Source organism: Enhydra lutris, unplaced genomic scaffold, assembly GCF_002288905.1.
Source record: "Enhydra lutris kenyoni isolate GAN:26980312 unplaced genomic scaffold, ASM228890v2 scaffoldscaffold64, whole genome shotgun sequence".
In the NCBI taxonomy this organism is placed as follows: Eukaryota; Metazoa; Chordata; class Mammalia; order Carnivora; family Mustelidae; genus Enhydra; species Enhydra lutris.
The window spans coordinates 9116280-9258517 of NW_019154148.1; the positions used below are offsets into that span (position 1 = coordinate 9116280).

General features: G+C 45.4%; 3 protein-coding genes and 1 pseudogene across 12 annotated transcripts; 1 reads left to right on the plus strand and 3 right to left on the minus strand.

The window, feature by feature from the left end:
* The first annotated feature begins 18150 nt into the window (after window positions 1-18150).
* LOC111158932 (CCR4-NOT transcription complex subunit 6) lies at window positions 18151-85971 on the plus strand. 3 transcript variants are annotated; one of them, XM_022521273.1, is made up of 12 exons: window positions 18151-18369; window positions 41179-41292; window positions 63538-63724; window positions 65658-65743; window positions 75534-75638; window positions 75720-75788; window positions 77022-77179; window positions 77845-77999; window positions 78603-78757; window positions 79672-79902; window positions 81818-82020; window positions 83998-84320. In XM_022521273.1, exons 2-12 carry the CDS (start codon window positions 41181-41183, stop codon window positions 84208-84210), a joined length of 1674 nt encoding a protein of 557 aa, XP_022376981.1. In that variant the 5' UTR covers window positions 18151-18369; window positions 41179-41180; the 3' UTR covers window positions 84211-84320. The 3 variants fall into 3 exon arrangements, with proteins under 3 accessions (XP_022376981.1, XP_022376982.1, XP_022376980.1); XM_022521274.1 differs by having other exon boundaries at window positions 75534-75623; window positions 83998-84210; XM_022521272.1 differs by lacking the exon at window positions 18151-18369 and having other exon boundaries at window positions 83998-85971.
* Window positions 51822-52411, minus strand: LOC111158933 (annotated as a pseudogene).
* Window positions 85972-99654: 13683 nt separating the features above from the next.
* LOC111158935 (secretoglobin family 3A member 1) lies at window positions 99655-101093 on the minus strand. The gene is given in 4 exon segments (XM_022521277.1): window positions 99655-99765; window positions 100074-100324; window positions 100944-101063; window positions 101066-101093. Coding segments are annotated over 4 exon segments (423 nt in total). The 3' UTR covers window positions 99655-99741.
* An 8179-nt stretch (window positions 101094-109272) lies between these two features.
* LOC111158898 (fms related tyrosine kinase 4) lies at window positions 109273-133613 on the minus strand. Of its 8 annotated transcripts, none has more exons than XM_022521212.1 (29): window positions 133476-133613; window positions 132820-133064; window positions 132541-132653; window positions 132246-132408; window positions 131946-132085; window positions 131441-131609; window positions 131046-131163; window positions 128215-128369; window positions 127931-128093; window positions 126565-126688; window positions 125421-125529; window positions 124092-124454; window positions 123666-123812; window positions 123436-123567; window positions 123145-123251; window positions 122754-122889; window positions 122213-122317; window positions 121754-121867; window positions 121521-121609; window positions 121240-121390; window positions 120619-120713; window positions 120118-120240; window positions 118932-119043; window positions 117775-117874; window positions 117354-117459; window positions 116644-116789; window positions 115506-115626; window positions 114551-114636; window positions 109273-110541 (listed from the first exon to the last, which is right to left on the minus strand). In XM_022521212.1, the coding sequence occupies exons 1-29, from the start codon at window positions 133550-133552 to the stop codon at window positions 110340-110342; spliced, it is 4011 nt and encodes a 1336-aa protein (XP_022376920.1). In that variant the 5' UTR covers window positions 133553-133613; the 3' UTR covers window positions 109273-110339. The 8 variants fall into 8 exon arrangements, with proteins under 8 accessions (XP_022376920.1, XP_022376916.1, XP_022376923.1 ...); XM_022521208.1 differs by having other exon boundaries at window positions 126565-126691; window positions 133476-133585; XM_022521215.1 differs by having other exon boundaries at window positions 126565-126691; window positions 131600-131609; window positions 132246-132411; window positions 133476-133585.
* Between the last annotated feature and the right edge of the window lie 8625 nt (window positions 133614-142238).

Genomic DNA, 142238 nt, shown 5'->3' on the forward strand with positions numbered 1-142238 from the left:
CCTTTGGGAACTTCACTCTGGCTGCTGTGGGCAGAGGGAATTGGAGAGGCCAACATGGCATTCCAGGATACCTTGTTGAGGTCATGGCCATCCTCTGGTTCAAGATGAGGTTCTTGAGTGGGAAGAGTGGGAACAGGAAGCAGATGGATTTGGGGAGCAGAATCAAGTATGCTTGGGGGATGATGAGGAAGGGGAAATGCCCAGGTACGGCCTGCATCCACCAAGGGGGGACTCAGACAACCAGTGGCCTCGGGGAGCAGTGGGGAGAAAGAAGTGAGTTCTGTGGGGTAGATGTTGCAAAACAGATGTGAGGGGCCAATCAAGATGGATAAGACAGGTGGGCAAGATGTCACAAGGGTTTGGTAGATGGCACAAGCCTGAGAGCCCTCGTGGCACCAAGGACACTTGTCTGAACCACAGGCAAGTCCTGGTTCTCGTCCGAGAGTCCAAAGAACTCAGTTGAAGTCTACTCCATCTCACAATTGGCTGGGCCACCTAGACACCCTCCCGGAGATATTTGCATCTGCGCTTGGGACTTGAGCCATCACAGGAGTGCCCCTAGCCCCCACACCTGCACCTCCTGGCCCCGGCCTCAGGCACATTCCCGGCTCCGTGCAGACAGGGTGTTCCTAGGCACCCCCACATCCCATGGACCCAGATGAAACTTATGTAGTCTCTCCCACCCTTACCCTTTCTAGTTCCTCCTGCAACCTCTCTTGGGAGTGATGTCCTAACAGCCAGAAACCCAATCAGTGCTCTAGACCAGGGCTGTACCAGGCTTCGAGGTACACGTTTAAATCACCTGGAGGTCTTGTTAAAGGCAGGTTTGACTCAGCAGGTCCAGGAGGCGGGAGATTCTGCGTTTCTGACAAGACCCGGAGGGCCTGTAGCCTTTCCAGGCCCTTCTCCCCTCCTTCCCCTTCCTCTCTGCCTCCCAGAATCTGTTCCCAGTGTTCCCCTCCTACCCGGTCCCATTGTCACCTAGATGGTTCCAGCAACCTCTTCAAACTGTATTCTTTTGGTTCCTATTGCTGGTGGGCGTCCCCAGGAGAAATCAAATGTTCCACGATCAGTATGACTTACCCAGTCACCTCGGCCAAAGTTGACGACAGGGGGAGGGTGCGTCCACGCCTCTGCCCTATTGCTAAGGCAGGCTGCAGGGTCCAAGGGGCTTCTCCAGAGCGAGGGAGGGAGGCCCCGACTCCTAGGGCTCTTAATCAGTGGGCGCAGATTTTCAGCGTGTGGGCTAAAAATCCCAGCCTCAGCCCGCGAGATTCAGATTCTGTCTCCCTGAGGGAGCCATTATTTTAAAAGAAAAAATAAGCGCCACCGCTCTGGGTCACTGATGCCAATGGCCCCACCTGGCGGCCTTCGGGGGAATTACACAGTGCTCCTAAAGGAAGGCTCCCAGGGCATCCCCTTCGCCCCAGGATCGGCTTGCTACACACAGAACCTCTCCAACAACACTTTGCACGAGGGATCCTCCTCCCCACGTCACTAATGGTGAAACAGAAACTGAGAGAGTGCAGGCGACGGTTCCAACATCACACACAGCCCTGTCATGCATGCTAATGGCATGTGAATCTGGCTAGTAGGCAAAATCACCCAGGGAACTAGAGGGAAGGACTTCGGGATCAGCCACGTGCATGTGGCTATTTGCCCTCCCCTGCAAATCTGTTGCACAGAATAGTCAAAGTCAAGAAGACCATGATCCCCGCCCCCTCCCCCCTGGGTCAGAGGCTGGCCACAGAGCTGGGGTGGGCTCTGGAGAGCCCATCAGCTTCTGGATAATTAGGGGTGCCTGGAGGTCTCAGGGAAGGGGCAAGTCTGTGGGGGACACCTGGAGGCTCTGGACAGCATCCATTTACCAACGGAGGGGGAGGGCACATATTTTAGCATTTTAACAACCGGCATCTGTATTTATATATACAAATCTACATGCACGGGGAGAACAGATGAGAGAACAATAGTAATAGCATTTCAGAATAGCATTTCAGAAGCCGGAAAGCAGACACTTGAATGGCAAGTGACTTAGCAGTGAGCATGGGCTGGATGTCTGCTCTTTTCCCAAGACCCTATTAGCAAGAGAATAAAGAAATGAAGGCCCTATGAGCCCCTGATACAAAGAAAAGGGGGCATGTCTACAGCTAAAGGTGTTCACAAAGGAATAAGAAGTGGGTGAATTGAACTGCAGCAGATCTTCTGGGGTCCCCAAGGCCACCCAACCCAGAGGGAGTTTGGGACTGCCTTCTGTAGCCCTGGTCTCCAGGGACAAAGCTAGGCCCCTGGTGACGGCTGCAGCCAGCAAGACCTGCCCCCCAATATGCTGGTTATTTCTTCCCCTATATGTGAACAGAAGAACAAGAGCCACTGGACACTTGAGGAAAGCCCATTTCCTGACAGACAGTGATGGAGAGACAGAAGCCTGCATGGATTCTGGGAGACCAGGGACATTTCTGGGAATGGGGAAAGGACCGGGAAAGGAAAACTCTGGAATCCTGAGCTGCCATAGACAATAATGCATATTCTATTTTCTATTCTATTTTCACCTAAAAGATGGCTGCAACCTGCTTTTTCCTCTCAGCATTGTTTTTGAGATTTGTTCATTGTAAATAAATCAAGTAGTTAAATTTTTCAAAGTTCCTTTGTATTCCTGTCCCCCAATTTATTGAATGACACTTCTGTGATTCTCTTTTGCTCTATTTTGGTTTTTCAGTTACAAATAATACCTAATTGCCCTGTGCCTTTGGAAAGTTACTTTGAACCTCTGGGTCTCAGTTTATAGACACTTTCTCGGTTTACAGATACTTACCTGTGAAACGGGGAACAGTAGAACCTACCACATAGACTTGTGATGATGATTCGATGTGTTTATAAATGCAAACCAGCAGGGGATCTCAGTCAAGGACAATTTTGTACCTGGGGGCTTTTGGCAGTGTCTGGAGACATTTTTGGTCATCATAACTTGGGTAAGGAGGCCACGGCTATTACTGGCATCTGGTGGGTGGAGCCCAGAGATGATGCCGAACTTATCCTACACTACGCAGGATAGCCTCCCACATGAAGAATTACTCTGGCTCAAAGTATCAGTCATGCCAAAGCTGAAAAACCCTGGAATAGTGCATGGCACAAAATAAGCACTAAGTAAATATTAGTTATTTTTTTAAGTTGCAATGAAAATTCTTTCTCTTATCTTCTATGGACAAGCATAAGAATCTCTCACAGAATGATCACTGCCTTCAAATACTTGTGGAACAGTTACCACACTTGTTTTATTCAGTCCCCAAGCAGGGACTGGGGCGTCCCCTGCAATGACACAGAAAGTAGCTATGTCTCCCCGCTCTGTGCCCAGTGGAAAGAGTCAGGTCCAGTGGCTTCTGTTCACCCCTATGCCCTGCAAACAAGTCACCCAGAAATGCCAGTCAAACCTACAAAGGCTAGCTGGCACCGAGCAGGGTCCAGGAGCACCAGAAGAACAAAGCCAACCAGAACGTCACTGAAAAGTCTCAGAAAACGAAACTGTCCTGTTGTCAGAGTTAAGCCTGTGAAAGTAGATTCAACCTGCATACTAAATTGAGTGACTGCCTGCTGACACAGAAGATTTAAGTGGCATTAAGAGCCCCCTCATATGGGGTGCCTGGGTGGCTCCATTGGTTGTATCTGCCTTCGGCTTTGGTCATGATTCCAGGGTCCTGGGACCGAGCTCCGCCTTGGGGGTCCTTCTTCAGCCAGGAATCTGCTTCTCCCTCTCCTCCCCGCCTGTGCTCTCTCTCGCTATCTCTGTCATGATCTCTCTCTCTCTCTCTCTCTCTCTCAAATAAATAAATAAATTAAATTAAATTAAAAAAGAGTCCTCTCACACAATAATCAAAATATGAAGGGTATTGTAGAAAATCACCTGTCATTCCCAGAACAAGGACAGCCACAACTCAAATGAGAGAAGACAACTGGTGGAGGCCAATACTGAGATAAAACAGGTGTTGGAAGTCTCTGAGAGAGATTTTAAAGGAGCCAGCATGAAAAGACACGATTCAACAATCAGTTACAGATTCTCTGGAAACAAAGGAAAAAATAGAAAGTCTCAGCAAAGAAAGAGAAGTTGTAAAAAAGAGAGAATTGAATGAAAGTTATGGATCTACAAAATACAATATCCAAAATAAAAACTTACAGGACATGCTTAGTAGAAGAGTAAAAGTGAAAGCAGATAGAATCAGCGAGCTTGAACACTGAAAGAGCTTACTCAGTCTGAGCAACAGAGAAAAAAAAAGACTGAAAAAATAACTAACAGAGCCTCAGGGACCTGTGGGTATAATAAAAGATTCATCCCAGGGGATAAGCAGAAAGTGTGTGCAACTGAAAAGGTTTTCATGGAAATAAGGGCTGAGATTTTTCCAAACTTAGAGAAAGATACAAGCCTACAGATTCAAGAACTGAAGAGAACCCCAAATACGAAAACCCAAAGAACTCCACATCAAGACACACCATAATTAAATTTTGAAAACCTGAAATGGAGAAAAAAACTTTTTAAAAAGATTTTACTTGAAAAAAAATTTTCAAAGGTTTATTTATTTATTTATTTGACAGACAGAGATCACAAGTAGGCAGAGAGAGGTGGGGGGAAGCAGGCTCCCCGCTGAGCAGACAGCCTGCTGTGTGGCTCGATCCCAAGACCCCGGGATCATGACCTGAGCCGAAGGCAGAGGCTTAACCCACTGAGCCACCCAGGTGCCCCTAAAATTTTTTTTTACTTATTTATTTGAAAGAGAGAATTTTTTTTAACTTATTTATTTGAAAGAGTGGGATGAGGGGCAGAGGGAGAAGCAGACTCCCCACTGATCAGGGAGCCCGATGTGGGGCTCGATCCCAAGACTCCGGGATCATGACCTGAGCCGAGGGCAGATGTTTAACCGACTGAGCCACCCAGGTGCCCCCGGAGAAAAAAATCTTAAAAGTAGCTGAAGAGAAAAGATGTACTGCCCCACAAAAGAAAAGTGATTCAATGGAGGTTGATTTCTCACATGAAAGAAAAATGGTCAACTCGGAAGGCTACATCTGGTAAAATTGTCCTTCCAAAATGAAGGAGAAATAGACATTCTCAGGTGAAGAAGTACTAAGACAATTTGTGGCTAGCTGACCTACCCTTAAGGAATGGTTAGAGGCACCTGGCTGGCTCAGTCCTGAAGGCATGTGACTCCTGATCTCTGATTCGTGAGTTTGAGCCCCACGATAGGTGTAGAGATTACTTAAAAAAAAAAAAAAAATCTTGGGGCACCTGGGTGGCTCAGTCGGTTAAGTGTCTGCCTTCAGCTCAGGTCATGATCTCAGGATCCTGGGATTGAGTCCCACATCCGGCTTCCTGCTCAGCGGGGGGTCTGCTCCTCCCTCTGCCTCTGCCTCTCTGCCTCCCCCTGCCTGTGCTCACACACACTCTCTCTCTCTCTCTCTGTCAAATAAATAAATAAATAAATAAATAAATAAAATCTTTCTAAAAAAACGATGACAGTGGAAACCAGGGACAGTGGAAACCAGGGCCCTCAGAGAGGGGAGGAAAACAATGGAATGGGTAAACAGAATAGAACGTTCCTCACCTCATGAGTTTTCTTCATCATAATTTATGGTTGAATCAAAAGTTACAGCATAATCTGATGTGGCGCTCAATGGGTTTAGGGGGAATACTTCAGAAAATTACATTTTATAAATTGGAAAGATCAAGGAACTTAAGTGGAGGTAAGCTTTCTATACTTTGCTCAAAATGATAAAAACGTTGACACCAGCAGGCTATGATTTACTTACATGTGTAAACACATATGATAACCCCTATAGCAAATGACTAAGAAAATTATACAGGGATACGCTAAAAAAACTTGATCAAGTAATCAAAATGGAACTCTAAAAAAAATGCTCAGGGCACTGATAGGAAGGCAAGAAAAAAGAAACAGAGGACTGAGAAAAAGAGGGTGAACATCCAGGAAACAAATAACAAAGTGACAGACTTAGCCACTCATGTATCAACAATTGTTTCAAATGTAAATAATTTAAATCTACCAATGAAAGGATTTGGGAGAGTGGCTTAAAAATAATAACCCTGGGGCGCATGGGTGGCTCAGTCAGTTAAGCAGCTGCCTTTGGCTCAAGTCATAATCCCAGGGTTCTGGAATCGAGTCCCACATCCGGCTCCTTGCTCAGCAGGCAGCCTGCTTCTCCCTCTCCCTCTGCCCCTGCTCATGTGCACTCGAGCTCTCTCTCTACCTCTCTCTCCCTGTCAAACAAATAAAATCTTAGAAAAAAAAAAACCCACCTATATATTGTGAATAAGGAATTCACCTTAGACCCAATAACGTAGGCAGGTGCAAAGTAAAAGAATGGGAAAAATAGTATCTCTAAGCAAGATAGTTTCATGGAAGTTTTTTTTTTTTTTTAACAAACATTCAAACAATTAGCATCAATATTACACAATCTATTTCAGAAAACAGGAGAGGAGGGACCATTCTGAACTCATTTTCTGGGCCAGTATTACTCTGATAGAAAAACCAGACAAATATAACACACACCAAGAAAACTACAGACCTACATCCCACATGAACTTAGATGCAAAAGTCCTCGAGAAAATTTTGGCAAATTAAACCCAAGAATGCATAAAAAGACTAATACACCATGACCAAGTGGGATTTCTTTCAGATAGGCAAGGTTGGTTCAATATTTGAAAATCATGAAAGAAAGATTGTATCAATTTACACAGGAAAGGCGTTTTTTTCTGGAATTCAACCATCAAATTTTGATAAAAACTCTCAGTACACCAAATAAAGAAGGATTTCCTTAACTTCGTAAAGAGATCTACAAAGCCTGTTGCTAACATCAAACATAATGGTGAGGACTGCGTGCTCTCCCTATAGGATTGAGAACAAGGCAAGGATGTCTGCTCTCCCCAGTCTTATGTGGCAGAGAACTAGAAGTTCTATCCACCATTACAAGGCAAGAAAAAAACAAAACAAAAAAGGCATACGGATTGGAATGGAGGAAATGAAAATGTCTCTACTTGCAGCAACATGATTGTTTACACAGAAAATTCCAAAGAATTTGCAAAAAAATCGCCAAGAACTAATAGGTGAGTTCAGTAAGATGGCCGAATCCAAAATTGCCATGCAAAAATCAATTATATGTCTATCTACGGATACTAAACAAGTAAAAATCAAAATCAAAAATACTATTTAAAATTGCTTCAAAGCAATGAAATACTCAGGTATAAATCTAGTAAAACATACACAAGATCTGTAGGATAAAATATAAAATGCTGATGAAAGAAATTGAGAGATTAGAGAAACATACCAGGTTTAAGATTTTAAAGAGTCAATATGGTAAAGATGTCATTTTTTCCAATTGATCTATAGATTTACCTCAATTCCTATAAAAATTTCAGCAAGGTTAATCTTATAGGTATAAAAATGCTTACTATTTATGTGGAAAGGGAAAGCCTCTACAATGGCCCCAACTATTTTTTAAGGATTTTATTTATTTATTTGACAGACAGAGATCACAAGCAGGCAGAGAGGCAGGCAGAGAGAGAGGGGGAAGCAGGCTCCCTGCCGAGGAGAGATCCCAACATGGGGCTCGATCCCAGGACGCCGAGATCATGACCTGAGCGGAAGGGAGAGGCTTAACCCACTGAGCCACCCAGGGACCCCTCGGATTTTATTTATTTATTTGAGAGAGAGAAAGCACGCATGTGGGCAGAGGGGTGGAGAGAGAGAGAGAGAGAGAAGCAGGGTCCCTGCTGAGTAGGAAGCCAACCATGGGACTTGACCCAGGACCCTGGGATCATAACCAGAGCCGGAGGCAGCTGCTTAACCAACTGAGCCACCCGGGTGTCCCCGGCCCAAACTATATTTAAAAAGAAACAGAAAGCGAGAGTAATCATTCTTCTGGATGTTAACATGAGTTACAGTAATCAAAACACTGTGATATCAGCGGAGGGATGGTCACACAGATCAATGAAACAGAGAATTTTAAAAAAGACCCACATAAACACGCCAAATTAATTTTTGAGATAGGAACAAAAGCAATTCAAGGAGAGAGGGACAAGCTCTTCAGTAAATAGAACTGGAACAATTAGGCATCCATAGCCAAGACAAACAGATACAACCCTTGAACCAAGCCTCCCATTTTATACAAATTTTAACTCAAAATGGATCATGGACTTAAATGTAAGATGTAAATCTAGAAAACTTCTAGAAAAAAAAATTAGAGAAAATATTCTGTGTTCTGGCAAAATATTCTGATAAAGAGTTCTTACATTTGATAGCAAGAGCATGATCCACCAAAGGAATGATTGATTAATTGGACCTCATCAAATTTTAAAAACTTTTGCTCAGCAGTAGACCCCGTTAAGAGTATGAAAACACAAATTACAGACTGGGAGAAAATATTTGCAAGTCACATATCTGACAAGGGACTTGTATCTCGAATATATAAAGAACTCTGAAAACCTGACATTAAAAAGACAAACGATCCAATTAGGAAATGGGCAAAAGACACACAGAGGGATTTTATTAAAGAAGATATAGAGATGGCAGAGAAGCAGATAGCAAATGGAGAGCTGTTCAACAGCACTCACGGGTAGAAAAATGTCAATTAAAACCATAAGGAGCATACTTATCAGGATGATCAAACTGTAAACTAGTAATAACAGAAATGCTAATAAAGATGGGGAGAAACTGCATCATCACTGGTGAGAAATGTGACATAATACAGTGTCATATAATTTTTAGAAAACACTGTCTGGCTAAAAAATTCTGGCTGGATGCTAGTCCGTTCTCCGGGAATCCAACTATGCCCACATCCCAGCCACCTTCTTATTGGGCTGACCACTATACACCTGTCCTCATCACCCCAGGGCCAGCCCCGGGCAGCCCCTCTGTCCCAGAGCCCAGTGAAATGATTCAAATAAGCCAGTCCAAAACTTGTTTACCCTGCCTTGCCCATTCTTTCCTGCGGAAATCACAACAAAGGTGTTGACCACAGTTGTCCCCTCTTGCTGCCTCCTGACCAATCCTGGTGTTTCCCTGTGTGGCCCAAAGAGGAGTGTCACATTCTCCTCATTGAACTTTGAGCTATAATACTATAAAATTCTTTGTTTTTTCTCTCTTGACCTATGTCTGGCCTCCCCTAAAGGAATACAGTTAAAACATACAGTCACTCTTAGGAATGCCTGGGTGGCTCAATCATTCAAGCATCTGCCTTTGGCTCAGGTCATGATTCCAGGATCCTGGGATCGAGTCCTGCATCAGGCTCCTTGTTCGGTAGAGAGCCTGCTCCCTCTGTCTGCCTTACCCCCTATTTTATATATATATATATGGATGTTAATATATCTTATATATATATATATATATATTAACATCCAGCCACTCTGGAAAATAGTTCCTATTAAAACTAAAAAAGTGTAGTTATCATATGCACCAGCAATGCCACTCTTGAGACTTTATCACAGGATACTGAAAAGTTATTTTCACACGGAAGCTTGCACGTGAATATTTGGTAGCCTCATGCATAATAGCCCCAAACTAGAAATGACTTTACTGTCTTTCAACTGATGAATGGTTAAACTAAGGTATATCCCTACAGTAGAATACGACTCAGTGGTAAAAACGACAAAACAAATGAATGGCGAGGAAGTCATGCAAAGCCATCTCTGAAGGATACATACAGCATAATTCCATCTATCAGCATTTGTGAGAGAACAGAATTAGAGAGATGAGGTTAGTGGTTGACCCCGGCTAGGGATGGGTGGGGGAGGGAAGGATGTGGCTATAAGAGGGCAGCACAAGGGAGTATGGAGGTGAAGTTTCAATTAAGTATCTTGATTGTGCCACAGCTACACATGGGACAAAATTACACAGAGCTACACACACACACACACACACACACACACACACATGCTTGCACATGCAAATGCATATAAACTGGTAAAATCCAAATATCAAATTCAGTGGTTTGTGCCTACTGTTAGCTTTCTGGTCTTGACATTGTACTATAGCTATGCAAGATGTGAGCATCGGGGGAGGTTGGGTGAATGGTGCATGGGACCTCTTGGCACATTTCCTTGCAATCTCATGTGATTCTATAATTAACTTAAAATGGGAAGAGAGAGTGTGTGTGTGTGTGTGTGTGTGTTAAGATTTTATTTATTTGACAGAGAGAGATAGCGAGAGAGGGAATTCAAGCAAGGGGAGTGGGAGAGGGAGAAGCCAAGCAGGGAGACTGACGCGGGTCTCAATCCCAGGAACCTGAGCCGAAGGCAAACGCTTAATGACTAGGCTACCCAGGTACCCCGAGAAGTGTTCGTTTGTTTGTTTGTTTTTAAGTGGAAATGGAACTCCTATGAAGGAAAATAAGCAAAGCCAAACTTCAAAATCCTCAGAAATTGGCATCAGTTACATTAAATATATATATATATATATATATATATATATACACTTTTCTTTAAAAATTCTTTTAGAAGAGTTATCCTGTGGTCCCAGGACAATTTACCCTTTTGACCTCTAGAAAAACTTCAAAAAGGGGAAATTGAGAGGATGGTGGCTACCCAGCAGTCACTGGTTCTTGCCCGTCTGGTTTTCTAGGAACACTTCTCTGGAAGTAAAGTTATTGGCCCAACTGCCTGGCAGTCCTTTGCCCACTGGCCTCTATAGCTTTATCCTTACCTTCTGGAAGGTCTATTTTCTTTTGTGATCACAATCAACTTGGGAATTAGAGTGCCTGCTTCCTGCTGGTGCAGGTTTGAGAAACTGGCTGTTGCTTTCAGGGTTAAATAATGGAGTTGTGGGCCATATTGGTTGTTCCCTTGGCAATATATTTCCCTCCAAAACCTACTAGGCTTCCATTCTATTTGTGCTTTATTAATTCCATATGAGAGTACTCATAGCCAAAGATCTTGCCTGGACACAGTTTTAAAATCTTAAGACTTGAGTCATTTCCTTGTTTGCTCTTGTGGTCTGCTCATCACCAAATTTCACAATCTAATGAAATTGAGGCCATTTTTTAAATAATCAACTTGGTTTGGAAGGCAACACTCTCAATCTACTTTTCTGTCAGCAAGTTTTTGGTTTCTGCATGACAGGACATCAATCTTATCTCCTGCCAAATACACAGCTCGATTCTGAAGGAATTCAGCCTAGAGCTGGTATGGTGCCTCTCCTCCATGAAGCGCTCAGAAACTAGGCTTCTTCCAGCTTCCATTTTTATTCTGACTTCATGGGCTCATTCTTATGGTCTGAGATGGCAGCTTCAAGCTCCAGGTAGTAGGACAACAGAAGGACTAAGGGAAGGAGGCAGTGATAGATGGGGCCTTCCTTGGGGACAGGAAGAGGATGTATGCTTTGTTGGAAGAGGTATGCATGTGGATATCTGGTACCCAGTGGGGTGATCATGGCTGAGATGGTCATTCAACAAAATTCATGCTGTTCCTTCCATTGTATAGATTCATTGCTAAGACAGAATCAGCTCAGACAGAATCAAGTAAGTTCTTTCCCAAGCTTGTGAAATCTTTCCCAAGTCTTTTTTTGCATTTGGTGGGATACGTGACTAATTCTCATCACTGGGGTGTGGGAAGGAGTGCTATGGGTGGCTTCAAGCTGAGCTAGCTCTTTCTCTGTCCTGTTTACCAGGTAGACACAGAGGGCTTCAAAGCCTGGAGCAGGGATTCTTGACATATTTTATGCCACGAGGCTTCTTGGTGTCTAGTAAAGTCTATAGACCCTTGTACAGAACAATGTTTCTTTTTAAGTAAAAAGCATAAAATAAAATACATAGGATTACAGGGGTGCCTGGGTGGCTCAGTGGATTAAAGCCTCTGTCTTTGGCTCGGGTCGTGGTCTTGGGGTTCTGGGATCGAGCCCCGCATCCGGCTCTCTGCTCGGCGGGGAGCATGCTTCCTCCTCTCTCTCTCTCTGCCTGCCTCTCTGCCTACTTGTGATCTGTCGAGTAAATAAATAAAATCTTTTAAAAAAAATACATAGGATTACAAAGGAAATCAGTTACTCCAAAATACAGTTACCAAAATATTCTAAGCATTATGACATAATATTTATGCATTTGAATAGCATATCAAGTAACAAGATCTACTGGAGGCTCTAATAGCTACCACATTTTCAAAGTAGTAGTTGAATGAGAATGATAGTTCAAGATATCCCCAACATTTTCAGTTAGGATGATGACAATGTTTTCCATCTAGAGAGGGTTGTTCAACATCGTGAATATACTAAATACCACTGAATTGTACACTTTAAAATGGTTAATTTGGGGCACTTGGGTGGCTCAGTGGGTTAACCATCTGCTTCTGGCTCAGGTCATGATCCTGGGTCCTGGGATCAAGCCCCACATCAGGCTCCCTGCTCTGTGGGGAGTCTGGTTCTCTCTCTCCCTCTGCCTTCCACTTTCCCTGCTTGTGCTCTCTCTCTTTCTCAAATAAAATCTTAAAAAACAAACAAACAAACAAACAGTTAATTTTAAGTTATGTGAATTTCACCCTAATCAAAAAAGAAAAACTTCATTATGTGTGTGTGGGAGATCTCACCAATGATTATGATAGGATATTGAACTGTCATAAGCCTGACAGTTCAATATCCTATCATGATTATGATAGGATAGTTCAATATCATGATAGGATATTGAACTATCAGGTTTCCACTGGTGATAGTTACAGGTACTACTCATTTTCCTGGGATTGTTACCTAGATTCAAAATAGCAGGAAATGTGAAAATATTCTCAAATGGGTACAGAGCCTCCCACCTTGAGGTCTGTGCACAGATCCCTTGGGAGTATATGGACCCTCCCCCACCCCCCATAAGAACTGTTGTCCTAGGGGATGACAAAGCCACAAGAGGAAGGGGCCCAGGTCCCCAGATCTTTCTACATGGAAGAAAGTCATCTGCTGAAAGGATTGTTACACAAGCAAGATATTTTGTATCTATTTATTAGAGCAGCGAGCATTACCCCGAGGAAGTAAGTTCCTATTTCTGCTTGAATTATGAGTCAGGTTTCTATTCTAGAAACCGAATCAATTGTAAATCCTAATAAATTCAGAAAGTGACCCACAAATCAAATTGTTCATAAAGAAACTTGAGACTTTTGTCACCTCAGTGACCCCCCCCCCCCGGAAGAAACCCCATGGCCCCAACCATCTCTGGAGAGACCCACATTCAGTCTCCTGGCATCACTCCAACACCCCACATATCCCATAATAAGTAGCAAAGGAACAAATTATTTTTTGTCCAGAGTAGTATCAGTGATTAATCTGCCCATAGGCTTTAAAACAAATAACCCTAATGGCTGCCCTACATTTGGACTTTCAGTCTCAGAGTCAGTAAGTACCTCATCCAGTAAGCATACTTGAAGGTGTTTGGGTGTGTTTATTTGTTTTGTTTCATTATTTAAGGCCAAAGCAACTGCAATCAATTCAAATCTCTAGGGAGTGTGGCTGGAGCGGGGTCAGAGTTGAGATATCTACTTTCCTCTTCATGCCTTTCTGCTGTTTGATTTTAACTATTTTTTAAACCATGACTGCAAATTAGTTTTATAACAGGGAAAAGGGGGTTTTGGTCTCAGAAAAAACAAAAACATACACTTAAAAACAGAAATGGATTTGCAGCTTTTCCCTGTTCCCATTAATTCTCTAACGTGAGTCTTCAGGGAGTGCATCCAAGCTCTGAAACAGAAGATCCCCAACCTGCCTCCCACATTCTGAGGCATGGAAGCATCTTCTCCTCACTCTGTGTTAGGAGTGAGACCAGGACTGGATGGGTTCTTGGAGAAGCAGCTGACAGGGGGTCTGAGCAGCTGCAGCTGGTAGACCTCTGCTTCTTCCTGCATCATTCCTTTTTTCTGGCAAAAGTATCCTCAGTTTCTTGGGGACCCCCCAATTCTTTCCATATGTGCTTTGAGTGAGCTTGTAGACAATCCAGACCCAAGAGTGGGTGCATGACTTCTTCCTGGCCAGGGTAGGACATTGACCTGAACGTGACATTTGGTTCAGGCATGAAGATGATAGTCAGATCCAGGATGTCTATTTATCTGCTGAGGGAAGCTCTCCCACTGGGCTTGGACCTGGTAGGAGCTGGGATCCATTCTGCTTCAGGGAGTCCCCTGATGACAGAATCAATGTGGAGGTGAGCAGAACTGAGAGAGGCATTAGCCCCCAGATCAAGCCACACCTAAAGCTTGTGTATATTTTGTATCTATTTATTAGATTTTAAAGCCATTTGGGCCAGGAAACTACTTTCTTATCTTAAGCTGTTTGAGTTGGGTTTTCAATCAACTGCAGGTTAAAACAATGGGCAAAGGACCTATATGGAGAAAACTGTGGCCTGGAGGCCTTGAGGCTGGAGAAGAGACAGATGGCCAGGGTGGATCCATGTCTTCCACACTGGGTGGGGATGAGGGATTTTGGTCATTAGTTCTGGTCCCTAGCCAGCAAGTCTCCTTGCCCTGAGAGAAGGCATCAGACTGTCAAAGCTGAGTGGCCAGGATCCATATTTTGGGCTCACCAAGCAACCTCTAGCATGACTTTGTACTTCCTTATGGGCTGAGGATGTGCAGATCTTCCACAGCAAACATTCTGGTTACACAGTGGTTGGCTTTGTCTTGCAAATAAACCTTGGAACCTGTTTCATTAGACAGCCTCCTGTGAATTTTAGTTACTATAGTCAGTTTGACCAACTCTGCCCATCCCCACCCCAAATGGTGGGGTGCCTGAGGTGACGGTGACCAACTCTTCTAGAGAAGCCTTCCAAGAGCGGTGAGGTGGAATTTGCTCCTGTTCTCTGACGACTCTAGTTGCTGGACCTATAAAGTTATGGTCCAGATCCTACATTGATCCTGAGTTTGAATTCCAATGCTCCAGCCATGCGTGAGAAATAGACACCAGAGCAACATCGGTGATCAGGGCTGGCATTCAGCTGTCTGTCTTTACTATTTATCCACCCACCCACTATCCAATACATTAAGTGAGCATCAGATTAGAAGTATTTTGATCACAAGTGGTAGAAGCTCAACTCTTAGGCAAAAAATGCATTCATCAGACATGTCCTTGGGAAAGGTCACAGGCTAAAAGGAAGACTACCACAACTGGGACGCTGGCATCCAGTACCAAGGCTTTGTGTCACCAAGACATTCTCTCTTTATCATCTGTCATCTCTCCACGTGGTGGGAAGATGTGCTGGTCGCCACCATTTCATATTGTCCTCACTTAGCCTCCCGGTGGAGCCAGGATTCTCTTCCTATTTTCATTAATCCATCCCAGATGGGTCCTGCTTGGGTCCCATGCCTACCCCTGGGCCTGAGCAGTAAGGTTCTCATAATAGAGTTTTATGAGACTGGGAAAACCTGCAGGTTGGAAAGCCTCAAAAGCAGCCCCAGTTGGTGGTATGAAGGCAACAACATGAGCCAGACTTATGCATAGCTCACGGCCTGGCAGGGGAGGTGAGAACATCATCTACTAAGTGTCCTCATGGAGGGAAAAATGGTGGGGTGCCTGAGGAGACAGTGACCAACTCTTCTAGAGAAACCTTCCAAGAGCGGTGAGGTGGAATCTGCTCCTGTTCTCTGGCTGTCCTCAGCTCTCCCTGAGGAACCCCTTCCCCACTCTCAATGCATCTGGTTCATGTGGGGCTGGCCTCACACCTTGCTGCATGGGGAAGAGATGGGGCTCAGGCCAGGCCAAAGAGAGCCTGTCCTGGACTTTTTGCTGGAACAATGAGGAAAGAAGTACCCTCTCTGTCCATGCAGAGAAACTGGTAGAATATGGTAAGAGTAGATGCTATTGACCATCTTCCCTGCCTGCTAACAAAGCCTGTGTGAGGACAGTTGTGTGGAAGAGCACAGTGAGGGGGGTGGTGAGTGAGACCGATTGTTGATGACATCACATGATGCCTGAAATTTTCAGTTATGGGACACCTGAAGGCATAATGATCTCTTTCTGCATAAAGCCCATTTGAGTTGGGGTTTTATAACTTGCAATGGGAGGTCCTGCCTAACACGAGAGGCTCTTTGATGTGAATCTGGGAAAGCGAGACATCTGATGGTTTCTCTTCTGAAAGAACAGGATGTGCTCAGGCAGGGCCACTGGTACCTAGCCTACCGGGATGGCCCCAGATAAGTCCATCTTCCCTCTATGTGTGTGCAGCTCCTGCCTTGTTTCCGTCTTCTCTTCCTGAATCTGGACTGGGCTTGTGACTGCTCTGACCAATAGAACACCAAGAACGTGATATTCCTCAGAAGGCCTGCTGCTACCTCTTCCTCCCTTGTGGAATCCTGGGTTGCTAGGTAGGACATCCTGGGGGGTGGGGAGAGGCCCCAGAAAAGCAGGAGGAGGAGACATTATACAGAGATAGAGGTCTCCTTGGGGGGCCCTGATGTGGCAGACACTCAATCCCTAGCCACCATCTCACAAATAGACATGAGACCCCCCCAGTGAGACCAGCAGAACTGCCTAGGTGGGCATCAGAACCATGAGATATAAAAAAAGTTGTTTTATGCACCAAGTTTTTGGTTGCGGACTCCCCTCCTCCATACACACTGTGCCAGCTGTAAAAAGTAGTTTCCTCTTGGCAGACGAATTACAAAAAGGCATCCCTCTGTCCAGGCTAAAACACAGGTTGCCGGGGCACAGTACTCAAATGGGGGTAGAGACCCAGATGGATGTCAGCCCCTCAGCCAGGTGATACTGAATAGCAGGGACTGCGGGGCCAGTACTGGGAGGTCTGGGGTTGAAGGATGTGGAGGGATGCCCAGAGGTCAGTCTGCACTCGTTTTCTCAATCTCCACTCCCCCACCCCCTGGGGCTTTGGTGTTGCCCTGCCCTGTCCATGGTCCTCTGGCACTTGAAGACTGGGCTGTCACTTGATTTCTTGGAAGAATACAGGTCATGCTGAAGAGAGGCAAGCACAGAACTCCAACAGCTTTGGTCCTCCAATCTTCTCCTTGCTCTTCCAGTTCTCTGTTGCCCCAGCAGAAAGCATGTCCTCGTAGCCCAAGTCGGCCTTCAGGGAGGGGGTGTCTCACTTTGTTGCTGTTGTTCACTCCCGGAACCCATTTCACACCCACTTCTTCAGGGTGGATTTTTCAGGAAGGAGACCATGGCCCATCCTCGTTTCCCCTGTAGTGGGCAGACGGCGATCCTTTTTCTCCTCACCACGACCCTAGGCTTGGGTGTCTACAGAGGATTTGTTCGTTGGATGTTTCTCTCTTTTCCTAGACTGGGAGCTTACTCGGGACAGGGTGGAGCCTAATACATCTCGACATTCTGTCTCCAGCGCAGGGCCTCAACCAGCTAACCAGCTAAGGTGCACCGAGGCCCGCACCATCACCATCGATCTCTGCTCACCTCCAACCACCACCTGCACCGAACCGCTGGATTCCCGAAGGCAGCCGCGGACAGTTTCTTGCGCTGGGATCCCACCAGCAGAACTGTCCCTTAAGTTACGGGACCGAAAGGGGACGCTAATTAACGTTTTTCTGCATATTCCAGGCAGGAAGGAGCATCACGCGTCTGACTGTGCACGACTGAGTGTCTCCTCTCGAGGCCCATCACAGGCGCTGGCTCAAGTCCAGTCGGAGAGCCGGTGCGCGTCTCCACGCGATGGCCGGGAGAACGAAGGCGCAGGGGATGGAGGGCAAGGAGCGGAGAGAGGAGACAAAAGTGAGCAGCCCAAGCCCAAAAAGGGCGGCGGGATAGATGCGGAAAAGGGAGGCCTGTGGAGAAGAGGAGAGAGCGGGGACGGAGCTAGAGAGAAGCCGCAGAGCTGAGCGCGAAGGCGCGCTCGCGCCGGGCCGGCCCACCTTCGCCCAGCGCGGGGGGGCGCGAGGGGGCGGGGCTTGGCGAGCGGCGTGCGGAGCGAGCCACCCCTCCGGACCACGAATGGTCGCGCCCGGCGGCGGCGGCCAATGGGCGGCCGGGATGTTGGAGCGGCGGCGGCGGTCCGGGAGCTCGCTGGCTGGGGGACGGCGGCCGCCGCCATGATGCTTGTTTGCTTTCAATGAAAACGAGGGGGGCGCGAAGGAGGAGGCGGCGGCGTCGGTGGCGGCGGCGTCGGCGGCGCGGAGGCGAAGGCGGCAGCGGGCGCAGCGAGGAGGGCGAGGCCGGGGGCCGACAGGGCGGGAAGGCGTAGTGGCGGCCCGTCGGGGCGGCTGAGGCGGGCGGCTGACGCGGTGGCGCTCGGAGGGGGAACAAAGAGCGGCGGCTGAGGCGGCGGAGGAGCGGCGGCGGCGGCGCTGCAGCAGCGGGCGGGACTGGTATGGTGGTTCCACAGGTCAGACCCCGCTGCACTCACAGGGAGGAGGCGGCGGCAGCAGCGGAGGAAGGCGGCGCACCCCGAGAGGTGAGCGAGCGGGGCCCGAGGCCCGGCCGGGCGCTGCTCCCCGCACTGGCCACGCACGGGCCCCCCGCTCCGTCGCGGCGCCCGGGACCGAGGCGCGCGGGGCCGTGGCGCAAGCCACTTGAGTTCTGTCCGCGGCGGAGCTGGCGGCTGTTGGGGGCCTCTGGGCGCGCCTCCGTGGTGATCCGGCCGGGTCCCAGGCCGCGCCCCCCGCGCCCGGCCGGGGGGCGGGGGGCGTTGATTGACGGCGAGGGCGGGGGCGCGCAGGGGGCGGGGGCGGGGCGCCCTGGCCCGGGGACCCCGACTGCGGCCGCCCGGAGGCGGCGAGGGGGTGTCCGGGACTCTTGGCCAGGATGGTTGGCAACTTTGGCGGAGTGGCCGTGTGGGATCGTGCGTCGTGGAGTGTGGAACTTCGCAGTTACCGCAACGCGGGAAACCAACTGTTGACCCCCCGCATCCCAAAAGTACTTAAAATTCAGTTTAACGCAGATTTCCGGGGAGGGGATGGGAGTGACAAGGACCTGGCTGAAGAGGCACTTAGCGCCAGATGAAGGGATTTCTAGTATTGCTCACAGCTTGGAGGCAGCCCTAATTACTTTGAAGCAGTTTTCTCCTGTAACCCCAACCTGGGCCTCTCCCTTTTTTTCTTTCTTTCTTTTTTTTTTTTTGAAAGATTTTATTTATTTGACAGAGATCACAAGTAGGCAGAGAGGCAGGCAGAGAGAGAGGGGGAAGCAGGCTCCTCGCTGAGCAGAGAGCCCCCCTCCCCCATAGGAGGCTCCATCCCAGGACCCTGGGATCATGACCTGAGCCCAAGGCAGAGGCTTAACCCACTGAGCCACACAGGTGCCCCTCTCCCTTTTTATTTCTAAACGCCAATGGTCATTTTCTCTGGAAACTCCCCCCCCCCGCCCCTTGAGGCTTTCCCTCCCTCCGCTTTCCCAGGGAGTCTGCTCTTCAACACCTGTGACCTTTTCTTTAATTGTTACAGCAGATGTCAACATTGTGAATAGTCTTCTTGCTTGACCTTGGATTTACCATGTGAAGCTGACCAGGTTTAAACAGTCTGCTTGAATTTGAGTTCCCATACTTACCTGTTTTCTGGGTGGGTTGTCTCACTAGTGTTAGTGTGGAATTTCTTGCATTCTTGTGTCTGGAGATTTGACTTTGCAGAGGATGGAAGGGATTATGAACAAGTGAGAACTAAAACGGGGCCGCAGTAACTCTGGGTGTTTATCACAGCACCCTAGAGTTTACCATTTCACAACAGTTTTGTAGGCTCTCGGGGCTGGGGCTGGTGTGGTCATGCGTCAAAAGGTTCTGAAGACTTTCTTTGTAGTTGTTGTCAGAGCAGTTACCACCATCTTCAGAGTGTGATGACTTTAGAATGACAATTGCTCAGTATTTTTAGACCAGTGATCCAGTCCAATCAACCTGCTCTAAACAAAATCTTTGAAAAGCTACCGGTGTGGAAAATGAGACCCAGAAAGGTTTACGTGACTCGCCCAAGGTGCTTGCAGTTAGGAGGGAAAGCACAGGAGAGTGTGAGGTATTTGCTGGAGATCAGTTCTTTGGGGAGGGCCGAAGGGTTTTAATGGGTAGAAGTTACTTGTGGTCGTTGTGTCTCTTCAGTTCGCAGGTGAACAAGATACTAAATGAAGTAGTCTGAAATAAGGGTGCGGTAGAAGACATTTTCTCGTGAGACTGAAAAGATTCGTTCTGGAAGTTGATGCTTGCAGAGTTTCAGAAATGTCTTGATCTGTGCTAATGTAGATGAAGAAGCCCTTTTGAATGCCTATTTGGTTTGTAGGTGTTTTCAGGTTTCTTAAATCTTGGTGGCACATTAAAACTACAATTATTGGGAAATTTCAGACTTATTTTCTCTTGACTAGAGATGGGGTTGGTTATACAACGTGGTCCTGACTGCAAATTAAAAAAAAAAGGCATAAATATGCCTTGTGGTCAGTGCGTAGGCATCCCACAATACACACGTTAACCTTCTTATATTCTGTGAAGCATAGGTTTTTCTTACCGTAGTGCAGTAGAAAGGGATCATGTATGTAAGGCATACTGGAATAGATGGTCAGTGCCCTCACATCTGTAGCCCTTGGGCCATGAGGGGTGAGTGACCAGTATCCTCACACTTGTAACTTTCCCAGGTGCAGGGTACACTGGGAAACTCTGCTTTTGAAGTGTTTATCACTTTGGAAAAGTCCAAATAGCTTCGGCTAAAGATATGTATTTTAATGCAGAAGAGACTTGGATTTGTGGGTATGTACACTTTTTTGTTGTGAATGGAACTTTATGTTATTTGTCTAGAAAAAAGTTTCAATTTCAGTTTTCAAATCCGTAGCTTCCCATTTTGACGTACTTTTTTCTTTAACCTTGCCTGCTTCTCACTTTATGAAGGTAGCTATTTTACAACAAAGCGTGGTTAAGAAAACACTGCGAAATCAAATACCAAATGAATTAAACTGTAGACCTACTGTACACGGAGCCTGGTGCATTAGAGTTGGAATTCACTATATTTTTGTATTTGAATAATTAAAGAGGAGAAAGTTATTTGGGTCCAAAATGGGAACTCATACATGCATTGCCTTAACCTTACCCTTGTGGGGTCTTTACCGCTCCCTCATCCATTTATATTTTTTTGATAACTTCATTTATGTGTCGAGGAATAGTATATGCTGGACACAGCATCGGACCCTGAAAATTCAGAAATGAATTCTTCATTTTAACTGTGTAGCCTATAGGTGTTGTAGGTGTAAAAAATGCTATGAGAGAATGGAAGAAAGGTTGAATGAATTTGTGGAAGGTGTGGGACCAGTTTACAGAAAATAACAGAATAGGTGTTTGTCAGACTGGGGTGAGGGGGTCATTTCAAACAAGGGAATGGTGGGTGCATGAGGTACCAGAAGTTAGGGTATGGCCCATCGTGAGGTGATATTGGGACAGGGAGAGGGACTGGAGATGAGCCTGCAAAGCTGTGTCCTAGATTTTGAAGGACCATGCTTGCTTATCTAAAACTGAAGTTCATATTTTTATCCTAAAAGAAGGGAGCCAAAATATTTTTATTAGGGGAGCAAGGTGATTTATATACTATGGGATCAGTGTGGAGGATTGAATGGAGGCCCTACATAGGAAAATAGTATGGGGTTAGTGACTCTCAGTCTTTTTAACTTAGGTATAGTATTTGTTGTGTTCTGTAGTTCCTTTTATAATGGACTTGAAGGTTTGGCCGATTGCTCTACAGTACAGGTAATTTAAAATCAAACTGTCAGGATGTTTTAGAAGAAGTTAAAAGCAGTCAAAACAATGAAACCCATAATATGGTATACTTGAAAATTCAGGCAGGGAGAACTTGTTTTTTGAGTTAGTTAGGCTTAGGCGGACTGTGGAGCCCAAGCTGGAGAAAAGTGTTTACCAGAAATGAGAGGCACCAAGTTTAAAGGTTGTGACTGTTCTAATAGTCGGTTGGGACATGAGCTGTATGTATGTGAAACTTGGGCAGAGTTTTCTTGCCAGTAATTTACTGCAGTTGGAATATTGAAATTTTCTTTTTTTTTTTTTTTAAAGATTTTATTTATTTATTTGACAGAGATCACAAGTAGGCAGAGAGGCAAGCAGAGAAAGAGGAGGAAGCAGGCTCCCCACTGAGCAGAGAGCCCGATGTGGGGCTTGATCCCAGAACCCTGGAATCATGACCTGAGCTGAAGGCAGAGGCTTTAACCCACTAAGCCACCCAGGCGCCCCGGAATATTGAAATTTTCTTAAAGTCTAAGAGCTCATCATACAGCTGATAGTTTATGTAGTCCATTCTTTTGTGAAGCAGCATATAGGTTCTGAAAGTTACCATGGTATGCATAATTGTACAGTGGAAACTACAGGCTTGCAGGGAAAATGAGATCAAAACACAATGTTCAAAAACTTAGTGGCTCATTGTTAAAAACAAACTTGATGAAAATGGTAACACAGTTTTACACATATGAAATGGCTAAGGAATATATAAATACTATAATAAATGTGGCACTTTACATTGAGAAAGACCTGGTTTGCTTGTGGAAATGGGCATGGAAAGGTTTTGCTGCTTTTGAGTTCCTATGAAATGGTAGAAGGCAGGTTACCTGAAATCAACGGGAATGTTATAGTAACACCAGATGTGGGTGGGTGGGTGTGGCTTATATCACACAGGGAGAACTGAGGGGGCGGGTAGTGTTTGAGGTGTGTGTGTTTTCTGTATTTCTGCACAGCTCAGTTCAGCTGGGTGCAGTTTTCTACCTTCATGTAATGTGGTAGATGCAAATGGGAAATGGTATGCAAATGAGAATTTTGCATTGTGCTCACATTCCCTGATATATCAATCACATTGGAACAAATTCACATTTCAGAACAAGCAGTATAGCAGAACTAATTATACTTGAATACAGCATTTTAAAATAGTGCTAAAACTCAGTTCCAAAAATACACAGACACCCATATGTCAGGTGCCATGTATAGACTTGCTGTCCTTGTGGGGCTTATGGTGTTTTGTCCCAAGTGGATTTATAGTGGGGTATAAAGACAAATGAACCAATAAAGCACTCATCAGGTTATACAGTAATGAGGAATATATACAAAGCATTTGGGGCATGCTAAGGAAGGAAGAGCTAATTCTGCTTGGGAAACTTGATGGAGTCATCTCAGAGGTCTTTGAGCTGAATTTTGAAGGGCAGATAAGCACTTGTCAGGCCAGGTAGGACTTTTCATGGAGGGGAGGCATGTGCAAAGTCAGGTTACATACAACTTGGGCTGTGAAACATAGGATGCCAGGATGTGAGGGACAGGAAGAGTGGTCAGAAAGAGTTGGTGAATAGTCTTAGGCTTTTTCTTGAAGTGTGGGGACTTTAATGGAGATCCATTGAGAGGTTAAGTGGATAGGGGTATGGAAATTGTGACACACTTTTCCAGGAGACACATAGTAAAAATATGGAGATTGGATGAAAAGAGTCAAACTGGGGCCAGAGAGTTCGTTTAAGTCCTTGTGAGAGGTCAAGGACATAATAGGAGCTGGAAAAGAATAGGATAAATTTTGAAAGATACCAGTTAGAATTAGTGACAGATAAGCAATGACTTATAAAAATAGAGTACCATTCAGAAGTTTTTTATCTTGGGTAACTTGGTATGATTTAACTTGGAAAGTAGAGGAAAAAGAGCAGATTTGGGCAAGAAAAGTGGAAGAGCTTGCTTTTGATTCTAAGTTTCACATAACCTGTGGGATATGTAGGTGGATATGTCTGATAGGTTTCTGGACCAGAGAGTGGTTGGGGATTTTATAGATTTGGTCAGTATATAGTTAGTTTTAGAAGTTAGAAGATCACTTGGGAAGAGTGTATGAACAAATGCTTTTCACCTTTTTGGGGGAGGTAGGGTCCCCATTTGAGAATCAGTTGAGAATTATGGCCCCTGTTGAGGAGAATGAAAGTATACATACCCTTAAGGCTGAAACACACTCATGGAGCTCAGCTTTGTATACGACAGGAAGAGAAAAGGACCAACGGAATCCTTAGGAGCAGCCAACATTACATTTTGGACAGGGCTGCAATAAAATGGTTAACGAGGTAGGAGAATAGGAGTGAGCAAAATTACAGATGCCAAGAGAGTTAGGAGTGCTGAACAAGAGGGAGTTTTCAGTGGTGACAAATGATGGCCAGATTTAGGGTAGGATGAGTTCTGAGAATGGTTTAGTTGAATATGGCAGTTATATGAATATAAGCAGAGCAAATATTTCTGGGACCGGGGAGGTAGAAATCAGACTGTAGGTTAGGTTTTAAGCAAATGGGAGGTTAAGAAAAAGGTTACAAATTGCTGTTTGAAAAGTTTAAAATGGAAAAGAAAGTAATAGTTTAAAGAAGAGACAGGGTTGAGGGAAGGTAGACACCTATATTGGTTGCCAGCCTTATGTTTTCTTTAAGTCCAAAACAGGAAATAAATTTCTAATATGTATGTTTACATTTCTGAGTTTCCCCTGATGTATTGGCTTAAATGACTGCCTTTTTATTTGGTCACATAAAGTTATGTTCTTTGTGGAATTTTATGGGAGTTCAGAAACAGGAAAATTTCCTTATTGGAGGTGGATCTGATGTAAAATCATAATGTTAGAACTTTCAGTCTTAAGTTAGTGGAAGACTAAAAATTTACTTTTCATACACCTTGCTAAGTTTGTACTTGTCCTGTGCTCAGCAGTCCAAAGTTGAGTTAAATGTTTGATGCACTTTTATTTTATTATTATTTTTTTTTTAGAGAGAGAGTGCAAGTGAGAGAGCAGGGGAGGGGCAGAGGAAGAGGATGAGAGAATCCTAAGCAGACTCCCCGATGAGCAAGGAGCCCTGTGGCCCAATCCCACAATCCCCAGATCATGACCTGAGCCGAAATCAAGAGTTGGTCCCTTCACCAACTGAGCCACCCAGGTACCCATAAGTGTAGAATAGTAGCAAAGAAGGAATCATCAGGCATGGTAATTTTCTTTCAAAGTTAGTTGCTACAAATATATGCCTTACAAAGCAAGCACCTGGTGATCTAACAAAAAGAAAATAGGCTGGTGATCTTTGTATCCAAAAAGAGTATTAGAGGTTTTTCTTTGGATACATCTAGCTGTTGTATATAGATTTTTTACCTAGGCAGATTTTGAGTGGGGGAGGTGTGGTGGGATAGACGAAAAAAGATACTAGAGGAGTCCTGCTAATTGAAGATTAAACAGAAATGAAGATTTATCCACATTAAGTAAAAAATACTATTTGCACTCAGCTTTTTGGGGGGCAATTTTTTCTTTCATGAGATTGTATATAGTTGCGTGCAAACACCACAGCTTCACAAAGCAGGATCTGGTGAAGCTAACTGCCATGTTTTGTGGAACAATAGCTCTTCATATGTTCTAAAATTGTTCAATGTGAAAACTGTATTTGGGACATCTAAAGAATTAGCACTTCGTTTCTAATTTTAGGGAAACTAGAGAAACTCAGACTTAGGGATATGTAGTCACAGAAAAAAAAATTAGCTTTATTGAATGCTAGCGATGTGATAGGCATTGTGCTTTACATGTGTTAATCCTTGTACCAAAATTGTGAGTTAGATATCATTTTATAAATGAGGAAGCTTTAGCCTTAAAGATGAATGTAAATCCATCTTTCTTGATATAGGTATGTTTGACTCTGGTTTGTATTCTTAATTTCACTGTACTCCCCCCACTTCCATCGTAACACACACTCATGATGATGTGGCTTAGAATGGACCTTTGATATAGATTTGATAATACGGAGGAACCCAGTTGTTGCCCCAAACTTATAACTGTTTACATTGGTAGCTAATCATGTTGATGGGATAGAGCTACCTGGCAGATTCTTAATATTTGTGATTCCTTTTTTAGGTTATGGATCAAAAACCTCATGGAAGTCCACATGAGACTTTCATACTGGCTAAAAATCAAGTTTTAAAGCATTTCACTGTTGTAGGAAAAGGCAGTCACATATGTAGTCAAAAAGCCATATATAGAGAAACTCCCATTTGAACAGAGTTGCTTTAGATTTCTTTGCAAATCCCCTGAAACATTACTTAGTAGCTTTAGAGCAATTTCTAGTGTTATTATAGGCTTCTTGATGATTGTAAGGTCAATGTTTCATGAATAATTTCTTTTAGGGGAAAAAGGACTAGTGGGTTAAACTGATTGCCGGTACATTAAAACCTCCCAATTGATTGTAGATATGAATGAGCAGCTGGAATAAATGTGTGCCCCAAGAGACCAAAATCCCCACTAAATAGTGGTCCTCAGACTATTATGAGTTGTTGTAAGAGAGGGAGAAGCTAATAGATTATGGAAAATCTGACAAAAGATAAGAAAGAAATGAAGACTTCTGGTATCCATCATTTGGTGCTGAAGCTATAAACCAGATGGTTGTTGCTTATCTCATGTTAAGGAGCACATTTAGGATTGGTGGTTTTGCTCGCCTTGCCTTTTTTTTTTTTGGTGGTATATACAAAACTTTTTAATAGGAAATACTTTAGGGGTTATATTAAAAGTACCAGAACAAAGACTAAGATTGTTGGATTTCTTTCTTTTTTTTTTTTTTTAATTTTTATCGTAACAGTATTCATTGTTTTTGCACCACACCCAGTGCTCCATGCAATCCGTGCCCTCTCTAATACCCACCACCTGGTTCCGCAACCTCCCACCACCAGCCCCTTCAAACCCCTCAGATTGTTTTTCAGAGTCCATAGTCTCTCATGGTTCACCTCCCCTTCCAATTTCCCTCAGCTCGCCTTTTTGATCTTGGTGAGGTTTTACCCACAAGTCATGATTTTGACTTGCCACCTTGCTTATTGGTGGGCACTCAGCTTTTGCTGATTAGATGGCAGGTTGTATTTGTCTGAGAATGTTGTTCATTCTGTATGTTTGACTTCAAATATAGAGAATAAAAACCTAACCTGACAAATACTTGTATTTATTTTGAGTTGAAATTTGTGGATGACACACTTGGGATATCTTTATAGTTGTATTTTGAGTTAATGTATTGGGTTGAATGAAATTGCTAGTATTTGAACCAATTTTGGCCTTTAAAATTAGTGGTTTCCCCGTGCGTCTCTGACTGTATTTTATATTCACTTGTGTTATTGGGCATGTGCACATGGTTAGAATTGCATTTTAACAGCAGTGTGGTCCCGGGCTGTTATAGGCTGTCTGTCACAGGCTGGGCACTGTGCATGCAGATGCCAGTCTTTTCCTTCTAGAGCTTGATCTTGGTTACTCTATCCTACTGTTCAGCTCTGTGTTTTGGAGGAATATTCTACCGTAATTTCCAGATCCCTGTTTTCAAAGAGGTCTTATTGATTGGAAATTTTAGTTAAACCAATTTGTACTGAAAATTATTTTTGTACTACTTGAGAAAAGATTTAAGGAAGTTTTGTATGAGATTTTGAGGGGAAGAGGAGTTGGCTATAGAAACCTTAAGTTCTTAGAGATATTACTAAGATGTTATTTGTCTTTTTCATTCTTAGTTTCTCAGGAGTGTATAGTGGAGTTTTCCAGAACCTAAAAAAATGTGTGGTATCTGATCAGATTGACTTCAGAGCAGATAGGCGAATCAAGCTGTCTTTCAGTATGTTGTACATTAATGGGATTTGCAAGAATGTAAGACAGTGTCCTTCTCGTGGTATTGTACTTTGTTTTTGAAGACAGTTACTTTTCATGAAAATGTTTATTAACATGTTGTAGGTTTGGGACACCTGGGTGGCTCTTTGCTCAGCAGGGAGTCTGCCTGTCTCTATGCCAGCTGCTGTCCCTGCTTGTGAGCGGGCGCTCGCTCTCTCCCTCTCTCTTTCTGACAAATAAAATCTTTTTTAAAAAAATTTTATTTATTTTTTGACAGACATTGAGAGAGGGAACACAAGCAGGGGGAGTGGGAGAGGGAGAAGCAGGCTTCCCTCTGAGCAGGGAGCCTAATGCAGGCGGGGCTTGATCCTAGGACCCCAGGATCATGAGCTGAGCTGAAGGCAGATGCTTAACGACTGAGCCACCCACGCGCCCCAATAGATAAGATCTTAAAAAAAAGTGGTAGGTTTTATATTTAACGAGTTAATACATACTTTAAATTTTCTCCTAATTTCTAGAATGGCAAATGTTGACAGGTGTAATCCACATAAATAAAAGCTCTTTGAGGTACTTATGAATTTTTAAGAGTGTGTAAGCATTCTGAGGTGATAGTGTTTGAGCTCTGCTCTCTTAGACTATTAGGCAGAGTTTGGGAGTAGGGAAAGCAGGTCTGGAATAGCCCAGGAAGATGAGACGTCTGTAAAGGAAACTGGAGGGCTCATGGTCTCAGCAATACAATATTTGAGAAGGAGCATGAGATCTTGGCTTTGTCAGTGACATAATTCTAGGCTTGTGTAAGGAGCTTTGTGCCTGGATTGTCTGAGATTCAAACCTCAGTGCTACTACTTACAAAGCGTGTGTGATCTTGGGCAGATTATTTAAACCCTGTGTCTTCACCTAAAATAAAATGAGGATAGCATCTAGATCTCATGGGTTGCTTTGAGAATTAAATTGAGGAGGATACAGGTAAATAACTGCATAGTGGTTGAGAGCACAGATCTGTGGATCAAACTTGGGTTAAAATCATAGTTGTGCCACTAGTATCTCTGTGACCTCAGGCAAGTTACTCATTCTCTGGACATTCCCTGTGTTTGTAAGGAGAATAATAGTGTTTACTTATTACAGGAGTCCTGAGGGTTAAATGAGATAATGTACATGAAAGGGCCAGATAGGCCTGACACGTGGTGGGTGTGCAAATACTGTTGGTTGTTTCTGCCTAGTGCCTTGTGGCAGATAGGCACGTGGAAGTTTTGCCATTACCCCCATCCGTTCAGGGTTTGCCCTTATTTTGTTAGAGTGTGTCACTGAGGTTATGTTTATACAATTTAAGTCTTTAAGGCTGTCCCCTTGAGTCTTATCCCAGGCTGTCCTAGAACCAGTATTCTCAGTTTTTGGTCCTTTCTGTCTGTTTTTTCTAGATTTTGCCTTCAAGATTAGAAGCCTAGATATTAGTTTTTCTTGGTGGTGGTAAAATTGGCACTGCTTCTGTTAGTACACTTGTCTTTTACAAAATGTTTCTTCTTTTTTAATTTTTAAACTATCACAGCTTCTCTCCTTGAATTTTTACAATTATTCACCAATTACTTAACATTTTTCAGGCTCTGAAGAGATTAAAAAACTATTTAAAATACAAAGCCAAGGAGCTATATTAGAGTAGGTGAGTGAGACGTTAAAAAAACAAAAAGGGGGAGTTAAACTTACTATTATAGAAATATCTTCAAGGGTCGGAATAGCTCAAAGCAGGGCATGATAAGCTCCTGTGTTTGGGAGGGATAGGGAAGAAGGACCTTTTTGAAGTTGGATATCTGATTTGGCATTTGAGGATGACTAGAGTCCCTGAGGTATCTGGAGGGCGGGGAGAATGGCATTTCAGGCAGGAGCCATAGCACATGCTAAGGCGTGGAGTGTTGGGAGAAGTAAGTGAGAGTTGATTGGCTAAGACTGGAGAGGCACGCAGGAGTCAGGTCAAAAATCTTTGTTTTGTAAATGAGCCTGGGTCTCCTCTGTTTAGCTCAACTCATCTTTGAGCCTCCTTTATGTCAGGTGCAGTATTAGTCCATGGGTACAAGGATGAAGGAGATGTGGTTTTAGGACCTTGAGGTATGTACTTATATTTTTAGGTGGTCATTCTGGATAGTGTCTAGGCTGCATTTGAGTTAGAGGGCAGCGGAAGAACGTGGATCTGAGGCTGTTGGATTAGCTCATATCTCGGGGAAGAGCCCAGGAATGGAGGCACAGTGGGCGAGAGGAAGATTTAGGAAGTTAAAGTGGGCTGGAACTGCGGACGGGATGTGAAGGCTGGGGTTGCATGGGAAAGAGTTAAGGATAGTACCCCTATTTCTGGCTTGGAAAATGGGTGGGGATCATAGCGGAAGGAAGGTTAGAAAACCAAATGACAGTGTCACTTTTTAGTAGGGTCTTTTTCGTACCTTGGGTTTTGTGTTTGTTTTTTGTTTTTTGTTTTTTTTTTTTTTGTTTGTGTGTTTTTTACTAGCTTTTATTCTGTCTCTCCTGTGCAATTCAAATAACCTTTTTGAGAGATTATCATGAGTTGTAAGATACCTGTGGTAATATCGTTGGCTATATAGAAGATTAGCCCTTGACTCTACAGATCCACAGTTAGGATTTACATTGCTTTTACGTTGTTTTTTTATGTTTGGTTTGCCTGCCACAGGGAACTGGTCACAGACCTGGTGATAGTTTTACCACTAAGGATAGCTTCTGAATGAAGTTTATCATTTGTGTAAACTTTTAATTGGCCCATCAGTCGTGAAGGAAACCTGGAGAGAAAAAGAAAACAAATTGTGATCACATTGAGAGGATGGTTGGGGTTTAGAATGCGATGTAGCAGTGCCTTAACTGAGTTGAGACTCTAAAGAAGGCTTAAGAATGAAGTCCAAGGGGGCTAGCTGGTTTTATTTACAGACACGTGTTTTTCATGTGTTTTTCAACTAACACACCTGGAAAAAACAGAAGGTAAGTAAGTAATTTACAGTAATTTAGGCCTGCCATCTCAGCCATAATTACCATCAACTTAAAATTTCAGTGTTTTCATTTTTTAAAGTATCAAATTATTCTGTTTATATGACATTTACATTTTAAATGTCTTACACATCTTGGTAGGAACAAAATCCAGGTTAATTTAGTATTTGTTGTTATGCACAATTTTTTAATGTACCTGTGAATAAATTATTGTTTGGATTGTGTTCAAAGAGGGAGGCTTTTTAGTTGTTGTTGTTGTTTTATTTTGTTTTTCAAGTGGCATTCATGTAGTGGTGTGGTGTTTTTGTAATAATCGGGGAATGGAAAGAAGATAGTGGAGCATATTTGAAGGATGGCAGTTGTCTGCCAGTTGTATCAAAAGAAAAGTATTGGGGGCACCTGGGTGGCTCAGTGGGTTAAGCCTCTGCGTTCGGCTCATATCATGATCCCAGGGTCCTGGGATCCAGCCCCACATCGAGCTCTCTGCTTGGCGGGGAGCCTGCTTCCCTTCCTCTCTCTCTGCCTGCCTCTCCACCTGCTTGTGATCTCTCTCTCTCTGTCAAATATATAAATAAAATCTTTAAAAAAAAAAGTATTGAAGTAAAGTCTGGAAAGGTAGAATATTTTGAATTCTAAAGTGAGACGTTTGAATGTTGTCTTAGCAGCAGAGTTGAAGCAGTGATGGGATAGGGGATGACATAGAATCATAGTTTTAAAGATGGTATAGGACCAGAAATCATTCTGGATGATCTTCCAGGTCTTTACAAAGAATAGTTCTTTTTCCTGGATTTTCCAGTGTAATGAGAACTCAACTTTAGGAAGAATAATTTGATAGTGATATGTAAGTTAGTTGTAATCTTAAAAGCATGAATGCCAGTTATAAGAGTCCATTATATTAGTTGAGGAAAGGCAAAGTCCTAACTTAGAGTGATGTCTGTAGAAATAAGAAAGGGTTGTAGTGTGATTACATGGTTGTGAAACTTTTTTTGCTCCCCCAGTAGATTAAGTTCCATGATCATGTGTTTCTTATTTTTATTCCTAGCACCTGGCAGAGTACTTGGCACATGAGTGACTATTTGTTGAATGAATGATTTCCGTGAAGAGAGCTCCCTAAGGAAGCATGGTTCAGATATACTGAGCTGCTTTTAGATTTCTCTTTTAAGAAAACATGATTCTAGGTCATGAAAGAAAGAATGTTTAGTTCAGTTCATTAGTGTAATGTGGTAGAGCTTACACGAGATGCTGCGAGGTGCAGACTGTGTGAGGTGATTGTAGGGATTTTGACGTTTGGACTTTAGGCAGATAGGCAGATGGGTCATCTTGGGTTTTAAGCAGGACAGTGATAGGAGCAGGCATCTATCTGAAAAGTGGATGTAGAGGAGATTGTTTAATCCTTGAAGCTGAGAAATGAGGAGGGTCTAAATGAACTCAGTAGCAGTGAAAATGGAGAAAACACTTAATCCTGAAGAGGTGAAAAGCAATTGAATTTAGTGAAAAATTAGATTGGAAGAGATTGGCACCGAGGTTAGTGTCACTGCCTTTTCAAATGTAATGGACTCTTGAGCAATATGGCTTTGAACTGCATGGGTCCATTTGTGTGGAATTTTTACAGTACACTACTGTACTGTATTTTCTCTTCCTAATGATACTGTTAACATTTTCTTTTGTCTAGCTTACTTTATTGTAAGAATGCCGTATATACTACATACAACATACAGAATATGTAATCAAAAGTGTATGTTATCGGTAAGGCTTGAGGTTGACAGTAGCCTACTGGTCGTTTGGGGAGTCAGAAGTTACATGTGGATTTTCAGCTGTGTTGTTCGGAGGTCAGCTGTATGCTTTAACTTGTAGCCCTAATTGGTGCCTGATCAGTTACGTCACAGGGTCTTTTTGCACGTGAGTTTATTTCTCCCTGGTTTTCCCTTTTCCTTTCCTCTGTCCCTCTCCTTTTTTTCTTCTCCATGTTTGAAAAAGAAGCAAAACACAAAGAATGGAAGAGGAAATGTAAAAAGGAAAAGAGAGATGTTAAGTTTAGCATTTTGTCAGTTGAGACTGGCTGTAACTCCCATTTCCTTGAAGAAAATTTGGCCAATATAATTAAAATAAAATGTTTAACTCCAGAGTGCCTTTTAACAAACATTTTTGCATATGGCCAAAATAACATGATCTCATATTTATTCACCAATATTTTGAATATGAACTAGGTATTAAATGTTTCTCCAGCTGTCCACAGAGTGTCTTTTATGGCTGATTTGTGGATCCTCTGTAGGAACCATTGATTGCATCTGGTTCTATCCCTTAATTCTTCTCAAATCTAAAATAAAATAGTCTTGACAGCAGGTTGTTGAAGGCAGCAGACCCGTTACCCTGCAGTCAAGTCCTGTGTTCTCATTTGGCTGATGGCTTCTTTGCTGTCATCTGGTCATTTCCTCTTTTCCTCTATTTCTTAGTCAAGGTAAACATTGATGTGTACTTCATGTTCCATCATATTGTCCTATTGAGAGACAAAGTCAGTATCTGGTTCTCCCCCCATTAGTGTTGGCGAAGATTGATGAAGAAGGTAACCTTTTATTTCTCTGTTGAACGTTTTCTGCCTTATGATCAGAAAACAACTTGGATGATGGTGTTACCTTAGCATTGCACCACTGCCAATGATTCATCTAATGGTTTAAACACAGTTTATAATCCTTGCCTAAAGAAGGAATTACAAAATGAAGTTGCCTTTTTTTATTTGTTTCATTCTTCATTTATTAGCTGTCATTCTTGTAAAGTAAGACTATTCAACTGGGGCTCTTTGGTCAATTCTGAAAGGTGGTACCTGGTGAAAAGGTAAACACTTAAATCTTTCTCTTTAGTTACCAGTTTTCTTAGTTTAAAAGCTGCCCCAGATGGTGGCTAATGTGCACCCGTGGCCTTCCCTTTCCTCACTTCTCTCCTCTTGCTTTCTTCATGCCTTGGTTACTGCAGTAGTTTCTTCCTGCTACCAATCCCCCCTTTACAGCACTGCCAACTCTGTTTTCTGTAGCACTGATAGTGATCATTTTTCCATAGATTTTTGATTCCGTTTCATTTTGTTATTATTCTTTTAGCTCCAATCGTCACAGCTTTGGCCAGTGGAGGACCCCCCCTTTTTTTTTTTTTTAAAGATTTTATTTATTTATTTGACAGAGAGAGATCACAAGTAGACGGAGAGGCAGGCAGAGAGAGAGAGAGAGGGAAGCAGGCTCCCCGCTGAGCAGAGAGCCCGATGCGGGACTCGATCCCAGGACCCTGAGATCATGACCTGAGCCGAAGGCAGCGGCTTAACCCACTGAGCTACCCAGGCGCCCCTGGAGGACCCCTTTTAACTGGCTCCTGTGTCATGTTGGCTTAGGGTTTTGGCACTCAAGGATGTCTCAGGCTTTACACATTTTATACCTTTTTTGCCCCAAACTTGTAGTTGGCCATTTTACAAAGAACTTTGCGTTCTCAAAACTGAGGATTAGGGGTGCTGTTATTCCAGAGATAACATTACTTCTAGAGCATTTCACTATGTAGTTAAAAACAAATTTAAAATCATGAGTGTAGGGGCGCCTGGGTAGCACAGTTGGTTAAATGTCTGGCTCTTGATTTCAGCTTAGTCATGATCTTGGTTCCAAGATCGAGCCCAGAGGGTCATGATCTTGGTTCCGAGATCAAATCCTGCTCTGAGCTTAGAGTGTGCTTATCCCTCTCCCTTCCCCCTCCCCAATTTGTGTGGACTGTTTCTCAGATAGATAGATAGATAAATATCTTAAAAAATAAAATCATTAGTTTATATTGATATTCTTAAGTCAACTATGATGTTGTTTTTGCTTAATTTCTTTGATTTATAAATGTTTTCTTACCCTGAAAATCTTGGCTCCTAACATCTTTAACCTAAGTACTTATTTGCTTAATCCTAAACTATGAAGTGAATAATCCAGTATAATACCAATAGTTAACATCATTCTTTTCACAGCTGCTTGATTTTCCGTAGTATGGCTGCACAGTAACTCATTTAACCATCATTCTTATTAATGCTCACTTAAGTTATTTGTTCTTTTTGTCATAAACAATGCTGTAATGAGTAATTCAGAAAGGTATATGGTTGTATGCTTTGTTAGTAATTGCGTGTCCTTCTGTTTGTTTTCATACTTGACCAAGTGTTTGAGTACAGAATGTTTTTTAGTTTAAGGTAAAATTCATATAAAGTGAAATGTATAGACCTTAAATGTACATTTTGGGTTTTGATAAATATATATATATATATATATATATATATATATATGCTAATATAAATCACCCTCATTTAAGATACTGAATACTTTATCAGTGAGCAGAAGGGTAGCCACTGTTATCATTGCAAATTCATGTAAACGGAATCTTTTGGGTCTTTTTCATTCAGTGTAATGTTTGAGAGTCATATATATATGTGTATGTATCAGTAGTTCATTCTTTTTTTTTATTATTGAGTAGTATTTGTATGGCTATATCACAGTTTGATTATCTTTTCATTGTTGATGGGCATTTTGGTTGTTTTCAGTTTTGGGCAACTATGAATAAAACTATTATGCACATTATATAAATGTATTTTTTGGAAATACATTTTTCTTTTTCTTTGGTAAATACCAAAGGGTACGTTTACTGAGTTACAGCATAGGTAATTACTCTCTTAGATATTACGTTATCATTTCTTTTGTTTCTCCATTAAAAAAAAGTCCGTTTAATTTTTGCCAATGTTTGCCTTTTGTTTTAGTAGGAATTGTGTTTATGTATTCTGTGACTCCTTTTTTAGTCCAGTCTTGTTTTAGAGATTCTAGTATTCAAATACTTCTTCCCCTGCTAGGTCTACACTCTTACTTTTTATCTCACTTTGTGTGTCCCACAGTTGACTTCTTTATTTATAGTTCTTGTTTATCAGTGTTATATTCTCTTTAACTTCTTTAAGCACAAGAAATAATTTTTTGTGGAATATTTTTCTTTTCTTTTTTTAAAAGATTTTATTTATTTATTTGACAAAGATCACAAGTAGGCAGAGAGGCAGGTAGAGAGAGGGGGGAGAAGCAGGCTCCCTGCTGAGCAGCGAGCCTGATGTGGGCTCCATCCCATGGATTCTGGGATCATGACCTGAGCTTAAGGCAGAGGCTTAACCCACTGAGCCACCTAGGCGCCCCTGTGGAATATTTTTTATTTCTGTAGTCTTTCTTTTTCTTTCTTTTGTAGTGATTTTGTAGAATCATTGTGCTGTGTGTGTTACAATTGTGTTCGACCACTCTATGTTGACTTGCTTTTTATTTAGGTAGGGCATGGGTGGGTTCTTGGGCACTTCTGTTGGTTTCCCATTAGATTGATTTTGAAGGTTAGGTATAGATGGGGGAGAGGCAGGCTCTTGGCACACCTTTTGCCTATGAGTTGTTATGATTAGTGGATTTCAGCCCCCAGTTAGTGGTTGTTTTTGTAATTACATATTTTTTTCCCATGGGGAGCATTCAGATATTTGATTGTCTCTGATTTTGATTGAGTGTAAATTTGATTCCTGGCAGAAAAATAGCCCAGAGGCTCCTATCCCTTTCCTTATATCCCTGTCTCCATCAGCTATTTTCTTTTCACTCTTAGCCAGACGTGTAATTAGGGAACTATGATTCTATTTGGGGGTATGGGGTGGAGTATAACTTTTTGCAAGGACCTTTGTGAATATATTCATTCTAGTCTGCTGTAGTTGTTCTTATCTTCTTTTCTCTCTTAGATTCTGATAAATCCCTCCCTATGGGTTTTTATAAAAACCTTCCCTGTGATTCTTGTCCCAACCCCCTCACTGCACCTGCACACGCATACACACACACACATACACTCTCACACACTTGCGCACACATGCGCACGGCATTTCTGGAATTATAGGGTAGAGAATATTTGGATTCCTAAAATTTTTTTCCCTATCCGAATGGCAGTTTTTCTGTTTATGGTATGCAGTTAGGATACTCTTAATTTAGATGCTCCAGGATAGTCTTACTAGTTGTGTTATGGTTTGTAACTCTGCTTTGCAACACTAGCTTTCCCACGATGGTTATAGTTGTTTTTTTTTTTAAGCCATTTCTTAAAATATTTAATTATGAAAGCCTATCTTTCTGAGTTGGTAAATAGTATTCTGTGTTTCTTTAAGGTAAATAATTCTCCTAAGTTAATGAAAAACTGTTTCTCTGAGATCTGGAGTGGGGATGGACTTTATGCTGCCAGGATCAGTAGTGACACCTGGGCCTGGAGTGGAGGAAAAGGGGATTGACTAGTCAGGTGCTACATACCTGCTGACTCTGGCATAGCTGTTTTTAAAAGTCTGTTGTAATCCTTGACAGTTTTCAAGTCTGTTTTGGAAACCTTTTAGTCTAAGATAAAAATACGGTATGTCACTGCAGATTATTTAGAGGAGAGATCCGCCTGTTGATTTCAAAGTCTTGGGAAACATCCTAAATTGTATGCATTCTTACACCCTTTTCTCTACCAGCACTGTGTTTTGCCACACTCCTCCCAAAATAGGGGAAGGGTGTTGCTCAGTGGGCAGATGTGCTCCTCTTGCTGCTCCTGAAAACAGTTTGCCCAATTTCCTACCTTTTTAGAAAATTTGACTATAGTTGATACATAGTGTTACATTAATTTCAGGTGTACACTATAGTGTTGGACAATTTATGTGCTACCATTTCTTTCATTCTGTCATACTCTCCCTTCCCCCCACTTTCAAATCCTCACTCTCAGGGATTTGGAAATAAAGATGATCTCCTTGCTGCTTTCCAGTTTAATGAGCCCTCTCTTAAATTTTAAGATTACCCGTCTCACATTACAAAAACCAGAAAGTGGAGTGGTTGGCTACCTAGGCAAAATTATGACTCTGATGGAATGACCCCAGGTCCTGAGCCTAGTTTTCAGATTTCTTTTTCTTTCTTTTTATTTTATTTTTTTAAAAATTTATTTGAGAGAAATAAGGGGTGAGAAGACTCCCTGCAGAGGAGAGCAACATGGGGCTCAATCCCAGGACCCTAGGATCATGACCTGATCTGAAGGCAGATGCTTAACCTAAACTGAGCAACCCAGGTGCCTCAGGTTTTCAGATTTCTTAGCTCAGTAACACTTTTATCCATTCTCTGACGTGTGATCCATCTCTGGACCTTGATTCAAACTAACTAAGCTCATATGAGGTTGATAAATCAGACTTCTCAATTTCCACAAAGAAGTCAAATAATTAATAATAATAGTCCAAAATACTAACCTCAGCTGGACAGAGCCAGTTTCTTACCATTGTTAAATTTTACTGGGGAAAGTCAGTGACGATCAGAGTTTTTTTTTTTTTTTTTTTTAAAGGTAGAATCCAGTTCAAATAATGGCATTTGGATGATGGGCTGTTCTCATCGAGCTCTGGTAGTCTGACACGACATTTTATATTTTCTAGGTTATTCTTGGAATATTCATTTCATTCAAAAAGGGCACTTGCTTTGCCAGATAGTCCTCTAGAATAGGAACAGTTTCTGACCCTGTAGCTCTCTGTGTTAGGTATTTTTTTACCATCAGTCTAAAAACTTTAGTCATTGTATTCTGTTCTCAAGAAGTTAACATGTAAGAGAATAGTTTGTTTTATCAATAGCACTTAACAAAACAAAAAAATAGATGTGCTGTTTCTTGTGCAGATGATTAGTCTCACCATTTATGTTTTTTCAAGCAGCTTTTAAAGGATTATTTACCTCCTTCTGTATTTTGATTACCCAGAGCCAATTTCTGTTTCAAAAATAGCTCTATTTCCCTTTGTTAGGGAGGCAGCATAACAGTGAAAGTTGCTTTGACTTTTTTCCAGTCTTTTTTTATTGTAGCAAATACATGTAAAATTTACTGTTTTAACCATTTTTAAGTTTAGCATTCAGTAGTATTATATACATTCATAATGTTGGGTAACCATTAACCATCATCCATCTTCATAATTCTTCTTTTGTAAACTGAAACTCTGCACACATTCAGTAACTTCCTTCCCCAGCCCCTGGCAATTGCCATTCTACTTTCTGTCTCTGAGTTTGACTACTTTAGTACCTCATGTAAATGAAATCATACAATAATTGTCTTCTTGTGATTGGCTTATTTCACTTAGAAAGTAGCTTTAGGGGCACCTGGGTGGCTCAGTTGTTAAGTGTCTGCCTTCGGCTCAGGTTATAATCCCAGTGTCCTGGGATCGAGCCCCACATTGGGCTCCCTGCTCGGGGGAGAAAGCCTGCTTCTCCCTCTCCCTGCACTGCTCCCCTTCTTGTGTTCCATCTCTTGCTGTCTCTCTCTGTCAGATAAATAAATAAAATCTTTAAAAAAAAAAAAGTAGCTTTAACTTTTAATTGGACACAAAGCCAGACTCCGTTACTTCTCAGCCTTATGATGATGGTTAAATTGCTTAAACCTTTTTGGGCTTCAGGTTTCTGTTGGTAAAATGGAATTAATTCTGATTCTGCAGGAAGAGCTAGCAAAAGACTAAATCTAGTGAGATAAGAAGAAAACCAAGACAAAAGGTACACTGAAAGCCAAATGAATAAGTGTGTCTACACGGAGTGATCATTTACATTAAACGCTGATCATAGGGCAAGCAAAAAGAGGTCTGAGAAACGAGCGTTGGATATAACAGTGTGAGGTCACTGGTTTTTTTCTTAGCAGTTTTTGGTAGAACGTTAAAAGTTCATACTGACTTGAATGACTCTAACTGGGAAAAGAGGACTGGAAGAGAGAGTGCATATACAACTCCTAGGGATAATTTTTTTGGTGAAGAGAATGAGAAAAAAGGCTGGAGGGCAAAATGAGGTCAGGACTTTTAAGTAGAGGAAATAAAACCATGTGTATATATATACTGAAGGTAAAGATCTAGTGTAGAGGGAAAAAGTGATGTAGGAGAGAATTGCCAAGTAATGTCCTTGAATAGGCAAGATGATAGGGTGGGATTGAGTGTTCAGAGGGCAGGCACTTTGTCCTACTAAAAGAGAGTGTAGATGGGTGGAGGTGGGAGATCATAGAAAGGGCTCTTATGTTTTCTGTTTCAGTGAGAAAATAGAAGTAAGAAAGAGACAATGGAGGAGTAAGTGTTAGAGGTTTGAAGAGAGAAGTCATGTAGCAGGGACTAGGAGAATTCAAGTGTAATTTCCTGGCAGCATAAGTAATCCATTTGAGGTAAATGATTGCTGACTGGCTCACTTTAGGTTCACATGGTGGTAAGTTTTTCTCCAGCTATATTTAGCTGAGTAGTATCCGGAAAAGGTGGAGAGTTGTCTAAAGTGGGTTTGGGCTCATCCAAGTGAATAAGGTGAAGTGAGACTCAGTCAAGGAGTTCGGGGTAATATGCAAAGGGTGTGAGATTTCATTTCACCTAAATATTTTGGAAGGTATTGATAACATAAAGATTAAGGAAATAACTGCAAGTGAAATGAACGATAGTCCTTCAGTATCAACTTATGTTTAGTACTTCAAATTGTCTGATTCTCAGAAATGATTTTTACACTTGGTTTTTCCAAATATACCCAAACAGGTGTATGTAGCACATTTGATTGCTGTGCCTTGTAAATTGTGTGATCCATGTCAATTTCCTCCTGTCTTATTTTCATGTCATGTATTTGTTGAAGAAATTGGGTCTTTCTCATCTGTAACTTCCCGTATTCTGCATCTGGCCGGCAGTATTTCTGTAGAGTTAAGTTTAAAAAAAAATTTTTTTTAAAGATTTTATTTATTTATTTGACAGACAGAGATCACAAGTAGGTAGAGAGGCAGGCAGAGAGAAGAGGGGAAGCAGGCTCCCTGCCGAGCAGAGAACTGATGGGAGGCTCGATCCTAGGAACCTGAGACCATGACCTGAGCCAGAAGGCAGAGGCCCAACCCATTGAGCCACCCAGGCGCCCCTCTTGTGTTATTTTTAACATAGTCCTCTGTCTCCTTTATTTTGTTCAGCTGGTACCAGAAGTAGAAGGGCTTGATATGATTCACATTTAATTTCTTATTTTTAATATGTTTTGATGAGGGGACCAGGGCATAGTAATATTGGCATATAGATCTAGTTTTCCTAATGATGAAATTGGTCATTGGGTTGAGGTCTCATAACCTATATATCCATTTAATAATTTATCTATTGGATTTTTTTTCACCTAATGCTTTTATTAATCATTGGTGATTGTTGCCTAGATCCATTTTTTTTTCCCCCACTAGGGGCTGTGAAATAGTGATTTTCTAATTATGTGACTCTTTCTGTCTTTATTAGCTAGAATTCTGTTAAGAACATTCCCTTATCTAGTTTTGACCAGAAGTATAGGATAAATGCTTGATTCTTTCCCTTCTCCCACTTTTATAGGTGCCTGAGGTTTATTTATTTATTTATTAAAGTTTTGCATTCATGTAGTTTATAATGACTCAGAGTCATACTTTTATGTTCATGTTGTCTGACCTGCGGCTACTGGTTGCTTCTTCAGACTTTCTGCTGCTTTATGGCCACAGCATCTTTGTTAGCATCCAGCCCTGTTTTGTATTTTTTTGATCCTGAACCTGAACTAGGTCCATCCTGGACCATTTCTCCAAAAAGTCCCTAGTTCTTTTTGTTGGGAAGTGGTATTTAGAGATCATAATACGGGTGTGTTTACATTTAAAAAGATGTCATTGTTTTCAGTTATTTGGTTCTTCAGAATACTGATTGGATTTTTTTAATTCAACAGGCATGCCCAAAGAAAAATACGAGCCCCCTGACCCTAGGAGGATGTACACAATTATGTCCTCTGAGGAAGCAGCAAATGGAAAGAAATCACATTGGGCAGAGCTTGAAATAAGTGGTAAGACCTGCATGCATAAATTTATGGTATGGAAATCAAAATATGGTAGAAAATTAAGTTCTCAAATGCCAGTACACAAAAGAGGCAATGCTGTATTTTGCCAGTGCTAATTTATCTTAGAGGTGGGAAGGTTCAGTGGCAGGAGCATAGTTTCAGTCAAGTTCGAAACCCATTCATTGCTTATTCTTTAAGTATCTGTGTCCTTTTATAAAATGGGAGTAATAACAAGGATGAGATGAGAATAACACATATGAAATACCTAGTGTGCAGAGGTTTGTTCTGATACGTAATTCTCTGGTCAGGTAGGGTCGAGCTTTTGTATTATCAACAAATTTCCAGTGGGGTGGGAAATGCCTGTCCTAGTATAGGTTCTGTGATAGATTTGTTTCTCCTTATTTTCTCCATTTGTTTTTCAGTCTGAGTCTGCAAGAATGGCCTTATTCAGAAACACAAAATCTTAAAGAATTTAAAGCAGATCTCAAAGTTCCCTTCTACCTCAATGCAGTCTAGACATAGAGAAATAGATGAACTCCAGAGATATCCCCATAGTCCCTACGAGTGGGCATGCAGCCTCTTTTTTAATACTTCAGAGATGGTGACGGGAATTGTTATCTCTCAAGGCAACTAGTGCTAAAGAGGTTTTGTGTGAATGTTGGCCTGATAGGCCTCTCCATACTTTTCTTCCAGTCTGTCTTGATTTTAGCCTTTTGAAATAATGAAGAACAAGTTTTCTCTTCTTTTTCCTGACTGCCGTGGATTTTTTTTTTTAATTTAATGCAGCGAATATACTGAGCATATGCTATGTGAAATACATTTTGCAAGGTGCTGTACTTGGTATATGGAAGATCAATAGATGGGAAAAAAAAGCATAGTTCCTGTTATTCTGGAGCTTATGAATATCAGGGAGTGAGAACAGAGTATACCAGTATGAATCACTAATAGACAAAAAATAACTGCCAGTCTAGTTAGGAAAGTATTTACAGGAAGCACAAAAGGCAGTAATGATAGTAATATTCTTCCTTTGTCAGCTCCAAATTTCTGATTGACCTCTTCACTCTCTGGTAAACCTGAACACTCTCCCTGGGTACCCACATTAGTCTCTCCTGGTTCCCTCTCTCGAGGTTTTTAGAGTGCTGGTGGTAATTAATTTGACTTCAGTTTCGTAGAGTAGGTGTGGTAGAGTGAAATTTTTCTTTTTTCTCCTCTTGTCAGATTTGACTTTCTGGGTCAGGGTAGCCCAAAAGGAAATAACACTCTCTGATTTACCAGTTTCCTTTAAAGCTTTAGGCAGTCACCCATTTCCTGCTTTCCCCTTTTAATTTCTTAAGGATTGGTATTTAATTGTATTTTTCTTTTTTTTTTTAGACTATATTAGAAGTTTTTAAATTATATGTCCTTTGCTTGTAGGGAAGTTTCCTTTTTCTTACAATGTCAGGATAAGTTTAGAAAGTACTCAGTAAGATTATATCTCTGAGGTTAAGGGGATTCTCCTCTACTCTTCCTCCCTCTCCCTCGTGTTGGGAACCCCTTGGCAAATTTGAATCACTGTTTTCTGCTTACTCTGAGCTTTGGGAAGAAATCTGTGTACGAGATAGGAAGGAAGTATCGTGTTAGTATCCTGGAGGATAAACTCTTGGTTGAAATAGGTCTGTGGAACATGGCCTTGTAATAAAGCCACTATCAGGGAGATGACTTTACTGTCTTAGCCAGTCTTTAATACATAAGCTCCTAAGTGTAGAAATTGTTAAGACTGACTTCAGTTCATGCAAAGTCATTCATGTAAATGCTTTAGCACCAGTTTCTTAAGATTTCCGTGATGCAGAGTTCTAGGGATCTGAGGTCATCGAGTCCTAGACCCACAGTTACCTCATGCACTCCTCTGGTTCCAGGGAGAATGGGTGGTGAGTTCCTTTTGCCCTTTAGAGGTAACCAGATAAGTCAAATGACTACTGATCATTTACTTTTTTAAAGATAGCTTTTTTTAAAAAATTGTAACATGAAACACATAAAACTGCATAGACAAATCTATTACTGAATGAGTATAAGGCCAAAAGCCTTGTAAAACCACTGTCCAGGTAAAGAATTAGAATTTTTTCATCCACCCAGAGCCCCTTCCAGTGAGCTTTAATACCAATTATGTATATCTAAGGATTATAGTTTAGTCCCCTACCCCCTGTTTTTATTTAGTCTGTCTTAATTTACAGCTTCCCCTTCTCTGTTGAACTGGGGTGGTTTGACTTGTTTCCCCACAGTCTCTGTTTTGCTTACTGAGACTCGTGCAGTTCAGCATGTTTTTCATCCCCTACAAATGGGTATTTGGATGCAGAGGCTTGATCAGGCTCATATGTAACTCCTGTGCAGGGCTCGGCGTGGTGCTGTGCTTTTTCTTCAGACAGTACACAAAGTCTGAAGGTCTTCTTTTCCACTGATGTTTCAGTGCTAGAGCCATTAGTTCCTTCAGGGTTGCAAAATAGTGATACTCTAATTCTTTTTTTTTTTTTTTTTCCATTAAGTGAGGTACATCTATAAAGAGATGTTTTTCCTTACTGATTGATTTTCCAGCGTACAGTTTATGTAGGAAAGGCAGAAAAGAAAGTTCGTTTCTTTCACTTTATTTACTAGTTTTCAATATAAACTATCACCCTTTGAGGGTGACTAGGTTTTTTAAAGTGTCATTATTAACTGCTGTATCTACGTAATTTGGGTTTCAGGTGTACGTCATGAATTGTAATTACTGTGATGCTTACATTTTCCTGTTGTTGATTAATGGGAGAGCTTCTTAAATGATTTCTCGGTTTTTGATACAACCCTAATTTGTCTTTGGTAGTTGACTTGCTGTGTGATATAGCAATATTCTCTTGACTAATCTGTGTATTTCCTGCCTCAAACCTGGAATATGTAATTTTTTCTAAGAAAATTTTTTTTTTTAAATTTGGAAATGATATTTCAAGACCAGAATCTCTGTTGCTAGGGATGCTTGTTGCTGTTGGGTTGGTCATTGTTTCTAGGTCTTTCCATGGGACAGAACTAGGAAATAGGACTATACATACTATATCTTTTCATTATATATATATATATATATATAGAGAGAGAGAGAGAGAGAGAGAGAGAGAGAGGGAGTCATACATATTTATGATGGAAGGATATATATTTATGTGATAATAAATACATGTTTAATATAAAATATTTTTAAATATATAAAACACATTTGTATATTTATAATTAAAAATCTTATAAAAATATACTGATACTTTTAATTCAGATTTAGAAGAATAGGGATTTTTAGTTGACCTTTTCTATAATTACATGTGTATCTCCTTTAATACTCAGTGTCCTAGTTCTCAGGGACATGGGATGATGGAATTTGAATATCCTGTAATTAGTTATTTGGTTTATCCCATATTACATTGCACTCTCAGAATAACAGTACTAAAAATACTGCCACTAATATGAGTACTGAAAGCAGGTAGAACTGCTTGGAATATTATTTCCATTCCCCATCCTACTCCCATTAAATAGTTGTACTCCATATTGTGAGAGTATGTAATCATTATGTACTATCAGCCTTCCCATTTAACCTGCATACAATCCTATTTGGACTTCATTTTCTAAGTAAGTATATATTCAGTGCCTCCCACTAGTTTATTTATTTCTAATCATTTTAGTTTCCTGGAATCTTATTCTCTAGGTGTTTCTTAGGAAGGGCTCCTAGGAGCATATTCTCTAAGTTTCTTGTTGATCATGTGTCCTTTATATTTGAATGTTAGTTTGGCTGTAAGTAAAATCGGTGGCTTGCGTTCTTTCTTGAAATATCTTGAATATGTTGCTTCAGTTTTGTGATAGGCTTTGATGACAGTCTGATTTTCTTTCACCTATTAGTTAGTTGCTCTTTTTGCCTAGATGCCCGAAGGATTTTTTTAAAATCAGTAATTTTAGTGGAATATATCTTGATGTTGGTTTTGTTCTACCTTGATATTCTCAGGTACGGTATGATAAGAAAAACGTGTACATGTGTAGTTTGAAATTTTTTTCTTTTAATTTTAGGACAGTTTGGATAATAACTTTTAGTATTCTGATTCCTTCGTGTTTTTCAGAGATTTATTTTCTGAATTTGCATATTTGTCTCTTGAATCATTTTAAAGCTTAAAAAAATTAAGGTATAATTTACAGGAAAATAAAAATAAAATGTAGTAGAACTCACACTTTATTAGTTGTACAGTTCTTTTATAAATACACACAGTTGTGTAACCACCACCACCACAGTTATGAGTTTCATCACTCCCAAAAAACTTCCCCATGCACCTTTTTCCTTTTTTAAGATACTACTTATTAGAGAGAGAGCACAAGTTGGGGGGAGAGGCAGAGGGAGAGGGAGAAGGAAAAGCAGATTCCCTGCTAAGCCTGGAGCCAGACGTGGGGCTCTGTCCCAGGACCCTTGCATTATGATCTGAGCCAAGGTCAAGAGTCAGATGCTTAACTGACTGAGCCAGCCAGGCACCTCTAAAAGAAACTTTATTTTTTAGGGCTATTTTAGCTTCACAGCAAATGTGACACAGTATTGTGCATGACTCACCCGCTATTAACATCCTCTACCAGAATGGTGCATTTGTTACGATCGATGAACCTGCATTGACTGACACTATCACTCTTGGTTCACTCTATAAATATTGTACATTTTATGGGTCTAGATAAATACATAATGACATGTATCTACCCATTATAAATCATAATATTTTCACTGCCCTAAAAGTCCTCTGTGCTCTGCCATTTCATCCTCCTCCTCTCTCCCTGAACCCCTGGCAACCAGTGATCTTTTTACAGTCTCCATAGTTGCCTTTTCCAGAATGTCACATGGTTGGAATCATATAGTATGTAGCCTTAAACTTTGACTTCTTTCACTTGGTAATGTGCATTTAAGTTCTTCCATGTCTTTTCATGGCTTGATAGTTCATTTCTTTTTAGCGCTAAATAATATTCCATTGTCAGGATGTACTGCAGTTTATTTATCCATTCATCACATCTACCGAAGGACATCTTTGTTGCTTCCAAATTTTGGCAGTTATGAATAAAACTGCTATAAACATCCATGTGCAGGTTTTTTTGTGGATGTAAGTTTTCATTTCCTTTGGGTAAATGCTTGGGAGTGCGATTGCTGGATCATATGGTAAGAATATGTTTAGTTTTGTAAGAAACTGCTAAACTCTTCCAAAATGTCTGTATCATTTTGCATTTCCACTAGCAGCGCATGAGACTTCGTGTTGCTCCACATCCTTTCCAGCATTTGATGTTGTCAGTGTTCAGGATTTTGACCATTCTAAATGGTACATGTAGTGGAATCTCATTGTTCTTTTAATTTTCATTTCCCTGATTCATATGATTAAGAGCACCTTTTCATATGCTTATGTATTATATTATCTGCATATTTACTTTGGTGAGATTTTCACGTCTTTTGGCCATTTTTAAATTGGATTGTTTTCTTATTGTTGAGTTTTAGGAGTTCTTTGTATATTTTGGATGACAGTCCTTCACCAGATAGGTCTTTGCAAGTGTTTTCTCCCAGTGGCCTGGCTTCTCATTTTTATTCTCTCTCTCTCTCTTTTTAAGATTTTTATTTATTTATTTGACAGAGAGAGAGAGAGAGAGAGAGAGAGAGAATACAAGCAGGGGAAGAGCAGGCAGAGGGAGAGGAAGCAGGCTCCTGCTGAGCAAGGAGCCCTATGTGGGGCTCCATCCCAGGACCCTGGGATCATGACCTGGGCAGAAGACAGCCGTTTAACTGACTGAGCCACCTAGGCACCCCTGTCTTCTCATTCTCTTGACAGTGTCTTTCACAGAGCAGAACTTAATTCTAATGAAGTCCAGTTTATTCTTTCTTCATGGATTGTGCTTTTGTTGTTATGTCTAAGAAGTCATTGCAAACCTAAATCATAGATTGCCTTCTGTGGTATCTTTTAGGATTTTTATGGTTTTGTGTTTTACATTTCGGTCTGTGATCCATTTTGAGTTAATTTTTATGACGAGTGTAAGATATCTCTCTCTCTATATTTTTTTCCTTTTGGATGTCCAGTTATTCCAGCACCATCTGTTGGAAAAGAGTTTCTCTGTTGTATTGCCTTTGATCAGTTGACTGCCTAAAGATCTGGGCTCTCTGTTCTGTTCTATTGATCTCTTTGTCTGTTCTTTTGCCAATACTACAGTGTCTTGTTTAATGTAGCTTTATAGTAAGTCTTGAAGGCAGCTAACATCAGTTCTCCAGCTTTCTTCTTCTCCTTCAGTTTTGTGTTGGCTATTCTGTGGTCTTTTGCCTCTGCATGTCAATATCCATAAAATAACTTGCTGGACATTTGGTTGAGATTGCATTGAATCTTTAGGTCAATTTAGGAAGAGCTGACATCTTAATAATATTGAGTCTTCCTATCCATGAACATGGAATAATATCTGTCCATTTAATAATTCTTTGATTTCTTTCATCAGAGTTTTAGTTTTTCTCATACAGATCATGTACATAGTTTGTTAGAGTTATACTAAATGTTTCATCGTGGGGGTGCTGGTGGTATTGTTTTTAGTGTCAAATTCCAATTATTCATTGCTGGTATATAAGAAAATTGATTTTGAATCTATAGTTCTTCATGTATTTGTAATTTTTAAAAATGTCTTTTCTAAAAGCATTTTCTTTTTGTACTTACTCATTATTAAGTTCTTGGTAGTTTAGTTTTCCCTTACTGAATTTTTCTAATTCTTATTTATGTTCTTTTATTGCTTTTATCATGTTCTTAATGCGAAATTTTTAGCTCAGTTTGAAATTGTAAGTAATAGTTTTTGGGGTATGTTTGTGGTATATTCTCCTTGTCCATAGGAAGTTATTCCTGTAACTTTTTTTTTTTTTTTTTTTAAGATTTATCTATTTTTTAGAAAGAAAGAAAGAGCACACAAATGGAGGGTAGGGGCAGAGAGAGAATCTTAAGCAGACTCCCCACTGAGCATGGGGTTGGATCTCATGGCCCTGAGATCATGACCTGAGCCGAAACCAAGAGTCAGACACTTAACTGAGTCACCCAGGTGCCCCTATTTTGGTAACCTTTAAAAAATACTTAATAACTTACGGGATTTGAGCATACAGCTTTTCATGTTCATTTTTATTTAAACTTTGTTTATCTGAAGTTCCTGAAGGTGTAATTCAGGATTGTTTTTCTAACTTCAGAGCTCCATCTTCTGGTTTTTGAAGTGAAACTTTCTCATTCTGTTCCCTTCTCTCATTTTTACCCGGACCTTTTTTCCCCCTTCATTTCTCTTAAGCCTTTCTCACTAAATTTTAATTCTGTTTTTGGAGATTTTTTATCTCAGGGGCTTTGGCTGGTTAGTTTGTGGCGTTCCTGGGGTCCAGACTGCATTCAGACTTACTGTGGACACTGCACTCACAATTGAGTTGCACTAAACTCCTCCTGGTTGCAGTGAGGTTCTCAGGTGGGTGCTTCCAGTGGATACTAGTTGGTTTCTGTCTTTTTAGTTCTGGTAGTTGGATTTCAATATGTTGTCATGTGATTTATTTTCTCTCTTCCTATCTGTTTTTTGTTGCCTTTCTCTCCTTTTTTCCCCTTTTGGATTAACTAGGTATTTTTGGTAAAAGTGGGTTTTATCTCCTTTGTTGACTAATAAACTATAATTCTTTGTTTAATAATTGTTCCTTTAGGGTTTATAAAGTAAACTGTATCAAGACTATTATATTAGTTTGTATTTGGTGTAAGAGTCTTAACAACAATTTACTTCTGTTTTTTTTTTTCTTCTCTTTGTGCCATTGCTGTCATATAGTTTCCTCATACATGTTATAAATCTCACACTGTATTTATTTCTCCTTTAAAGGGTGAAGTATTAGGAAAAGTTGTTTTTATTTACCCACATACTCACTGTTTTCAGTGTTCTTCCTTCCTTTATCTATAGGCAACTTTCTGTTATCCTTTTCCTTCCAATTGAAGGACTTTTCCTTAATATTTCCTGTAATGGAGGTCTGTTGATGATTTGTTAAATTTGGGTTTCGTGTTTGAAAAGTCTTTTACTTTGCCTTATTTTTTTGCGAGATATTTTTTCTGGGTGGAGAGTTCTAGGTTGATAGTTTTCATCTTTTAGTACTTTAAAAGATCCTGCTCTACCATCTTGTTGCTTGCATTGTTTTTGATGAGAAATTTTCTGCTGTTCTTATTGTAGTTTCTTTTATGTATGTCCTTTTTCTGTAGCTGCTTTAAGACTTTCTCTTTATTACTAGTTTTAAGCAATGTGATTATGATGTACCTTGGTGTCTTTTCTTTTTTTTTTTTCCTTCTTGTGCTTATGTTTTATTGAAACTCTTGAATCTGTAGGTTTATAGTTTTCATGAAATTTGAAAAAGTTTAGGTCACTCTTCAAATAATTTTTTATGTTCTCCCATCCTGTACCTACCTTTTTTGGAATGGAGTTACTTGTATCTTGAAGTTGTCCCACAGCACACTAATCCTCTGTTTAATTTGTTCTGTCCACCCCCCCCCCCTTAACATTTTGCCTCTACCTTTTTGAGGGTATGTAATACAGTTACAATAACTTTAAATTGCTTTATCTTTTTCATTTCTGGGTTGCTTTGATTTTTTCCACTCTCCCTACCCATTTTTCTTTTTCTCTCTTTTTGCATGCCTGGTAATTTTTTATTAGACACATTGCATTGTGAATTTTACTTTTTGGGGTGCTGGATGTTTTTATACTCCTGTAAATACTCCTAAGCTTTGTTCTGGGGTGCAGTTAAGTTAGATGCTCTCAAGGTTTGCTTTTAAGTAACACCTCTCTAAATTTTCCGAGTTATGAAATTTTCCATCTGGTGGAATGTATGATCCTAAGGATTGCTCCCTTTGGCCTTTTCAGTTTGTCCTCACTCCCTCGTCTCTGGCCTCGGGTTTTCTTCACATGCATTTGCATATCACTCCTCAGCTCAAGACTCAGGAGGGTCCTTAGATCTTTAGGGTGTTTTATGTGTGTCCCTCTCTCTCCTCTTCGGCACTAAGCCCTGTGAACTCTAGCCACCTTGGCATCTCTGGACTGCCAGCTTCATCTCAATTCGCAAAGACTGCCAGACTCCACCGGGTTCCATCCCCCTGCACTACTCTAAGGAAAGTGTCCAGGCAGAACATCCTCAAAGGCTCACATTGTTTCCCATCTGTCAATGATTATTGTCCCGTGCTGCCTGTTGTGTAATGTCTGAAACTCTGTTTTTCATATATTTGTTTGGTTTTTAGTTGTTTTATGTGGGAGGGTAAATCCAGTCTGTGTCACTCTTTTTTTAAAGTGTAAGTCCATCACAGCTTTTTAAAGATTGTGCTTGATAACTCCAATATCTGAATCTCCTGGGAGTTCTGTTTTGTTGTTTCTCTTTTTGTTTCGGTTTTCAATCCTTTGGTAAGTTTCCTTGAATGCTGGAAATTATAGGGAGTGGATGAATAATTTGATGGTCTGTCTGGATGGTATTTTTTCTTCTTTGGGGTGGATTTGCTTTTGTCCTTGGCAGGCAGTCACAGTAAGGATAAGCTCCCCAGGGGCGCCTGGGTGGGCTCAGTAGGTTAAAGCCCCTGCCTTTGGCTTAGGTCCTGATTTCTGGGATCGAGCCCCATATCGGGCTCTCTGCTCAGCAGGGAGCCTGCTTCCTCCTCTTTCTCTCTCCCTGTCTCTCCGCCTACTTGTGATATCTCTCTCTGTCAAGTAAATAAAACCTTAAAAAATTTTTTTTCTTAAAAAAAAAAAAAAGGGGGTTGGTCAGCTCCCCATAATCTAATCAGGAATTCATCTCATTTGAGTGTTGTTGGTGTTCGGTGGGCTGGCTTACTGCAGGTCACGCTTGCTCCGTTATTAGGTCCTAACTGGAATCTTGGTGATTTAGCAGGGTCCTTCTCCTTGGCGTTTCCTGAGTTCCTGTGTTGTTTCCCCAGTAGTGGAAGAGGGATTAAAGCTTTGCTTAGCTCCTCAGCTTCTCTGCTTTCACCTCATCTACTTGCCTTTGCTGCTTGCTTTTGCTTCAGATTTTTTCACAGGTAACGTGGGATCTGTCCTGCCTACTACTTCTCTTTGGTTCTCTTCTAAGTTCTTTGTCTCTCATTTCTTGACTATCTTTGTAGTTCTCCAGTGCTTTCAAATTCATTTTTGTGTTTTGTACCCTATTTTCATCTAGTTCTCTTTCTCTGAGGAGGATGATTCGTCAACAACAAATTACTATTACAGGAAGCTGAAATTCAGATGCATACAAATTTTTAAATTCTGCCTAAAGCATCTGCAAACAATTGTCATGTTTCTCTTATTCCATTGTATGGTGGCAGCATTGTAATTGCCTGCTTTTGAGTTACATCTGAAGCCCACAACAGCTACTCATTCCAGGCCCTCATGCTCAGAAGCCTTCAAGGGAAAAGGGGCCTGGGTCTGGACTCTTTGGTAGTCTTTTTTTTTTTTTTTTTTTTTTACTTTTCGAGACTGCATATATTTGTCTCTAGAAGGTAGCCCTGGGCTGGCCTTTTCACTTTTCATAGTTGGGGGAGCCTGTGACTTAGGACTTCTACTTTTAGGAATCTCTCCAGACTCCCAGTTGGGGAGATAACTCCAGTCATAGACATCATGCTCTGGTGACAAGTGTATACTGATTCACCACTGCCACCATCTGCCCTGGGCCTTTTCTCCTCACTCTTGAGCCTACAATACAGCTGGCATGCTGGGTGACGTTTCTCGATAGATTTCTAGCCAAGGATATATATAGTTCAGCAGGCTTGTTGCTGTATAGTTGTGGTGTTGTGGATTTTGTGTCTCCTCTTTTGGCTCCTCTGAAAACATCCCTGAGAACTTGTGTGTATTCGCTTGCACCTTGAAGGATATCAACTTCGCTGGGTTTCCTGCTATAGGGAAGAAATGGCACAAGTGTCTTCAATTTATCAAAACCAGGGTTGAGATTTTTTTGTCTGCTCACGCGTGTACCACTATTCCAGCACCAATTAGAGGTCCATCCTCCATAGAAGAGTAGCCACCCGAGGGGAGCTGCTGGAGCTGGCAGATGGTGACCAGCTGGAGCAGCCTGTCCTCCAGCCACCTCAGCCTGTGGGGTGTCCAGAAGAGCAGGCATAGGTGCTGTGTCTCTGGCGGAGGGTGGCTGGCCTCCTCGGTAGTCTTTAAGTGATAATGGAAGCAGGTGCCTTAGCTATAGGGCCACATATTCGCCTTTTCTACTTTGTGACATTTTCTGACCTTCTGAAGGCTTTAGTTGAGTTTGAGTTTAGTTTGAGTAAGCTTTATTCATGTTTTTCCATGAGAGAGTGGTAGACCATGTCTCTCAAATTCTGGATCCTGTTCTTTCAATTTTTTTTTTTTTTAAGAGAGTATTACATTTAGCTCTTTTTCTAAGTGTTACTTTTGGTAAGTAACACTCCAGAGTCAAGCAACTTTAAATATGTTATCAGCTTGTACAGCTGTCTGCTGTTTTGGGTGACCCTGGTGTCTGCTTTGTGGAAGTTTAGAGTGGGAACAGGTAAACAGGAGAGGAAGGAAACTCAAGAGGAGGGAGGACGTCTGGAATAGGAATTTTGAGGCCATCACTAACTTACTGGAAATCACTTACATGTTACTCATTTATTCTGAAACTTCTGATGTGGTAGGTGATAGGAAATAAGATTTTAGGAGTCTTGCAGGCTGTAGGAGAAGACTCCCATGAGAGGATAATTGTAAAACCATAATAAATATAGGACAAAAAGCCTGACCTACTGTCTTTTTTTTAAGACGGTCTTAGCCAGCCTGGCTAAGGATCAGGGAAAGCATCCTAGAATAGCTGACTACTGAGTTAATGATATTAGCCAGGGGAAAATGGAGTTAAGGACATCTCAGGAAATGGGGATGGGGAGAACCTAAAAAAGCATACAGTGGAGGTCTCCCTTTCACACAACCCCCCCATTATACCTCCCAGCATGCACACACATATGCATTCACACCCAGGGTCAGGAGTTTCTTCTGCATTCCTCTGGAGTCCTTCTGTTCATATACAAATACAAGATTCTTATTCCACACCTAATTTTTAATTCAAAAGACAATATAGATTTCTGCACTGTGCTTTTTTTCTCATGTGATATTGTATTGTGGAGAGATTTCTAAATAAGGATAGAGAGAGTTCTCCTGTAACCATACTATTTCTTTCACTGTAATTTAAGTAGTACAATGGTGATGGTCAGTCTGTGACAAACAGTGCTACAGATGGCTTTACATCTCCCCTAATACATCTGTAGGTCAGAAGGGTATATGCCTTTATAATTTTGACATGTGACACTTGGCTTTTTTTTTTTCTTAAATAATGAAAATCAGGATCAACTTATCTAGTTATGGTACTTTTATCATGATCTGTTATTTTATAAATTAGGGTGAATTGTAGGAGTCTTTCTGTTTGTTCCTTTTTGTATCCTTAAGCCTAATACACTTATTAGATTTATTCCTAGGTATTTTACCTTCTGGTTCTTGTAAATAGGGTCTTCTCTTATTTTTTAATCTATTATATATATATAAATTATTGTCTGCATGTAATTTTGTTTGTTCTTTGTTATGCTATAAATTTTTTTATGTAACAATTTTACTGAGATATAATCCACATATCCTACAGTTCACTCCAAGTGTACGGTTCACAGGGTTTTAGTGTACTTACGGAGTTGTGCCACCATTACCGTAGTCACTTTGAAACATTTTTAGTGCCCCAGAAGAAACCCTGTACTTACTCATTAGCCGTCACTTCCCGTTTCCCTCCAATCCCCTGGCCCTAGGTAACCAGTAATTTATTTTCTACATTTATAGATTTGGCTCTTACGATTTTATGTACATGGAATCATACATGTGGTCTTTGTGCCTGCCTCCTTTCATTAGCATAATGTTCTCAAGATTCATCCATGTTGTAGTATGTGTCAGTACCCCATTCCTTTTAGTGACTGCATAATATTCCATGTGCGGATATCATCCCATTTCTTTATCTGTGGAAAGACACATTCCTGTGTGTCTCCTCTACTCTCAGTACTCTGTTATAATTCTATTCCACTTTGACCCAAGATGAGTGGGTTTTCCATACATCAAGCAATTCTCTGATACCGTCTCAATTCTGACAGTTAGTGTCAGGTACTACAGGTTACAGGCTCAGTCCCAGGGGACTGTTCCACCGACTTCAGATAGTAGTCACAAGTCTATGTTGTTACCTTGTGCTTCTGACTGAGGAGCTTTAAACCCAGAGGTTCTCAGGACCCTCTCCTTGGGTTTCATTGGCTGTATCAGCTCACAGAACCAGGAAAAGAGTTTACTTACTAGCTTGCTGGTTTATTATAAAAACACAGGAACAGCCAAATGGAAGAGATGCATAGGGCGGGCTTTAGGGAACAGACAAGAAACTTCTATGATCTTTCTAGACCCCTCGCCCTCCCCATACCTCCCTGTATTCTTCATCTTGGAAGCGCAGAACTCCATAGTTGAGGGATTCCTTCAGAGGCTTCCCTAGGCATGGGTGATTAAATCTGGTGGTTGATCTAATCTCCTACCCCTCTCTCCTCCCCAGTTGTTGGTGGGGGAGGGGGAGAAGGAGCTTGGTGGGTACTGAAACTTTCAACCTTCTTATCCTGATTGGCTTCCCTGGCAACCAGCCTCCATTCCAGGGGGCTTTAAAAAAGTCACCTCACTTAACCTTAAACTCTGGTGTCCTTGAAAGGGCACCTATGATAACAAAAGGCACTTTACTGCTTGATCACTTAGGAAATTCTGAGGGTTTCAGGAGCTCCATGTTGGAAACAGAGGTGAAGACCAAGTGTGTGTGTGTGTGTGTGTGTGTGTGTGTGTGTGTGTATTTTCTTTCTCTTTTCTTTTTTCTTCTTTTCTTTCTTGGTTTTATTTATTTATGGGAGAGACAGAGTGTGTGGGCAAGTGGTGGTGGTTGGGGGTTAGAGGGACAAGAGGACTCCGTGTTGAGCAGGGAGCCCAACATGGAACTCAGTCTGAGGACCTTGAGATCATGACCTGAGCTGAAACAGAGAGTCGGATGCTTAACTGACTGAGCCACCAAAGTGCCCCCCAAATACGTATTTGTTATAAAGTAGCACAGATTGTTTCTGCTTATAGGCTCTAAAGAATAATGTTACTCAGAACAGTTGTGTGTAAGTTTTTATGTGGGCATTTTCATTTCTCTCAGGTAGATACTTAGGAGTGGAATTACTGTATCATATGGGAAATGCTTAACTTTTTGAGTAACTGCCAGACTGTTCTCCAAAGTTTCTGTATCATTCTACATTCTAAACCAGCCTTGTAGGAGGGTTCTAATTTCTGTACTCCTTGGGAACAATTGTTATATCTGTCTTTTTGATTTAGCCATCTTAGTGGGGGTAAAAGAAGTATTTCATTGTGGCTTTCATTAGCCTTTCCCTGATGGCTCATGAATCAGAGCATCCTTGCATGTGTTTATTGGCCATTCGCTTATCTTCCTTGGAGATGATCTGAACTTATGATAACGAAGATGTACGTAATGAGTGGATGGGGCAAGTGTAAAATGATCTATTTCTCTTTCATTGTAGGGAATCAAGTTTAAAAGTGAAATATGCAGTTAAAACTGTGAGGATTCTAACCTGTAATGTTTTAAAAATCTCTCTTAACCTCAGATCGGTATTAGAAAATCTTTTATAGCCAAAAAAAAAAAAGTTTGAAGGTCTTATAGTTCCATCATTTTTTCACTTTTTTCTTTTAAAAATCACATTAAAGAATCATTTATAGTTCAACTCACTTTGAGTTGAACTCACTCTCCTGCTGTGTCTGTCAAATAAATAAAATCTTTTTTAAAAAGTTTAAAAAAATAGAAGATAATTTTATTAACTGGGCACCTGGCTGGCTCAGTTGGTGGAACACGTGACTGTAGATCTTGGGGTTGTGAGTTCAAGCCCCATGTTGGGTGTGGAGATTACTTAAAAATAAAATCTTTACAAAAATCAAGTATTTTAGAAAAGTGTAAGAGCCATAACTGGTTAGTCACTGAGCTTTGCAACAAACACTCCTTTTCCTCAGGTCAAACAGTTACTAAATGGGTAGAGCTACTTGGTGGTAGAGCACAGACTGCCGAGGGAGGTCCCCTGACAGGAGTTAGCGTTAGTTCCTGTGGTCATCGGCATCACACTGAAGCAGTCATTATATATCGAACCTGATAGGCTCATCTTTCTCTCGCTTTCTTTTCCTAATACTTGCCTCAGTCTTTCCATTCTCAGGTTCTAGGCTTTCTACCTTCCGGCTAACCTTATTTTACTTAAGCTAGGTCTCTCTAATTTGAGCAAGCATTCTTTCACTGCATTTAAGACTGGAATTCCCACCAAAGTTTAATGAGTGTACCTTTGCAGTTGTGTTTTCCTTCGTGGATCAAAACTTCCATATTTGTTCGGGTGCCTGGGTGGCTCAGTGTGTTAAGCTGCTGCCTTTGGCTCGGGTCAGGATACCAGGATCCTGGGATCAGGTCTCACATCAGGCGCTCTGCTCAGCAGGGAGCCTGCTTCCCCCTCTCGCTCTGCCTGCCTCTCTGCCTACTTGTGATTTTTCTCTCTGTCAGATAAATAAATAAATAAAATCTTTAAAACAAACAAAAAAACCCCCTGCCATTTGTTAACTCACATGCTTTGGTGTGAGTACATCTCCTTCCCCATCAACTCTACTGTGTTTAAATGAAGCACTATCCCCGAGGATCTTCCAACTGTTCTCCTTTGTGCCCTTCCTGTAATTCATGTAACTTAATCAGGGCCCTTTCCTCCCTTGTAATCCAGTTTGCCATTCTCACAACACAGACTGCTTCCTTTTCTGAAGTTGCAGTTTACCTAGCTACAATGAGCCTGAAATCCTGGTCTTTAACTGCATCAGGAGTCGTGAGCCGATACATGGTTAAATTACTATGGACCTCTAGCCACAACATTTTCATCAGCTGATCAATACATATGCTTGTGTTAAGTGGTTTTTTTTTTTTTTTTAAGATTTTATTTATTTGTCAGAACGAATGAGCATAAGCAGGGGGAACAACAGGTGGAGGTGGAAGCAGGCTCCCTGCTGAGCAAGGAGCCCCATGTAGGACTCCATCCCAGGACCCTGGGATCATGACCTGAGCCAAAGGCAGACGTTTAACTGACTGAGCTACCCAGGCGTCTCTTGTGTTAGGTGTAAAGATAGCTTATTTAATGTCTGCCATCAACTCATTAACCTTGAACACGTGGACACTGTGACTGATGCCTGAATGAAGCTTACCCAGAGCACTGGGCACATCACTGCCTTGCACTTAGTATTTCAGCATCATGCTTGGGGGCCATTTAAGACCCCCAAATCAGCCACAGAAAGGACAAGTATGCAAAAACTGTGGCACTAAATAGACAGCGTAAAAGGCACGTGTTCACATCGTGAAAGGTAGAGTGACAGGCCAGAGTGTTGCCTTGTTGGATCCCATCTGAGAACTGTTCTGGCTGACTGTTGTTTTTGCTACTCTGCATGTTTGTGAATCAGTGACAGAGCTTTTGGGTTTACAAGTAAACTTGGAGGGAGTAGAATTCACAAATACAGAGTCTGGGAATAATGGAAATCAGCTGTGATTGCTGTTTCTTCTAAAATGTCATTTTTTAGAATTTCAAGATTTTTTTCTTGTTTTTTTTTCTTAATCTGCATATGTAGAGGTAATAATTTTGGTTTCTTCATAAGTATGTTAATTACACCTGGTCCATTTAGTGTTTGCTAACTGCCCTTCTGATTTCAGGGAACACTTATTTAAATTCCCCCATCTCCTCGTATTTAACAGTAAAGGATTCTGGATACTTTAGGATGGAACTACTTCTGAAAACACACCTTAATTTAAAGTCAGGATAATCCCAGCATTTCTCAACTCACAAAGCTGCTTAAAATTGAATATAAGTTTTTGTGTGCATATGAAAATGTACAGTTCTTTGGAGAAGTAAATAGATAAACTCGGAATTTCAGGAGGTGACTGTCTTTTGTTCATTGACCTCTCTCAAAAATTAGAGACCTTAATTTTTTGTATTACCTAGTTCCATCAGTAGAGATTGGTCTAATTGAGGAATTGTGTTGGGGCAAGGGATATTCACATTGAAACTTTTAGTAGCTGTTACAGGATTGGTTTCAAAATACAGTGGTAGTTTTCCCATAATGAATGAGTGTATCTATTAACCCTCTTGGCCTTGTGGATACTGGATACTAATTTTATTTTATTGTTTGCCTGATAGAAATGAATATTTTGTTGTTTAAATTTGTATATGTTTTATTACTGAAATCATTTTTTAAAAATAACTGACCCTTTGACCCTTTGTTTATTCTTGAATAATTTACTTGTTCTTATCTGTTGTTCATTTTCCTATTTTTGTTTTATTTTTCATTGCCTGAGCATGGGAACTTTGGATTTACCATTCTGTCCCCATACCAGTCCCTGAAAGTTGACTGAATGAATGAGTGTTCTCTCTTTGACTGCCATACATGTTGGCATCTCCACATTGTAGAGGTTTTGAATTTAAATGAATTCAAACCTGACAGTGTTTTCATTTTTGGATTCTAGGGTTTGAATTATGTTTAGAAATACAGGCTTCCATTACTTTTCTGTTTTTTCGGCATTTAAGAAATTTATTTCAGTTTTACTTTTCTGTATATGGTCGAGATCTGAGTCTTCTGTCTCCCTTCAACCCTGTGTGATTGATGTCTTTATACATGACTCTTATACTTGATTCCCCCCCCCCCCCCCACCTTTCCTTCTTTATAGACTTCTTGGTTTCCTTTCTGGTTACCTTCTTGATTGAGAATTTTGTATCCTTCCTATTAAGTTCAAGTATAAAAATGTATAAAAATGAATTTCTCAAAGTGGTGTCTTGAGGATGAAACACATGCAAAACACGCACTCAGTCGTTTGTGATGTTTTAAGTATTTATACTGATTATTAGCTGTGTGCTTTAGTTTTATGAACTGAAAAGTAAATTTGTTTTACAGATAGGTTATGCTATATTTTCTCATTATTGCACAGTAAGGAAAGACACTTTCTCAGATCAAGATAAGATTTTATTACAAAGCTGTATTGAGGTATAGTTGACATGTAATGATTAGTATGTATGCAAAGTGAATGATGTGATGCTATATTTGGATCTGTGTGTACATCTTTGAAACCATCACAACACTCAAGGAACATACCCGTCATTCCCCAGATTTGTAATTCCCTTTCCCTACCTCCTTCATTTCTCCAGCCCCTTCCCCAATCCCTGGGATTGGGGATTGTTTTGCTTTTTTAAACCATAGGATTGGTTTACATTTTGTAGAATTTTTATATAAAGGAAGTGATACAGTATGTCTACCCCACCCCTTTTTGGTCTAACTTCTCTACTTACTTTGATATTCATTCATGCAGTTGGGTTTTTAATAGTTCATTCTTTTTATTACTATTCCATTATTAGGATATGTCAGCGTTTGTTTATCCATTTACTTGTTGGACATATTTGGATGATTTCTGGTATTTGGCTATTACAAATACAGCTACATTTATATACAATTCTTTGTAGTGTATGAAACTCTTCTCTGAGATAAATACCAAAGAATGAAACTGATCATAAGGAAGTTAAGGTTTAACTTTTAAAAAAACTCAAACTGTTTTTGCAAAGAGGTTTTCTCATTTTACATTTATACTAGATATCTTTGATCCATAGCCTCACCAACACTTGGCAAGGCAAGTCTTTTTAATTTTAGCCATTCTTCTGGGTGTGTAGTAATACCTCATTGTGGTTTTATTTTTTATTATTATTTTTAAATCTAATTGTGGTTTTAATTTGCATTTCCCTAATGATGCTGATGTTGAACATTTTTTTTCATGTGATTATTTGCCATCTGTATGTCATCTTTGGTAAAGTGTCTGTTCAAATGTTTTAGCTGTTTTGAAAATTGAGTTGTGGGCGCCTAGGTGGCCCAGTTGGTTAAGCATCTGCCTTTAGCTCAGGTCCTAATCCAGAGGTCCTGGAGTCCGGCTCCCTGCTCAGCAGGGAGTCTGCTTCTCCCTCTCCCTCTGCCTCTTCTTGTGTGCTCTCTCTCACTCTAACGTTCTCTCTCTCTCTAATAAATAAAACCTTAAAGAAGAAAATTGGGTTGTTTTCTTACTGAGTTTTGAGAGTTATTACATATAAGTCCTAAAATCAGGTAGTGTTAGTCTTCCAGCTTTGTTCTTTTTCACAGTTGTTTTGAATTTTGTAAGGCCTCTGAATTTCCATGTGAATTTTAGAATCAACTTGCCAGTTTCAGACATGGTGGCATTGTGATTGTGACCATGTGACTCTCTGTAAACCAGTTTGGAGAGATATAATATCTTAATGATATTGAATCTTCTGATCTGTGAAGCTTATATACCTCTCTACTTATTTAGGACTTCTTTGATTTCTTTCAGGGTGTTTTGTAGTGTTGAGTACACAGGTCCTGCACATTTTGGAGGGGTTAGATTTGCCTCTTTTTCATAATTTTGGTTCTGTTGTAAATGTTATTTTAAATACCAGTTTCTGGTTGTGTGTTGCTATATATAAAAATACAGTAGATATTTTGTATATTGATATTTTATTCTACAGCCTTGCTAAACTTACTTATTTAATAGTATTTTTGTAGATTCTTAGGCTTTTACACAGATGATTGTGCCATTTGCAGATAGACATAACTTGACTTCTGTCATTCCACTTTTAGATTTTTCTTGTCTTATTCCATTGGCTAAAACTTCCAGCATAATTTTGAATGGGATTGGTGATAGTGGACATACCTTGATTTGTTTCTGTTCTTAGGAGGAAAGCATTCATTCCCTTGCCGCTAACTTTATTGATGCCCTTTGTCAAGATGGAAGAATTTTCTATTCTTAGCTTATTGAGAGAGCTTTTTAAAAAATTTAATTCGTGATTTCATTTAAATGCTGATTTTAAATGTTGATTTTGTCAGATGCTTCTCTATATCTACATAGATGATTTTCTTTTCTAAGAAAAGTGTTTGAATCATTTTTTTCCTCAAATGTTTAATAAACCTTGGATTTCTTGGCACAAATCTTACTTGGTCATTATCCTATTAATATATTGTTGGATTTGATTTGTTAAAATTTTGTTAAAATTTGCGTTTATGTTCATGAGGGATTTGATTTGTACTTTTTTTGTTTGTTTTTTTGCACTAGTTTTATTTCGTTTTGGTATCGGTGATGTTGGCCTCATAGAGTAAATTGGAAAGTATCTTTTTGTTTTCAGTTTTCTGGATCAGTCTCTAGAATTGTTATTAGTTCTTCCTTAAATGTTTGGTTGCATTCACCAGTGAACCTCTCTGATTCTCGAATCTTGTTTGTGGGAAGGTTTTTATCAAATACATTTTTAATGGTGTGCTACCGTCACTACCATCCATCTCCATAGCTCTTTACATCTTGTAACTTGTCTTCATTTTTGAAAGATGTTTTTGTTCAGTTACTAGGTTCATAGGATTTGTTTTCTTGCAGTACATTAAAGATTTTGCCTTGTTGGGTGATGGCATATTTTTGTATTCCTATAACATGTATTGAGCTTTGTTTTGGGATATGGTTAGAAACAGTTTAATTCTTTTGAGGCTTGCTCTTTAACTTTCTTAGGTGAGACCAGAATGGTCTTTAGTCCGGGGCTGATTTTCTAAGTCTGGCACCTTTTGAATTATGAGATCTTTCCCTTTGGTATTTGGGAACACCAGCTAGCCTTACTTTTGTGTATTCCTGGGGATTGTTGTTTCTTCTCCTTTTGGGTGTTCCTCTGGCCCAGGCAATTTCTCACATTTTTATACTGATCAATACTCAGCTTAAAACTTGTGGGGGGAGCGCCTGGGTGGCTCAGTGGGTTAAGCCGCTGCCTTCGGCTCAGGTCATGATCCCAGGTCCTGGGTTCAAGCCCCACATCGGGCTTTCTGCTCAGCAGGGAGCCTGCTTCCTCCTCTCTCTCTGCCTACCTCTCTGCCTACTTGTGATTTCTCTCTGTCAAATAAATAAATAAAATCTTAAAAAAAAAAAAAAAAACTTGTGGGGGGACCTTTTTCCCATCTCCAGACTTCTTTGTCTGTTCATTTCTCTCCTGTCTGGTACTCTGCCTCTGTAAATTCTAGTCATCTTGGCTTCCCTGTCTCCAGAACTTAGGCGAGATCACTGTGCTGCCCCTGGGATTCCCTCCCTGTGCTGCTGTTCACAAGCTGAGACAATTGTAGGGCTTGCCTTCTTTGTGGTCCTTCAGGGGTCACTTTTCTGCACTGGTTGAGGTCTTATGTCTGAAATTTGTTGATTCACAACAAATTGTGAATCAATTGTCTGGCATGACAGTTGTCCAGGTAGGATAGTAAATTTGGTTCCTGTTACTCCATCTTGATTAGAACTCTCAAGATTGCTTTTTCAGCCAATAGAAAATCAGTTCGTAAAGACTAGTGTATTTTCATTACGGCTGTTTGTTTCATTCTGTCTCAGACTAGGTCCTGGGTATTAAAGAGATAGGGGGAAAGTTCTTAGTTCTTAGATGGATTGTAGAAATGGTTGTCATCTTATCAGTATGTACCAAAGTACTGATTTCATGTTGCATTGAAATTAATTATTCTTTTCTTAGTTACTGAATCTTGTGTCTGCTACTGTTTGATGTATATGACTTCATATCTGTAATGTGTCTGGGCAAGTATTTTTACTTGTAATTTTCAGTACAGCTTTTTTTTAGTCACATGATTCTTGATGCAATTACCATTTGGGTACACTGGTCTTAAAACTTTGCTAAGCTGAGAATATGTTTACCTTTTGTTTTCAGGCAGAATTCTTATTTTCTAGAGTATAGATAGGAACAGTTTCTGAGATCTTGGGTTTGATTTTTTGGGCATAATTTTAAAGTAATCATGGTAAAATACTGGATTTATTATCAATATAAATTATTCGTACTGTTTCTTTCATGTCATAGGTAAGGCAACTTTAAAGGATAAAGTCTTAACTATTGTGCCCTTAAAAATGGTGATGCAATCTAAACGTTGAGGTTTTTTTAAGTTTGCTAAGGAGAGTTTATAACCTAATCGTAGCAGTGCATTGTCCTAGAATAGGGAAACTTTCTCCCGTTAAACCCTTTTCACAATTTTTTGTGTAATAATACTCACTGGAACATTAAATGTTACTTAATCCAGGGACCATAATGTAGAGAATGCTATATAATCCTTTCCCATTTGTTTCTTCTCTTACAGGAAAAGTAAGAAGCTTAAGCTCATCGTTGTGGTCACTAACTCACTTGACAGCTTTGCATCTGAGTGACAATTCCCTGTCCCGCATTCCTTCAGACATTGCCAAGCTTCACAATCTGGTGTATCTGGACCTGTCCTCTAATAAAATCCGGAGTTTACCGGCAGAACTCGGAAACATGGTATCACTCAGGTGTGCAGATTCGACTTGCTATGTGACTTTATACCCTCTAAGAACAAAATAGAGCATTTATTTTGCCAGGAAACAGCACTACCAATTAAATGGTATTTGAACAAAAAGCAAACATAACTATATCCTCTTTGTAAAGTTTTCTGGGAAAATTGAATGTCAGCCAACAAATAAATCCAGTAGATTCCTTGCCTCAAATTTGTTTTATTGCTATATTTTGTGTGATATATTTTATTCTTAAGATATTTGGACAAAGTAGGGGTCAGCAAATAGAAGGCAGTTATATTATCCCACATATGCACTCACCTGTGACAGATGGTTGTGGTGCTTTTCCCTCTTAACATTCTGGGGCCCTGTACCATGGCTAACATGGCGTCCTGGAAACCACTGCAAATGAGCGAAACCTTTTTGGCCATTCCTGGGCTTGTATGTGTGATAGTAATAAAGCCTGGACTTGAAAGAAGCTAGAATTAGTCATTGGATTTGGGGGACTATAGTGTGGAGTATAGGTGGTAGATAGGCTGTGGAGTCACACAGTTCAATTTAGAATCCTGACTTTGCCATTTACAGGTTGTGTGATTTGGGGCAAGCTCCTTAACCTTGCTGAGCAGTTTTGTCCTGTATACAGTTGCTGTATAATAGTTACCTAGCCAGGGCTGAGATTAGATATATCTGAAATAATGAGTAAGAAACTATTAGCCTCCTGCCTGACACATATTTTATTTAATAAATGGTAATTGCTATTTATTTTATTATCTCTGTAGGGTAGATGGAACCTACCCAAATTGAATGTAAAGCTAATTTCCAGTTATTATGTTAATCCTAATGGAAAATCTTGCCCCATTTCATATTACTTCCCTTTTCTCTGATTCCACTGGCTTTTTTGCTATCTTCTACCATTTGCTGTGTAATAAAAAGGAATAAGACCTTGTGAGAGTTTCTTTATTGCTCCTAGTCCAGCTTTTTGACATTGTTTTGGGCTTAATTACTGAGTATATACTATGGCCATTTTTAATCTCCTTAAAAGACCTCCTTTCCCATGTGATATATGTGGAAATAAATAGGAACAAATTATTTAAAACTAGTTGTTCTGGTTCGGTTTATGGCCTCACCATTCATTGACCTCTGGTTCACTAAGTAATAACCAAGGTTCATTTAAATTCCAAGAACTAGGGGTTATAGAAGTAGTACTTACTCACATTTAAAAATTGACAAATAAAAGTTATTGGAGAAAATTGTGTCTCACCGTTGGGTCTTTTTTTTCCTACTGAAGATTCCTTTGATAGTTATAGTTATCTCTACCAAAAAAAAGTCATTAAAATAACCATTGGCAGTTAATATAGCTGCCATTATTTCTAAATTGGAATTTTATTTAGTTTGGAGAAGTATTAACAATAGTCTTAGTTTTGTAGCTGTCATAAACTATTTTCAGTTGGTGCTACACGATCATTTTAGTTCTCCTTTAACAATTCATGTGTTAGTTTGTTTATCATTTTCACTTTCTTAGTAGACTCCATGTGTGCTGGGTCAGTGCTGCTCCCGGGGTGGTGTGTGGACTGTGCAGTTGCAGATGGTGTTGTCGTTCTACAGTGACATATGCAACATGTCAGAGTAGTTTTATATCTGTTGAATTTAATGCTCTTTAAAAATTAGGGCTTGTGTCTTGTTGGTCTGATTTTTTTTTTTTCTCATCTCATTTTTCTAATAATTCATTTTTTCATTGTGTTTTAAAAATGTATTGGTCTGTGGCAGTTTGGGATTATTTTGTTTTTTGTTCTTTACCATCTGTTGTTTGTGAAGCTCTGCACTAGACATTGGAATATGCAATACAGTTTTTTCATTCTTATAAGATTATATTCTTAGAAACCATATTGCTGATTTTAGCTATGAGTTAAAAGGTAATATATCTTCTGACATGGAATTTTTATGTCCACAGGGAACTCCATTTAAATAACAACCTGTTACGAGTTCTACCTTTTGAGCTGGGAAAACTGTTTCAGTTGCAGACTTTAGGCCTGAAAGGTATGACTTCCTGTATTTGTGTTTCTTGGGGTTTGTACGTATGTCTTTGAGTCTAGAGAAGCCATAATAGGGCATTCTTTTGCCGGGGGTTTGCAGGCTCACTCCTCCCCAAAATTCATCTGTTCCTTAGATATACCCCAGTGATTTTCTTTCTTGTCCACCTGCAGACTGTCTGTTAATCTTTATATTTATTCTCTTTCACTCCTAGCCCAGCTTTGCTTTCTATCCTTTGTTTTGATCAAATCTGTGTTCTGATGATGCATTCTTGAAGTCATACTTTATTTCATCATACTGTAAACAGCTTTTTTCCCCGCTGTATTCAAACCTCAAAAAATGGAGACTCACAAAGTGCAGAAATCAATGAGTAAAAAATTTTTGAGCCATTTGGACCTGCTAGTAACAATCAGTTTTGATCATTTTTTTTTAAGACTGTAGTTTTATGAGGACTTCATTACTCCATTAGAATTTGAGGGCATAATTGATCCATTGAGAACTATTGGGAAATATGTTTTTTAAATCAGCAAGATTAAAAGTCATTTAATAAAATGTCATTACCTATTTTTTTAATCACATTAAGTGATTCACCAATCTTGTATCCATCTTACCCTATAATAAATTCTTAAAAAACAGTCACATAATGAAGTCTTTAAGAATTGTACTCTTTATTTCTTAAGTATATGTAGGTAGTGGGGCACCTGGGTGGCTCAGCGGGTTAAGCCTCTGCCTTCAGCTCAGGTCATGATCTCAGGGTCCTGGGATTGAGCCCTGCATTGGGCTCCCTGCTCATCGGGGAGCCTGCTTCCCTCTCACTCTCTGCCTGCCTCTCTGCCTGCTTGTGATCTCTTGTCTGTCAAATAAATAAATAAACTCTTTAAAAAAAAAAAAGACATTAAAAAAAAAAATATGTAGGTAGTAAAATTAGGTTTTTATTCCTATAAATCCATTTTATATCATAAAGGTAACAGTAATTTTACAAAAACAAATGAAATGGAAAAACATAAATAATACCTCTACAGATGTATGTAAAACCATATTCAACAAGTATTAGCTTTATAAATGGTTCTTTAGAAAGTGTTTTTCTGTATCGGCTGGACTTGGCTGTGGCTTCTTAAAATAGACGTCTGTAGATCTGTCACCCTATGCTGAGCGTACTTTTGACATTTTCTTATTTTAACTTTGAAAAACAAAAATGTAAAGCGTAGCAACATGTATCTGTATCCTGACAATAAGAATTAACAATAGTGTGTCACTTTTGTGTCCGTTTTCTAATGCAAATGAAACAGGACATTACAGAGTGTGAAAACCCTCTTCTTCAGGTCCCTTTCTCATCCCAGAGGCAGCTACTATTTTTATGTCCTCTTAGTAGTTTCAGGTTTTATAATCTTGCATTATTTATTTTACAAACCTTTGACTCTATTCATTTCTCTAAGGATTCACAAACTTTATTTGAAGTGAGGGTCATCAGTCACAGATTTTCACATTGAGTTAATGTGTATGAAAGCCTTTGAAGTATTGAGGAGGGGTAGGACAGTCTTTGAGGCACCTTAGTTTTTGAGGCTCCCTTGATCTTCCATTTCAGAAAAATCCTCTCATGTTTGACATCTAGGTTTCATGCTTCTTTCTCAGAAGGATAGTTTCACTGATTGTACCTTTTTTTGGACAAATCCTCTTTATTTTTTTGAGCTTGCCCCAGCTCAGTTGTTAACTTCAGAAAACCACTGATATGTTTTCCATTTCTGTAGTTTTGTTATTTCAAGAATATTGTATAAGTAGAATCATGCTATATGTAACCTTCTGAGATTGGTTTTTTCCCCACTCAGGTGAATTCTTTGGTGATTCACACAGGTTTTTGCGTGTTTTGCTCCTTTATATTAATGAGCAGTGTTCCATGGTATGGACATGTCATGGTTTGTTTAACTGGTTACCTGTTGAAGAACTTCTGGCTGGTTTCCAGTGTTTGGCTATTATGGATGAAGCATGAGCTGTGTAGAGGTTATTATGTGAACATAAGTGTTCATTTCTTTAGAAGAAGTGCCTAGGAATGCAACTGGCTCAGTCATATGTTAGTGTCATGTTTAGTTTTTTAGGAATTGGCCAAACTGTTTTCCAGGGTGTCCGTACTAACATTTTCACCAGTGATAAGTGAGTGATCCAGTTACTCGGAATTCTCACCAGCTTGGTGTTGTCACTGTTGTTTCTTTAGCCTTTCTGATAGATGTGTATTGATATCCTCGCGGGGTTTTTTGCATTTCCCTGTTAGCAAAAGGTATTGCACATCTTTGCATGTGCTTATGGGTCATCTGTATGTCATCATCTGTGGCATAGTTTTCTGTTTTTGTCATGTTCTATTCAATTGGACTCTTGGTTTTGGGAGTCTGTAATATATTCTAGATACTAGGCCTTTGTCAAATATGTGATTTGCAAATACTGTTTTCCCAGTATGGAGTCTTCTTATCCACTTAACACACCCAGTTCCGGTGCTGGGGGGGCTTTCCCCCACACCGCAAGCCGTTCTAGGACACCAGCTAGAGGTCCTATAATTCAGCTAAATTCTGACACTACCTACCCAAGGATAGCATCAGATTCCACAGCTAAAAGGGTTCAGTCTTACATGATGGCTCCTTGCCTGTGCTTCTGACCAAAGTTCCCACAAACCCCCTCTTGCATTCGATTAATTTGTTCGAGTGGCTCACAGTAATCAGGAAACCTGTTTACTCACAAGATTCCCAGTTTATTATAAAAGGATAGAACTCAGAACAGCCAGAGGAAGAGATGCATAAGGCAAGGTATGGGGAGAGGGCACAGAGCTTCCATTCTCTCCAGGTACGCCATTCTCCCCGAATCTCCATGTGTGCACCAACCTGGAGCCTCTTTGAACCCCACACTTTTGAGTTTTTACAGATCCTTCATAACATAGGCATGATTAAATCATTGGCCGTGATGACTGAGCCAGCTTGCAGCCCCCATCCCCTCTGGAGTGAATGTTCCAGCTCTCAGTCACATGGTTGGTTCCTCTGTCGACCCAGTCTCCAGTCCTTAGGTGAGGTCTGAAAGTTACTTTCTTAACGTGACAAGAGACACTGTACAACTTCTTCTCTTAGGAAATGTTAATGGTTTTAGGAGCTTTAGGAAATAAAGACCAGATATGTATTTCTTATTATAAGTCACAATATCACACAGGGTCTTGTATGTAGCAGAAGTTTTTAGTTTTGATGAAGTTGTTTATCATTTTTTCTTTTTATGGATACTGCTTTTTGGTGTCAAGTCTGAGAATGCTTTGATTAGCTCTAGAGCCCAGAGATTTTCTCCTGTGTTTTGTACTAAAGGTTTCATGGTTTGGGATGCCTGGGTGGTGCAGCCGGTTGAACGTCCAACTCTTGATTTCAGCTCAGGTCATGATCTCAAGGTTGTGAGATGGAGCCCCACATCAGACTCTGGGCTCAGTGGGGAGTGTGCTTGAGATTCTCTCTACCTCTCCCTCTTCCTGCCCCCCGCCAAGTAAATAAGTCTTTTTAGAAAAAAGATTCATGGTTTTATGTTTACATTTAAGTCTGTGATCTATTTGGAGTTAAAATTGAGCTAAAAGAAATGAGGATTAGTTGAAAGTTCATGCTTTAGTCTGACTGTCCAATTGGTCTAGCACCATTAGTTGAAAAGTCTATCCTTGGTTGAATTGCATTTACACCTTTTCCCAAGATTAGTTGGACACATCTGTGTGGATCTATTTCTGGATTTTCTCTTTTCCATTGATGTATGTGTCTGTCCCTTTGCCAGTAGTTACTTGAAAGTTGAAATAGGATAGTTCAGTCTTGAAATAGAATAGACAGATTCCTCTATTATAGTTGTCTTTTTCAAAACATTTTAATCTGTTTTAGATTCTTTGCTTTAACATATACATTTAGAATAATCTTGTGTATAGTTACAAGAAATATTGCTGGGATTTTGATCGGAATTGTGTGAAACCTGGGATCAAATTGGGGAGAATGAATCTTCTCCATGAACATGCCATGTCTCTCCCTGTATTTAGAGCTTTGATTTTTGCCATTAGTATTTTATAGTTTTTGGTATATAAGTCATGTAAATGTTTTGTTAGATTTATTTCTGGGGTTTTTTTTTTTTTGAGCAATTATAACTGATAATGTATTAAATTTTGCTGTCCATATGTACATTCCTGGGCATATAGAAATACAATGGATTTTTTTCTTTATTTCTTTCATCTACCCTTCCATTCCCCCCCCCCATTCCCTTTGGCAACCACCCATTTGTTATCTGTGTTTAAGAGTTTGTTTGGTTTTTATTTGCTTGTTCATTTGTTTTGTTTTTTAGATTCTGCTTATAAGTGAAATCATGTAATATTTCTTTCTCTGTATGACTTATTTCACTTAGTATAATATCCTGCAGGTCAATTCATGTTGTAGCAAATGGCAAGATCTTTTTTATTATTATTAATGGCAGAGTAATATTCCATTGTATGCATGTACCACAATTTTATCCATTCATCTGTGGATGGATACTTGGGTTGCTTCCATTTCTTGTTTATTGTAAGTAATGCTGCAGACATAGAAGTGCATGTATCTTTTTGAATTGGAGTTTTGTATTTTTGTCTTGTATCCTCCACCCTGTTGAATTCATTTCTTGTTCTAGGAGTTGTTTTGTTTTGTGTTTTTGTACACTTTTTGTTAAAATTTTTGGGAATTTTCTAGTAGAAAATTATGTCATCTGCAAACAGGGATGATTTTATTTCTGTTTGTCACAGAGAGAGATAAGAAAGTACAAGCAGGCAGAGGGAGAAGCAGGTTCCCCACTGAGCAGGGAGCCCGATGTGGGACTTGATCCCAGGACCCTGGGATCTTGACCCGAGCCAAAGGCAGACGCTTAACCAGCTGAACCATCCAGGCATCTCTTTTCTTGCCTTAATGTACTGACTAGAACTTCCAGCACTATGTTGAATAAGAGTTATGAGAACAGTCATCCCTCTTTTTCCTAATCTTTCAAAGTATTCTGTCTTCACTGTTAAGTATAATGTTAGCAGTAGGTATTTTGTAGATTGTCTTTATCAATTTGAGGACATTTCCCTCTGTTCCTCTTTTTCTGGAGTTTTAAATCATGAATGGATTTTTAATTTTTCCAGATGCCTATTTTGCATCAGTTGATATGATTATATAATTTTGCTTCTTTACCCTTATAATTGATTTCTGCATCTTGAACCAGCCTTGTATTCCTATAATAAATCCCACTTAGTCATGGTTCTGATTCTTTTTATTTATTGCTCACTATTGTATGCTAATATTTTCTTAAGGATTTTTATTTATTTATTTATTTATTTTTAGCAAGAAAAAAACATACATGGCAATTTATTTATGTGAAGGTAGATGTTGTCCAGTGTTTTGTTTTTTTCTTTTTTTCTGATTTTTTTTTTTCTCCATATGGGTGGGGTGTGGAACAGGCAGAAGAAAACAAATCTTGGTTTCCTTCTGGGTGGAAACTGTTCAAGTTTAAACCCTGGCAAGAAGCACTTAAGTTCTGTTGCTGGGTAGTACAGGTGTGATGTTTGAGCCGCCTCTGCCTTCCTGCCTCTGATCATGCAGGTGTCCTGTGAGGGTCTTGGATTTACAGATAGCAAGATCTGACCCTCTTTTATGGCAGGACTCTGGATTTGTGAAGGATAAAATGATCAGGCTTTTTAATTGGGATTATTCTTAATTTATCCAAATGCTTTATTATTTAGTAGGTTCCAGGGATACTCCTTTCTTAAGGATTCTTGATTCGATATTCAAGGGGTATTTGTCTTCAGTTTTATTTGTATGCTCACTGTCTGGTTTTGGTATCTAGGTAATATTAGCTTTATGAAATGAATTTGAAAGTGTTCCCTCATCTTCTGTTTTCTGAGAGTCTATAGATTTAGAGTTAATTCTTTAACTGTTTCATAGAATTTCCCAACAAAACAATATGGGTCTAGAGATTTCTTTTCTGACAGTTTTTGAGATTTTATTTGCTTATTTATTTATATAGAGTGAGCGCGTGCAGGAGCGGGGGGAGGTGCACAGGAAGAGGGAGAGAGAATCTCAAGCGGACTCCACACCGACTACGGAGACTACGGAGCCTGACGTGTAGCTGGATCCCACAACCCTGAGATCAGGACCCGAGCTGAAATCTAAGGGTCTGACTCTTACTTAGCACACTGAGCCACCCAGGTGCCCCTCTTTCATGGTAGTTTAAATCATGAATTCATCTCCTTTAATAGGTATTTGGGCTATTTAAATTACTTACTAAGTGAGTTCAGATAGTTTGTATTTTTCAGGGAAATAGCCCATTCATATATGTTGTTAAATTTATGTGTGTAGAGTTGCTCATAGTATTCCCTTCTTTTGATTTCTGTAGGGTTTGTGGTGATACCCCTTTCACTTTTTATATTGGTAATTCTGTCTTCATTTACTTTGTCAGTTTTGGTAGAGATTTACTAATTTTATTGATCTTTTTAAAAAATTTCTGTGATTCCTATTCTTTAGTGCTTTGAATTTGCCGTTTTTGCTTTCAGTTACTTTATTCTTTCTAGGTTCTTAGGATTGGAGTTTAGATTATTGAATTGAGATTTTTTTCCTTTTCTATTGTATGCATTAGGTGCTATAAATTTCCCCCTTGGCTCTGTGTTAGCTGTGTCCAACCACAAATACTGATATGTGTGTTTTCATTTTCACTAATTCAGTACATTTTCCTCTTTGACCCATAGATTATTTAGAATTTTCTGAGTGTTTCCAGATTTCCCTTTTGTCTTTCAGTACTGATTTTTTGTGTGATTCCCTTGTGGTTGAAGAATTCTGTATGATTTGAGTTCTTTTAAATTTGTTGAAGTTTGGTGGTTTATGGCCCAGGGTGTGGTTTATACTAGTTTATGTTCCTGGGGCCATGCACAAGAATATGTATTGTGCTGTTATTGGATAGAATGATCTGTAAATCTCAGCTGGATCCTATATATTAACCTAGTTAGTATCTGTTGGATTGATGGTGTTTGGAGTTTTTTTCCTCTGGTTCTGTCGTTGAGAGATGGGTGTTAAAGTCTCCCAGCGTAATTGTAGATTTTCTCTCTTGTTCTTTCAGTTCTATCAGTTTTTGCTTAAAATATTTTTCAGTTCTGTCATTTTGTGAGCACATGTTTAGAATTGCTGTGTGTTCTCCTTTACAATATGTGATGCCACTCTCTGTCTCTAGTAAATTTATTTTCTCTGAGATCAACTTTATCTGATACTAATTAGACACTAATGCTTTCCTTTGATTAAGATTTTCATGACATCTTTTTCCATCCTTTTCCTTTCAACCTGTTTATAGTGTTACATTTGAAGTGAGTTTCTTGTGGAAAACCTACATAACTTATCAAATCTATTAGTGCTATCATTTTGAGTGAAATACAGAATCCCTCTTTTTTTTTTTAAGATTTTATTTGTTTATTTATTTGTCAGAGAGAGAGAGAGTGCGAGCGCACAAGCAGGCAGAGTGGCAGGCTGAGAGAGAAGCAGACTCCCCGCTGAGCAAGGAGCCTGAAGCAGGACTCGATCCTAGAACCCTGGGATCATGACCCGAGCCGGAGGCAGCGGCTTAACCAACTGAGCCACCCAGGCATTCCCCCCACCCTTTTTAAAAAGATTTTATTTATTTATTTATTTATTTATTTATTTATTTATTTATTTATTTATTTATTCAGAATCCCTAACTTTTTAAGACTTCCCGTTTATAGTTTATAGTATCATTGTCTTAAATATTTTCTGTACATATATTTAGAACCACACCAGTGTTAACAAAAGTATTTTAATGGCTGAACATAAGTTAGAAAGATTAAGGGAAGGAAAGCCTAATATATTTGCCCCCTTCTGAAGACCACAGTCTTTTTTTCTTTTCTAATGTTCCAAGGTTCCTTCTTTCATCATTTCCTTTGTATTTAGAGAACTTCTGATTCTTTTAGGATAGATCTGCTGGCAATAGGTTCTCTTAGTTTTCTGTGCTCTGAGAATGTATTTATTTTTCCTTCCTTCCTAAAGGCTGTTTTCACTGGGTATTGGTTCTGGGTTGCCAGTTCTTTTCTTTTCAGCGCTTAAAAATCTTGTGCCGCTTCCCTTTGACCACTGTGGCTTGTGATGCAAAAAGTCTGCTGTGATTCAGAGTGTGTTCTCCCTAGAGGTAGGGTGCTTTTCTCTGGCTGCCTTCAAGAGGTTTTCTTTTTCTTTAGTTTTCAGAAGTTTAATTATGGTGTAGCTTGCTGTGCATTCTTCTAAGTGTATCCTGTTTGAGTTTTATCAGACTCTTGGATCTGCAGGTTTATTTTTCTTTCCAAATTTGGGGAATTTTTCAGGCATTATTTCTTTGAGTACTGTTTCAGCTCAGTGCTTCTTGTTCTGTGCTTCCACCCTTAGAATTCTGTTGTGGTCCCACAGGTCCCGGAGGCTCTGTTCATTTTTTTTGCAGTTTCCTTTCTGTTGTTCAGATTGGGTAATTCTTACAGTTCTTTGTTTCACTGCTTCTTTCCTCTGACCCTCTGTTTTGCAGTTGAACCCATCCACTGAACTTTTATTTCATTTATTCTGTTGTGTAGTTTTAATATTTTCATTTTCAAAAACATGTTTTGTTCATTTGCCAAAACTTTTTTTCTTTGCTGAGTCTTCCTGTTTTTTCATTTATTTCAAATATGTTTTTGCTATTTCTCATTTAAGCATTTTTTGTCATGACTGCTGTATTTAGATCAGATCATACTAATGTTTTTGTCATCTTGGTGTTAGACTCTTCCTTTAGTTTGAAATCTTCTTGGTTCTTGGTATGATGAGTGATTTTTACTTGAAACTGGGCATATTCAGATTACATTATGAAACCCTGATCTTACTCAACCTTCTCTTTTTGCTGGCTTTCTCTAAAACTGCCCTGGCAGGGGAAGTGAGGGGGCAACATCTTTGAAAATCTTTTTTCATTTGGAACAGTAAGGATCTTACAATTACTTTACAGTGATTTATGAATCATTTGTCTTCTTAAGTCTGTAAAATTTATTAGTGGAGCTGTGGCATCCAGAACAATATATCCCCCCCACCTTGTGTGGCATGGGTAGGAACTTCACTGTCCAAAGCAGTTCATTGTACTGTTAATTTTCGAAGGCACGTAAGAAATCCTTATGAGAGGATTTGAGACTCTTGTAGATTCATGTAAATCATTGCTCTTGCTTTCATTTCAGGTACTTCGGAAACCGTTACTGAATTTACAGATGGCACACAGCCCTGGGGTTTTTCCCCTTTCCTTAGTGACTTAGTCTTAAACCAAATCTGTCCCATCTTGTTATTACTTTATTTAGTAGAATTTTTTAAAGACTCTAAGTGCCAACTACATTTGTCATTAGGATATCTCCTTGTTAGCTTTGTTGCATTCTTAAGTTTTGATTCGCTGATTGATTATAGTGGCTCTCCTCTTTTCCCTTGTCTGTCCCTCCTTCCCACTCTTTCCCTTCTGGTTTCACTGGGGTTTGATCGTCGTAAAAGTGTTGTTGAGGCAGGGCCAGATACAGAGCACTGTTAGATCTCTTCTACATTGACATCAATCCACAATAATCATTTTCTGGCTACTTCTTTAGAACATGATATGAGTCATTTTTATTCTTCTCATCAAAAACTGGTGAAATATTTCCTCTGGTTTGGTATATTACTAGTAACTATATACATTGTTATGGTTGATCTGATAATTTTGGTATGTTTTTTACTTTTGAAATACTTTGTTGCCTTTCTTGGTTTCATTTTACCTGTTTAAAAAATACTTCCAGGAAATCCACTTACCCAGGATATATTGAACCTCTATCTGGAACCAGATGGAACAAGAAGGCTACTGAACTATTTGCTTGATAATTTGGCAGGTACTGCAAAAAGAAGTAAGTGGTCATTTGTTCAAACAATTTTTTTAGGAAGATGTATAAGAATATTGTTTAATTTTGTGTTTTATATTCAACTAGTTTCAACAGAACAGCCACCTCCAAGATCTTGGATTATGTTGCAAGAACCAGACAGAACAAGGCCAACTGGTTGGTAGCCTTATATTTTTTTAACTTCTTTTTACTTGGTATTATAAATCTAACAGTGTTGTTGGCGTGGGTTAGATTACAGGCTGTGTTACAGTTGAATGCTTAGGATTGATTTGGTTTGAGAGATTATAATAAAGACTTAATTGTTACTTAGTTGGCCTCCCTCCTATGCCATAGGGATGCTGTAGAGCAGTGCTTCTCAGGGATTTTCATCCCCCAAGGGACACGTAGCAATGTCTGGAGACATATTTTGATTTTCACAACTGGGGAAGGTGCTACTGACATCTCATGGTTAGAGATCAGAGATGCTGCTAAGCATGCTACCTCACAGCACTACCCCACCCCCACTCCCCACGGCAAAGAATTTACCCACCTGTAATGTCAGCGGTGCCACTGTTGAGAAGCTCCGCTCTGAAGTACTGAGCAAACTCATTTATTATAATAAATACAGCAAAATCTTTATACTGGAAGTTTCCAAACCCTAGTATATACCACTTACTTGAGAGAGAAATTGAACTAATGGCCTCTGATTTCCTTTTAACTTAACTTGTATGAAAATAGTTTGAGGGGCGCCTGGGTGGCTCAGTGGGTTAAGCCGCTGCCTTCGGCTCAGGTCATGATCTCAGGGTCCTGGGATCGAGTCCCGCATCGGGCTCTCTGCTCAGCAGGGAGCCTGCTTCCCTCTCTCTCTCTCTCTGCCTGCCTCTCTGTCTACTTGTGATCTCTCTCTGTCAAATAAATAAATAAAATCTTTAAAAAAAAAAAAAAAAGAAAATAGTTTGAGAATTACATGATGTGTCTAACAGGATTTGGTCTGTGATTCCTCTTTCCTTTCATATGAATTGATCGTTGCTCTGTAGAAGAAACTTACCCATGCCTGTTAGGAAAACTGTCAATTTTCCACATTCTGCATTAGCACTTAGCAGAGTGATGGAGGGAGTACAGATGCGATGAACACTGATCTTAGAGACAGAGAGGCTCAAGACCTTAGTCTTTTAGCCTCAAACCTTCTGTGGGTATCTCTATAGCAGATAACACATCGTATTATAATTTGTTTAGCTATCGCTCCTTCCTTATTCAACTTTATTTATATCCGTTATGTCTGGCATATAGTAGCTTTTCAGTGAATATATATTGAGTGAATAAAGTCAAACTTAGCATTTAAGTGAAAACGATTGAAATTGTTTTTTTTTCTGCCACGTGTGTGAATAAGTAAAGTTATCTTTCCTACAGCCTTGTTTTCTGTCATGTGCTATAATGTTCTTTGTGATAAATATGCGACCCGGCAGTTATACGGCTACTGTCCATCTTGGGCACTAAATTGGGACTACAGGAAAAAGGCTATTATTCAAGAAATTTTGAGCTGCAATGCTGATATCATAAGTCTTCAGGTAAGTCATTTACACAAGAATTTGTGTAAATTGCCCAGATGCCCCAATGTTGATAAGCAAGGGACAAATTGGGAACACATTACCCTGACACATTTGAAGTTCTGGCTCAGCATTCTTAAAACAATTGGCTCTGTTTTTAGCTAATCCTGGGAGTATTCACTACCTGCCTTGTTGCAGCATTGTACTGCCAAGTGAAGCAAATGGGTTCATTTGGGTTTTCATCTTTCCCTCCCAAATGCCCTCACACTGTTTTTAACTGGGTGGCAGAGTTACTGAAATTGCGGCATTGTCAAGGTATAGTTTTGCTTTGCTGTCAGCAGTAATAGAATAATCGGGATAGTGGCAAGTGCATCGAACCTGATGCACAGTAACTTTGAGGTCTCAGTCCTGCTCATAATAATTTACACAACCTTGGGCAGGTCACTGTTCTGCAGTTAGAATCTGCGAAGTTCCTCCTCTCTCTCTGATTCTTACTCCCCATCAATTCTAAAATACAAGAAAATACACACATACCGACATGTATGTATATTGAAGAGACGTTGCATTCCTTATTCTGCAGATTAGTCCTTTGAAATTATTTCAGCCCCTCAAACTGTACATGTAAAGTTAATGCATAGGACTCATTTTTGTCTTATGAAATAACTTTGCCATTTGCAATTTTTCAGGAGGTTGAAACAGAACAGTATTACAGTTTTTTTCTGGTAGAACTGAAAGAACGTGGCTATAATGGATTCTTTAGTCCTAAATCTAGAGCTAGGACAATGTCAGAACAAGAAAGAAAACATGTCGATGGCTGTGCAATATTCTTCAAGACAGAAAAGTAAGTCATCTTATGTTCAAAAAAATTTTTCTCAGTATTTGCAGGGAGTCAGGGGTGTGGAAATTAGTTGGCAGATTGGAGAGTGAAGCATTGTATTACTACTCAGTAAAACAACACTGTTGATTTAAAGGGTTTGGTTTGGTTTTGAAGCATCAGAAGTGATCTTGTTTTGGAGACTTGTTGAAAGTGCTGCTGTTTCTTCAGGTGTTCACTAGGGTTTAACTCCAATTGTTAATTGAAACACCTCATAATTAACATTCCCTCTAGGATGGTAGAGGGATTCTTAACCTATAGTTTGGAAAAGAATTATTTTAAAATTACAAGATGGAATATTCCAATATGAAACTTAAGCAGAAGATGACTACATTATCTTAAGTTGTAAAAGTATTTCAGGATGTTATCTGTATCAGTAACAGACTGAGAACAACTTGAAACGGATGTGGGAAGCTTGGTGTGAAGTGTGGAGGATTTTCCATAATGTGATTTACATGCCATCATATTTGTTAAGGAAGTTTGGGAAAACTGCATTTCCCACAAAGTTAATACCTTGGTATTCCCAATTCTATGTGTGTGTGTGTGTGTGTGTTTTTGTTTGTGTTTTAGATTTACTTTGGTTCAGAAACACACTGTTGAATTTAATCAGCTAGCAATGGCAAATTCGGAAGGGTCTGAAGCTATGCTGAACAGAGTCATGACAAAAGATAACATTGGAGTTGCAGTACTGCTAGAACTTCGAAAGGAATTGATGGAAATGTCATGTGAGTGACCTTTTCACTTCCTGTAAAATTGACCTCCAAAATTTAACAGAAAGCGGAACATTTGTTATGTATTAATAGTCTTGTCTAACACCTGAAGAAACTCAGTGAGAATTTAAGTCATTTCTAAAATGCCTTATCCCTTTTTCTCCACCACAAAGCTTAAGATGAGAAAACAGAGCCCAGAAAAGTATTTCAAACTTTGAAAGGCATAAAGCCAAAGGAAAAACGTGGTTTTTTTTTCCCAGTAATTTTTTTACATAAAAAAAATGTTGAAGTAAATATTAGTTAAAATAACTGCTCAGAGAGAACTCCATACCCGCCTATAATTTCTTGGCAGCAAGGATACTCTGTAAGCTAACTTGTATTCCTGCCCTACTTGTAATCCTTATTTTAAATGTTTTGCTTTTGGATAAATGGACCATTTATTTCAAATTAAAAGTACATTTAGGGTGACCATCATGCTGAGAACTGAAACTTGTGTCACTCGAGGGAACAGTTGGGACTGGAGATGTTTAACCTGAAGGAGAGAAAATAGAGATGAAACTTAGCACCTGTATTAAGTATAAGATAAAGGGTGTAGATTTAACTTTATGAGACTAGTTTAGGACATCAATGAAGCCAGCAGTTTCAAGGAGACAACTGTTTAAAAGTAAAGCTGTCCCAAATAGAATGGACCACGTGTGTTCACGTAGTGCATGCCCTCCGTCAGACTGTTTAAGCAGAGCTCAGAGGACTGTTGCTCAGGTTTGTGTACGGTATATTAGTCATCAGGGGCGTGGTGGTTAGGGAGAGTTTAGGATCCTTTTTTGTTCCTGAGACTCTGAGATACACTACTTGCTTTCAGAGCCTGTGAGAATATATGGGCTGATGGGCGGGTTTTGTCTGTCTCTTTGTTTTCTTTTTACCTACTATAGCTGGAAAGCCACATCTTGGAGCAGAAAAACAACTTATTCTTGTGGCTAATGCTCATATGCATTGGGACCCTGAATACTCTGATGTGAAGTTGGTTCAAACTATGATGTTCCTCTCAGAAGTGAAGAACATTATTGATAAAGCCTCACGAAACCTCCAGTCCAGTGTATTGGGAGAATTTGGAACTATTCCACTGGTGTTATGTGCAGATCTTAATTCTTTGCCAGATTCTGGTAAGAAAAGATATTTTATATAGAATGCTTTTTTTTTTTTTGGACTTAAAATGTTGTTGTAATATATTGTTTTTGGTAATTCCAAATTTAGTCAAAATGAAAATTCAGCTTATAGCAGCAGCTATGAATCAGGTTTAACATTTTTTGTGTGTGTAGCAGGGAGACTGTTTTGGAAACGAGATGATGTTATGAAAACCTAAGGGGGGGAATTAATCATTTTCGATAAACATGTAGTTGATAACTTGAAATAACTTGTTAAAGAACATATGATTATATTTCATGATCCCCAAGTCACATATAATCCAGACTCTGAGAAGATTATTAAGATAGCTTCTCTGGGATTCCAGCATGTAGTAACAGGATGTGGTGTAAATGGCTCTGTACAGGATCTTAATAATGGTGGGCCTGGGCACCTGGGTGGCTCAGTTGGTTGAGCGACTGCCTTCGGCTCAGGTCATGATCCCGGACTTCCAGGATCGAGTCCTGCATCGGGCTCCCAGCTCCTTGGGGAGTCTGCTTCTCCCTCAGACCTTCTCCTCTCTCATGCTCTTTCTCACTCATTCTCTCTCAAATAAATAAAAATTAAAAATCTTAAAAAAAAATTAAAAAAAATTGGTGGGCCTGATGCTGCTACACCTTAGGTGGAAATTGAGGTCGTTTACACAGATCACGCTAGCACTGTGAACAAAGAAAGAACTGGGAACTTGATTTTTATTACAATGTAGAAGAATACAAAAAGGCTTATTCTTGAATACTTTTCCATTGGATAGTACAGTGAACAAAACCATAATTCTTGTAATATCAGATTAAGTATTCTCTTTTTGTGTTTCAGCTCCTCATTTATATTCTGTCATTCTCACAAAGTACTTTTCCAAGCCCTTGCACATGTGCCCAAGCATGGAAGTACAGTCACATTTGGAGTGGTTCAGTTCACTAGCAGTTCATTGCCATCATGATGGATGAGAGCCAGGGGGAAGATAAAAACTATTAAAATTTGTTTTCAGGGCAGGTAAAGGTATCTGAGATCCATAATTCTTCAGGCCATCTCAGCCAGCTTTCTGGGGTTCACTGCTGCTGAAGCAGGGGGGATGTCCTCTGGCAGTTTCTCTGAATGTGTTCTGCCTTCTGTTTAACTACAGAGTATCTGAGGGGCAAAGACAGACTCTAGCCAAATAATACATACTAAGCCTCATTTCATTGTTAAAAAAATAGTATTTAACACATGGGAAAATGTCCAACTTTGCTAACTATTTAAATGAAAAGTAAGATAACTATTTGCAGAGCCCACCTAGCTGGTGGCATTCTCTTCCGTAGTTGGCAGTATGTATAATGGCACATTTAATCCTAATCTTGGCATTTTACACCAAGTAAATAACTCAACATAGGCAGAAACCTAGATACCAATGTTAATTATGGAGTTAATTCTTTTTAAAAAGTAAAAACAAGGGGCACCTGCATGGCTCAGTCGGTTAAGCGTCTGCCTTGGGCTCAGGTCATGATCCCAGGGTTCTGGGATTGAGCCCCTTGTCGGGCTCCCTGCTCAGTGGAGAGCCTGCTTCTCTCTCTGCCCTCTTCCCTCCCCTGCTTGCTCTCTCTCTAATAAATTAAATAAATAAACTCTTTTTAAAAAGTAAAAACAAGCTGAATTAAAAAAGAAAATAAAGAACTAGTTCAACAAATATGAAAGACCAGCACAGCAAAATATAAAATATTTAGTACACTAGGATCAAAACCATGTAAAAATGGACTTAAGATAGGTTCTGGGCAATGTAAAAAAAATCCAAAACAAAACAACTAACAAACATTTTAGAAAGGGACAGTGTGTGGTTTAAAGTATTTACTATTACATATTTTCAGTTTTGTACACTGCATATTTTACTTGACAGTGAACAAAGTACCTGTATTTTTGTTATAGGTGTTGTAGAATATTTAAGCACCGGCGGAGTAGAAACAAATCATAAAGACTTTAAGGAACTGAGATACAATGAAAGTCTTACAAACTTCAGCTGTAATGGGAAAAATGGGACAACCAATGGAAGGATCACACATGGTTTCAAGTTGAAGAGTGCCTATGAGAGTGGCCTGATGCCTTATACAAATTACACGTTCGATTTCAAGGTGACTTTTGAGATTGAGAAACTTTTTAAACCTCCATTTTTTGGGAGAGTCTTGTAACTTTATTATGTCTTTGAAATGTGGATGTGCGTTGAGACTGAAAGTAAGCCATCGTGAATTTGATGGCAGCAGTATTCTCTTACTACTCTTCTGTGATTGGTGTCCCGTTCCTACTTGATAGTTACCCCTTAGAGCCATTTCCAGGGTAAGAAATTGGATGAAATAATGTTTGTAAATCCTGAGTTTAACTGTCACGGTTTTGGGGCAGTTAACATTTCTTATATGCTCATTGCTAACTAAGCTGTTCAGAAAGTACCATCGTTATCTCACCATCGCATCTAATTAGGTGTCCATTGGAGTGACGTATTTCATCTTTCATATTTTAATTTAACTGAAACTGTACTCCCTGAATGCCAAAATGTGGTTTATATTAGCCATTTAAAAATATATCTTCTATTTATATGCCCTCAGACACAGTTAACAGGTTACAATATGGAGTCTTGCCATAGTGCTTCTCCTCATTTTTAATACCAGTGGTTGTTTTGGACTTCATTCATCTGTTCTTTTAACCATCTTTTGCATTTCTGCTCTTGAATCTTAGTTTCTAACCTCCTGGAAAAAGAATCATTCAGGTTAGGTTGTATGTTAGAATGTTAAATACTAGTGCTAACTAGGTCTTAATTTCAGAGGGGAAGGCTGTTAGACTTCTTTGAGAAACTTGAAAAGGTTGAAGTTTTTTAAATTTGACTTTGGAGGAGGCACAGTGCTGTAGGTAATGATTTAACCCTGGGAACAGATGAATATGTGGAGAAGGAGAGAGGCTGGAGCAAACTCTGGGCAAAAGGAACATGTAAGTGACAGAAGAGGGGCCAGAGAGAGGAGGTAAACCTAGACAGTGTAGCAGCCCAACTGCCAAGGTAGGAAGGCCTTTCTGGGGAAGAGAAGCATGCCTTCAGCTTCCAGAAGCTGTGGGTGAGAGATACTTCCCTGGAGAGCTAGGCACAGAGACAAGAATGTGGAGAGGCAAGGAGATAGTAAAAAGCAACATTGAGATTCTTACTTGAAGCAGATTGATTGAAGAGGAGGTGAGGGTGATAACAAAAACGTGGGGGAGATTAGGGATTTTTTTTCTTTCTTTTCCTGTTGCTGATACAGAGACAAGAGGAAGACACTTGAATGTGCTTAAATATCCTTAGCTGAAAGCATGTGGAGGAGAAGCTGAGTTACAGGGAGGAGAGGGGCAAACCAAAGTGCTTACCTGGGTGCCCAGTGCTGGGCCTCCGTGCTGCTGCGGGTGTGCAGGGCAGAGGTGTCCCGGCCCTGGTGGAGCTCGCAGTCTGGTGGGAGAGTCCGGTCTCCAGCACCCAAGTGAGTGTGTAGTAGTTACACCTGGAGTGTGCATGAGCAAGAGAAGAGACTTGGAGGTGGTAGCAGGTAGCAGGTGGGTGAGGGCAAGATTTGGGAAGGACTTGCAGAGATGATTGAACTCAACGTGAAGATTGAGAAGAAATGAGCCAAATGACACATAGAAGAAAGTATTCCAGGCGGAGGGTATAGCATGTGTGGAGTCCCTGGGGCAGGAAGGAGCTTGACACCTACAAGGAATGTCCTTCTCCCCTCCCAATACACCCCCCCACCTCCACCACCAAAAAGGGCTAGTATGGTGTAGTAGAGTAAGAGCATGAAAAAATAATACAAATCAAGTTAGGAAAGAGAAGCTGAGACCATACTAGGAAGGTTCTTGTAGGTCTCATTAAAGATTATGAAAAGGTCCAGAAAGGAGGAAGAATGAATGATTATCATCCTAAACTGTCTTCATTCTGCTGCTATATTTGACATCCAGGATCATTTGGTTTATATAGTACTGTCTCTTCTCCCATGCTTGTCCCTTTCTTTGTCCCCCAAATGCAACGGTAAGGGTATGTCTTGAAGGCTCTCCACTTCCGTGAGGCCTCATCTCTTTTTCCTTCTGTTTTTCAGGGTATAATTGACTACATCTTCTATTCGAAACCTCAGCTGAACACTTTAGGCATCCTGGGACCTCTGGACCACCATTGGCTCGTTGAGAATAATATCAGCGGCTGCCCACACCCACTCATCCCCTCCGACCACTTCTCACTTTTTGCACAACTGGAGCTCTTACTGCCTTTCCTGCCCCAAGTGAACGGCATTCACCTTCCTGGCAGGAGGTAGTCCAGAACCTTCAGAGGATGACCTCAGTTTCACTTGTAAACTCATAAAATCTGAATATAGGGGAGTGAGGTATGGCCACCAGGGTTTGGTTTTTGTTTAGTTTTTGTTTTTTTCTTTTTTTTTTTTTTTTTCCTTTTCCTTGATGATTTGAATTTTCAATCTTGATTATTTGATAAGGATATAGTATGAAAGCCAGGTGCTAGCAACAGACAAATTCTGAGCCCAATATGCTTTATATACTGTTAGACAGGGATTGGTGTGTTTACACCTATCTTTAATTTGTTACAAGTGATTTTCCTGTTTCTTCTGTCTGATATGATATTTTCATGCCTTGAAATAGGAAAATGTTTGAACAGCATATTCTCTTTGCACAGACATCTGTAGCACTACTTTTTTGAGGCCAGTAATAACATCCAGAGACCATTCTTCCATCCTTTACTCCCTCCCTTTTCAGACTTGTTTGTAAAATAGAGACTTTGAATTTAGCCTTTATGATTGTATATGATCCACAGAAGACCTGATTTATGAAATTTTGTACTAAAAAAAATCAGATTTGGAAATGATTGTATTGTAAACTAAGGCTAAGTTTTTTTACTGTTTCATGTGTTATAAAAGGCCAGCTTGTAAAAGAAGTTGCAACAGACTTTCTCTGCTGATGATTTGCACTGTTAGGGTTTTGTTGGCCCTTTTGTACTACTTTATTTTTAAACTGAGAACATTGCTCTTTAAATCTAAATCTGCTTAAAGCTTTGGACATTTTCTCAGACCAGAGGCAACTTATCCATGAATTCCTGGGTTTTTACAAAAGCTATCTTCCAGGACAGATAAGCTGAGCAGTGAATGATCTGTAGGCATTTATGGACTGAATGTAATGGTTGATATATGTACATTCTGATATTTTTAAATCTTTAACTTTTTTAAGTTACAAACTTACAGCTGCTTGAATGCAGCTTCTTAACTCCTTTTTGAGACACTTCCTGTCCTATCTCCACTGTGCCTGCCTAAATTTGTTCTCACCAAGCACTGCCTGTGCATGCAGAGAAAATCTGTGCATCCTCTTTTCTATTTTTTAAATACTGTTTAACATTTGTGAGAATTTTATGAAAACGCTTTTGTATAAGCTGTGGCTTTTTTTCCCATTGTGAAGCATTGAATAGCACATTTTGGAACATGTTCATAGGGTGGGTCCCGGGGTCTTTGCTCACCAGACCCCGGCACTGCTTCTTGGTGTCACTGCACAGTGCCGTCCGTCACCCGGAATACTGCTATCATGTGAATTCTTTCTGGTTTCCGTGTAGTCCTTCCTCTCCGCGCTTTTTTTTAAAAATCATTCCCTTTTTTTTTCCTTAAATAATTCTCCATTTATGAAGCAGTGTAAATGAGATATATTTTCAAAACAGGTCCCTAAGACAATTCTTCAGATCATTTAGAGAGTGACTAAGTCATTTTAATAGGTCAATAAAAGTTCAGTTGTACCCTGTATTTTCCCATAGTGTCGGTAGTAGATTAGAGATTAAAGCCAGGCAAAGGTAACTTGTGTGTATTCTGTTCTCATTCATTCTCTCAAAAATCAAATGAATTCAGAGGGAACTTGGTCTAACTGCTTTTGTTTCAACTGCAGGCAGGGGAGCAAAAGGACAACATGTGAGCAGTAAGGAAAAACTGTTGAAATGTTATTAACAATTTTTATACAGAAGATGAGTCATTGTGAATAATGACTTAAAATTTTATGAAAAATATTCAGCACTTAAATGTGCTTATTCTGTTTTTAAGAGAAAATAAAATTACATACTGTTTAAATAAATGATTTTTTTTTTCTTTTTTAAAGAATTTTCCCAAAGGTTTTGATCTTGAATCTTTGTCTGGGACCTGGTTTTTCCTTTGAGGCTTTTTAAAGATTTTGTTGTGACGGCTTCTTATTTTTTGCTTTTTAAGTTGTGCTGACACCAGACATGTCCAGTTTATAATCAGTACATTGGAAAGCTGGTACTATCGACGTAGAACCAATGCATAACTTTCTATGGGGTTTTTGTTTTTATTTTATTTTATTATTTTTTTTTTGTAAAGTGTGAATAAAAGGTGTGTTTACTCATTTTTCCTAAACACTGTGTTGGTAGTGTGCATCATGACAATTTCCAGCAAAGGTGAGCTGGAGCTGGTTGGACTGATGAGGCAAGGAGACCGCTTTTCCTATGATCTGCATTATGTGCTAACAGGTCCGGAGAGCTTTATGGAGGGGGAGGGGAGAAGCACTTACTCGTTTGTATTTGTTAATGGAGGATGTATTCTTTTCATAGATGCTGGAACTAGAGTGCACTTGTTAGATGCTAAAGGTTTGAGCTTTACACAAAATGTTTTCATCTGTATTTGTTATCGTCTGCAATATATTTGAATTTGGGGGCAGCATAGTAAGATATAAGGGCCTGTTATGTCTTGAAATTATTTGTTCTTGCCTCTTCTGGGCATACTGCATTCTGTGGGTCAGTTTGAACAGCTTCTTCATCTTATTTAGATAGTGATAAATTGAACCAAGAGTGTAGACTGACAACTGTAACCTTCAAAAGAGGAAGAAATATTTGGGGTCTCTAGGGAATAAGCAGTCACACCAAAATAGACTGATACTTTTGTTAAGCAAGGTTTTGTGTTCTAAATATTTTCTGTGTCCTGGATAATTTCCAATAATCCGTACTCTTTGAAATGCAATAAAAACTAGTATGTTTTCTCAGTAGAGATTTTTTTTTTCAAAATTCTGTAACAGATATATTTAATGTGGTATTGCCATAATGTAATTTCAGTGTTTTTGCTGGATAAATCCATTTTATGAATGTTTTACAGAAAATCTGGGGTGTTTTCTGTTTTTACTGATCAGAAATTTGGAGGCACACAATTCCTTGTAAATCTCTTGAAGTACATTTTACCGTATTATTGGTAATTATTTATGCATTGAGAATTTAAATAATGTTCATCAAAATTAATTTATGGCATAATTTAAGCTAAAGTTTAGAAATAAATTGTTGATTACAACTTTAATAGTCCTAGAAGACAGGCAAGGAACATCTCCAAGAAATGTGGTTTTATTCTTGATTTGGTGACAGCCAAGAAAACTTATTTTGAGTTAGCACTTTGAAACCTAAGGACATTATTAAATTGGGTGAGATGCACTTCTAAATGTTGAAGTTAACATTTCAAAGCTCTTCTAAGATTCAGGTTTTCAGTAATAAATTCCAGTTATAGTATTCCATTTTTCTTACTATTTAAATTCATGGAATTAGTTTCCATAGTGACGTAAGGTTTTGGGGTCATGCCATGCCATATATAAGACAAAAGCCAACCTAGGCAAAATAGTTACAGCAGTTTGTTCTTTTAATGAACCAATGAGAATTTTCAGTACAAATGCTGCAGATAATTCAAAGAACACCTTTAGCAAGTGTTTCTCCCCTACTCGTAAACAGTATTTTAGGATGTTCACTTTGCTCTTCTTTTTGGTTACATAAGATTTAATAACCGGTATGTTGAAGTAGTGTCTAAAATAGAGTATCTAGTCTTTGTTCACAGTACATTATATTGTGTAATGCACTGGACTAATTTTTGTTTACCATTCATGTAACAAAACTCAGCACATTATCTGCACTAAGCTCAAAGAATGTCGCATTTGCCTAGGCAGCTCTTTGATAAGGGTGATGGGAAACCGAATATGTACCTATGGACTGGTGGTAACAAGGGCTTTTACTGTTCTTTTCAGTGGAACCTTCTTGGTCAAATTGTAACTAGCTAGTATTATATTTATATACAGGGTCTCTTTTCTTTACTGATGTATTTTCCTACTCATAGCCAACCAATAAATTCAATATCTGTTTCAAATATTTTAAAAAGTGTAATTTGTATAGCCGTGGTACTGAGGTTTGAGACAAATAAATGTTAGCAGACCACATAGTTAAAATTCTGAGTCATCTGGGACAGGATTGTAACTCACCCTTTGGAAAGGGGAAGGATGAATGGGGGACAAGGGCCATGATATGGGGAGATGGTACATTGGCTGTGTTGTTCTGTATGACACGTCTTTGCCAAAGTTCATTTTTATATCTAGGCAACTGATGGTCCATTTGCATTTAGGAATTTTGTCGTTGTTACCATATACCTCATTTAAAATAAGAAATGGGCTCACGTGTCTTCCGTCTTTTGGAAGGAGTTTGACATATTTTAAATAAATGCTTTCAAATATGGTGACATTGTGTTGGTGGGGTAATACTAATCGATTCTATGTTTTACTTTTCACATGTGTATTTTACTGTATATATAAACTTTAAAAATGTGACTTCCCAACTCTTCAGAAAAAGTCCATTTGTTTTTTAGAAACTACTTTCTATAACAAACGTGAATTTTTAATGTAGATGCTTAAAAAAATCATTTAAAATCAGATGACAATGAATGTTTGCCAAGATGTACACTTTTTAAAGTACGCATTTTCTACCTAATGCTTAATATATAACTTTACCTCTGTAACAGAAGTCTTGTTCCTCCTTATAATTGTTGAAAAGTAAGTGTATGAAAAGTAAATGAAGTATTATGTCCATGTTACTTTATAAATTCTAGTTTATGTTCTTGAGAGGAAGCAAGTACCGAAGGGAACACAAAAGGAAAATATATTTGGAATAAAGTTTTCCTGTTCTATGTAATGTTCTATATACCGAGAATTCCCATTTTGGAGTATTATTAGGTATTCAAATTTAAATTGATTTTAAATTTCATAAGTACTGTGAAGACAATTTTAATAAACAGATCATATGTTAGAAGAATCTTACAGAAGAAGATAGTGTTTACTAGAATCTTACGAGAGTTTGGGAAATATCTAAGTTTCATTTCCTCCAGATAGTGAAACATAAAATGTTCTAAGTAGATTGCTCCCCAGGTGATTCTAGCCAACCAGTCTATAGGAATTGGGAAAACAAGGTGGCTTGCCAACCAGTTTCTGTAGTTTCTTTAGCAACATGAACATTTTTAATCTGTTAAGTAAGGAATGGCAGTTTTTAAAGTCGGCAAACTTTGAATCACTCCAATGCATTAAAAAGCATTAAATTATTTTGGCCCTGTCATAAGAAATTCTGCTTACTACACCAATGTGCCCAGAGGCAGGTGGGCATGGGAGTTCTTCCTGCTGGTTTCGCCACCCTTCCTAGCACAGTGAGTAAGCCGCAGGCCCCAAGGAGCCTGTCAGCACAACACTGTCTTCATTAATGCCTCATCCACCAGCCCTACAGCCCGGGGAGTGGAGTCTCGCCCCTCTGCGGCACACCCACTCGTACTGTTCCCCAACTTCATATAGTTCTTAACAAACCCAGTCTGTCAAGGATGCTGGAGAGGAATGACCACGTGACTAAAGCTGGGTGGAAGACGTCTGCAGGGTGCAGAGCTTGGTTCCTGAGTAATAGTCACGCTGGTGCAGGTGGCTGGTTCTCATCAGTGACGTAGGTGTGAGAGGCATGTGCTCGACACTGGGAGCTTTGTGAGTTACCAGAACCTTTTTCCTCTCGTCCTTGGCACGATGCTTGCTAGTGGTAACTTCGAACAACCGCGATGGCGGGTCACTTCGTGTAGTTGGTCCGTTTTGGTGATCAGAGTTGTTCTTAGTGTACTTTTCTTGGTCACCATACTGATCCATAGTCATTTGCAATTTCTTCTTGTCAGACACTGCTCCAAGATTGGAAATAGAGACCTCCAGCCCTGGTCTCTGACTTCAAGTTGCTCCTCGCTCATTATAATCTGATGTAACATGTGCTAAAGGTATTCTAGGTGTGGAGAGCACAAATCTGCATGAGCCTGTAAAATTTTCCAGAGGTGACCTTAGAACTAGTCCTTAGAACTTAGAAGGACTAAGAACTTGTTTCCCAGATGAATCATAGTAAATTACTCATCCCAGATGAATATAGTAGCCCTTTGTGAAATCGTGCGTAGTTCTGAATTTCGAGCACGAGGTGGGTCTTTCAGTGGGAAGCACACGAGTGGGGTGGCTGGAACACAGTGGATGCCTTTGGAACCTTGAGCCGCATGCTGAAGTTTGAACTTAATCCTGCAGGTGGTGGTGAAGAGCCAGATACGAGTTTTAAATAGTGGTTTGACCAGGTTTATGTTTTAGAAAGGTTGCTATCGCAGTGCTCTGGAGGGTTGGTTAGAACAGGAAAACTAGTTTACTGGCTTCCGGCATGGTCCTGTTGACAGGATAAGCTGAGGATGGCTTGCAGGGAAATCAGTGAAAAAAGGAAGGAGAATTTGAAATGTTCAGGGAACAGAACCAGTAAGAACCTCAATTGGTCCCTCATCACTTGTGGGTGAAAAGACCGGTAAGTGAGTTTTGTTCAGTCCCTCATTACTTTCATTAGGCAAACCCTGACTCTCCGCCCCTTCAGGTGTTTGCTGGCAGACCCTCCTTTCTCCTTTACTGACCTCACAGAAACATTTAGGCAAAGAATTTTGTTTCTCAAACTACACTTATTTCATTTTGCATTATTTTTCATCTGGAGTTTAGTCTGCAAAAGAGATCCAGTGTGCCCCTAACTGAAGAGTTCAGTAATTAATGGGTATTAGAAGACACTTCAATAGAGCAAATGAAAGGAATCCATGAATTCTAAATTGACTTTCCTGTCATGCAGAGGATTAGACCTGTGTTCAATCTGGCGGACTCTGCCACATGTGCCTTTTGAGCCCTTGAAATACGGCTAGTGGGATTGGAACTGTAAGATATTTTTCAGTTTCGCTGAAACTTTATTGTTGTGATAGGACCAAATTTCCCTTTATCTGACACGTTGTGTAAGATGTGAAACCGGTGTATTGCTTGTGTTACACATAGACACATCACCAGTTGATGTCAAAGAACTGATGCCATCCTAACAATATTTTACTAACTGAAGGAACTTTAGAATATGTTTGAGTACTTCCTGCCAGCAGCATGAGTTACTGTGCCTATGGAAATCACTAGTGATTGAGATGCCTTTTTTCGTTTTAATATAAATTATTTCTCTAGTTTAAAAAATAAGTGTGGACAAATTATTAAACTTAAAACCAATGCTGATGCAGAACTGAGCTAGTCCCACAACTGGAACAATGAAGACTAGAAGGGATATCATGAATTTCAAGGCGAATGATAATGGCAATTTGTTGCACCAGAGGAAAAGGAAAACCAGTGTAAAAAAATTAAAGGTAGTAAAGTGAGCAACAGTAGGGTACATTTTCTTGAAATGCTTAATTGAATTTAATGTTTCCTGCTAACAGTCAAAAAAGAATAATAGATGAAATGAATCACTTGAAATAAGAATTAGAAGTCCAGCAGATTTTTAAAAAACTCTTTTATAACAGGATATGAGCTTGTAGATTTGACCAGCTATAAAAAGGGCTTGTATTCTTCCACAGGAAAAAACATTTTAGTGGAGATATGGTATGAAAAATATATTTATATCATGGAAATTTTGTTAGAAAATGAAGACACAAAGTATTTTACAAGAATGAAGTATTTTCAGTTTATCTAGAGACTATAAGACCTAGTTACCTAGTTACCTAGAGGCTATAAGACCTTCTTAATATTCTTAAAGATTGTTTAAAGTTTAAACATTGTAGTGCTTACTAGCTTTACGTGAGTTGTGTAATACAAAAGACACCAACAGTTAATACTTAGTGTATGCATTTTCTTAAAGGACTTCCAATTTACAAAGAAATGTGAACTCTTGGCCTAAACTCAGACTTACAACATAGATATTTTTGTGTTTTTTACATCCACCAAAGAATTTCTTCCAGGTATGAAGAAAGATCATATCTGTTACAGATAATGCTGTAGCTGTGTTAGGTCAGAAATCTGGATTTGTTGGAATTTTAGTGATTTCCTTTATTATTTTGTTACACCTTATGCTTATTGAAGATAGTTGCACTTAATTTCCTGGAACAGACTGAAAAATGTCATAGTTGTTAAAATTAAGTAAATAAAATGTCAAATCAAGTTTGTGAAGACTATTCAGAGGGATAGAAGGCTAAAATTCAATGATCTTGTCTTCTAATGCTCATTGGTTGAATTATGAAAGGAACTTTAACAATGGTTTACTGTTCCTTTAATACCAGTTTAAGATTATCTTGCAACAAAAGAAATGCTTGTTATAAATAGTAATCAAAAGCAAACCATGTCTATATGATACATATTTTCTTACAAGTGTCAGTCTGCATATGAGTGAACCAAAATTGAAGCTCCAAGGAGAGGAAAGACGATTTGTGACTTTCACAGGCAGGTACAAGAATTTATGTTGAACCTCATGATACAAACCAAGAATGCCGATTTTTGTATATATTCTAACAAATTTTAACTGTCATCGCATTTTGTAAATTGGCTGCTAAAACTAGAATTAAAATTTGAGGGACACTTTGCTGATACCTTGGTTTAAGTTTAGAGTTTTTCAAATTATGCAAATTTGAATCTGATGTTACTCTATAGCGGACATAGGAATTAATGAGAACTGGAATGAAAATGTTCTTAACTTGGAGAGAAGTTGGTAAGCTTTTGCTACAAAGTTAAATAGATTATAAAAGAATAAACCAGTTTTGTTGATGTGGTTTCAAAAAAGTTTAATGACTTTTGATGATTCACTTGTGAGAAAAGTGTTATTTGGGATAATTTGGATATATGAATCTACTTTCTCAGTTTTATGTAATTGTTAAAATAAAATGTTACACTAGAAAATATTAATGCAAAAAGTAGTAAAGGAGGAATAGACAGAAGCATGAGACTGAAAAAAATGTCAGATGGCAGGCATAAATCCAATAATATTAAATGTGAATGGATCAAACAAGGTCAGACTGGATGAAAATAATGGAACCATGTGCTAACTGCAGGAGATGTACTTTAGATTCAAAGACACAAACAGGTTGAAATAAAAGGATGGAAGAAGGTATGCAAACAAGAAAGTTGGTGTGGCTATCCAAATAAGACAAAGTAGACTTGAAAACAAACAAAATTACTAGAGATAGAGAAACTTTTTGTAATCATGAGCAATGCTAAATGATAAACCACAGTCTACATGAAGCAAAACTAACAGAATGAAAGGGATAGACGATCAACATTAATAGTTGTCCAATACCATATTCCCAATGGATAGAAAAACTAGGCAGAAGATCAAGGAAATACAATACTTGAAACACTATAAACCAAGTAGACTAAACAGATATGTATAGAACATTCTACCTACCCATACCAGAATACATATTCTCAAGTGCTCAGGGAACATTCTCCAGTAGATAATAGGCTATGCCATGAAACAATAAGTTTAAAGAATTGAAATTGTACCAGGTATATTCCCTGATCATCATGAAGGGAAGCTAGAAAGAAAGTTGGGAAATTTGGAAATATGTGGTAAACTACACTTCTAAATACCAGTGGGCCAAAGGGAAAAAAAAAATAGAGAAATTAGAAAATACATGGAAATAAATGAAAAGACATAACACACCAAAACTTCTGTGATGCAGTGAAAGCAGTACTTAAAGGGAAATTGGCAGCTGTAAATACCTACATTTTAAAAGATCTCAATAACCTAATCTTCCACTTCAAAATGCTGGAAAACAAAAGAGCAAGGTAAACCCAAAGCAAGCAGAAGGGACATACATAATAAGGACTGGAGCAGAAAATAATGAATAGAGAATAGGAAACTAGTAGGGAAATCAACAGATACAGAAGCTGATTCTTTGGAAAGATAAGCAAAATTGATGAGCCTTATACTGAGCAGGAAGAAAAATTACTAAAATCAAGAATAAACGGGAGGACATTACTACTAACCTTACAGAATAGAATGGCTTATTACGGAGTACTATGGACAATTGCTGTCTAATGACTGAGATTATGTGGATGAAACAGACTAATTACCAAAACTGACAAGAAGAAACAGAAAATCTGAATAAATATATAACAAGAAATTGAATTAAAAACAAAAGCTATATAGAAAGAAGCCCGGGCCCAGATGGTTTCACTGGCGACTTCCCCTGGGTACTTAAGAATAAATAATTCTTCACAATCCCTTCCAAAAATTAGAAGGAACACTTAGCTCATTCTGGAGGCCAGTGTTACTCTCATATCAAAGCCGAAGATGTCACATGGAAAAAAACTACACACTAATGCTGCTTATGAATACAGCTAGGAAAATCTTCAGTAAAACACCAGAAAACTGAATCCAGCAACATGTAAAAAATAATCCTACACCATGACCAAGTGGGATTTATCTAAAAACGAGGTTCCTTAATATCCCCACTTAATGTAATACACTCCGTTGATAGTATGAAGGGCAATACCACAGGATCACATCATTAGACACAGAAAACATATTGACAAAATTCCATAACCTCTCGTTTAAAAAGGAATGGGAGAGAACTTCCTCAGCCTGATAAAGGGTGAGGAACCCACAATTGACATCCTTCTTAATGGTGAAAGAGTGTGAAGGCTCTTCCTCTAAGATCAGAAAAAAACAAGATGTTCACCCATCACTCCTCTTCAGCACTGTACCAAAGTTCTAGCCAGGGAAATAAGGCTTGAAAATGAAATAAAAAATAATAAGATCAGAGAGGAAGACGTAAAAGTATATTTGCAGATGACATGATCTTGTACCTAGAAAACCCCAAGTATTCCACACACCAAAAACCTATTAGAACTGATAAATGAATTCAGTAAGTTTATTAGAACAAGATCAATATACAAAAGCCATATTTTTATTCACTAGCAAAGAACAAATCAAAAATCAAAGCAATTGCACTACTATAATAATAAAGAGTAAAATCCTTAAGGAATTTAATGAAAGAAATGGAAGACTTGTGCACAAAATTACAAAACTTGAAAGAAGACCTAAATAAGCATTAAGATTTTTCATGTTCATGGACTGAAACACCTAATACCATTAAGATGGTGATACTCCCCAAATCGATCTGTAGATTCAACTGTAGTCCTATCATAGTTCCAGCTGGCTTTTTGTTTGTTGCAGAAATTGACAAGCTGATCTTAAAATTCATGGAAATCCAAGGGACTCCAAAGAGCCAAACAATATTAAAAAAGAACAGAGTTGGAAGACTCAAATTTCCTGAGTTCAAAATGTATTACAAAGCTTCAGTAATTAAGAAGTGCGGTATCGGCCTAAGGATAACATATTTTGATCAATGGAATTGAAAGACCAGAAATAAACCCTTACATTTATGGTCTATTGATTTGAGACAAAGGTAACAAAGACAACTTATTAGGAGAAGGAATAGTATCTTCGACAAATGGGGCTGGACAACTGATTCTCCACAAGCAAAAGAATGAAGCTGGACTCAGTCTCACACTATGTAAAATAAGTAAAAGGAATAAAAAAAAAAAAATCTAACTGTAAGAGCTAAAACTAAAATCCCTTAGGAAAAAACATCAGTATAAATCTTCATGACCTTGGGTTGAGTAATAGTTACTTAGATAAGACGTCTTAAAGTGCAAGCAACCAAATGGAGGAAAATAGACAGATTTCATCAGAATTAAGAACTTTCATGCTTCAAAGGAAAAGAAAGTGGAACAGCTGTCCACAGAATGGAAGAAAATATTTGTAAACCATGTATCTGTTAAGTCTAGTCTCCAGAATATATAAAGAACAATTACAACTCAACAATGAAAAAGCAGCCCAATTTAAGAATGCGTAAAGAATTTGAATAGACATTCTCCAAAGAAGACCTGAGTTTCTCTTTGGAGTGATAAAAATATTATAAAATTGGATAGTAGTCATGGTTGCACACTGTGGTAGATACTTTTTTTTAAAAGCTATTTTAAAAAACTATTATTAAAAAAGCAAATTATATGAATTACTTTAAAAGGGTAAATTTTACAGTATATAAATGATCTTAAAAAACATAAATGAAATAATTTTTTATGATTTCTTCTGGGACTTGAATTATTTGAGATTCACTCACGTTAGTGCATGTAGTCGTAAGCTGCATTGTAATATTGCATTTTGTATGAATATTCCAAATATACCCTTCCCTGCAAGTATCTTTGAGTTGTTTCTAGTTTTCTCTCTCCTTCCCCGAACACTTACAAACCATTCTGCTCTGAACATTCTGGTAGGTGCCACTGTAAGCTGAGCTTCTCTGGAGTATAATCTTAAGGGCTGGAATTGCTAGGTGTTGGGGCAGGCGTGTGTTTGACTGTATTAGATATGCTTACTCCTGTCCGAAGTGTTTCTGCATGGGGTGCCTGGGTGGCTCAGTCGTTAAGTGTCTGCCTTTGGCTCAGGTCGAGCCCCACATCAGGCTTCCCGCTCAGGGGGGAGCCTGCTTCTCCCTCTCCCACTCCCCCTGCTTGTTGTGCTCTCTTGCTGTCTCTGTCAAATAAATAAATAAAAATCTTTTTAAAAAGTTGGGGGGGGGGGTTCTGCTTACTCTCCCACCAGAAGTTGATAAGATTTTGCCATTCTTCCCCAACTTCGCCAATGCTTGTTTTTGTCTGACTTAGTTTTTGGCAATCTGATGGGTATAATGGTAACCCATTGTGATTTCTGTTTATAGTTCCCTTATTAGTAACAGGCATTTTTTTTTTTTTTTGGCTATTTCGAGTTTCTCTTATGATTTTATGTCTGTCGAGGATTTTATCCTTTTCTGGTAAATTCGTGTTTTTTTATGCACTCAGGGTGCTTAACCCTTTAACCCTGTATCTTTCCTCAGTTGTCTTTTAATTTTTACATGTTTTAAGTTTTGTACTTTGAAATAGTTTTTAGTTTTCAAAATAATTTTTTAAATTTTATTTATTTATTTGACACAGAGAGAGAGAGCACAAGTAGGCAGAGGGGGGGGGGGAAGCAGGCTCCCCGCTGAGCAGAGAGCCCGATGCGGGGCTCGATTCCAGGACCCTGGGATCATGACCTGAGCTGAAGGCAGAGGCTTTAACCCACTGAGCCACCCAGGTGCCCCCAAAATAATTTTTTAAAGATTTATTTATTTGGCAGAGAGAGAGAGAGAGCACAAGCAGGGGGAGTGGCAGGCAGAGGGAGAGGGAGAAGCAGACTCCCCTCTGAGCCAGAAGCCCAATGCAGGGCTCAATCCCAGGACCCCGAGATCAAGACCTGAGCCGAAGGCAAACGCTTAACCATCTGAGCCACCCAGGTACCCCAGTTTTCAGAATAATGAATTGATTTTCTTGTGTCCTCCAAAGGTTACCAGTCTATTTTTTCCTCCTATATCAAAAACATGGATATGAGCAAATCTGATGCCCGTCATCCATTCCACTTACTACCATTACTGATGTTCAAATTACCCCATCCTCGGCCAGTGACTTATTCACGCTGGTCCCTGTGTCTTTTTAGCACAATCCTGATAGTCTTTAGCAGCTTCTATTCTGTTACAAAAAGATGTTCCAGGTTCATCTTTTACATTTCATGCTCCATATCTGGAACCAGCCATTTCTCCAAAGACTCCTGGTTCCTTCAGTGAGAAATGGTATCTGGAGGCCACTGCTCTGGGATTGATCAGTTTCTGGAAACTTTCAGGGGACAGAGATAGTTTTTTTCCCCCCCTTGCAGATAAAATATACCAGGCAATTATAATTGTACTTTCTGTTGGAATTTTGTAAATGACTATTTTCATGTTATTTGGAATGCCTTTTTTTTTTTTAACTAATCTCCACATACACTGTGGGATTTGAACTCATGACCCTGAGATCAAGACTTGTATGCTTTTCCAATGGAGCCAGCCAGGTGCCCTGAAAGAGTTAGTCCTTTGGGGATTCTACCACCACAGGAAACAAAGTCATAGTTCGTTTCTCATTTTTGTTTAAGATTTTATTTGTTTATTTGATGCAGATAGAGAGAGAGAGACAGCGAGAGAAGGAAAACAAGCCAAGGGAGAGGGAGAAGCAGACTCCTCGCTGAGCAGGGAGCCTGATGCGGGGCTCGATCCCAGGACTCTGGGATCATAACCTGAGCCGAAGGCAGACACTTAATGACTGAGCCAGCCAGGCGCTCCTGTTTTCTTTTTATTGACTCAATTTTTAGACTTTTTTTTTTTTTTAACTATTCAGTCTTTTGGGATGATGTTAAATATCTACGTAGTTATCAAGTCAAATGGGCAAAATAAGATATTTAAGGAAATCTAGCTTTAAAACATATTCCCTCTTTCTGGGGGATTATGGTTGGTTTCTTCCATTCCTGCAGGAATCTACGGGAGGGAGTTAGCCTCAGGGCTTCAGATGTTACCCTCAGTCTCCTTCTTTTACTAAGTGCTGTGATTTCCCCTCTGGTGTTTGCCTGGGAAGGCTCCAGAGGTAGAAGGCTGCATGCAGGGCCATCTCAGGCAGGGTCGTTGGCTGAGCCCCCAGGCCCACTGTCTGTTCGAGCAAGCTCCTGTAGTCTTGGCGTTCTTCCAGAGATCCCCTTGAACATTCGAGTCCAGGGCATTAACTGAGGAACCTATGTCATGTCGGGAGAAAAGGGCCTGTGGTCGTTTCAGGTCAGGTCATGACCCCACTGCCTTCTCCACCAGAGATGAGCAGTGATCTGTCTCGTTAGGGTTCATTTTTGCCCAGACCCGAGGCTGACGCAAAGATTCAGAACACTTGGGGACTCGGGGGCAGTGGTGTTGATGAGAGATTTAATCTGCATCCTGGGGAGCCACCTGTTCTAGGTTGAGTTGGAACTTGTCAAAATGCACCCTCCCCCATTTAGATCCCTGAATGTCCTTGTCCAAGTAGGAACAGAAAAGAGCCAGACCCATGTCTTCATAGAGTAACAGCTAGAAAAGGAGTCGGATTGTCTGTGGTGGTTTGGTTGATAGCCAAGCTGGGGAGAACCCTTCCCAGGAAACGTGACTTGTCATTTATCACTAAAAAAGGAGTCTACCGGGAAGTTTCTCCAGAGATGGATGTCAGTATCCAGCTCGGGGTCCCTTCCCATCAACCCTGAGGATCAGTCCAGAAATGCTGCTGGTAGAACAGAAGCAATCAAAGTCACTAATTATTTCAATGAAACTACCAGAAATCACAGGGAAAACCAGATGCAAGCCAGGCTTTTCCTGCAGCCTTCAGTCGTGCCTCATTCCAGGGAAGAAATCAAAGTAGAGGGAAGAAAACAAAACTTCCAAATTTTAGCCACAGAGAGGGTTAGGCAGAGCCTAACGGGTGGAAAAAAAAATCCCAGTTTTAACTAATTTATGCTTGCCTGATGCCCAACAGCTTTAATTACTGGCTCTGGGTCACCTGCTGAATGTCAGTAGGGTCCCTCACACACATGCACACACCCACACATAATCTGGGCACAGCGCTCCTCCTGCGGGGTGGGACCCATCCTCCCGCTGGCCCCTTCTTTCTTCAGCACCATAGCTTTCAACAGGGGGAGGAACGAGGAATGGGGATCGGTATCACGGCAAGAACAGATCAGCCCCAAAGCTGCTGTTATTGTGTTTACTGAGAGAGTAGGGGAAGGGCTTGGATGGTCAGGGCTGAGCAGTAGGTCCCCAGCCTGTCGACGGCAGCATCTCAGCCCCACACTGGGATACACCGGCCTTGGCTCAACCAAAGTATGTCAGGGCCCGCTGCAAAGAGAAGCAAGGTTTCTGCTCTCCTCCAGCCCACCACCGCGGAGCACCCAAGGGAACAGGGCAGAGTTCCTGGAGGGGTCCCCCCTTACCTCCAGGGGCCTTCTGCAGCCCGCCTGTCTTTCACATAGGGTCAACCCGGTTCCCACCCAAGGCCATCCTGCTTTTCCTGAGGGTGGGCCATGAGGTTTCCCTGACACAGGGCCCAGACACCTTGTTAGCCTTTTAGGGAGTGGGTGTTTCCGTTCTATGGAAGGCTGGGGAGGGCCGCCCTCACAGGGAGCGCCCAGGGTGTCCCACGTTACCAGCAGAGTCTTCATGGCCCCTATGGCCTCCACGGCCTCAGGGCCCAGCTCGGCCACACACTTCCTGGAACCCTCCACAAGATGTTCCACCGGGATCCCCAGCATGGTCAGCATAAACTTCAGGGGGTTGAAGCTTCCGAGAAAGGGTTGGACCTTGGCTCCTGCCCCAGACACAGCCTCTGTACCAGCCTCTGCAGCGCTCAAAGCAGAGGCCACAGGCTTGGCCATTGAGTTCCCGAAGAAAGCGGCAGCTGCAAACACAAGCAGAGAAGATCCCCCTGCCCCATCTGAACTAGTGCTCCATGGAGACCTGCCAAGGGCCTGGCTCCCCCAGGAGGTGCCTCCCTCATCCCCACTCCCTCCTGAGGCAGGGAGTCCCAGCTGGCTGGGAGAGGCAGCCATGTAAACAGAATCGTGGTCCAGCAAGCAGGGGGCTGGACAGAGGCGCCTACAGGGTGGCCCCAGGGTGGGGAGGGAGAAGAGGAAAGCTCTGAGTGGGGGCCCCTCAGAAGAGGGGACACCTGGGCTATGCCTTGAAGGATGAGGCAGACAGTTCCAGACCGGGGCCAGTGCGTCCGAGCTCACCCTGGTGCTGGGTGGAAAGGAGAAACCAGGGCCAGCCACTGGGGGCATAAGAGGAAGCCTGAGGGCCCCGGGCAGGGCAGGCCCCAGAGGGTCTTGAAGACCTCAGGAAGGAGCAGGACTTGCTGCCCAGAGGGACAGGGAGTGCTGGGAGGCAGAGGAGTGGCCTGGGACCCAAGGCAGGGACTACAGGATCAGGATGGGCTACCTTCGGGACCAGGGGACCAGCAGAGACCCCGCCGGGACCCTGTGGTGAGGAGCTGGGGACTGAGGCCTGCCAGCACTCACCGGGCTGGCTGAGCAGAGCCACACAGAGCACCAGGAAGGCAGCAGTAAGCTTCATGGCGGACCTGCTCTCAGGAACAGAGATGGGCCCTGCTGTGGGCTTCATATACCCCGTGCTCTCCCCTCCCCTGGGCTGGGGCCTCCCCCCGACATGCTCCTGAGAAATGTGCTATTTGCTCAGCCAACAGAGCCCCGGCCAACTTCCTGCTTGGGCTGGTGGGCCCTGGGAAGCCCGTGCCCCCCTGCCCTGCCTGGGTCTCAGGGACTTCCTGTTGGCAGGGCCCCCTGGGCTGAGGGCTGTTCTCCCCAGCCAGAGCAGGAACGCAGGCTATGCTTTGTGGGCAAGAGGCCCATCCAGGCCTCTGCCTTTGCAGAGAGCTTTCTGTTCTGAGTCCATCTGGCTCTCCAGCCGTGCTGTGGGCCCCGGTGAGGAAGGGGCAGAGGGGACAGATGTGTGACCCCAGTCCTGCCCCCCACTGCCAGACCATGGCAATGTCATACAGTGGGGGCCATCCTGGCTCCCCTGGTCCTGGAGAGGCAGAGAAGAAACTCCAGGTAGCGAACCTCTCCCTGCCCCCAGGTTAGGCCTTATTCCTGGTCCCCTCCCTGGTGGGGCCACAGGTAGCTACCAGTGAGAACAGAGGACCCGGGACATGTTCCCATCTTTGCAGTCAGTCTCCACGCCAAACGTTTCTTTAAAAGTCCTCACACATTTGTCACTACAGAATATGACAGTGGAGGATAAGAAAACATATTTAGTCCTGTAACATTCAGGCTCATCAGTGGGGAGCCCCCCACTTTGGTTATGCGGGAGTCTTGACCTTGGCAGCCCATCCCTGAGTCCCCCCAGGCTCTGACTCACATCTGCAGATGTTGTCCACCACCGCCCCCACCGCCTTCCTGCAGACAGCATGGGGCTCAGTAGTAGCCGTGCTCAACATGTGAACATTCGTGTGACCCTCTCACAATTCTCCCTTGACTGTTTTGGGGACAGGAGGTGGGGTGGGTGGGGGCTTTTGCATTATAAATGTATGTTTTGTTGATCACTGTGGAAATAATTTCAACGGGGAAGTACATTTTCAACGTGTAAAACTTTACCTTTGAGCGATTTCTTTCCGAAGGGATGCTGGGACGGGACCTCACCAGAGCGCAGGCCGGGATATAGGGACAGCTGGGTGGGAAAGGCCTCTCGCCTTGGGGCCATGGCCATGGTGTCCCAAGCCTTGTCCTCTCCGGGTCCTCCCACCAGTCTGGGTGACCCGTCCTCCGCCCACAGACAGACGATGCTGGAGCTGGGTGGGGGGAGGTCAGAACAGTTGGTTTCTCTGTGATGTCATGCACTTGGGTGAGGACACGTTCTTTGAGGAGAAGTTGAGGCCACTGATGCTTGTGCGTGTGTGACGGGTAAGGGGGTGGGCATTGCTGCTGCAATGTTCTCAGAGGCCTCTTGCTCCTTTGAGACCTGGACACTGTGGATCTCAAAAGAGCAGGCCCGGCTCCTTCTGGCTTGGGGTTGGGAGGAAGCTTGCAGGGTCCCAGAGTCTCCCAACGGCTCAGGTACAGCCACAGCCAAAGGACCCCCGACCCACTCGAGCCTCGGGAGTGGGTGTGGGGAATCACAGCTGGGAGAGCCACGAGGAGAGATGGAGGAGGGCGGAAGTCAAAGCTGCGCTCTCCTTGGGGACTTGAGTCATGACTTTCAAGTAACATTTGGTTGTGGGCAAGGTGGAGGGGCCTGCTCTCTTGTTGGTTGAATTCTGCATGTGATGGCACCATTGGCTTCACCCGGACCCTGTCCGTGGCTGCTGGTGGCCGGATCCCAGCCCTGTCTGCAGAGCCCGAACAACACAACGGAGCCTAGTTCTGGGCCAGAATGGGGACAGGGCAGGATGCTGGGGGAGTGGTCCTCAGAGCCGACTTCCTGACAGACCCATTTCACCCTTCCCAGGGCTGTGTCTGGCAACAGCCCTCAGAAGCAGGGAAGTCCTGAGAGGAGGTCCAGACGCCCTCCACGCCCGGTCACCCACACCTTTAGCTGTTACGGTGTGTTTACAGAAGAAAGGGATGGACCACATTTCCTGTAGGGGTGGGAGCTCTAGGCCTCTGCTGGCCCCCAGCCCACCGCTGTACCCAGCGACAGTGACTCCTGTCATCTGGTCCACGCTGTGCATGGTTGAGGGGTCCCACTCATTGGTGGGCCCATTGAGTTTCCTCCTTTGTCCGAGTGGCCGTAGGTCAGCCGGTGCTGGTTCTCTCTGCCTCTTGGTTCTCCTCTCTCACAGATACGGGCCAGGGAAGCCAAGTCCTCTGTTGTCTTGTTCTTCTCTGCCATTGCTCCCTTGGGTTCTTGGCCAAGACCCAGCTAATGGCACTGCAATCCTAACACTGCGGGACAGGGACAGATGGCTTTTCCTCGAGCTTCACTTTCTCAGATGCACTCAATGAGGACCAGGGGCAACCAGAGAGGATGGTTGAGAGAGCTGACCCAGGATCACGGAGCCAGAGTACATGGGATCTGACACTTCTTGACCTTCCTTGCCAGAGCCAAGCCACAGTCACTCTGTCCCCAGCTGGGCTCTCATCTTTGCTTCTGGTGCCCGGGGCAAGTGCCCCCACAAATATTCATTACATCTGAGATAAGAGGGTCAATAAAAGTAATTCATGAGGTCACACTGAACATTTTTTTTCCAGTAAATTTTTTTTTCTGATGTCAAACACGACTCCTTCATACTTTTATTTGCTAAGTTTTGTCTATTGCTTTTGCTAATTCTTCCCAAACCCTCCAATAGAAGGCTTCACTAGGGTCCTCTACAGGATGTGGACATCCTGTCCTCCTGCTCTGTTCTAGCAAGGGGTGGATGTCTTCTTCCATAAATTAAAAAAAAAAAAATATATATATATATATATATATATAATTTATTTCATGACCACATTGTTGAATCCAGGCTGGATCCATTATTATACATATTCATTACCATTATATTACTTTTTTTTTTTAATTAGAAAAGACACTAAAATGAAAGCCTTTTCGAGACCTTAAGTGCCACCTGGGCCCTCGACTCTGGGCCTCCTGCACCTGGCACAGAAGCCACTGGCCTTTAATGGAAGTGACTGGAGACAGCTTAGTGCAGTGTCATGGAAACCGTAGCCCTCTTCGTAATGTCACTGCCCAAAATGATGCAGGAAAACGTTGCCCATCCGGACTGGGGTGGGGTGCGTGGGACATCACCTGCGTCTCTGCACCCCAACCCTGTCAGTGAGGCTGCCCGTGCACCCTGGCATCGCCTGAGCCCACGTAGCCTGGTCTGCAGTCCCTGCGTTGTGGGGACAGGCACAGGGGCCCTGCTCCAGGCCCGGCTCCGCCCCTGACACTCACTCCAGGTTCTGGGGTGTTATCAAGTCCCACCCATGCTCACTGCCAGGGTCAGGTGTAGGGTGGCAGGGGGTTCCCTTTCCCCCACCAACACCTTCCACCATGCAGACGGGACCAAAGAAAGCTGACGGTGGGAAGAGACGAGAGTGAGGCCAGAGAAGGCAGAGGAGGCAGGCAACCTGCAGGTTCCCAGCAGCCCTGGTTTCCTGGCCACATCCTGGGGGATCTCCCTGCACCCTCTTCCTGGAGGTCTTTACTTTTAAAGTACCCACCCCCTCCTGTGTGCCCCCTTTCTGGCCCCTTGTGGACGGAGTAAACCTGTTCCTGGCCTCCCATGAGCCTGCACAGTGGTGGGAGGCCGGCTTCAAGTGCACCCCAAGATTTCCAACCCCCGAAACGTGTCCCCACAGCTACCCAGCAAAGTGTGTGTCCCCGTGTCGCTGTTTCACCACTGAGGCCCAGGGACTGGCCTCAGTTCCCTAAATCCTAATGGTCAAGGCCAGGACTCATGCGAGCTCTCAGAGCCCCTCCTGCACCGCCCCCCTTGCCCCCAACCCCCTGTGAACCTTTAGCAGCAGGTGGGGGGGGGCAGCTGAGGGTCCTGAACCCCAGGGAAGCTGGCCGATCAGGGGACGCTGATGCTCCTGTAACAACTCACCACATACTTACTGGCTGAAAACAGCACACATTTATTTGCTCATAGTCTAGAGACTGCGAGTCCAGTATCTCCGGGCCAGAGTGAGGGTGCGTCAGGGCCAAGCTCCTTCCAGAGGCTCAGGGAGCCTCTCCCAGCTTCTGGCGGCTGCCCCTATTCCTTCCTCCCCTTCAGTGTGCATCTGCGTGAGTGCGTATGTGCGTGCGTGTGAAATCTCTATGCCTCCCTCTTCAACGTTACATACCACGGCTTGCATTCTTGGCATCAGTCTCCTCATCTTCCTTTCAAGATGATGAACTTGGGGCACCTGGATGGCTCAGTCCGTTGGGCATCTGCCTTTGGCTCAGGTCATGATCCCAGGGTCCTGGGGTGGAGCCCCACGTTGGGCTTCTTGCTCAGTGTGTGTGTGTGTGGGGGGGGATCTGTTTCTCTCTCTCCCACTCCCCCTTCTCCTGGTCTCTCTTCATCTCAAATAAATAAATAAATAAATAAAAGCTTTAAAAAGAAGAAAAGATGATTAACACATCTGCCAACACTCCTTCCGTATGAGATAACATCCAAAGGCTCAGAATCTAGGACCTGGGTAGTCTTGGGTTCTTCTCTACGCATCACAGCCTCTGAGCTCTCTGTAGCCTCCTCCCTGGGTTAGGCCAGTTGACAGCGTCTGGAGGGGCATCAGGGCACAGCTGGCATGAGGCCAGGGTGCAGGATGGGCGGAGGCCAACAGTACCAGCCTGAGGTCCCGGCGCTGGCTGCCATAGCCCTGCCTCCTGTTGATGACATGGTCAGCCTGGATGTTGGCAGAACTTCCTCTGGGCCCAAACAGACACTGTCTTGCTCCTCTGGGGATGAGGTGCTGAAGGTGGACAAGAACTGTGGTGGCCCTGGACGGGTGAGTCAGTTGCTCACTGTCAGGCTTCAGAAGGACCAGGAAGCCCGCCGGACCCCGGGGCCAGACCCCACCCTGGCTGTGACTTCAGCAGACACCTACAGGGGACTTCTGACAGCTGTCCCCATACTGTGACCCAGGCAGCAGCCCCTCACCTCTGCCTGGGGCCACCACGCACTGTACCCTCATCCCCGAGGTCCCGGGAGCTCCCTTAGTATCTTCCTCCCTTTGTGCTGGGTCAGCCTCTCTGTTTCCGAGCCTGGCCTGGTGACCTGGTGGATTGTGACAGATGACAGCACTTTTGTCTCTCAGGTAAGAGCGTGGTCACTCTGGGCAGGTGGGCCCAGCCGTGCCTCCACACCTGTGCGTGGCTGGAGCCCTTCCCACTCCTCCAGAGGCCATGGCTGCCCTGTTTCCTCCCAGGGAGGTCCTCCTGGGCCAGGACAGCCATGCCAGCCAATAGAAGATCCCCCACTCTCCTGTCCTGCATCGTCACCACGAGGGCAGTTGGGCCTGGCCGGGGCTCCTCTGGGGGCTGAGATGCAACCATCCCAGTGGGGCCTTGGAGTGGCTTGAAGGCAAGTAGGCTGGGAGCGGTGTGCTGGCCTCAGCTGCCAGGACCAGAGCTGGGGTGTCATGCCCAGGGGCAGCAGCAGGAACACCACCTCACCCCGGGGTTTCTTCCTCTTCCTCATGACTTGGTCATCCAGGCCCTGGGGTCCTGTGGCTCTGGGAATTGTCTCTCTTTCTGTGGGGCCTTTGCTTGGGTCAATATTGATCTGGCTTCTTTGAGTACTTCCTTCTTTCTGCCTCTTCCCTCACCAGGGCCCCGTCCCCGCAGAGCCCTGCTGCAGGGGAGGCTGGGCAGGGTCAGCCGCCGGCCATATGACTTTGGCTGTGTGGGTTGGAGGCTTTAGTGAAAGTGGCAGAAAAGCTGGCCTGCACGGAAGTTCCGGGTCCCCGGACGACTGTCCGCCCCAGGCCTGGGACCGCAGCACCAAGCTGCTCACCGTGACGCGGTCTGCGGGGGACCTGTTCCACGAGGTTCCCTGGGTCCCTCCACTCTGAGTGCTGTGGTGACCCCGCAGGTGGCCTGAGCCATGTCCTGTATACACATAGGCCCCGTTTTCCTGTTTCAGCCTGGGCTCGACTGGGGCCCTAGCCTCCTGGGACCCAAGGTGCTGCCAGCTATAGTTCCCTAAATGGAATGGTGTGGGGTGAGGGCATGCCGGCCTTTCCTCCTCAACTCGCCCTATCCCTTGGGCCCTCCTTCCTTTTGAACTGATCCTTGGCTACAAATCTTTCTCCTGCTTACGTGTCACTCCTTATGGCAGGGACTCTGGGCTGTGAATTCTGTGGGGATTGGGGCTCTGCTGTGTCCCATGGCCTAGGATAACGGGTTGTTCCCTGGTGTGGGCCCCTCAGCCTGCAGGGGTGATGTCAGGATGGAATCTGGGGCACCAAGGGACACTCCAGAGTGCCCTCGGCCTGATGCCCCCTAGAGAAGGCGAGTCACGGCTGATAGGAGTGTGGGCCTGGGGCAGAGCGGGAGATGGGGTGAGGGACCCCAAGGTGGGAAAACACTGCTGGGAGCCCCCAATGGCCCCCTTGCTGGCTGGGTTCCCATTCACACCTGGAGACCTTGGTGCTCTAGGGAGTGAGGTCCTGGGACCTTGGGACAGTGAGTGTGGCCCTGGGTGTCCAGCCTAGGTAGGACCCAAGGAGCCCGGAAGTGTGAGCGCAGCCCTACCTGGACCCATGTGTGATCATGCATTGTGCCGGCAGCCGACAGATGGCTGACACCTGGCTTGAGGTATCCAGGGAGAGAGGCTACCTCCAACCAAAGAAATTGTCATGTTAAAATGTCCAAACCTACAGGCGGTATGTGTCTTTTCTGTGTTCACAGATTTATTATAGAAGTAAAAGCAACAACAAACCCGTCATTATCAGCTGCCTTTGTGGGGAGGGGCTCTTCCCACTAGAGTTGAAAATGAGGCCAGGACAGTGGGCCTCACAGCCCAAGGAGGGGTTGGGCACCCAGAAGGTCCCCAGCCTGGGAGAGGCCTGGACAAGGATGGCCTCTGGCTCCTGACCCTTGCTAGGCTCCATCCTATCTGCTCCCCCGGGTGTGGTGTCCACTGGGTGCAGCCCAAATCCAGGTCTAGGGGTCTCCTTTGCTCTCCCTGCCCTGAACCCGAGGCTCTGGCCAGGTCACATCCACAGGGCCAGCGTCCTGTCCCCATCTGCAGCTGCCTCTATGCCAGGCACTCCTGTGCAGGGAAATCACACGAACATGGCAGAGTTTGTGGGGGGCCCTGTTGCCCTTGCCTGGGGGGTCTCCCTGGGGGAGGGGGCAGTGATTGAGGCTGGGGTTCCAGCTCAGACCTCCCTGATCTCGGAGTCCAGACACACACTTAACCAGGGAGGTGACCCGGGTGCTCCCTGCATCCCTCTGGGCCCGTCCCCTCCTCCCCCGGGGTGTGGATGGGGGTGGTTGGTCGAGGGCACCTGCTGGGCCCAGTGAGACAGGCCCCTGGGTTCCTGTACTCAGGGCCGGAGGCAGCATTTGGCTCTAGGAGGCGGGGACAGTGCTGTGTCACTTTCCCCATCAAGTGACGAGAGAGCGGGTTTGCCCGAGGCCAGGCTGGGCGCTTCCCATCTGAGGAGCTCTGGCCTCCTGTGCTTCCCCAGTGCCCTCTGCTGGTGACCCTGGGGAACTGCAAGCCAGCTGGGGCGGGGACCCGGAGCCCCAGTCTGTCGGGGTCCCTCCTGTGGCCTGCCCAGTGGCCTGGTGGGGCTGACGATCCTGGCTGGAACCCAACCTTCACAGACAGCCAGGACTGAGCTGACAACCCATTCACTGTAACTCAAAGACTGGCATCAAATTTATTATTATCTTTTGTTAAATATTTTAGATCTTTTCAGAACACGTGGTCTACAAGGCCATGGTGGGTTTTCTTCCCAGTACATTTTTGTGCATGTAGTTAAGTGACAAGGGGAGAGGTGATGTAAACAGGTGGTATGCATGGAGGGCGGGCCCTGGGGGGCCGCCCCTGCCCCTGCCTCAGGAGCCTAGCTTCTCTGGGGGAGAACAGCCTCTGGGCTTCCACCAGCTAAACCTCAGACCCAGGTCTCCTGGTCCGGTGACATCAGAGGAGGAGGGCCACTGGGGACAGCGAGGGTTACAGTCACACGTGTGTTCAATGTGTCTTAAAGGCACAGTACACAGGGGGTGGTGGGGGGTGGGGGTGTTCTGCTGGGCCAGCCCCTGCTCGCTGCACGGCCGCCTGTCCTGCACGCGTCTCGGGGGGGGGGGGGGGGGGGGGGGGTGATGTCCTTCTCCATGGTGCTAACTGGAGAATGGTCTCTCCAGCCAGGCGTAGGGGTGGCAGTGGGTGCTGGAATGGGGGGGGGGGGGGCGGGGCAGAACAACTCCAGCCTCCAGAGGGCCCTGGGCCACTCCCCTGGGAGGGCAGAGGCTGGACATCAGACCCAGATCAGGGGGAAACACACCCTCTGGGCCAGCACCAAAGACCTTCCTCAGTGGGTCCCGTGGTATTTGCTCCTCAAAGGGCCATTCACAGCTTGGAAGGTGTTTGGGTGGCAGATCCAGGCCCTTGAGGGAAGAACCAGCCATTTCTCACACTGGGCCACTTGGGACCATCAGTGGATTCTTCCCGTTTTGGGCCAGGAAGGTGGGGCTGCAGCAGCCTGGGCTATGTCAGCACCTGACTGGGGGTCAGAGGCAAGAACCGTCTAGATTCACATAGACCTTCCCTGGGCTCCCCTCAGACTAAAGTTTTGAAAAGTACATTCTTCACAGCAGCTCAGAGTCTCTAAAGTTCTAATGAAAAACCATCTGTTGGATAGTTGTCAACACCCACGGGAAGGTACACTGTGACGCTTGGCCCAGCAGAGACCACAGAGACCTCCCTGGAGGGCAAGCTGTTTGGCCGGGCTCAGGAGAGAACACCCCACCCCCCCAACTTCTCGTTCATCATTTAAGATGGAAATATGGCACCTTCTCTCAGCCTTGGAGAGCCAAGAAAGCCATTCCCACGGGAATGAGTGGAGTGGACAGTGGGGCAGGACCTGGGGTCTGCAGCTCAAGTCTGGTTCCACGTCCATCACTGTGACTCTCAGACCCTCAGAGTCCTTCTCAGAAAATGGGGATCAAACCCCCACCCACCACGTTGGGAGGAGGCAATCAGGACTGGCCCCATGGGTATGGGGCTGAACGGAATCTGAATCTTGAGGGAAGAAAGTCTCAGGGGATCTGCAGGGTGGCCTAGGGAGGCAGGTGCAGTGATGGAGTCTGGGGGAGCCCTGGAGCCTGGGTCTTGCCCTTCCTAACTAGGGAGGAGGAATCATCTCCTATCCAAGCTGAGGGAGAGGAGTTCCTAGCCCTTTGGTCGCCTCCGGGCACGGCCCCCACCAGCTGTCAGACCCGGGGTCTTGGGGGCCTTGCCTGGGGCAAGTAACTCAGTAACTGTCGTCTGTGAAGAAGGGCGCGCGGGCGGATGGGTGGCAGTTGCCCTCATCCTGGGGCCCCGCCAGCTCCCCGTACTCGCTGTTGTAGAACACCTGCCCTCCCCGTGCCCCCCGGTCTGGCCGCCGCCGCCGCCCTTGGGTGTCAGGGTGCGCCCTGGTCATGTCCACGTTCTGGCCCGGTCCTTTACAGCTGCTGAGACAGGGAAGGTGATGGTCAGTGAGACAAGAAGAGAAGAGGGACAGGACCCTGATTGGGGTCCGGCTGGAGTCACCAAAGACAGCACTGGAGAGCTAAGCGAGCCCAGAGCCCTCAGAGACACAGACTTGACTCACACAGAGAACAAGACTGATGGGAGTGTTGGCAAACCCTGGAGCTTTTTCCGTCCCCTGCCTGGGTGCAGGGGACAACGGGAAAGGCCCACTTCATGCCCGCAAACCTGTTTCTCTCCTTGACTCACCCATCCCTATAACGTACCGACTCCGTGGCTCAGGCCCCTGGGCATCCTCCTTGCTCTTCCCTTTCCCCAAACCCCTCATACCCAGTCCATACAGAAGTCTTGCCTGTGCTGACTCTGGAATGTGCCGGGCTGCTCTCTGCGTGCCCTCCTGCTCCAGAGCGAGTGCCCACCTCCAACGCTCAGTGCTCCCCTGGCCCCTGTCTCTTCTCCCAGCCCTGCTTCAGAGATCCTTTCTGCCGGAGACCATCCTTCTCCCCATAGATCCCCGCTAGGGCTCTTAGGTACTCTCAGAATGAGCACTGGGCTTCCCACCCTGGAAGAACGAGCTCCTCCCCCTGCCTCCTCCCTGAAGGCCCTAGGACCCTCCCTGCTTACCGCTCACTGTCTTCAAGATTTAAAACTATATATATTTATTTACTTGAGAGGGAGAAAGAGCACATGCAGGGAGAGAGGCAGAGGGAAAGAATCCTCAAGCAGACTCCCGGCTGAGCACAGGGCTTGATCCCAGGACACTGAGATCACGACCTGAGCCGAAACCAAGAGTCAGATGCTTACCGGACTGCGCCCTACCCTACTCCCACCAGGCGCCCCATTCTTTGAGATTTTTGAGGACCTTGCTTCCTTTCTTCTGATTTTGTTTTTGCCATGCCTGGTGTTCAGCCTGATTTTTTTTTTCCTTAGTTAATGACTCAGCCTTTTTTTGCCTGAATTCCCAGAAGGTTTACCTTGAAAATCTAACAGTTAAATTCAGACATGCAGCCAGCTCTGCTGTCCTGGGGCACTCTCCCCAGGCCCTCTTCTGCTGTGTTGACTCAGTTCTTTTATTTGATAGGGTCCCTTGAATTACAAGTTTGAAATATTAGTTCTGTCCCGCCACCAGTATCGTTTCCCTCAGAAACTCCAAATCTCATGACCACTCAACCGCTGCACTTGCCAACTTTCTCTCTGCTCTTCTTTACCTCTTTATTTATTTTGGTTTTCTTTTCTTTTGTCTTTTCTGGTCCATCTTCTGTGTCTTTCCCCGTAAGGGAGCACTGACCGTATCTGTTGATCCCTGCCCCCCCTCCACACCACCCCCCCACCCGCCACCCAGTCTTCATTTTGGCGGGGGAGATCTGTCTCTTATTTCAGTTTCTTTCCTGAATGTAGCCAGCCACCACTCGACACGTTTGCACTGTTCATTTCCGTTCTGAGTGTTTGAATTTCCGACTCCTGGAGCAGCTCGTCGTTTAATTATATATTTAATTCGCACTGGGAGTATTGTATCAGCTTTTCTCTGCTTTTTTTCTTTTCTTTCTTTCTTTTTTTTTTTTTTTTTTTGAGTGTTAACATCTACTGAAAAGTTTTCAATCCATTTTATTCTATCTTTTTTATGGATAGTGTATGGATTTATTTTTATTTTTTAAAAATATTTTATATATTTGTCAGAGAGAGCATGAGCTAGGGGAGGGGCAGAGGGAGAAGCAGACTCCCCGCCGAGCAGGGAGCCTGGATGCCGGACACGATCCCAGGACCCTGGGATCCCGACCTGAGCGGAAGGAAGATGCTTAACCGACTGAGCCACCCAGGCTTCCCGTGCTTATTTTTTCGGTTTGTGATTATTCGTGCTGGGATTTCTGGGACTAGAAATATCTGGTTATCCTATGGAAGTGGCTTGGGACATGGCCGGTTTGGGAGGCTTCCTCTTTTAGGCAACATTACACCCACATCTTCGGTATCACCTCGAATTCCTTCAAGGGCATCCCTCTTTGCAAAGGCTCCAGTCCTGTTACGATGTGGTATTGCCACCAAGAACCAACCAGTCGCTTTGCCTGGTAGTGCTGGGTTCCCTCTTGATGGCTGTCATGCAGCCATGCCAACCTGCCACAAGCCGAGGGCTTCCAGACCTTCCTCTTGCCTACACACTTAGAGGAGACACCCTCCCTGCAGGGTGTGCACTGGGCATTCTGCGTGGCCTGGAGGCGAGGAGCCCATGAGGATGCTGATCAGCGGTTCGCAGGAGACAGGAAAGGACTGGCAGAGAGACTCTCTCCTTCTCCTCCCCCACGGAGCCATCCAAGGCACCTTCTGTCCTTGCACCTGTTTGGAGAACGTTCCACATGCCAAGGGAATGCAGGTGCCCCTCTCGATGCTGGTCTGGATGTGTTGCCAAGGGAACTCGTGTGGACAAAAGGGCTTCATGTCGCTGCTATTGAGAGGTACAATTTCTGTAATAAATGGTTCCCTTGGGTGTGGATGTGTCTTCTGGGTTCTTGCTTCTGGAGACTCTGCTGTGACTTTCTTCTTCCTTCAGCACTAAGCACTTGTGTCCTGTTCACGGGCCATGCAGAAGCAGTGCCTTCCCCAGACGGCTGCCCTTGGAGCCTCCCACTTGCCCTGGAGCCTCCTCCATCAGACCTCTGCCTCCTCTCTCATCTCCCTGGCTGGTCCCAAGGACCACGAAACACTCTTCTCTCTGGCTGCAGGGCCCATCATCCTCCCCCTCCGCCGTGACTCAGGTATGGCTCTGCTGGTCCCAGCGCTGAGTTTCCTACTCACCCATAAACCCGAGTCTCTCTCTCCTGCCTATGGCACAGGCATGAGCTCTGAGGGGCTGTTTTTATGAAGATGTGTGGAGATTAGAACAAAAGTAACAACCGTCCTCTGGCTCACCCTCTTACTGAATTACGTTTTTTTGGACGGGGGATATAAAATACTGTTGGGTAAAGAAACGTTATCCAGACACTATTTCCAATAATGCCATCAGCGTTCATTTCCCAAAAATTGGTTACTAATGGAGATCACCCGATAGAATCCATAGAAACAAAAGAGGGACCAAGATGCATGGAACAGACAGTAAATTTGGTTGGACATGTGAGCCCTCAAACCACCAGCACCCACAGTGCCACAAACACACCCTTTGTAGGCTGCTGGGAAAATCACCGCTAATGGGTTCAGCTGCAGAGATGGTAAAGACACCTGCCAGAAAAGTGTAGACTCACCACAACTGTCCTAACGCGATACAAATAAATATTTGCGGTCTCGGGGGAAAAAACTCAGTGACATCGTCATACATCGATCAAAAAATGGCAGAGGCTAGGATTTGTTCCCAAAAACCGTGTCAGACGACCCCAGAAGGGGGCTCCGAACAAAGACACAGATCAAAGGTCCCCTGCTTTACCAATGGAGCCCACCAGGCGCCCGCCTCCTCTGTAGGTCCTGTCCTTTAAACAGCTGTGTGCAAGTCCACTACTACAGTAAGTAGGTAGACATTTAACTATCTCATCTACACCCTTAAAAGATGAAACATTCAGGGATTTTTGGGGGGGGCAGTTCTTGTGTTCTTATCAAACTAGGACACCAGCCAGCTCCAGGTCACATGATCTGTCTGGTTCTGGGGCAACTGGAGTGTAAATGTGGGGGGCCCTGGGGGTAGTGGTGGTGCTCCTGGCTGCAGGAGGGGTGTGTAGGCACAGTGGGCATGCTGGATCTTACTCATTTCATGGAGAGGGGGCGTTTGAGCACCTGTCAGATGGAAGAGAGATGGGGGGACCAGCCCCATCTGGGTGTGCTGGGCCAGGATGCTGGTGGGAGAGGGGGCTTCTCCGGTGGACAAAGGCCTTGAGTCCCAGAGCAGCGTGCTTTGAACACCCAAAAAAGCAATAGGGAGCCATGGTAGGTTTTGGGTGAGTCAGTGATAGGCATGCCCAGGCCCGGCTTCTCCCTCCCAGCCCCTTGCAGGGAAAGAGGCTCTGGAAGCCCTACCTGAGCCCGCTTTCTTGTCTGTACCTGCTCTCCAGCTGCTCAAACTCCTCAGAGGCCAGCACCATCCCACTGTCCGTCTGGTTATCCTGCGGGGAGAGAACAAGCCCGTCTGCAGGCAGCCCCCCCCAAGCCAGGACAGCGGGGCATGGACCTCCGCAGCTGGCCTGACACCTGCCCTGTGGAAACAGAGCAGAAAGCAGGTGTCCATTCCTTGCTGGAGCATGCAGGTGAGGGTCACACGCTCAGGTTGCCGGAAACTGAGCAGGAACACAAGGAGAACCAGGGAGCCTCTTGAAAGAAGCTGGCAGCTTATGGTGTAAAAAAAAAAATGGTCCTCATGGAGACACACCCCACATTTAGTGGGGCTCTGTCACCCTTCGATGGTGTGTGACTTGGCTCCTGTCAGGGCTGGGAGACCCCAATGTATCCATCTGGCCCTGGGGGACATGAATCGGCGGCCAGCACTCGCTGACCAGGCCTGTCTGGAGAAAGGCATGGGCGGGAAGGTTTCTGGCTGTGGACGCTCGTACCAGGCTGAATCTGTGCTTTTGCAAAATGGACCCACGGGCTCCAGCCTCCCAGTGCCCGAGAGGCCCATTTTGCTTGAGCAGATCTGAGAACAACTCTGTATTCCATGCCCCATATCCCAGCCTCCTTCTCAAAGGTCACTGTCCCCTTCTCTTGGGCCACATGGCTTGGTGGCCACCAAAGGGAAGCTAATCCAACAATAACCATCTAGAAGGAGAAGCTGTCTTTCCACTGGGTTTCTCTGCTGTGCAGCGGGGAGACCGGTAATGAGTGAGGAGGGCACGGGGATAGCAGCCGAGACCCCAGCATGCCCGATGTGCAGTCCGGACTTGACATTTCAGCGCGGCACCCTTTCCTGAGCTGGGCCTGGACCTTTCCCAGCTGGGAAAGCCTGTTCTGTGCGCACACGCCTGCCTGCCCCACTTACCACGGAGGCCTTGTAGATCGTCGGGGTCATGGGAAATTCTTCGAACGTCTTCATCCTGGAGGAGCCCTGCGTCTGAGTCCCTCTGGCCAGGCACCCCGGAAAGGACACACAGTTATAATATCTGTGGGGAGAAAACAGCCTGCTGAAGGAACGTGCCCCAGAAAGCCCTCCTTACCTCTCCTTCTGTCCCCTCTCCTCCCAGAAGGACCCCAGGCCTGGGCTGTGAGTATGGGGCCTAGATCTGAGTGCTGGTCTGAGTTCTTCCCGGGGCGGGGGCGGGGAGGAAACCCGCAGCCCTCCAGCACACTCCCCCCACCCCCTCCACCCACCCCCCGTGCTGAGGTGTCTCCTCTCCTATGCAAGAGAAGAACACCTCCTGGGAAGGGCGTGGGAGGTGACTGGAGTGCACCCAGCCCGGGTGTGGCATGGGGGTTGGTGAGATGGGGGGGGACCCCTCTGTGCCAGCCGCCCCCCGCCTGTGTGTGTGCATTTGTGTGCCTTGGATGGCTGGTGGAAGAAGGGTGGTGGGCACCCGCTAGCTGGCTCTTCCTGTCCCCCAGGCCCGGCCCTGCCTCCTCCGCTGTGGCACAAGGGGAGGCAGGTCTTGGATCCCTTCTCTCGGCAACCCCAGTGGGAACACGAGCAGCCTTCCTGGAGTGTAGACAGCTGTGGGCAAGAGACGTCAGGTCCAGATCTCTGGGAACACAGGCTAAGTTCTAAATCCCGAATGCGGGTGGGTGGCTGGCCCATCCTCCTCCTGGGATCCCAAATGTCAAAGGGGGAAGGGCTTTTGGGAACCAGGAGTGCCAGATGCAGGGGAGGCTGCAGGGCAGAGAGAAGGTCTGAGGGGCCTCGGAGGAAAGCAAAGTTCCAGACTACATGGCCTTGGAGGGGGGCCCCAAGGCTCGCCAGGCCCTCCAGGGAGCCACAGAGCCCAGTATGTCCTTTAAAATCTTTTAAATCACAGTGCTCTTTCCGTTGGGGTAGAGATCTCTCAAGACCTTATCGTTTGCTGTTCCTTGATGACTGGCGGGAATCAACTATGCTGCATCCAACCTGCTTTCTCCCTGTCCTGGTGGGGTTGGGGGGTGAGGGGGCGGGGGCGCGGGATCTGGGAACCCCTGGGAGGGCGGCTGACCTGGCGGCCAGGCTGTGCCGGTGCAGGCTCGATGGGCTGTCCTCGGGGTCTGCCTCGGCCACGTGCAGGGCAGTGGTGGATGCTTGCAAGAAGCTGCCCTCCTCCAAACTCTGAGAGCCACAGGGGGCCATGCAGTCCTCCTCCTCCTGGCAGGAATGGCAGAGGCCCCGGGGGGTCAGAGATCACTGTGCCCGGGTGGCGGTCCCCACCCCTGAGCTCAGGATTGCCGGGGCGGGGTGGGGAGGGGTGGGGGGTGGGGTCCTGACTGAGGAAGTTCTGCGTTCCAAGGTGCTCTGGGGATTCAGTGAGCCTGTCTGGCAAATTCTCCCAACAGGTGCCCCACTTACAAGCAGCAGGGTGCAGCAGGGCCCCCCCTGATCCAGGGGCCCCTCTTCTGGTTCCTCCAGCTCCCAGGGCACCAGGGCAGCCCTGAGCTGGCTTTACTCCCTGTGCCCCCAGGCACCCCAGGTGGAGGAGACAGAAGTCAAGGGTGGGAAGGGTGGGTGCGGGGGACAGGGCTGCAGGAAGCAGGAGGTGGAGGAACACATCAGCCTTCTCCCAGAGACAGGGGCTCCTTGCAAACTACCCCTTGACGCAAAGACCACCCGGGGCTCCTCATGGCCAAAGATGGGCCCTGGCCAGTTGCTCGAGGGCCCTGGGGCTGCTGGCCAGAGGTTGTTGCAGCTAGACAGGGCGGGCAGAGGACTTACCTGTCGGCCCCCACCCTGCAGCAGGTCCCCCAGGATCTCCACCAGCTCTGAGAACGCAGGCCTCTCTTTGGGGTCCCCTGACCAGCAGCTTAGCATGATGGTGCGTCTGTGGGTAGAGCTGGCTGCTGGCCTGTGGTCTGAGCACGCCCGCACCCTGCACCAGCAGATCCCAGCTCCCCTGCCTAACCCCCGTCCCCCGCCCCCCCACATCTGCCCACCCAGGCTCCTCTGCCCCAGGGGGCAAGGTGGAGGAGAGCTGTCCGTGGACCAGTGGGTGGGTCAGGGGTGGAGTAAGACATTTCATCTGCAGGTCTCTACCCCAACCCTGAGCCTGCACCCCCTCCCCACCCCTGCCCCCTGCCTGTGTACAAGACTCCTCACCCATGGCAACCTTCCCCTCCAGCCCTCTAGGGAAACTCACATGGCAGGAGTGGCTAACTCTGGGGCTCGCATCCGTGTGCCCTCCTTTAGCCGCTGGCAGAACTCCTCATTGATCTGCACCCCTGGGTAGGGGGAGGCTCCTGAACAAGATGAGATAGGGGTGCGTGAGGAGAGGGCACTTGCTCTCAGCCCAGCAGCCCCCCTCAAACTGCTTCTCTCCTGCCCCCTATGGCAGAGGCTGGTCCTGCTGCTCTCAGCACAGGACTAGGGTGGGGTGGGGGCCCACCAAGACACTTCTGTCCCCCAGTGATAGTTCTTCATTTGGTTAAAAGGGCCCCCGAGGGCAAGCCCCACAGGAGCAGGGCAATCATCTGTTCTCTCCCTTGCTCCAAGCTTTGAGTGGCTCTACAGGGACTCAGAGTACAGGTCCTCACCCAGGCCAGCTCACAGGGGTTGCAGGGACCTCCCCTTCCCCCCTTGTTGCACCTCCCGACGCCCCTTGCCCACAACCACCCCACCTCCAACACGCGGGGGCCAGGAGCCTGGCTGTCCCCTCACCCTGACCTGCTGTCTTCCCTGGCCCGTCCGGCTACCTGAGCCCCTTCCTCAGCGGGGTGCTCCCCTCCGGGTCACACATAGCCCTGTCCTCCCTGTGCACTCCAGGCCCTGGCATCTGTACTGACAGCATTCATGGTGCTGCTTTAACTTCTCCGTTTGCTCCCTGCCCAGCTCTGTCTTAGCATGGGGGTTTCCTCCTGGTCCCAGCAGGGCCCCAGGGCCCACATGGAGCTCTCATAAGTAGGTACACCTGTGAGTGAGCATCCAGTCTCCGCCGGATGCTCCCTGGCCCTTGAAGGCTGAAGCAGCCTCGCCAGTGACAAGCTGAGGGGTGGGGGGGGGGGCTCATCCAGGGAGGTGAACATCTGGGGACCGTGGTGATCCCGGCGACTGCCTGATAAACACAGGCTGGTCCCTGTCCCCTGTCCAATGCCAAAGCCCACCACCCTGCAGAGGTGGCTTCGGCGGGGGGTGGGGGGGTGTGTGTGTGGAGGGGCACATGCTGGAGGCAGAGGGGAGAGGTGGAGCTCTTGGACCACTTGCCATAGAAAGACCGCTGCAGGTGCAGCCCCCTGCTTCGCAAGCCTGGTGCTATGACCCCCGGCCTCTCCCCTCCCCCACAGCCTGCCCCACACTTACCCAGGGAGAAGATCTCCCAAAGCAGCACCCCAAAGGACCATACGTCACTCTGCGTGGTGTACACCTTGTCAAAGATGCTCTCGGGGGCCATCCACTTCAGGGGCAGCCGGGCCTGGGGGAGACAGAAGGAAGCATGTCTCCATGAGGGAGGGAAGAGAGGAAGAAGGACAAACATGTTGGTAGCTCCCTTGTACCCCCAGCCTTTCCAGAACTCTGGAGCCACACCCCAAGAAAGGCCTTGGGCCATATCTGCCTTCAGAAGACTCTCACATTCCGCCCCTTCCATGAAGGCTTCTGCCTCATTGCTGTTCTCCTGGGTCTGTCTGGGCCCCTTTCCTCCCGTGTGCTCTTTGCGGGGGGGCACTCAGAACGCCTCCCCCTCCAGACTCCAGACCCAGCCTCTGGAGGAATTGGGACCCTGCACCTCCTCACCGTTCCCACCTCAGTGGCTGACTTGGTCTGCACACAAGAAGCTGGATGTCACTCCTGACCGCTTGTCCTGGGGCTCGAGACGTGTCTTCCCCATTGCCTGTCTCTCTACCTCTTGAGCCCTCCACTTGGGAGCCCTGAGGGCCCTGGCTCCTCCTGACTGGCCTCTGCCTTCCCCACCACACCCAGCACACCCTCTCGTCCTTCCTCGAAGCCTGCAGAGGGGGCTTCTGGAAGGCGCACCTGACTCTCCCGTCCACCTGCCTCCACTCACCTGTGAGTTAGAATGAAGTGCTAGGCTGGCAGGATGACCCACCTCATCCTAGACCCATCCTGCCCATCGCCCATCTGCCAAGCCTCTTCCTTCCTCCTCCGGGGCACAAACCCCCAATTAGCTTTGTGAGCTCATTCAAGTGCCCACCTGACCATCTCCGAGCACCCTGCTCCCAGTACCCACATGCTTTTCTGTACCCACATGCCCCATGCAGGGTCTGCCTCTGATACCCAGCCTCTGTAGGGTAGGCATGCAGGGTAGGCATGCGGGGTCAGTCAGCATCCGCCTCATAGACAAAGCTCCAGCTGAAGCACCAGGGTCCTTGCTTGTCGGCTCCTGGCCCTACTCCCCCTGCCCCCATGTGCCCTGGTGGGGCCCTTCAGGTCCCTGTAGGTGTGGGCTCTCTGACCTTCCATGGAGATGGCTCTTGGATAGGAGGTCCATGCCCCCATCCCCAGCCCTCCCTCCATGGCCTGCACTCACACTGCCCTTGCGCACGTAGTCGGGGTCTTTGTAGATGTCACGAGCCAGGCCGAAGTCACAGATCTTCACCACATCACATTCTGACAGCAAGATGTTCCGAGCAGCCAGGTCCCTGTGGATGCACTGGGGAGACGGGGGTGGTGGTGGTGTGAAGAGGTGGGGAGCACAGGTCCCTGGGGCCCACCCATGCCTGAACACTGCTCTGTCACAGAGAGATTTTTATGCTCCCCCAGGACTCTCCATGGTGAAGCTTCATGGAACGATGGGGACAGCAGAGGAGGCCGTGGGGTGGGACAGATGCCAAAGTTCCCTCTCTGCCACTGACTAGCTAGAGATCTCAGGGAATCACTTCCACACTCTGGGCTTTGTTTCTACCTCTGCAAAGTGGGAGAAACACGTGCTGACCACGGAATCACTTGGGGGTGAGCTAGGATAGGGCTTGCCTTGATATGCTGGTGGTCTGTACTCTCTCCCCTCCGAGGGCCCTGCTGGAGCAGTCACCTTGCGGGAGGCCAGGAACTCCATCCCTCGGGCCACCTGGAAGCTGTAGCAGATGAGGTCCTCCATGGTCAGTGGGCTCAGCCACAGGTCCTGGGCTGCACAAAGGAGCAAGGGAGGCTCAGGGGAGGTCGGCGGGGGTGAGGGGGAGGCTCTTCCATGGCTCCCATCTTCTACCCTTCCCCAAAGGGAGCATTTGTTCACCGCCCCTGGCGCACCCTCCTGGTGGGGCCCCTGAAGCCCCTGGAACTGGCTAACAAGCGTGTGGACCCCCTCTCCTGCTCCTCAGCATTGGGTCTCTGCAACACCCACTAACCACTCCCAGTGCCAGGAATTTTGTTGTGTCATTGGACCTTTGCACCTGCTGCTTCCACCTGTCTGCTCCCACCCTTGTCCTGAAGACAAATCCCTAGATAGCCAGTGATGCCCAATCCAACGCGAAACGCCTCCGCGGAAACTGTCCTTGTGGTGTCCTCCCTTCCAGAGGAAAAGCCCATTGCACGCTCTCCCAGGTAAGCCCCTCCAGGAGGGCCCCAGGCCAGCTTCTCCCCCAGTCCCCTGATCACGAGGTATCCTCGTATCAGCCAGACCTCTTTGGGCGAGGGGAAACCAGGCTCTTCTTACCTTCTTGGACGGGAGGGGCCCGCCCAGCCCCACCCTTGCCCGTCAGGAGCCGGGAGAGGAGGGCCCGCTCGCTGCTTCCCGGCCTCCTCCGGTCCGCTTTGGCACCTTCCACCATGGCTCGAAAGCGCCTTCGCTGCTCAGGGGACTTCTCCTGCCAAGGCAAAAGTGGGTCTGAGGGGGGCTCCGCCACCCACAGCAGAGGCACCCCCGCCTCCCCAGCCCACCCTGGCGAACTGCGGGCTCCTGGCAGAGCTCGGGCCAGTCGCAGGGCCCCCACTTACCGCATGGGGGCTGAAGGCCTCCCGCTTGGCGCGCAAGAAGTTGGAGAGATTGCCATACTTGCAGAACTCCACGATCACCATGAGGGGGCCTGGGGCAGGGCAAGAGCCAGGGGCTTGGGGACCGAGGCCAGGCGGGTGGGCTCGCACCGAAGCAACGCCCCGCCCCCGGCCCCGCCCCCACCCAGCCCAACAGGCCCCTCCCGCCGGGTAGCCGGGGGCTGCGAGCTCTGTACCATTGGGCTTGGTGCACGCTCCCAGGAGGTTGACTACGTTGAGGTGGTTACCGATGTGGATTAGGATCTTGAGCTCCGACATCAAGGCTCGATGTTCGCTAGCTGTGGCACCCTCTGGAGGGGACATGGGCGCTTCGCGTGGGGCTGGGCCCGCCGCGCGCAGCCCCCCGGTCCCTGCGCGTCCCTCCTCCCGGCCACCGACTTCGCTAAGGCGCAGCTAGAGCTCAAGCCCGTGGGGGCGTAGGGTCCCCAGCTCGTCCTGCTCGACTCTTTGAGGCTGGGGTTTCAGGTGGAATTGGGAAGAATTCCCCAGAACTGAGCCCAGGGCCTCCATCAAGAACTCTGCACGAGACTGGTTCTGACCGTCAGTTTCCCCTCCCCAAGCACAGCCCCGCCAGGCCACCCACAGTCGCTGCCCCGGCCACTCCCACCGCCCCCTCCACCCGCTGACCCCCACACCTTTCAGCATTTTCACAGCCACAGTGTCGCAGCTGCTGCCCTTGTGGATTCCAAAAGCAGAGGCTTCCACTACCTTCCCGAAGGCCCCATGGCCGAGGACTCTCCCTGTGGGGGCAGGGACCCGGGTCCAGGTGAGCTGTGTAAGGGCGAGGGTGAAGAGGGACGGGCAGCAGGGGCCACCCGCGCCAACAGCCAGGAAGGAAGGCCCAGGACGGGGAGGAAACTCGGGGGCCTCTTTGCCAAACAGGAAGAGCAGGGAGAGCAGGAGCGGGCAGCGCGAGGGAGAGGAGAAGCAGACAGGAAGGCCTGCATCCTCTCCCAGCAGGTGTGATGGGCCCGCCCTGCTCCGAGCAGCAGGAAGTGACCCCGGGGGCCTGAGAACTGGATCCTGGCTCCAGTTCTTGGGATGCACGCCCAGATGGGCAGGGCAGGCCAGGTGGGAGCCAGGCCTGACTTTCTGGCCTGGGATGGAGGGATTTCAGAACTGCAGAGGGAAAACAGTCTCTGCAGGCGGGTGGGGTGGGCTGGGTGATGGCCTCACCAAGATGCAGCCGCTCCCGGGGGAACTCCCACTGGCTGGCGTCATAGGACAGGTATTCACACTGCTCCTCCAGAGGCACCTCCCCGGGGTCCATGATGATGGACAGGTAGCCCGTCTTGATGTCTGCGTGGGCTGGCTGGGGTGGGGGGTGGGGCAACTAATTGATGGGGCCATACCATGGTCTTGGGTAAGACTTCCCCCAGGACAGATGGGACCTCCTTTGGGACTCTCTGGCAAGGAGGGGATGGACAGACTGACCACCTCTGGTCATGTAAGAGCCCAGCACGGAGGGGTCAGAAAGGCTTCCCAGGTGAGGTTTCCAGGTGAGCCAGGGCGTACAGAGACCCCACAAGGAGCGGTGGAGAGGCTCAGTTGGGGGAGGAGCACTCACCCTCCTCATGTTACAGAAGATGAGGAGGAGGAGGACCCAGAAGAAGACAGCGATGACTCCGGTGCCGACGAGGATCACGATCTCCATGCTGCCTTTATCCTCGGAGCCTGAGTGGACAGAAAGGGGCGAGCCTGTGTGTGTGTGTGCATGTGTTAGGGGCAAGAGGGTGTGCTCTGCGATGAGCTCCCCTTCTGGTGGGCACCACTTGGGGGAGGTGGCTATGAGAAGGTGCCAAGTGCAGGGGTGGGGTGGGGGGCAGGTGGGTGGAAGGGCTCCCGGGGGAGGCCGGACCTTCCACAGCCACGCTGGCAGAGGAGTTGACGCAGCCCTTGGCATTGCACACGCTGCACAGGTAGCGGCCCGCGTCCTCCTCACGCACACGCTGTATGCTCAGCTTCTGGTTCGAGTCCGCCAGGTCTATTCCTGTAGGGGATGGCGTGTTGCTTGGAGTTCAGATGGGTCTGGGGCCTTGACCCGGCCAGCCTCCACACCCTGCCCTTCGCCTGGGTTCACCACCCTACCAGACTCTTCCTCCAGCAGCCTCTCATCTTTGTACCACAAGATGCTGGGCACGTGTGCCCCGGCCACTGGGCACCGCATCTCCAGGGAGTCGCTCACGTTCACCAGCAGGTCCGTCAAGTTCTGCGTGAGACGCGGGGCTTCCAGGGCTGGGGGTGGCGGCGGACAGGGAGCTAAGTGGAGTTGCAGAAAGCAGGAGGACATCCCTCCAGGGCTGGGAGCACAGTGGGGAGGATTGTGCCAAGCTCTAGGAAGGATCGGGTTTGAGCGCAGGGTCGGGAGGGCTGTGGACCTCCACAGCGTGGGTGGGGGGTGGCTAGGACCCTCCTGCAGGTTCAGGCTCCAGGAGTGGCAACCCAGGCGAGCTCTGGGAGGGGAGAAAGTTTCCTTTCTTGGGAAGCGCCGCCAGCCCTCCCCTGCCGCCTCACCCTGCACTGACAGGTACTTCTTGTGGCAGTGCTTGTCGTGGCTGCGGCGGTCCTGCACCTCGCATACGTAGTCGCCCTCGTGCTCAGGTGCCACGCTGGGGATGGTCAGGGTGAGCGTGGCGTGGCGCGCGTCTGGCTCCACCTCCTCCAGGTGGGCGGCCAGAGGCGTAGCGAAGAGGTGCACGTTCTTGCAGTCGAGCAGCAGCGGGTTCCCGTGGGCGTCGTGCAGTGTGGACAGGTTGAGGCGGTACCAGCGCATTTGCTCGTAGGTGTAGTTGTCGGCCCGGCAGCTCAGGCGCACCTCCTGGCCCTCCAGGGGCTCCTCCGATGGCTCGGATTTTATGCTGAAGCCATCAGGGATGTCTGGGGGTGGAGGGCAGGCGAGGGAGGAGGCGGCTCTGTGACACTGCCCCCCCTGATTTTGCTCACCTCCCTGCCTGCCGTGCGGCTCGCTCTCCCGTGCCCTGCTGCCTTTGGACTCACTCTGCTCTCAACCAGAGCATGCATCGCGTGTACCTGGGCTGGGTACCCTCCTCCAAGGAGTCCTCTTCACCCCTATTCTCCCCAACACTGACCAATGGGGCCAGCTCCCGGCAGTCAGACCCACAAACTCCTCCAGTCTCACCTTCTTCTAGCCCTCTACAGGACATGCCCCATCTCCTCCCTGGAGCCCAGATGATCAGTGCGGTTCCTGTCAGCACATTTGGTGTGGTCCTGTCCCACCCTCCCTTGCTGCTGACCACACTCCACCATTGTCCTCTCCTAAATATAATCTCATCCTTCCATTAGTTTGTGGCAATGCCTCGCTCCTGTTTTCCTTTTGTCCGTCTGGTCACACTCCCTGTTGGGCTCTTGTGGAGTCCTCTCCCTGCTGCCTCTGGCCCCATGTCTCATCTATGCTCCTGGGCACAGTGACTGGCCTTTAATGGGCTTCTTAGCTTTCCTGGGGTCACTAAAACATTTGAACATCGGAAGAAGCTCTGGGCCTTTTCCCCAGGAAAAGTGTACCTGTGCGTCAGCTGCTGTGTTGGAAAGGGGGTGGGTGGGAGATGGAACCACAGGGAGTGGAAGGGCACCAGTGGGGATGTACCTCCAGGGCTGGGGGCAGAGTGTGCCCCTCCATCCCACTGCACCAGCACCATGGTCCATGTGCTAATGACCTCCAAATCTATCCCTCCCTCTGAGACCAAGGAGCCTAGTGTCCCACATCTTCGGAAACTCAATGGGCCCAACCTGACCTCATGGTCCTCTCCCAGGCCTTCTCTCCAGCCTCCTGTGCCCACCGGTTCCCGACCGCCACACACCCTCCACCCCTGCCCGGTCACTCACTGGTCACGTAGAAGTAGATGAGCCGCTCATCCTGGCCCACTTTGTTGAAGACCACACACTTGTACATGGCAGACACATTGGCGTTCTGGATCACCAGCTTGCTCACCGTCTATGCAGAGCATGAGCACAGGGCTCCATTTCCTGCCTAAGCTCCTCCCACCCTGACCGTCCTTCCTTTCTGCAGGGAGGAGTGGGGCTAACTGAGGCCTCCAGCTGAAGAGGACCAAAGCTCAGAGACAGGACCAGGGGCAGTGAGGTTGGGCGCAGAAGGGGAAGGCCTTGCACAGCAGGGGGGCTCTCTGGAAACATCAGGGACATGGCTAGTAACAGCAGGCTTAAGCTGTGGCTGAGATCAGAGGGCAACGTCAGGCAGGCCTCTGGGTATGGACGGGCTTGGGCTGTGGCCGCGTTGAGCAGGGCACAGGCCCAGTCTAGAAATGGGACAGTCCAAGCCAGGTTTAAGATTCGGGGTTTGGAGTAAGGCTGGTCATTCACCCAAGGCACATTCACCCCAGGGTGGCTCACGGCCCCTCTCTTAAGGCCCTGGGTGGTGGCCAGGAAACGGGATGGGTCCCAGGTCTCCTGAAGGATTCTGGCCTGGGGAGTAGGACTCTTGGAGGCAGGGGGGAGGAGAGAGGGCCACAGGCCCTGCCTACCACCAAACAACCCCCCCACCCCACCCGATTCCAAGCTGGGCACTTCCTGGCCAGGCCTGGAACAGGAAGAGGCTCTGGAGGTGTGTAGGAAAACAGGAAGTGACTGTAGGAAGTGGGTGCCTTTGTTCAGTCCCCTCCCCCGCCTGGCCTCTTCTAGGCATTGCCCCCAGGCTGCGCCCAGCAGCTCCGGTTGCCTTCGGAGGGGACCTGGCTGGCCCCAGGTCTGATCCTCCCAGCCCTGGGGCCTGTGGGTAGCTGGGGCCCGGGGCCTGGCCAGGCTCCCTTCAATCTAAGCTTCCCAGTCTGGGAAGCAGCTGGAGATCCCGCCCTCTGCATCCACATGCAGGAAGGGGAGCTGAGGCCCAAGACACTGCACAAAGACCACCAACTCTCAGAGCTCTGCAGCCTGGTCGAGATGGAGACGGCCAGGAGAGGGCCCCTTCCTGCCTCCCTTCTGCTTCCCCGTCAGTGGCACGGCTGGTGCCTACCTTATTCTTCCCTTCCACAAACTCGGTCCACGTGTCCAGGCTTTCAATGGGGTTCACAGCGTCCTGCGTGGTCACCTCTCTCCAGTCCCGACACTGTGGCATGTGGTCTCTCTGCTGCCGCCGGCTGCTGGGAACAGCGTGTCGGGTGAGGGCTGCCGGACACAGCTTTCCCCAGTAGGCAGGAGCTCACACCTGTGGCTCTGCGGTTCCCCTCTGGACTCACGATGTGCCCCTTCCTGCAGAGTCCATCTAGATCTCCCAGGGGCAGCGGAGTCACCTCTCCTGTTCCAGGAAGCCCTCTCTCTCCTCCTTCCAGAGCAGCAGCCCCTTCATGGGCTGGGTGTGACCCCTGCACTTTTCGACTCTTGTTGGGCCATGGGTCTGGGGTTCCCAGGGAGACTCTTATCTGTCCCCAGCAGAGCAGCGCAGGACCCCAGAGTTCTGTCCGTTGGCACAGAGCATAAAGGTAGAGCATCAGAAGGAAGCCAATTTGGAAGTGTCTGGTGGTCTAGAAGAATCTCTTACGAGCCTTAGGTGCAACAGGCCAGCCCTACAGAGCCTCTTCCTCTTCTGTGCTGGGCCTACGGCCCCGTCTCTGGGTGTAGCTGTCTGTCTCCTCCTTGGGTCCCGAGCATCCATCCTTGCCCAGGCTGTGTCCCTCTGCCCAGCCCACAAGGTTCTCTAACTGAACAGCAAATGCAACCCTCCCACTCCCCCAACTCAGTGCCCTTCACTGCTCCTAATGCCCTCCAGACCTCTGGCCACCTTGGCACCCCCTCCTCTCCCATCCCCTGCTGGCCAAGCTGTCCCTGCTCGGAGCATACTCCTGGGCCTGTCTGTCCTGGTGGTACCCAGCTCAGCACAGGGGAGCACGGTCCAGCAGGCCCAGCGGTGGGGCAGGCTCTGCTGCTTACAGCTGTGACCTGAGGAAAGGCAGGTCCCCGCTCTGACCCTCCCTCCGTTGCCTCCTCTATGAGCTGTCATCGTGAACAGGGCTCAGGAAAAGCTAACTGGGCATGGGTGGTGTATCACGGGGCTCAGTACAAGCCTCATAAAACTAGCTCAGGTCCACCCACTTGGAGCCCCATTCCTGTGGTCCCCCTGGATGATGCAATTATGTGTCCTGGGGGCTTTACTTTCAAGGGGGGGTTGGGTGGGGGCCGCACCATGCCCAGTGTCCAGCCCAGGCTGACTCATCCTAGGGGGAGGTGAAGTGAGTTGAGGTCAGGGATGGGCTCTTGTTGAATTGCCGTAGGTTCCAGCTTAGAGCAGGGCTCTGGGAAGGAGTGGGGGCTGGGGGTGGGGGTCTCGGCCAAGGTTGGGGATGGGGCCAGGAAGCGGAAAGGAACGGGCTGGAGCCACTCACAGGCTGCGCTGGGCGAAGGCCTTGCAGGGAGTCCACGGTCGCCAGTGCCACTGGACGCTGAGAGGAGGGGGGACCCCGTAGGCGGTGCAGGTGAGGGCCTGGCGACTGTGGCGGGAGTAGGTGCTGGGAGAGGAGGCCTCCTTCTCATGGATGTGGGGTGGCACTGGGGGCACAAGGCAGACAGCGGGTCAACAGGCCCCTGCGTACCACCCGCCACCCCCTGGCGTCCCCTCTTCCAGCCTGCTCTTCCCTTCCTTCCCCTCCATCCCTCTTCCCCGCCTTACCGTTTACCACCAGCTCCAGGCTGATGTTGCGCCTCAGGCCGGCCGCAGAGTTCCACAGGGCCAGGGTGTAGGTGCCCGCGCTGGCCTCCGTCACCTCCTTGAGTACCAGGGCATGCGGACTCTGGCGCCCGGACACTGACTTTCTGTCCTTGTACCTGGCCCAGGAAGGGAGTTCAGCAGACTGCATGGACCAGGCTCCTGCCTCATCCTGGCACGCCTTCCCTGCCAGAGCCAGGCCCCAACAAGGGCAGCGAGCGTGCTGTCAGGGGAGGCAGGAGGAGGCTGGTGCGACTCCCCATGGGCCCAGCTCCAGCAAGAGACCCCTCCTGCCCCAGACTAGGCGAGGGTTGGGGCTGGGGCAGCTGGATCCGGACTGGAGAGCTATGGGGATGGGATGGTCTGCAGGCCTGCCCTGGGCTCACTGCGCCTGCAGGCTCAGGACTGGCTACCATGCCCGGTACGCCCTGTCTCTCGCTGTGGCGTGTGCTGGGAAGGATTGGAGGTGCAGTCCCCCTGCAGCACAGCCCAGACCCTCACCCCATGGGGGAGGGCCCTGACTCACTTTCTGAGCCCAGCTCTGCCCTTCCTGGAGCTTTTCAGATATGGGAACTTCTTGCTGTCCTCACACCTGGGGCCTAGGCACTCGCTGTCCCCTCCTCCTTTGGATGCCCAGTCCTCTAGACACCTGTACGGCTCCCTCTCTCCTATAGGGAGAGCAACGTTAGAGCAGCGTTTCCCTACCGCCCTAGGAACCCGCTCCTGCCCTCTGCCCTGCTTCTACCTGCCTGCCCACGAGCTCCCTGGTTTCCACGCATGTGTCTGCTGACCATCTGTCTCCCCTAAGGAGTGGTGCAGAGACCGTCCCTGTACTGCCCTTCCCTACAGAGCAGTACCTGCAGTGCCTACCCATATGTAAACAAATGCAAGTGCAAATATATGGACGCCTTTCACCCCAAACCCGGGCCTGAGCTGGGGGGCGCAGCACAGCCATTTTGTAGCCCGGGCTCCACCTGGAAATGGTCCTCCCTCAGACAGGGGCCTTCCCCTGCATTCAGCCAGGGAGCCGCGGGAGAGGCACACCCTTGGTCAGAGACCAACACGGAGATGTCAGGAAGAGACCTGACTTATCCGGGGTCCCACACAGGGCGGGGCAGAGCAGGCCTGGGGCCGTGGGGTCCGCAGGGCTCTGCTGCAGACTTCTGAGTCCACCACCTGCTGTGTCAGTGATCCCATGCCAAACCTCTTCATGGCCCCGAGCCCCCAGGTTCCTCTTCTGAAGACTGGGGAAGCAAAATGAACTTTCTTGCTGGGGTCGTGAGGTTTAACTGAGCATTTAGTGTGAGCCCTGCGCACCAGCCATGAGCTTTAGCAGCGGAGGAACAGCCTGGCTAGCCGTCCACTAGCTCTCCATCCGTTCACTTATAACCATCACACGCTTGACTCGAAGAGAGCCCTGTGGGGCTGTGGGGGCTACTAGTCCCTGGGGCCAGTGTCTCAGTGGACAGTGACCTGGCCGAGCGCATCTTGGAGGTAGGTGTTGGCCGAGGGAGAGGAGAAAAGCCAGAGGCAGTAGGAATGGTGAGAAGGCCCCAGCTGCTTGAGCATCAGGCCCGGGTCAGGCCCCAGATGCAGCAGAGCTGGGAAGAGCAGAGCCTCCCGGAGCAGCTGAGTCCTGCTGGCCTTGGAGGGCAGGAGACAGAGTGCCAGGGGTCTCCAGGAGGCTGACATGCAAGAGAGGGTCCAGGCTGCTCCCGGCCCCCCCAAATGCTGGTCCTGTACCAGGTACCTCCAATGGACCCCAAAGCCTGTGGCCTCAGAAGGAGGTTTTTTCCAGGCCAGGCCCGGGGCATCCTGAGGTCCTCCCAGGAGGCAAGCCAGCACAGTGAGATCCCGGCTGAGAATGTCTGGGCCTCTGCTTGCTCAGCCCTAGGCTTTTCGAAGAGGTCATCCTGCCTGGAGGGACGTACCCCAGGCTGGGAAGGGCAGGGCTCCTCCGGCCAGCGCAGCGGGGAAATGATAAGGCAGAGCCTTCACAGGGGGCTTGGAATTCGGGTAGGAAAGCCCTTTCCCGTCCTCCTCCTCTCTTTCCTTGTCTGCACTGTGGGGGTCAGGCTAGAGTGTGATAGCCCAGCACTGGGGCACACTGAGGGCTCTGATGACCTGAGGGTGTGTGGGGGGTGCAATGCCAACCCGAGCTCTTAGAGAGCTCTCGGGGAGCACCTAGCAAGCATGGAGCCACCACGAAGGGATCCCCCTTCACTGGCCCTTGGTACACCCCGTAGGGGAAATCTTACTGTCAGGTCACAGGCCAGAGCTGGGGCCCTAGAGCCTGCGGGCCTCCTGGAAAGTCTTGCTTCCTGCCACACAGCTCAGGCTCGCCCCAGAGCCTGACTCTACAACACTTTGTGGAACCTGTGGCATCTCCGAACTTCAGGGTAGGAGGGCCCTGGTGGTGGGGGCAGCAACATGTTCAGAGGGGGGCCTGAGGAGCCCAAAGCCGCTGCTGCAGGCTGGGCCAAAGCCCCGGGACATCCTCCTGCTGGCGGGGCCCTCCGAGATACTCAGCAGGTGCAGGGATGGGTTAGAGAAGCCCTGCAGAGTGTCCAGCACGCCCTCACACGACGCTGGCTTGCACAGTTTCATAGCAAGAGAACTTTCCCTCTGGCTTAAATGCTGTATCAGGTGCACATTCCTTAGAGTGTCTTCAGGGGTCTCAGGACATGGACCCTCGTAGTGGGGGAGGCTGCCCTTCCCACCCTGTGGTCTGTTCTCGTTCTGGGCCTTGCGGGGTGGGGGTGTATTGTGAGAGGGGCAGGGGCCAGGGCTGGTACCATTGGAACTCTGGCGGGGGGTACGCCGCTAGCTTCACGGGCAGCTTCACCAGCTCGTCTCCTGCCGTGGCCTCCAGGACTGGACCCTTGAGCCACTCGACGCTGATGAAGGGCTTTTCTGCCAGATGGGAGGCATCCGTGTAAGGCCGGGCCTGGAGTCACTGACCTACCCCTGCCCAGGGACTCCCAGCCACGGTCCAGCAGCCCCAGGTGCCAGACAATTTGCAGACCCGGCTTGCCCTGCTCTCTGGGGGTCCAGTCATTGCCCTCCCTTCCCTCTGGCTGGACTCCGCCCTGCTCAGGAGTGCCCTGCCCTCTGACCCCCACCCACAGTGCACAGGGACCCTTGTTCCCCGGGCCTGATGACGGACGCCCCGCCCAGCCCCAGGCGGTACCGTGCACAATGACCTCGGTGCTCTCCCGGAATCGCTGGATGCCGTTGTTGGCCTCGCAAACATATGGGCCCAGGTCATGCTGGCTGACGTTGTGGATGGTCAGGATGCTGGAGAGCTCTGTGTGAGTCTGCTGGGAGCGCCGCTCTGGCACCCACTTACCCCGCTCTGCCTACCCACACCCAGGGGAAGCCCAGGGTCAGAGCAGGTAGGCTCTGGAAAAAATAGCACCAAGGGCACATACCCCAACCCAGCTATGGCTCTGGAAGCCTTGGACCCGGACCCAGAATGTTCCTTGGGGTAACCTCTTTCATCTGACAGGGGGCTCCTTGGGAAGGACTGGGTCCACACCTCTTCTATTCAGAGGCCAGTGTGCACCAGGCAGGGGGGAGGTGCGTGGGCAGTGAGGGGGACTCCTGCAGACAGTGTGGGCATAGGGCAGGTGTAGGCAGGGATGGGGCCTCTGGGGGTGGTTCCAGTGTGGCCCTGCAGGGGCTGTCGGCTTCACCTGCTTCCCTGGATAGTCCCAGTCGAAGGTGACGCCCGAGTTGAACTCGGCCCACACGGTGCAGTTCAGGACCAGCTTTTCTCCGACCAACAGCTCCAGCGACTTCTTGGGGAACAGCTGGATGTCATAGAGCTCATTGCCTGGTGACACAAGCACAGTGACCCCCAGGCCCCTCACGGGATGGCGGGCACACAGAGCGCAGGGCACAGGGTGCCCGCAGAGGCCAGCTGTGGCTCCGATGGCCCCATCCCTGGGATTTGGGGGACGCCCCATCATCCTCCTGCTCCGGGCAGCCCGTACCTGTGATGTGCACGAGGAAGGGGTTGGATAGGAAGTCCTGGCCACCCCAGGTGGTCTCACACTGCAGGTAGAGGGCATCCCGCAGCAGCGGTGTGGGCACGCGCATTCCCCTGCGGTCGTCCCAGACCACCTCCTGCCCGTCGGGCTGCAGCACTGAGCTTTGCTGCTGGGACATGGTGGCTCTCAGGGCCCTTTCTCCTGGCCAGCCCCAAGGCCACCTTTCCCAGGGACAGGACGGGATGGGAGAGACTGGAGCATGGGGCGGGAGTTGGGAGGAGGAGGAGGAGGGCCGTACCGATCGCAGCGTGACATTGAGGCCAGGGATGGACACCAAGCAGGGCACCCACATGGAGTCCTTCCTGTTGACCAGGAACGTATCTGGCTTGTTGATGAATGGCTGCTCCACGTCTGAGGGGAAGGGGGCAGGTTGTGGGAGGGGAAGGTGGGGCTTGGGGGTCCTCCGCTCAGGGGAGGGGCAGCCCCCAACCCTTCCCCCTACCCGGGTCTGCAGGCTGGGGGTGGGGGTTGCAGGTGCCTGGTGCCCGTGCCTCCCGGGCAGCCGCGGGGCCCTCACCTCTCACGAACACGTAGGTGCTGGCGGCCGTGGTGCCCTCGATGCGGGCTTTGATGTACTTGTAGTAGCAGCGGTAGCTGCCCGTGTCGTTGGCCCGGGCCTCCTGCAGCAGCAGTATCTTGCAGTAGGGCCTGGTGTCTGTGCCCTCGCAGTCTCGCACCACCCCTGTGTCCTCGCCGTCCTTCTCCCCTGTGGCTGGTGCCTCCTGAGCCCCTGGCCAGGACCACTCAAGGGGGTGCTGCCCCCTGGCAGAGGACAGGAGAACTCAAGCCCGAGCCACAGCCCCCAGGGCACAAGCCTTGCCCGTAGCTTGTCTCACCCCGAGATTGGAACAGCCCAATTTTGGGGCACATGCCACGGCTGAGGGTGGGTGTAGGGGACCAGGGGTCCATGCAGGGTAACCTGGGAGGTGGTCATGGACTGGCCTGGGGTCAGCGTGGAGCGACACAGGGCTGGGGTGAGTGCCAGGTGTCTGCAGGGCCGGGGACAGACCATGCTTCCAGGCACACACACTCAGGTGCCCAGGTGGCCCCACTAAGCCTTGAGGTTGCTCTGCCCTCACGGTGGGAGGGGGCGCCTCCTGGATTCTCCTCTACCATCTCCTGCCTTGGCCTGGGGCACTCAGGCCCCTGTCCCCCTGGCTGAGGACTGCGTACCTGCAGGAGATGGACAGGCTGTCACTGGCGTCAATGACGTGTGTCTCCTCTGTGATGTTTAGGGTTGGAGGGGTCATGGAGTAGCCCCTCGCCAGGCCTGGGGTGGGACACAGGGTTAGTATGGCGCTGGGTCGTGAGTTCACATGGTGATGTCAGTCTGGTCCTGATGGGCCTTCCCTCCCCCTAAGAGCACACTCCTCCCCAGGGCCGGGGCTGCTCTAGCTCTTGGCCCTGGGCGTACCTGCAAGGCCCCAAGACAATGAGAAATCTCTAGCTCAGGCGCCCCTGGCCCTTGTCCCTGGCAGCAGTCTGGTCCCACCCCCAGTGACCCCTGACCTAAGGGAACCCCAATTTCTCGCCCCAAATACGCTGAGCTCCAGCATGAATTCAAAGGGGAAGACTGCAGGTCTCATCCTACACTGGAGGACACCTGGAAGATGCGACCCTCACCCATCTGTCTCTGACATGTCGGTGTGTGTGTGCCCGTGGGCTTGTGTGTGCGTGTGTGTGCGTGTGCATGTGAGATCCCGGTGTGGGTGGGAGCAGGTCTTGGGGGAGGTCTGGACCTGGAACTCTGGCAGATGCATCCTGCCAGGACCATCCTGAGACAACAGGAAGAGAGGACTGTGTGGCTGGAGGCCCAGGGCTATGTCCTGTCCCTCCCCCTGTGTCCCTGTCCTCCTGGGGGGCATAGCCCACTATTGGTCCCAGCCTGCAGCCCTCTCCAGTCCCACAGATCCAGCTTCCCCATCCTCCCCAGTCCAGCCCTCTGATGCCCAGTGTCCCATACTGGCAGCTAACTGTGGCATGTGGATCCCAGGGGACCCCCACCGTAGTTTGCTTTATGCCACCCACCCTGACTGCCCTAGGAAACAGTCCCAGGACACATTCTGGACACCAAGATCTCATTTCAGCATCCTAGGGACAAGGCAGCCACTAGCCAGGGCCTGGTTCACCCCTCCCTTCCGTGCCTCCTGCTGGTCAAAGCTTTCCAGGCACCACACCACTGTAGGCCAGAGGCAGAAACTCCTCACTGTGCATCTAGTCCCATTGTACAGACAGGGAAATGGAGGCCCTCCTGCTGGAGGGCACTCTCACTTTCAGATGAAGTAGGGGCACACCAGGACTCTGCCCACTGCCTGCTCTCCAGCTTCATCTCCTGATACATCTCTGAGATGCACAGAGCTCTCACCATTGGGACCAAAGGTCTCACTTTGGGACCAAAGTGCCAGGCTTTTCATATCTTTTTTTTTTTTTTTAAGATTTAATTTATTTATTTGAGAGGAAGAGAGAGAGAGTATTACAAGCATGGGGAGGGGTAGAGGGATAGGGAGAAGCAGACTTCCCACAGAGCAGGGAGCCGGATGTGGGGCTTGATCCCAGGATCCTGGGATCATGACCTGAGTTGAAGGCAGATGCTTAACTGACTGAGCCACCCAGGAACCCTCAGGCTTTTCCTATCTTGAAGTCTTTGCCTTCACCTGTCTTTTTGCCCTGGACATCTGTACTTCCTTTCCTCCTGAGAATCCCCCTCTTCAGGGCCTAGTTCACTTATCCCTTCCCTGTGGTGGGGCAATCAGCATTACTCAGGCAGCTTCCGCCTCCTGGGCCCCTGATGTTAGAATACGTCTCAAGCTGAATTGTGGTTTTCTGGTCACATCTGAAGCGAGGCTGTATTTTCTTCACCTTCCTAAGTTCAGTACAAAGGAGAGGCACACTGAAGGTGGGGGGGAATGGATTCAGTAATGGTAGGATGGGTGATGGATGATCAGATAAATAAGTAAATGGATGGGTGCTTGGATAGTTGGGAGGGTGGATGGGTGGATGGATAGTTGGATGGGTTGATGGTGGGTAGATGGATAGTGGATGGATGGAATGATGAATGAGTGATGGGTGGGTGGGTGGACAGTGGATGGGTAGATGAATGGGTGGTGAATGGATGAGTGGATTGTGGGAGGATGGGTGGATGGGTGGGTTGGTGAATGGAGGGTGGGTGGGTGGATGGGAGTGGACAGGTGGATGGGTGGTTGATTGTGGGAGGATGAGAGGATGGGGGTGGATGGTTGGATTGTGGGTAGATGGGAGTAGATGGGTGGATGGGGATGGACGGGTGGATGGGTGGGTGGATTGTGGGTGGAAGGGTGGATGCTGGAGTGGGTTGATGGCTGGTGAATGGGGCTTGTAGGATCTTCCTCCCTAGAGGACATATATCACCAAAGGAAGAATCCACATCACTGTACTAAACAGGCAGACCGTCTATTGTCTTTGCCACCCCTTTCATCCATCTGTGCAAGTCTCTCCCTTGTTGCCCCCCCAGTGCCCCGTCTTCACTCACTTCCACCAGGCCCTGAATGATCAGCAGACTGTGCTGTAGACCTCACTGTCTTCCTCCATCTCTCTTGCCTTAACTGAAACCTGAAACCTTCTGAAGCACCGCTTTCCCTGAGGTAGTAGCGCTTTCCATGGTACATGCCTGGCAGTGGAGGGCTTCCTGTTGTCATCTCCCTTCTCTGATGGTATCACCTGCTCCTCGCTAAAGCTGTCATTAGCTGCTGTCCTGGTTATTTCCCCTCATTCTTTGCTCCTGGCTCTCCAGCTCCCATCGCCCCAACTCAGGCCAATCCTCATGGTTTCAACATCCACACAGATGACTCACCAGTGTTCTGGCCTTTGTGGTCCTCATCTCCACTGTCCTCCCTCCTCCTCTCAGCTACTCACTTCCTGGGCACACCCTGGACCTGGTCCTTACCAGAACCTATTCCATCACCGAGTTCCTGCCTCCTGTCCTGCTCTCTCCATCTCCCCTGCCTCTTGCTAGATGCCCTTGTCCCACCCCCGCTAAGTCCTTCAGCCTCATCAAAACTCCCAGTCCAGGGACCCCTCCTCGGATAGCCCCTCCTGGCCTCATCCTTGTCCTGGCTCAGTGGGGACCTCAGCCCATCATTTGCATTCTTTCCTTGCCTCTCACCTTCCACCCCAACCCTGCAGCACCACCATGGCCCCCAGTGGCTCAGCATTCAGTACAAAGCCAGAGCTCTGTGCTGCTGCCCCCTACTTTCTTATCCTGTAGACAGACCCTAAATGGGCCTTTGGACTGAAGTTCATGGTGTTCTCTTCTCCCTCACTCTCAGCATTAATGAAGTAAAGCCATTAGATGGAGATCATCTTCCTACATCCAAACTCTTCACCCCCTGCATGGGTCCTGGAAACCTTCTGACACTCCCCCTCCCAAGGCCAAGCCTTCCATCTCCCATCCTATAAACAACATACCCCTGCCAAACTCCTTCATCCTCTATTCCTTTCCAGACCTGCCCCCTTTCCTATTTCCCTTCACAGCAAAAACTCTGCTTGCTGTCCCTTCCTTTCACATTGGCTCATCCCCCCTCTGGGTGCAGATGTCACCCAAGTTATATGGAGCCATTGGTCAAGGCATCCCATGATCTCCATGCTGCAGGAACCATGGTCACTTCAGGCAGGGAGCAGACCTGTCTCCTCCTCTGCCACCTTCTGTGAGCTCACTGTCTCCTTGTCTTCCTCTTTCCCCTCTGCCCAGCATCACATGTATCACTCTTCACTCTCTTCCTTACAGGTCTCTCCCCTAAGTGTCCAGATACCTCCAGAGTTTCTTCTACCTCCTGTCCTTCTCTCAACTCCAATCTGAAGTATCCAGTTGCCATAGCACTTGGCCATCTTACAGACACCCCAGGTCCCACATTTCTGATGTTGAACTCCAGACTCATACTTTCTTCACTCTTGCCAAGGATTCTCCTTGATAGTTCCCATATCCCCTATGGGAGAAGCTATGGATGAGATTCTACTCACCCTGTCCAATACACCACCAAAACATCCCAGAGCCAGCCCCTGCTCTAATACCGGGGCCTGCTTGACTGCATTCAGCCCCAAAGTGGGTTCCTGGGCCTACTCTTACCTTTCTCCAGTCTTGCACATAGTTAAGAAACAGAAAGGGGCCATATCATCCTTGTGCTTCAACCCCATCAGTGACTTCCCACTGCATTTTCAGGAAAATCCAAACTCGTGGCTGGAACACTGTCCCCCTTTCCATACCCTCTTGGGCCACTCTCACCTTGTGTTCATGTCCTTCAGCCATCTTGCCCTTTAGGCTGATGTTCCTTTCTGTCCCAGGGCCTTTGCACATACTTCTCTTGATTTGCCCCCTCTCACATGCCCTGCACAGGCTGGCTTCTTCTCACCCTCAAATCTTAGTTTAGTCATGACTTCTCACCCCGTCCAAAACCTAAGTCACCTTTTAGTATCTATTTTAGCCTCCTGGTTACTTCATCCTTCTTGTTGCGATTTGTAATTAACTTATTTATTTATTTGTCTGTTCAATTTACATTCTTTTTAAAAAAGATTTTATTTGTTTATATGAGAGAGAGACGGAGAGAGCACAAGTAGGGGGGAGTGGCAGGCAGAGGGACAGGGAGAATCAGAGTCCCTGCTGAGCAGGCAGCCCCATGTGGGGCTCGATCCCAGGATCATGACCTGAGCTGAAGGCAGGCACTTAACTGACTGAGCCACCTATGTGCCCCTCAACTTATGTTTTTCCATTTTCTCTACTAGACAATAAATTTCAGTGGGGGTAACTTTCAAAGGACCAGGACAGTCTCCTTTTTTACCCCACCCCACCTCTAGCACAGCATCTGGCACAGAATCAAGACTCTTTAAACACCTGCTGAATGAATAAATGGGTGAGTAGATGGACAGATGGATGGATGGGTGAATAAATGAGTGAATGGATGGGAATATGGGTGGATGGATGGAGAGATGGCTAGCTGGATTGTCAGGTGGACAGAGAGATGAATAGAAGGACAAATAGATGAGTACAAGGATGGATGGTTGGTTGAAAGGAAGGATGGCTAGGTGGAAGAACAGATGTACAGACAAATGGATAGAAGGATGGATGGATGGAAGGATGGTTGATGGAAGGATGGATAGGTGAATGGATGAAAGGATGGAAGAAGGATGGCTAGGTAGAAGGATAGAGGGATAGATGGACAGATGGATAGAAGGATGGATAGATGGGTGGAAGGTTGGATGGATGGATGGTTGGATGGACAGATGGATAGATATAAGGACAGATGGATAGATAGATGGATAGATGGATAGAAGGATGGGTGGATGGATACATGAATGGATAGATACATGGATGGATGGGTGGATGGATGGAGAGGTGGATGGCTGACTGGCTGGCTAAACAGGCCTCAGGTTTTCTTTTGGGGTGGAACTATGGTCAGAACCTGTCATTCCTCTGCAAAATATGTTTCCAGTCTTAAAGACCAAGCTCCCTGGTGACCATGCATACCCTAGAATGTTCAGTAGCTAAGACAGATCTGACTCAATGACTGTCTTGCCCAGAGGTTCCATGCTGCCCAGCCCCCACCTGCAAACCCAGCGAAGATGCATCCTTCCTGCTGGGCTGTTGTCTGTCCCCAATGTCCTTCCCTTCCCACAGCAGGAAGCGCTGTCATCCTGGCCTCTGCTGCACTCCCCCTGCCTTCCTGTTCCTGGCCCAGGAACTGGCTTCTTCCTTCCCCTGGCCTACGGCCCTGGCCCCCCAGCTCACTACAGAGCAGTCGGGGCAGGCGCCCGGCCGAGGTCAGGGAGGCCAGAGTCCACACCTCCTCTTCTCTGTGCTGTCAGCAGCCTTGGGCAGTGGGGACCCTGGCGTCAGCCACAGGCAGCCGGCTGTGGGAGCAGCACACTGGGATCCTGGGTGAGGGGCGAGTGGCCGGAGGCGGGGGTGTGGGCAGTCCTCTGCGTTAGGCACTAACCACGGCCTTGCAGTTGTTGGCTCCTTTGATCCTCACACGACCCGGGAGGAAGGGAAGAATCACCAGTCCAGTCGGCAACAAGGAAACTGAGGCTCTAGGACCCACAGAGGCAGCCGTGCAGGCGCCCAGGTCTGGCTGAATCCAGGCCTGTCCCTGCCCAGTTCCCACTCCTCACATCTCTCTGCCTCCTTCTCTCCCAGCACGACCCTGAGTGCCTGCCTCTCTACTCTCCAGCAGCCTCCTTTCTGGCTTCCAATCTGTCTGAGCGACAGCCTAGAGGGCTGTCGTGGTCTGGGGACACCCTCACTGACTGCTTGTGGCCTTCCGGAGCTGTGCATGCCCTTGGCCTGGCCTCCAGGGTGAAGCCCATCCAACAGGCCCTGCCTTCCTGGCCAGCTTCACCTCCCAGTGCTGCTTGCCACCTCCAGCATCCACCAGGTCCTTGCCCACCTCCCTGCGGGCCTCAGGTGGTGTCCTTTGTTCTTTCCTGTTCTCTGTGCCTGGAGAATCGTTGCTCCTACTCCAAGACCTGTGACTGAGCGCCTGGTCTCTCCCCTGTCCCTGTCCTTAGTCATGGCTCTGTCCTCAGGTGCAGCATAGCCAACCCAGGGATGAAGTCCAGATGGTCTGTGAGCTCAGGGATGCCCCTCCAAGCACTGACAATTTCTTACTGCAGACGCTGTCGTGGTCACTCTGTGGGCGAGGGGGACTAGGTGGAAGTCCTGCCAGTCTGATCCACAATCTCCTTAGCAGCTGTGCCCAGGACAACAGAGGCAGTTAGGGGTCAGGCTGCAGACTGGAGGCAAACTGAAGGAGAAACATGGGGGACAGCTGGCCAGGGGAGGCCGGGCTTGGGGTCTCTATGCATGTGTCCTAGAAGTGGGTGGATTTGGGGAGACCTGCTCAAGCTCCCTCTCCCTTCACTCTTGGAGGGGAGGCACAAGGGTGTTTGGTCCTAGATTCCCCCCACCTCCAAACCCTCCACACCTGGCTGGTAACCTCTGTGCCTCCAGAGGCCAAGGGTGACAGTCCAGGGGCCACAGTCCCCTGACCCTACAAGACTGAGATGGCTGGGATAAGAGGGGCTGTTCCCAGAGTGTGCTTGGAGCCCCCCCAAGCCTGGCTGTGTGCCCCACAATGCTGATCTCTAGCTGTGTGGCCTCGGGGAGGGCCCTTCCTCTTTCCAAGCCACAGTTTTCCCACTTGCAAAATGAGAATTATCCCTAGGAAGATAGGGAACCACACCTAACATGATAGCACGTCACAACCCATCACAAGAACAAACTGTTGCTGGCTCATGAGCACCCAGCCCATGGCTGTCACCGCCCGCTGAGTGTTTTGCACACCACAGCTATGGTGGTGGTGGGGGTGGGTCAGAGAAGGCCCTACTGGTAGGAGGGGGTGAGATGAAACGTGCTGTGTAGAATGAGTAGGAGCTGGCTGGCCCAGGAGAACACACAGGGCAGAGGGGACAGGTGAGGGTAGAATATGGGCAAGTTCTAGCTCCTTGGGCTACCAGGGAAGCTAGAACTTGGGCTGCCAGGTAGATGGAACAGATGTGGGGCAAGGAGGCCACAGGAAAGTGTTGTTGGCCTTGCTCACTGGTGTGCTCCCTCCTCCTGGTGATGGCACCCTGCAAAGCTCCAAGCCTACCTTAGAGCTGTTCCACCCTTCCTGGCAGCTTTCCTGAGTGCCTGCCATCAGTGGGGAGGGAAGGGAGGACTTTCTTCCAAAATGTCTCTGGCAGGGCACCCCACCCAGCGCCTCAGAACAGACCATACCCACTGTGGGGCAGGACAACTAGAACCATAGGGCGCACGACCCCCCAACCCACAAGACGAGCACATGTTTAAAAGGTGGAGAATTCCCAGTATTGGCAAGGTCTTAGGCAAACAGGCAAATAGGGACTCAGCACTAAAGGAAGGCTCATACTCGTTGACCTCCCCACCCCCACCCCATTCTGCTTACCCCAGACATCCTGTTAGGGTAATAATAGCAAACACGGATTTAGCACTTTCTGAGTGCCAGGCGCAGCCTGTGCACCTGCACACCCCATCCCCCCACTCATGCCCCCTGAGGTGGGCTCTGTTCTTGTCATTTTGCAGTTGGGAAAACTAAAGGTACAGGGGTTAACGTGCTGCTCAGAGATTATCTCTGGGGGACAGGATTGCAGGAAACTACTCCTTACTCTGTACATGTCTGTATTCTTGGGGTTTCTGCAGTTCAAACTATCTTTTCTGCAGCAGCCCTGGAAGCACGGCTCTCCCTTCCACTACAGTTTGCCATCCTCATGGCGGTCACCTGGCATTTCTAACTCCACTCAGCCCCCACAGCCAACTGGTCATGAAGTCATGTCCATCCTCAGAGGCAGCACCAAAGGTGGCGGTGGGGGTTCCCAAACCTGGGAGCTCCAGGTTTGCCCCTCTTCTCTCCCTGCCCGCCCCCCTCCCCAGCAAAGTGCTTCACGCTCAGACACCAAGCAGGGGACACCTTGCGCCCAGAAAGCCAGATCCTGGGACAGCCCCCGTCCAGTCCCCGCCCCTCCAACCCACTGTCCAGCCGGCCTCAACGTCCATCCCCTGGCTTGCCATGCCAGTGTCTCCCCACTGGTCTAGAGTTACCCAGTGGCTAGATTCTTTTTCTAGATCACAAGTCCTTTTCCTGCCTAAAACCACTACGTTACTTGGGGGCAGAAGCTGCGTTCTTCCCATGGCCCTAGAGGCGACTGCTGCTCCCTCCAATCCTAGAGCCACATGTTGAGGCCCTCTCCTTGGGTCCCTGCTGCATGTTTCTGTGGCTCCGTGCAGTGGTCGGCCCATTGCATCTGACAGCTGCTCGGTGCAAGGAGGAGGGGGCTTATGCTTGCCTTTCATGGCGGGATCCCCAGCACGTGACTTGGCCTGTGACTGCCCCAACTCCCTGAGGGTCTGGGGAGCAAAGGGACAGCAAAGAGTGGGTGGGCAGGTGTGGA

Coding starts and splice junctions, on each gene's coding strand:
- LOC111158932 (XM_022521273.1), top strand. CDS start 41,181: ATGCCCAAAGAAAAATACGAGCCCCCTGACCCTAGGAGGATGTACACA. Junction 65,744..75,533: donor GCAGACTTTAGGCCTGAAAG/GTATGACTTCCT, acceptor AAATACTTCCAG/GAAATCCACTTACCCAGGAT. Junction 77,180..77,844: donor CTGATATCATAAGTCTTCAG/GTAAGTCATTTA, acceptor GCAATTTTTCAG/GAGGTTGAAACAGAACAGTA.
- LOC111158898 (XM_022521207.1), bottom strand. CDS start 133,552: ATGACCCCTCCAACCCTAAACATCACAGAGGAGACACACGTCATTGAC. Junction 132,412..132,540: donor TCAATGTCACGCTGCGATCG/GTACGGCCCTCC, acceptor ACCATGTCCCAG/CAGCAAAGCTCAGTGCTGCA. Junction 123,252..123,435: donor TGCCAGCGTGGCTGTGGAAG/GTCCGGCCTCCC, acceptor CTGTCCACTCAG/GCTCCGAGGATAAAGGCAGC.